The following is a 107,856-nucleotide window of genomic DNA, read 5'->3' on the forward strand; positions in this document are numbered from 1 at the left end:
GCATCCAGTCCCATCACTTCATGGGAAATAGATGGGGAAATAGTGGAAACAGTGTCAGACTTTATTTTTCTGGGCTCCAAAATCACTGCAGATGGTGACTGCAGCCATGAAATTAAAAGACGCTTACTCCTTGGAAGGAAAGTTAAGACCAACCTAGATAGCATATTCAAAAGCAGAGACATTACTTTGCCAACTAAGGTCCGTCTAGTCAAGGTTACAGGTTTTTCCAGTGGTCACATATGGATGTGAGAGCTGGACTGTGAAGAAGGCTGAGAGCCGAAGAATTGATGCTTTTGAACTGTGGTGTTGGAGAAGACTCTTGAGAGTCCCTTAGACTGCAAGGAGATCCAACCAGTCCATTCTGAAGGAGATCAACCCTGGTATTTCTTTGGAGGGGATGATGCTGAAGCTGAAACTCCAGTACTTTGGCCACCTCATGAGAAGAGTTGACTCATTGGAAGACTCTGATGCTGGGAGGAGGAGAAGGGGATGACAGAGGATGAGATGGCTGGATGGCATCACTGACTCGATGGACGTGAGTCTGAGTGAACTCCGGGAGATGGTGATGGACAGGGAGGCCTGGCATGCTGCAATTCATGGGGTCGCAAAGAGTCGGGGACTGAGCGACTGAACTGAACCGAACTGAATGTCAAAGCTGCTGAAGCATGACAGACATGGAAGGAACTAGTCTTTACATGTGAAGAATGACCCCACCACTCACTAAGCAGAGACCCAAGGACACACCAACAATCAGAGAGACAGATGTGGGAACATGAGTGGCATTTGCATATTTCAGATAATATTTCAAATGTTTGCACCTTACAGGTTGGTCATTTGACATCTGAGCTCATGAGAATACAAAGTCACAATATCTTAGGGGTTATAATCTATATTCGTTAACTCGAACAATAATTATGTAAAAGTTCAAACAGGAAATTTATAGACAGAACTTTCTTCTTTTGTGATTGCAGTGAAACTGTTTCTCTTAAGTACAATAAAACCACAAATTATGGATATTGTATGAAAAGAGTCATTTTTTCCTAAATAGAATTGGAAAGTTAAATTGTACGTTGTTTTATTTCCCAGGCATTCATCTGCTATTATTTAATATAAACTCATTGCAATACTAGTATAATAAAACCTGAAGCAGTAAATTAACAAATCAGTTCTGACACCTTGTAGTAACTGGTCTGACAGAGGTGAGATGTATGAGCTCAGAAAACAAGGGTGTAACACTGACTAACGGTGAGAGGGAATAAGAAATATGTAGCAGAGATGATAATCTCTAGAGTCAACCTTGATGAAGTAAGATTTGGTCAGAAAAGGGGAAGTCCTGGTGAGGAAAGAGAGTTGACTTGTGTCTCTGTTCCTGAGTACAGTGGGTATAGCTGGACTTTCTATAAGGAAGAAGGGGAATAAACAGAGGCTCCTCTAACTTACTTCCATTTTGGGATCTCATGATGTGGTTATAATCATGTTTCTCAAACCACCACAATATTGTAAAGTAATTAGCCTCCAATTAAAATTAAAAAAAATCATGCTTCTCTGACATCTTTTAATATCATGAATACCAATCAAGTAAGAAAAATTTTAAAGTTAAATTTAGATGTCACTGTTGTTAATGTTAGATGCTTCCACATGTCACTTCTAGAAATTCTTCCCAGGTGTTCCTCTTGCCCTGATCTCTCAGCTGAGCTGGTTCTGGGTGGCAGAGCCAGCTCAAAGAGAAGCATGAGCAGGTTAGGGGCGTAAGTGCAGCAGTTCCCTGTGTCTGGACCATTGAATACCACAGAGGAGAGTCTGCCAGCTGTCACATCATCAGGCCTCTGAGCACAGACAGGCAGAGGCTGTGAGAATTTGTTGATACAGTCATGCAGAAATACTACTAAGTGATACACTGATAAAAATTAAGATAGCAGGACTCAAAGACCCCTTGGCCTTTGTTCCTACTGGTGTTAGAAGGGATTTTCTACCTCTTGAAAAATCAGGGATCCTGACTGTCTCAGCAAGGCGTGATTGAAACTTACAGAATGGGAAGTCATTGTGGGTAGATTCAGCCTTGAGAAATAAATGGTCCCTCCAAGGAACAAACCAAGCCTTTCTCTTCTTTCAACCCCCCTTCTCCTAAGACTTCCCCTCCTCAAGACTGATCTTCAGTCAGCACTCTCAGCAGGAAGCCTGCAGGCTGGCCCATTTCTGCCTTTAGAACAGCTTCTAGATATCTAATTAAACTCACCCAAGCAGATTCCATTATTCTTTTTGTTTGTCTCAAACTCTGCCCTCCACAAACCACTGAGCTATCCTCAGATAAGAATGGAGAAGTTGTGATTCCCTGGAGAAGGGTGAAGACAGGCCCTGGGCAGATGTGTTCACGATTCACTCACCATACCAGGGGCCTGACCTCCACTATGATGATCCGAAGTAGAAGATGAGGGGAAATGAAAGTTAAATTCTCTGGGGTGGAGTTTGGACAGGAAAGGAGGAGAGAAACTATAGACCACATAGGGCCCCTCGGAAAAGACAAGGCTTTTATGCCTTAGCCTCCTTGGGTCAGTGAGTGTATTTAATTCCTCTCAGCTCTTCTCTTAGAAGCTGTTCTCAAATAGCTTCAATTTTGTGTGTCATATTGACTAGTCGCTGTTTGCCTAGATTAGACATTCTTTCTGGGTATGTCTGTGTGGGTGCTGTTTCTAGATAAGATTAGAATTTGATGTATGGACTCAGAAGTTAACTTTCCCTAAATTAAGTAGGCATCAAAAAATTTGTTGAGGGCCTATAAAGAAGAAAAATATGGAAGAAGGAAGAATTCACTGTTTTTGCATCTTCCTGTCTACTTTGAACTAGGAGATAGATAGATTTTCTTTTCTTCCTGGAAGAGGACTTAGACCAGTGGCCTTTAGAGTTGAACTAAATTGCACCAGCCACCAACTTTCCTATGTCTCCAGTTTGCCTTTGGCAGATAATGGAACATCTAAGGCTCCTTGATTAAGTGAGTTAATTCATCTTGATAAATATTATACACACACATATATATATGCATTTATATATATACATATACATAATTATGAAGAATCCCATGGACAGAGGAGACTGGTGACAGTCCATAGGGTTGCAAAATCAGACACAACTGAAGTAACAGCATGCATGCATGCACATTAACTAATATATATATATATATCATATTAATTCTACTACTCTGTTCTTTGGAGAACACTAATACAGTACTGAAAAGTGAAAGTGAAAGTCACTCAGTCATATCCAACTCTTTACAACCTCATGGATTTAGTCCATGCAATTCTCCAGGCCAGAATAGTGAAGTGGGTAGCCTTTCCCTTCTCCAAGGGATCTTCCCAACCCAGGGGTTGAACCCAGGTCTCCCACATTGCAGGCAGATTCTTTACCAGCTGAGCCACAAGGGAAGCCCATGAAACAATGCTCCAATTCTGCATTAGGTGGCACAGGAACTCCGTTAAGGATAATGACATGACTGAATTGTTCAAAACTGTGTGCCATACAGTCAGTTGGTACAGTTAAAGGTACAAGGAAGATGTTGCAGGGATAGTAATGTTCAATGTATCAATCTTAATCTAGCAAGATCTGTTCAGATATGAGGAAGTCAGAGTAAACTAAGAAAATGAAATGAAGAAAACGAGCTTTGATTGGATTTACCATTGAGTGAGTCAGTCTGGGTTGCATCAAAGCCTCCCAAGAAGAGAGGTGATAAGATAGTCACTTCTATTTTAACCTCGTTTTCTCATAGGTCTCAGGATCTTGTTATCATGCTACTTCTGATATTTTTTCACATGATTAAAGCCAATCAAGCATCTCTTTGTTTTATTAAAAGTGTAAAGATGTCCCTGATGGAAATTCTTCCTACAGGTTCTTCTTGCTTCTAATCTCTCAGCTGAGCTCTGTATCTGGGTTGCAGATGGGGCTCAAGAAGGATGAGCAGGGCTAGTGATTTGGGGGGAACTGTAGTAGATGCCTGATTTTAAACTTGGATATCATGCAGGACTTGTGAACACAGAAGAAACTGCAGAGCAGGGCACCTGTCACACCTTTAGGGCTTCCAAATCAAGAAGCAACTGGGCACCGGAAATTTATGTGGAGAGTCATGCAGAAATATGAAGCTGGCCAAAAAGTTCATTGGGGTCTCTCCATAAGATAGTACAGACAATCCAAATGAACTTTTTGGCCAACTTAATACTACATTATTACACTAACAGGTGTTAAATTATTAAGCTCTGACTTTCCCCTATATTCCCATCAAAGCACTTCTTATATCCTTGAAAATAAGGCTCAGAACAGATACTGTTTGGACAAGTAGTCCTTTTTTTTTTTTTTTTTTTCTCTCAGCTCTCAAGTAGGTTGGGAAAGAACTGGAAATGAAAAAGCCAAAAGACGCATGGCTGCCACCATGTGCTCTGCATGTGCTCACTGTAGCAACATTTGTCCTTCTGTCTCACTGGAGGATGAGACCAGGCTTGACTTCATTCTGAGGATGACTGCAGCTTTCCACCTCACTAGAAAGAGTGAGGCTGGCCAGGAAACACTGACCTATACCTTGGCTGAGGGAGCCCAGAACAGAACTCCTGACCCTTCTTCTTTCATGGTAAATCATAGTGTGAACCAGGACCCTGAAAAATGGAGATGTATCTGGGCAAACAGAAAAACAGTTTTCCAATGAAAGAGAACTACTGCAAAAATAGAAAAGAAATGTTAAATCAACTTTTAGCTAGTATATTCTTACATTAAAGAAGCAGTTCCCATAATTAAAATAAAAGCTTGTGTAGTTATGAAGAGATAAAACTTCCTTTTACAATGAAGATATTTTTATTACATGCACAATATAGTACTGTTACCTACAGGCAGAATGCTGTACAGTAGATCCTAGAACTTATCCATCTTGTGTAACTGACACTTTACATTAATTGATCAGCAACTCCTTAACAATTTTCTAAGAGGTTAGATCTCATGTTAAATATTCTTACCACCATAAAAGAGCCCATGTGATTGATAGCAGAGGATTAAATAGTAGAATCAAATAGAATGTTTAGAGAAAATAAATTCAGAAAACTATCTGTAAAGTAAAAGTATTTAAAGATTTAAGAAAAAAATATACAAAATGATTTGTAATTCCTTAATAGGGTTATTCTTTTTAATATTAATTTATTTATCTGACTGCATAAGGTCTTAGCTGTGGCATGTGGGATCTTCCCCGAGGCATGGGGGCTCTTTTGTTGCAGCACATGGCTTCTCTCTAGTATGGTGCATGGGCTGCAGAGCACACAGGCTCAGTAGTTGTTGTGCTGGACTTAGTTGCCTCACGGCACATGGGAACTTTGTTCCCTGACCAGGCATTGAACCTTTGTACCCTGCATTGGAAGGTGGATTCTTAACCACTGGACTACCAGGAAAGTCCCTAATCAAGTTTTTCCTTATCAAAGCAAAGCAAAGTTACTAATGTTTAAAGTAGATTACCCTTTCTTCTTCCACTTTTGGTGCTGCTTGTGTGCTCATTGGGTCCTCTTTTGTTAAGCAGAAGCTGAGGAGACTCTAGTCCTCAACATGGTGGACAAAAAGCCCAAGGAAGATGTCAAGACTGAGAACAGCAATCAAATTAATTTGATGGTGGTGGAGCAGGATGGTTCTGTAGTGTAGTTTAAGATTAAGAGGCATACACCATGTAGGAAGCTAATAAATGCCTATTGTGAATGACAAGATTTATTAATGGGGCAGATCAGATTCCAATTTGAAACAGACACACCTGCACAGTCAAAGATGGAAGATAAAGATACAATGACATATTCCAGCAGCAGGAAGTTGGAGAAGGAAATGGCAACCCACTCCAGTGTTCTTGCCCAGAGAATCCCAGGGACAGAGGAGCCTGGTGGGCTGCTGTCTATGGGGTCGCACAGAGTCAGACACGACTGAAGCGACTTAGCATGCATGCATGCATTGGAGAAGGAAATGGCGACCCACTCAGTGTTCTTGCCCAGAGAATCCCAGGGACAGAGGAGCCTGGTGGGCTGCCGTCTATGGGGTCACACAGAGTCGACACGACTGAAGTGACATAGTAGAAGCGGCAGCAGGAAGGAAGTGTCTACTAAAAGCAGAACCTGCTATTTTACACCAGAATTCTATTCCTCCAGACCAAGAAGACATTCTGTTAGAAAACCACAATTTTGTTCCACCACATCCTGACTACCACAGTATAGATTCTCTATTCTTTCATTTCCCCTGTACCCGTTCCTTTCTTGTATTTGAAGTAACTGATGTATGTGCACAAGCATGTTGCATTTTTTTTAACTAAATGGCCAGTGGTATGTTTTGCTCAACATCAAACGGAGATGGCTTGGGGAAAAATACTGCTTCTGTGAAAATACCCACTTTTCTCTGTTAGTGGCCTGCTCATCAGCTCTTATCTTTACACTCCAGTAAGTTATTTTGCTCTCACTGTCTAACAAACAAACAAGCAAAAAGAACAACATAAAAATTCTTGCATACCTTGTTTGATTGGAGAATTTTAATGTTGTTCATTTATCACTGTAAAACCAAGGACAATTTTATAATTTTTTGTACATAGGTGTTACATGTAGAACAATCTGTCATTGAGTAGGGATAAATTACTCTAAAAGAAATGAATCCTAGACAGTTTTCCCTTCAAGTCAAGCATCTTGTTGTTTAAATAAACTTGTTTAAAATGAAAAAAAAAAAAGTAGATTCCTATTCATTCTTAACATGCATTTCTAGTCAAAAAGAAAATTAACTGATAGCAATCTGGATCAGTGCTTACTTGCTAGGAGATAAAGTTATTACAAATATTCTATTATTTAATTCCCACAATAGGCCTATAAGGTAAGTCTTACTACTTTTATTTCTTATGAAAAACTGAATTGTTAATTTTAATAAGGACTAGTAAGTATGATAACAAAATTCTATGTTATTTCAAAGCCCAAGCTCTTAACTGTCCACAGTTTTCCCCCACTATAACATGTGACCTGTAGAAGCACCCTGCTATGAAATAGCTCAACTTAATTTTAGCCATTACTGTGACCTGCTCTTGGTTCATTAATGGCTCTCCCTTCTATGCCACATCCTAGGGAATCTGGCTCCTACCTTTTGTTGGGGAGTATTCTATTGATAGAGCACTTGTGCTGGAGAAACACAATCCTAGGCCTAATCATCCTATCTTCTTCACTGTCAGCCATGAAATGTTGGGTGTATCTCATAAGGTTATATATTCCTTTAATGACCTGATAGGAATTTGTTCTTTATGTGGTATTTTTGAAGATTTACTGGTATAAAGATGCTCTATGTACATATGTATATTTATACATGTAATTATATGTATGCATACATGTGTGCATGTGTGTATATATAGACCATTTCCAGATTACATGCTGTATCATTCCACTGGGACAAGTTACTACTTTTCTATAATTTGGGGTAGACTCTGTATAGTAGTCTACTCTAACTTATAATGTATACTTCTCAAAGCAAAGCTTGCTTCTTTGCTATCCTAGGTCAATTTCTCATCATAAATTTGAAACTAGTTACAAAGAAAAAGAACAGAACAGAAAAGTGCATGGTATGGCATATACTGGAGAATGTGTGTGTGTGTGTGTGTTCAGTCTTGTCAAACTCTTTTTGACCCCATGGACTCTAGCCCACCAGGCTCCTCTGTTCATGTAAATTTTCAAGCAAGAATACTGGATTGAATTGCCATTTCCTCCTCCAGGGAATCTTCCCCACCCAGGAACTGAACAGGCGTTCTATTTTAGGTGGATCAAAAAGGTGGATTCTTTATCACTGTGCCCATTAAGAAGCCCTATTCTGTGATATACTCAAGTGTTTTACCATAAGCGAAAGGCCTGAAAACCAAAAGTCTATCCTTAATAAGAACAGCTGTCCCTAGACATGGCTTCCTCTGCTAGACAGATTTCAGAAACTCATACTTTTATACCTTTTCTGATCCATTTCCAGTAAAGCACCTTAAAAATGGTCCCAAATAGAACAGCCTCAGTATAAAAAAGTTCTGTAAACCAAGATAGGAACTGGAGTGGTCTTGCCAGCCAAGTCTGGCAACTTGAAAAATGAGCCTGGATAGGTCCATTATTGTTCATCTGAAGGGCACAAATATGGACACAGGACATTGACACAGCTTATATTTTTCAGTAATCACAGAGAAAATCTTTATTAAATTGTGCAGGACACTTAAATAGTTGTTTTACACTGACATTCAGTTTTACACAATGATCTTAGGAGTTAGGCACAGCTTTAAACCCTAGTTTGTATTTAAGAAAAAAGAAGGTCAGAATTTTTTCATCATTACACACTTCGTACAAGTCAAGACAGGATTAGAACTCCAACACTCTGAACATAAAATTGTTATTCTGTGTACAGATATTGCTTGTGTTTTCCTTTCCATGACCCTTTGATAAACTGAGTGTGTCCTGGGCAACAGACATTCGCTCAAATACTTAGTTGATGGTAGTAGGTGGGGAGTGATTGTAGATTGTCCTGGATATCATAGAGGGTGGCAGACAGGCTTTGCTATGTTTCTTTAGGTTGGTGATCAAAAAAGAAATATATGAAGGATTATGAGGGCAAAGACGTTATACCATTACTGTGTCGTCTCAGAAGGGATTAGAGGTCTCTCTTTGAGAATACAAAAGAGAGTCAAACAGGTGAATTAGCATGTCTGCTAACTCAAAGCAGATGCACTCTGCATCCCAAAGATGAGCACGAGTTCTAAAGTAGAGATGGGAGACCGGAAGGAAGAGATGGTGTGAATGGCACAGATGGGCTCAGGTATAGAAGGTGAAATCCATGGCAAGGGTCACTATAAGAAGTGGGAGAGGGAACGGAAGTTTCAGGAACTTGGAGGGCACAGTGTCATGGGAGCTGGACAGTCCCAAGGATTGAAATATGGATAGGCATTCCGAGAAAAGTTGCACTTAGAGAACCTATAGATGAGTGACCCATGGTTTGTAACATTGAAGAATGAGACAGTGCCTGCTTCATAGTCTAGAAAAACACCAACATGACGGGGAGGAACAGTCATTGAAAGAGTCAAGACTCTTGAGTCAGGATGAGTGGTGGAAGAGTCCTCAAAGGCTTCATACCTAAATTTATCCTTTAACCCTATAACCCAGTAGCCAAATTGGGGTCTGTATATGGAGTAAGCATTTTCAGAACTCGTGCTTCGTTGAACAGCAAACTTTGTATTACAGGAACGTATTCTACAGTATACCCCTAGGATCCAGGCAGTCTTCTTGGATACGTCTATTTCCCAGTAGTGTTTCCCTGAGGAGAAATATTGGGAGCCCAAGATACCATAATTATAATACTTAACAGGCCATATTGGCACAGATAGCACTTGTCTCTGATCTTCTGAAAGGACAAGATTCAAATTTAGGTTGAATGGATTCAATCTGATGTCCACTGCAGAGGAAAAAAATAAAAATAAAAACATATAACAAATACAGGGTAAGCTTATCCAGTGACATTGTGAAGAGGAAACTTGGGAATTGACTGTGAAGAACTTGTGCTGATGGACTGGGGAAAAGGAGTTAAACATTAGAGTGACATATTATATGTACGTATCAGGAGGTGAACACGTGGGGCTATGATCAAATCTAATTGAAACTGTAGACTTCTGAAATGGGGTCAGAACACAGTAATTTGAAGAACCAATAAATCTTCTTACCCCAGTGGCACTGGACGCGTGTTAGCTCTGAAATGATAAAAGATTCAATGATGTTGATTGATGCAAGTGACTAAGCACTGATACCTACTTCTTTTCTAGGGTGAGGGTAGGGTGTAGGACCACTGTGAAGCTATGAAGTGGTGAATGAAAGGATGAACCAGAAACCTAGCCATTCTCCCTTTTATATAACCACATCCTCTTCAGCAATACCCCTTCTCTGAATACCCTCCTTCTTTCTACCCCAACTTGTGCCCAAATTTAGTCCCTGGCACCACAAGAATCCCATATCCACACTCCTGCCCTGGCTTCCACACCTTTAAACATACGCAGCATTCCACGCAGATCTGGAACACGGAATACATTCTTCATTTTCTTGGAAATCGTTTTTGGCTTCTTCAGTGTCCAGATCTCACTCCTAGAGATGATAAAAATGTTGACCCTACATCTCGTACACTCCATCCTTTTAATACCACTGCCTTCCTCTCCTTCCATGCACTGACGCACTTAAACCTTCTTCCCTGAGAAACCCGAGGAGGGGAGAAGCGATGGCTCTGACACCGCAGACAAAAGAAATGGGCTCGTGTCTACCTGCCCACTTAGGAAGAAGACCTTCACTTAAAAAAATTAAACAAAAAGCTGTCTCCTTCTAGAAATGGAATATATTAACCCTTCTTTCGATACTTCATGGAATGAATATGAAACTAGGTGAAATACTGTATAGGAAAGGCTTTTGCTACCTCTGTGTTCTGCTGTGCTGTGCTGTGCTTAGCTGCTCAGTCATGTCCGAATCTTTGTGACCCCATGGACTGTAGCCCATCAGGCTCTTCTGTCCATGGGGATTCTCTAAGCAAGAATACTGGAGTGAATATGCCTCCATGCTTTCCTCCAGAGTCTTCCCAACCCAGGTCTCATGCATTGCAGATGGATTCTTTTACTGTCTGAATCACCAGGGAAACCCTTTGCTACCTCTAAAATGGTACTAATATGGAAAAGTCATCACACACAATGGGTCTCCCAGATGGACGTTCCCAGGCAGATCAATAGGGAGGCTACAGATTCTGACTGTGGTATGGGTCTATTTTTGGAGAGCCAATAAGCCTGTGCCCTGGTTCAAAGCTTTACTTCCAGGGGTGTGGCCCACAAACAATATTGGAGATATTCAGGAGTTCTGGGAAAAAGTTAAAGACTTCTGGCAAAGGAGAAGTTATGACTACTGAACTGAAAATGGTTAGAACTTCATGTGTTTGTAAAGAATTTGGTGCTGCTAGATGTATCAGCAAACTTTAGACACAAAGACTACACTTTCCCATATAAGTTTCTAAAATGCATGACTTGGAAAAGATTAATTATTGCCACCAGAGTCAAAACCAATAACCTCAAAGCTTAGGTCTGCTTTTAGAAATCTTAAAGAGAACCTTGTGGAATGACATAGTCCCACTCTACTTCTACGTAGGCAAAATTTAAAACAAAACAAAACTTTTATTTTTTTCTTCCTCTTTAAAGCTGACCCGCATAACTATTTTAGGGCTTGACAAGACCCATGTGCTAACATAGGCACCAGTGAAATAAAGAAACCAAAGAAGGACGGAGAGTGAATTAAATGAGTGAAGTCACAAGAGTCTAACAGTAAAATCCTCTATCCGCTTTACCCTTATAGACCCTAACTGTGAATTCCAACTACTGAATTCATTAACATAGAATCCGGCTCATTCTCAAAAGATATAGAACACTAAAATCCTCATCTGTGACCACAATTTAAAATAATACTACATCAAAACTTCATTGTTTGGGGAGATTTTTCATTCTGATTGACCAGATAACTCTCATGGCTACAAACCTTTCTTCATACCACATGACCATGACTCCTGATCACCCATACGCACCATTTCATGATTCCACTCATGTCCTAGGAGGAAGAGAGAAAACACAAGTCAAGGAAAATAAATAAAATAGCAGGGTTAAGGAAACAAAGAATAGGGAAACTATAGAGAAAAACTGGGCAGTCAAAGTTATTTAAAATTATTTGAAAAAAATCAATAAAATAGATAACCCTTTAGCTAAATATCTCAAGAAAAAAATACATAGGAGGCAAATTACTAAAATAAGAATTAAAGAAGAGACGGTACTACTGAATTAACAGAAATTAAAAGAATATAAAGGCTATGAAAAATTGTATACCAACAAACTAGATAATGTAAATTAAATGGACAAATTCCTTCGAACACAGAAACTATCCACACTGATTCACAGAGAAATAGAAAAACTGAATAGACCTAAACATGTAGAGATTGGACTGAAAAGCAAAAACCTCCTCCAAAGGAAAGTCCAGTTCTAGACGGCTTCACTGGTGAATTCTGATAGTTTTAAAGGCAAAATAATACAAATATTTCACAAATTCTTCCAAAAAACAGAAGAGGAGGAAACACTTCCCAACTCATTCCATGAGGCCAATACTATTCTGATACTAAAATGAGACAAAGACATTACAAGAAAAGTAAACTACAGGCTAATATCCCTTATGAATATAGACATGAAACTTTTTCAATGAAACACTAGAAAATTTAATCCAGCAAAATATAAAAGATTATACATCATGCGTCCATGCATGCTGAGTCGATTCAGTCATGTCTGACTCTTTCCGACTCTATGGACTGTAGCCTCCCAGGCTCCTCTGTCCATGGGATTCTCCAGGCAAGAATATTGGAGTAGGTTGCCATTCCCGAGATCAGACCCAGACCTATTATGTCTCCTGCATTGCCAGGCAGGTTCTTTACCACTAGCGCCACCTGGGAAGCCCCATTGTACATCACAGTCAACTTGAATTTATCCCAGAAATGCCAGGTTGCTTCAACATTAGAAAAGCCATCAGTATGAGTGAAAATAAGCTTGATATATATTTCAAAGGAGCCTCTTAGTGACAACAACAGGATTAGAACCCAAGGACACAGATGAGAAGGTAACTGACACGGGTTCAGAACCGCAGGTGGGATGGCCCCCCTCACCTGCAGCAGCTCCTCAGTTGACCATTCACTGCGGCGTTCCAGGTCTGAGATGAGCTCCTTCAGCAGCTCGCCCTGCTGCACCAGCTCAGCCTCCGCCACAGCCAAGCTATCCAGGGTCTTCTTCTCCTCTTTCTCCAATCTCTGCAGTTCTCTTCGCTCCTCACTGTCTAGGATGCTTCTAAGCTGATTAAACTCTGTTTGTATCCTTTGTCTCTCAGTCTGAATCTGATACTGTAAGGTTAGACAAGGGGGAGAGGGAATGAATCTGTCAGCTGGGGAGCCTACTTGTGTAAGGGATTAAGAGCCAGGAAAATATTTTTCAGGGGCTTCTTACCAGGAAGGAAGTTAAAGTAGGCAAGCAATTTTGGGGAAAGCTCAGATTTTTTTTTCGATTATTTTCCCTCAGTACAAATCAAAAAGGTTTCAGACAATCTTATCTGCCAACCCTGGGCCAAAATGTAAAATCTGAGTGAGGTCTGAGTTCTGGATAGCTGTCCTAGACACTCATGCCTCCCTGCATTACTGCAGTCCCTAAGTTTGAACCTTGAGAAAAAGCTCAGTCTTTTGCCATTGTCTTCCACTGAAGGTGTCAGAGACTTGCAGGAGGAGTGGAAGACAGAATTCTCCAGCCTTCTTCACAATAGAAGGCTTCCCTGGTGGCTTAAGAATATGTGTGTAATGCAGGAGACTCAGGAGACTTGGGTTCAGTCCCTGAGATAAGAAAATCCCCTGTGAAGAATATGGCAACCCATTCCAGTATTCTTGCCTGGAGAGTCTTATGGACTGAGGAGCCTGGCAGGCCATAGTCCGTAGAGTCACAAAGAGTCAGACACAACTGAGGCAACTGAGCACAACACAGACTCACCATAAAGTCATTCTTCATGCTGAATTCCGAAACTCTGTGTATGTTTGAAACATATCCACTCTCAAGCCCCTACTTCTCACAGGGAAAGGACCAAGGAGAGAACAAATAAAATAGCACCTGGACTCATTTAATGCCACGCAACAAGAGGAAGGGGCTTCCTCATGATTAGGACAGAATGACAGACTGTTGTGCTGACCCCTAACTCAGAAATCCATTAAGAAGAGTCTCCGCCCACCTTCCAGGAAGTTCTCTCTTCTCTGATGTCAGCTTCCAACTTCTCAGCCTTCTGCTGCTCCTTCCTCAGCCTTGTCAGAGCTGCCTGGAGCATCTCCTATAAGGGAGGAACCACACCAGCATCAAACTTTGGGCTTTTTCAGCACCTGGACAGAGAATAAACAGGGAAGAAATCATGCTGATCTCAGAAGAGACCAGTTTATGGAAATCAGTTTGAATCTGATCATTAAAATCGATGACACAGGATAGAAAAAATTCTGAGAAGGTAAATGCATTGTTTATTCCTAAGCGGTGAAAGTCACTATCCTTGCCAATTCTTTTTTTTAGAGTAATTATCGATTCTGCTTTGGCAAGGAATGTCCTTTTTTCTTACTGACATTTTTTATATGTTCAATCCACAGTCTTCAACAGCACCCATTCTGCTGAGAGCTAATCTCAGCAACCAGAGCTAATCTGGTGAAGGAATTGCCAATCAACACAACAAAAGAGACAAAAGAAGAAAACCTCTCACTTTCAGCCAAGAGTCTATACTTTTGGCTCCTCCTTTATGTAACTAAAGAAAAACACAGGAATGCCCTTCAGACATTGGAAGTTGAGCATACCGTTAAGAGACATACATCGGAGATTACAGAGCTCACTACTACAGTGCCAAACAGAGCAAATGAGAAGGTGAGAGTTTCCACCAAGTACTAATTTCCGTCCTGGGCCCTACCTGACTTTCCTGGACGGCCTCTTCCATGAGGAGTGTGTGGTGACCATGGTGCTCCTGAGATCGTTCACAAAGACGACAAATGACTTTTCTGTCTTCCTTACAGAAGAGCAGGAGTTTCTCTTCATGGTGCACACAGAGACCTGTCTTCTGCCCCTCCTCTGCGCTCAGCTTGACTGTTCTGAGTCTCTCCACTATGTTGGCCAGATGCAGATTAGGCCACAGGTTTCCAAGTGAGTACCGCGTACCACACACAGGACAGCTGCTGTCTCCTCCTAGGCTGATGTCTGTCTCCTTGCTGTCAGTGATGCAAGTCTGGCAGAAGCTGTGACCACAGCCTAGACTTAGGGGTTCTGTTAAAAGCTCCCGGCAGATGGGACAGGATACCTCTTTCTGTAGGTTCACCGCAGTATTTAAAGCCATAGCAGCTGCTCCCTGGCTTCCTCCTGTCTGGAGCTCTTCTTGCTTAAGGATTCTGGGATGGATGGGCAGATTGAAAAGAGATATGTAAGACTGGCATAGATAAAAAAGATTTCAATCATGCAGACATTAAAAACTGATTAAGACTGAAATACTGAAGAACAAGAAAGAACAAACGGAATTTAATGGCCTGGGAAAGCCACTAATGCCTCAGGGCTTTTGCAGTTTGCTTTTCTTTCACCCTACAATGATCTTTCCCTTGATATTTGCATGACTTCCTGTTATGCTTCATATGACTCCCTCCTTACATGGTCTCTCCTTTGAAGGGCCTTATGTGATTAACTTATCTACAGCACAAGCATCAATACATCACTTTGTGTGCACTTACCATCTTTCCTTATTATCACTGTATAATATATTGATACCTTTCTTGAAGTATCTTACTCTGAAAATGCAATCTGTGTAGACTGCTGCTAAGTCGCTTCAGTCGTGTCCAACTCTGTGTGACCTCATAGATGGCAGCCCACCAGGCTCCCCAGTCCCTGGGATTCTCCAGACAAGAATACTGGAGTGAGTTGCCATTGCCTTCTCCAATGCATGAAAGTGAAAACTGAAAGTGAAGTCACTCAGTTGCGTCTCACTCTTCATGAGCCCACGGATTGCAGCCCACCAGGCTCCTGTGTAAATTAGGCACTGTTTTTATTCACTGCTGTATCCCTAATGCCTAGCACAGGAAGCATAATGTTTGATGAATACATAAAGGATCTTCTCACTTCCCCAGAGGAAATTAGACCTTTTTATTAAAAAAAAAAAATCAGCATTTCCTCTTTTCTTTCCATTAATTAGCTGTTCTCCTATAGGCGAGCTTTAGGAGCACAGATAGGTTTCCAGTGAATATTTATCTATGGGTCAATCAATCAATTTTTCCATCTGTCTCTCCCAATATACCTTTCCATAAGGAGTTATTCTACGTACTTATACTCACTCCCCAGAGACACCCACAGACAGAGTAAACATTATAAGAGGAAAGTAATTTTATGACTAACAATTATCTCAGTTCAGTTCAGTTGCTCAGTTGAATCTGACTGTTTGTGACTCCAGGGACTGCAGCAAACCAGGCCTCCCTGTCTATCACCAACTGCAGGAGTCTACTCAAACTCATGCCCATTGAGTTGGTGATGCCATCCAACCATCTCATCCTCTGTCGTCCCCTTCTCCTTCCACCTTCAATCTTTCCCAGCATCAGAGTCTTTTCCAAGGAGTGAGTTCTTTGCATCAGGTGGCCAAAGTATTGGAGTTTCAGCTTCAGCATCAGTCCTTCCAGTGAATTTTCAGGACAGATTTCCTTTAGGATGGACAAGTTAGATCTCTTTGCAGTCCAAAGGATTCTGAAGAATCTTCTCCAACATTACAGTTCAAAAGCATCAATTCTTCGGCACTCAGCTTTTGTTATAGTCCAACTCTCACATCCATACATGACTACTGGAAAAACCATAGCTTTGACTAGATGGATCTTTGTTGGCAAAGCAATGCCTCTGCTTTTTAATATGCTGTCTAGGTTGGTCATAACTTATCTTCCAAGGAGTAAGAGTCTTTTAATTTCATGGCTGCAGCCACCATCTGCAGTGATTTTGGAGCCCCCCAAAATAAAGTCAGACACTGTTTCCCCTGTTTCCCCATCTATTTGCCATGAGGTGATGGGACCAGATGCCATGATCTTAATTCAGTTTTTTGAATGTTGAGCTTTAAGCCAACTTTTGCACTCTCCTCTGTCACTTTCATCAAGAGGCTTTTTAGTTCTTCACTTTCTGTCATAAGGGTGGTGTCATCTGCATATCTGAGGTTATTGATATTTCTCCCAGCAATCTTGATTCCAGCTTGTGCTTCATCCAGCCCAATGTTTCTCATGATGTACTTTGCATAGAAGTTAAATAAGCAGGGTGACAATATACAGCCTTGATGTACTCCTTTCCCTATTTGGAACCATTCTGTTTTTCCATGTCCAGTTCTAACTGTTGCTTCCTGACCTGCCTACAGATTTCTTAAGAGGCAGGTCAGGTGATCTTGTATTCCCATATCTTTAAGAATTTTCCACAGTTTGTTGTGATCCACACAGTCAAAGGCTTTGGCATAGTCAATAAAGCAGAAGTTCTTCTGGAACTCTCTTGCTTTTTTGATGATCCAATGGATGTTGGCAATTTGATCTCTGGTTCCTCTGCTTTTTCTAAATCCAACTGGAACATCTGGAAGTTCACAGTTTACATACTGTTGAAGCCTAGCTTGGAGAATTTTGAGCATTATTTTGCTAGTATGTGAGATGAGTGCAGTTGTTTGAGCATTCTTGGATGGCCCCACAGGGCATGGCTTAGTTTCACTGAGTTAGACAAGGCTGTGGTCCTAGAGTGATTAGATTGACTAGTTTCCTGAGATTATGGTTTCAGTGTGTCTGCCCTCTGATGCCTTCTTGCAACACCTACCATCTTACTTGGGTTTCTCTTACCTTGGCATCTGGTCTCATCACTTCATGGGAAATAGATGGGGAAACAGTGGAAACAGTGTTAGACTTTATTTTGGGGGGCTCCAAAATCACTGCAGATGGTGATTGCAGCCATGAAATTAAAAGACGCTTACTCCTTGGAAGAAAAGTTATGACCAACCTAGATAGCATATTCAAAAGCAGAGACGTTACTTTGCCAACAAAGGTCCGTCTAATCAAGGCTATGGTTTTTCCAGTGGTCATGTATGGATGTGAGAGTTGGACTTTGAAGAAAGCTAAGTGCCGAAGAATTGATGCTTTTGAACTGTGGTGTTGGAGAAGACTCTTGAGAGTCCCTTGGACTGCAAGGAGATCCAACCAGTCCATTCTAAAGGAGATCAGTATTGGGTGTTCTTTGGAAGGACTGATGCTAAAGCTGAAACTCCAGTCCTTTGGCCACCTCATGCAAAGAGTTGACTCATTGGAAAAGACTCTGATGCTGGGAGGGATTGGGGGCAGGAGGAGAAGGGAATGACAGAAGATGAGATGGCTGCATGGCATCACTGACTCAATGGATGTGAATTTAAGTGAACCCCGGAAGATGGTGATGGACAGGGAGGCCTGGCGTGCTGCAATTCATGGGATCACAAAGACTCGGACACGACTGAGCAGCTGAACTGAACTGAACTTGAGCATTCTTTGGCATTGCCTTTCTTTGGTATTGGAATGAAAATTGACCTTTTCCAGTCCTGTGGCCACTGCTGAGTTTTCCAAATTTGCTGGCATATTGAGTGCAGCATTTTCACAGCATCATCTTTTAGGACTTGAAATAGAGCAATTGGAATTCCATCACCTCCACTAGCTTTGTTCATAGTGATGCTTTCTAAGGCCCATTTGACTTCACATTCCAGGATGCTGGGCTCCAGGTGAGTGATCATACAATCGTGATTATCTGGGTCATGAAGCTCTTTTTTGTACAGTTCTTCTGTGTATTCTTGCCACCTCTTCTTAATATCTTCTGCTTCTGTTAGGTCCATACCATTTCTTTCCTTTATTGAGCCCATCTTTGCATGAAATGTTCCCTTGGTATCTCTAATTTTCTTGAAGAGATCTCTAGTCTTTCCCATTCTATTGTTTTCCTCTATTTCTTTGCACTGATCTCTGAGGAAGGCTTTCTTATCTCTCCTTGCTATTCTTTGGAACTCTGCATTTAAATGGGTATATCTTTCCTTTTCTCCTTTGCCTTTTGCCTCTGTTCTTTTCACAGTTATTTGTAACAATTGTCTAGCCAGTTAGAATTTATAAGTCACTTCAACCTATTTATTCTGCATATAAAAATCTTTGTGAAATGAGTACTCCCTTTATTCAGATGCATAAATAGAATCAAGTGACTTACAAAGATCATTCAAATCAATAAGTTGAATTGGGGTGACTTCCCTGGTGGCTCAGATGGTAAGGCGTCTGCCTACAATACAGGAGACTCAGGTTCAATCCCTGGGTCAGAAAGATCTCCTGGAGAAGGAAATGGTGACCCACCCCAGTATTCTTGCCTGGAAAATTCCATGGGCAGAAGAGACTGGTAGGCTATATAGTCCATGGGGTGGCAAAGAGTCAAACACGACTGAGCGACTTCACTCACTTCACTTATAGTGTCTTCAGGGTCCTCTTTCAGAGGCCTGGTGGGTGTGATAAATACTATCACCTAGAGGTACATATTTCTGAGAAATCAAGTAATTTTCCAAATAGGAGAATATCGAAGATATTGCTGCTGAATAAGTGAGATTTGAATGGAAAGCTGAATGATGAGCAGGGAACATGAAATGAGAGGAAAAAAATATTTTAGCGAGAAGGAGTCACATATGTTAATGTCCTGTTAGTGAAAGGCACAGCATCTTCAACCTGCTTTAAAAGGTCAGCCTGACTGGTATGCAGAGAGCTGCTAGGCTTTCAGAATTGCAAGAACCCAGAAGGGACCAGAAATTTTACACTTCCTACATGATGTGAAGTGTCCTTCCAAAGAGCAGAGGTTCAATGATGGAAGTTTGTAGGAAAAGTTGATGGAAACAATGGAGAGAAGCAGAAGAGAGTGAGAGATGAGACAAAATGACAGGCTTGGGAGTTAGAGATTGTGTATATGGGAATGAAGGATTATCATCAGGCTTAAGTTTTTTCTTCCTGTAAAAAGGAAGACATTGGTATGTCTAGGAAGACTTCTCCTAGTTCTTTATTTTTGTTATTTTTGGTAAACAGAGACCTCAGCTTCCTCAAAGAAGTTGTGACTCTTATAGGGTCACCTATAGGGTCCTGGAAGCTATGCTTCTCGTTCTTACAAGGTAATGCTTCTGGTTCTTACAAGGAAATCAGTCTGTTGGCACAAAACTTACTTAAACTGTGTTAGTTTCATACATATCCACCTGATCTCGTTCTCTTGCAAATGACCTGAAGAGAGAGATGACGTATCTACTATACCACAATATGGCCCCTCACCGAGAGCCCACCAGAGGTGGCCATACTGACTTCTGGGTCTCCTCTCCCCTATGCCCCTGCTAGGCTAAGTGAACCTGGTTGGTTTCTGCCCTGCCAAGATACATGAGTGGGAATGGCAAACCAAAGCTGAAACTAGTGCTAGTGGTCACTCAGAGGCCCTGTCACAGAGTGGTAGCATGGCGATGCTGACTCTCCAAACCTGGACTCCTTGGTACAAGGAACTATGAAGCAAAAGATTACGAAAATAAAAATAAAGGAATATCTTGGTAGATATTAATATCTTGGAACTTGCTATGATGGATTTTTTTGTCTCCTATGCAGATGCATTCACTGCTTGAATGTGAGCTTATTTGAAAACAAGGTCTTTGCAGATGTAATCAAGTTTAGATGAGATTATACTGATATAAAGTGGGCTATAAACACAATGACCAATATCCTTTAAGAAGATGAGAGTGCACACACACACTGGAAAGAAGGCCATGTGGCGATGGTGGCAGAGATTGGAGCAGTGTAGCCACGAGGCAAGAAATGACTAAGATTGCTGAAAGCCTCCAGAAACTAGGAGATGAGCATGGAATAGGTTCCTCCTTGGAGCCTACAGAAAAGAAACAACTCTACAACCACTTTGATGTTGGACTTCTAGCCTCCTGAACTGTGAGAAAATAAATTTCTGTTCCTTGAACAACCCAGTTTGTGATACATTTTTCTTTGTGACAGTCCTAGGAAACGAATACAGTTGCAAAGGTTTGATATTGAAACAAAGATCTGAGAGATTCATAAACTATACACTTACCCTTGCTCTAAAGAGTCGGGGAGAGGGGCATGATGAAAGTTGCATGGAGATAAATTTAGGTCTAGAAATCTGTCCACTTCACCAATCATCCATGAAGCGAACCTGGTGAGAAGTAGAGCTGGTGGGTATAATCTAGCCAATGGGAGAGATACTGAAAATTGTCTAAAGGCCATATGTTGTTAACCTCTGGCTACAGTGACTATGTGTCAGATAAGGCTCTGATAACTGGCAAGACCAGGGGTTTACATAATATGACATTGTCCATCCTAGCTTACAACTGAAGGTATGAGCCAACATTGGCATGATATGTTTTCATTCTATTGAAAATCCACTCAATACTGAGAAACACGAAGAGTCTATAGAGGAGGGAAGAGTAGAACATGCATTCTACTGTGGGGCTTGGACCTCCTGTTTAGAGTTTGGCTGCAAGGAACCGATGTCAAAGTGGATGTCACCATAAATGGCTGCAAAAGGAGAAAGGTGCAGAGGAACCAGAGCCCCCAAACATGGGCAGTGACCCAACCAAGACCCAAGAATGACCCCAAGAGCCGAGCAGCCATCTTTCAGGGACATGGAGAAGGGAATACAAGGAGTATCTACCTGATAGAACTCCCAAGTCAGACAGTTGCCGTGGTGTCAAATGAATGCATCCTACACTTGCGTTTTCTCCTAATATCTGGATTCACGATATTGTAAACTCTATGCTCCTCTGCAGATTAGACAGTAAAATGAAAGTGTCTCTAGAAAGTGGAGTGCAGGGAAGATTGGCCCTAGGAGCTTCTAGACAACATCCCAGACACTTTTCTGTGTTTCTTGAGTCAGGAACGGCCAATGAGAAAAGAAGGCCTTTAAGTCTCTCACATTCATAAGATTGTGCTCAATTTTCTTTTCACAATGAAGCCTTTGGGACTTCCCTATTGGTCCAGTGGCTGACTCCACCTTCCAATGCAAGAGATGCAAGTTCGACCCCTGGTTGGGGAATCTAGGTCCTACATGCCACAGGGTGTGATCAAAATTTGTAAAAAATTAAATCAATGGGGCTTCAAGAGCACTACTTAAAATTTCAAGACCTTTACTGGGTCTTTGCAGATCACTCAGCCTGAGTCAACATTTAAAAAACGTTCCTCCATAATATTAATCATCTTCTTATATACTACATTAGTTTTGTTTGTTTACAAACTCTTCCCAGCTATAATGTAAGCTACTATATGTATTTAACATTTATTGTATGTTGAATGGATATTCATTGTACTTTTAAAAGCCAGCAGCCTGCGTTAGTTCCTATGAACTACATCTTAAAAATAAATGAATAAATCTATTTTCCTCCTATTTATTGCAGCTTGTTTTTGACCCTGAGAAGACACTTGTTATCTGGGAGAGAAGTGGATCCTATTCAAGAGTAAGGCATAGACTCACAGAAAGGCAGTAACAATGACTTCTGAAAAGTGGGCACACAGAACAGAGAGGCCATGTATCAGAATGTCAGTAAGATATCAATCCTTGTGTAATGTAGCACAGCTTCTTTATCCATTCTTCTATCAATGGACATTAAGGTCCCATTCTATGGCACAGGGAACTATACTCAATATCCTATGATAAACCTAATGGAAAAGCATATAAAAAATAATATATATGTATAACTGGATCACTTTTCTGCCTAGCAGAAATTAACACAACATTGTAAATCAACGACACTTCAATAAAATAAATTTTAAAATACAAAAAATAAGAGGATAATAACAACAAAAAAAGATATCAGTCACTGTGAAATGCGAGCTTAAGATGGGACATGCTTAGTGTCAATTGATAAGAGCAAACTTCTTTGCAAGACCACTGAGTCTTTGGGCTCCTTCTGAGCAATAATCAACTCATTATTAATTAGTGGCCTATTGTAAATAATAAGTAATTGAGGGAGCAATCACTGCAAAGGTGTGCCTAAGTGGAAGAAGAAGGAGGAAGAGCTCCAAGGCAGGAGGGACTAATGAAGAGAGAGTAGCAGGTCTATCCAGGGAAGTGCAAGCAGATTCCTGAGACTGGACCTCAGCGGGACACATGACAAGTGGAAGCCACAGAAGTGGGCAGTTGTCATAACATCCAACCTGCCATCCTCAGGCAGGACGGAAGCTGAGGGGATGTCAGGAGGGCCACAGACAGCCCCTCAGTGGTGCCAGGAGGAGGGCCAAAGGATCAACTTCCACATTGCCCCTGGCCATGTTCCCAAGGCTCCATTCTGTCTGATGCTCCATACAAGAAGCTGGGGCATCACACAGTTGGAAAACAGGGACCTCCTTCACCAGGTTTTCTTCTGATGAGGTGGAGGTGAGCAGATTTTCTGTTCTTCTCGTTATGAGAGAGAGAGAGAGAGAGAGATAAACACACAGAGAGACACACAGAGAGAGGATTCTATTTCCTCTTAGGAAGGTAGACAATCAAAGCTATGGTATAGGAAAGAGATGTGGATGGACTCAGCCTGGAGAAATAAGTGCTCTTCCAGGAAGCAAGCAAGGCCCTCTGCCTCTTCCACACTCACTTCTTTCCAGGTTCCTGCTGTAGTCTCAGAGCTGCCATCTGTCTGCACTTAGCAGGTAGCCTGCAAGTTGGCTTTTTTGACCTTCGGAGCAAGCCTGAGCCACAATCTAAACTCATCCAACTAAGCCTAGTACTTTCCTTCCAGAGTCTTCTGCCCTCTGTCCCTCCACAAACCTCCCCACACACTTTCAGCTTCCAGAGAAGACTCTTGGTTTCAGTGGTGAAGAAAAGCAGGGGCAATCATGGTCAGAATTCACTCACCAAACAAGGCTCAGTCTGCATGAAGCAGCTTCTTATGAGGAGCTGGCAGAGAAACGAAAGTGAAATCTTGGCCTGGCAGGAAGAGGAAGAGGGCAGGAACTCTGGGCCAAGTTGGCAGCGGTCCCTTAGGGCACTGGGGAGAGAATAATGCTTTAACCCAGGGGTTTTCAGGGCGGGGCGGGGGTGGGGGTGGGGGGTAGGGTGGGGGTGGGCTTTGGCCTCTGTGACAAATTTGGTTGTGGGGGATGCTACTGCCATCTAGTGGACAGAGACCAGGGATACAGCCAACCGTTCTATAATGCACAGGATGACTCCCACAAGTGTCCTGTCCAAAATGCTGAGGTTGAGAAGCTCTGTTTAGCCATCTATTTCCTAGACCAGCTGGAAGTGGAGGGTCTCCACCACTTTCATAATTGTGCACAGGCCCTCAATCAGTCCACCATTAAAAAAAATACTTATTTATTTGACTGTGATATATCTTAGTTGTAGCATGTGGGATCTTCAGTCTTCATTGCGGTATGTACGATCTAGTCCCCTGACCAGGGATTGAACCTGGGCCACAGCTTTGGGAATACACAGACTTAACCACTGGACTACCAGGAAAGTCTCCCAGTCAACCAATTTTTTTTTAAATTGTTTTCTTTAAAAAAAATTTTTTTTTTTTAGTTTTTTATTTTTTTAATTTTAAAATCTTTAATTCTTACAGGCGTTCCCAAACATGAACCCCCCTCCCACCTCCCTCCCCATAACATCTCTGTGGGTCATCCCCATGCACCAGCCCCAAGCATGCTGTATCCTGTGTCAGACATAGACTGGCGATTCAATTCTTACGTGATAGTATACATGTTAGAATGCCATTCTCCCAAATCATCCCACCCTCTCCCTCTCCCTCTGAGTCCAAAAGTCCGTTATACACATCTGTGTCTTTTTTCCTGTCTTGCATACAGGGTCGTCATTGCCATCTTTCTAAATTCCATATATATGTGTTAGTATACTGTATTGGTGTTTTTCTTTCTGGCTTACTTCACTCTGTATAATCGGCTCCAGTTTCATCAATCTCATCAGAACTGATTCAAATGAATTTTTTTTAACGGCTGAGTAATACTCCATTGTGTATATGTACCACAGCTTTCTTATCCATTCATCTGCTGATGGACATCTAGGTTGTTTCCATGTCCTGGCTATTATAAACAGTGCTGTGATGAACATTGGGGTACATGTGTCTCTTTCAATTCTGGTTTCCTCGGTGTGTATGCCCAGCTGTGGGATTGCTGGGTCATAAGGTAGTTCTATTTGCAATTTTTTAAGGAATCTCCACACTGTTCTCCATAGTGGCTGTACTAGTTTGCATTCCCACCAACAGTGTAGGAGGGTTCCCTTTTCTCCACACCCTCTCCAGCATTTATTGCTTGCAGATTTTTGGATCGCAGCCATTCTGACTGGTGTGAAGTGGTACCTCATTGTGGTTTTGATTTGCATTTCTCTAATAATGAGTGATGTTGAGCATCTTTTCATGTGTTTGTTAGCCATCCGTATGTCTTCTTTGGAGAAATGTCTATTTAGTTCTTTGGCCCATTTTTTGATTGGGTCGTTTATTTTTCTGGAATTGAGCTGCATAAGTTGCTTGTATATTTTTGAGATTAGTTGTTTGTCAGTTGCTTCATTTGCTATTATTTTCTCCCATTCAGAAGGCTGTCTTTTCACCTTGCTTATATTTTCCTTTGTTGTGCAGAAGCTTTTAATTTTAATTAGATCCCATTTGCTTATTTTTGCTTTTATTTCCAGAATTCTGGGAGGTGGATCATAGAGGATCCTGCTGTGATTTATGTCTGAGAGTGTTTTGCCTATGTTCTCCTCTAGGAGTTTTATAGTTTCTGATCTTACATTTAGATCTTTAATCCATTTTGAGTTTATTTTTGTGTGCGGTGTTAGAAAGTGATCTAGTTTCATTCTTTTACAAGTGGTTGACCAATTTTCCCAGCACCACTTGTTAAAGAGATTGTCTTTACTCCATTGCAGTCAACCAATTTGAATCAGCCCTTCCTGTCCAGTGTTCTACTTGCTCCACAAAAGCATTACACCGTCTCCTAGGAGATGGGAGTTGAAACCACACCTGATGGGAATAACCTTGAGCAGAGAAGCGCCTATCAAACGTCTCCCACCTTCTTGGGCACAGGATAATCCTAGCACATTATGTCTCCATGAAAAGTTTTATTTGTTTATTTATTTATTTTGCTTTATTGAGGAAGTACAATTAAAGGACTAATTTTTTAAAAAATCCCTTAAAAAAATTTCTGTATTTACTTATGCTTGGTTACACTGGATCTTTGTTGGGTGGGGGCTTTTTCCAGTTGCAGTGAGTGGGGGCTACCCTTCATTTTAGTGCCCAGGCTTTTGTGGCAGCTCTGTTGCAGAGCACGGGCTCCAGGTGCGTGGGCTTCAGTAGTTACAGCATGCGGACTCAGCAGCTGTGACTCGTGGGCTCCAGAGCACGGACTAGATAATTGTGGCATATGGGTTTAGTTGCTCCGCAGCACGTGGGACCTTACTGGACCGGGAATCGAAACTGTGTCCCCTGTATCGGCAGGCGGATTCTTATCCACTGCACCACAAGAGAAGTCCCTAGGCTAATTTTTTGTGCTGTATTCATTGAGGAAATCCTGGGTTCTCCTGTACTAGTAGAAAACACATTACATAAGAAAAAAATGCCACCTTTGGAAACTGCTTTCCAAGGTGTAATTATCCCTTCTGCCCTTTCCCATCTTCTGACTCATACTTAGAGAGGAAGGACAAATCCAACTCAGAAAGAGAGTCCCCCAAATTGTTGCAATTTTAACAACTTTCTTGCAAAAATTTCTGTATCCATTATAAGTGGACCTATCCTTTGACCACTTTTAAGAAATTGATTATTCCTTTTTCATTTAGATAACGAAAACTAGAATAAAATCAACAGACAAGTTATAGAGTTAGATAAATAGATTAGTAGTTATGACCTATGTTTCACGCTGACACATGCTGTTTTTTACATCCAAATAACACTTGGAGCAAAAGAAAAAAGGTCATAGGTATAAAGCTAGAAAACTATGAATAGGATATGTATGCTGAAAATTAGGAAGTGCTGATAAAAAATAAAAGGAAGCATATAAACGGAGAGGCATAACAGACATGAATTGAAGACTCAAAATAAGGGAGATCAGGTATCAATTTTTACAGAATATATATATATATGGGAAATAAAGTTCTATCAAAATCTCAGCAAGAATTTTTGTAGATATAGATACACTCATTCCAAAATTTTATAAGGAAAGAAAAAAAAAGACAAAATACTTAAAACAATTGAAAAAAAAACTAACATGTGATGAGTCACTGTACTTCATGTTAAAGGTTAATATTTGGCTACATTAACCAAGAAGCAATGAACATCCAAAGGAAAAAAATAAATAAATATGAATCTTGACCCAAATTTAACCCCTTATACAAAAATTAATGCAAAGTTGGTCACTGACTTAAATATAAAATAAATATTTATAAAACATTTAGAAAAATTTTGTAAGAAAGAAAATCCCTAGAAACTAGAACTAAGTAAAGAGTTTTCAAGTGACAACAAAAGCCGAACTCATAAAAGCAAAATTTAATAAGTTAGACTTATCAACTTAAAAAACTTTAAGAAGTTTTAAAAATTAAAAACATTTACTCTGAAAAAGTCTCTGTTAAGATGATAAGACAAGCTACAGGCTGGGAAAACCTATCTGCAAACCGTACATGTGACAAATAACTTTTATTTAGATTATATTAAAAAAAAAAAACTCCCTAAACTTAACAGTTAAAAACAAAAAAAAGAATCCAGTTAAAAAACAGGCAATGGGACTTCCCTGGTGGTCCAGTGGCTAAGACTCCATGCTCCCAAGGCAGGGGGCCCAGGTTTAATCCATCACCAGGGAACTAGATCCCACGTGCTGCAACTAAGAACTTTCATGCTGCAACCAAAGATACTACATGCTGCAATGGAGATCGAATATCCCATGTGCTATAGCTAAGATCTGGTAGAGCCCTAAATAAATAAATAAAAATTAAAAAGAAGAAAACAACAGGCAAAACACATGAACTGACATTTCACTAAAGAGGAGTATTCAGATGGCAAATAAGAGCATGAAAAATGTACATCATTAACATTTAGAAATATGCCAATTAAAACTACAATGAAAAGCAAACTAACTGAAACAAAAAATAGTGCTGACACCAAATGTTGATGAGGAAACGGAAGACGTGAATCACTCATACACTGCTGGTGGGAATATATTAAAATGGAGACACTCAGGAAAACAGTCTGGTCTTCTTATAAAAATAAACACAAACTTATCCTACAACACAGAATTTTGTGCTTGAGTATTTACTCTAGAGAAATAAAAACTTACATTTAATTATTTATTAATGATAATTAATCTAAAATTATTTCAGAATAAAAAGCTTTCTTAAAAAATTGCTGAATGTGAAATAAAGATATCTTAAGACAAACAAAAATATAATAATTATTATTATACATCAAATACATATAACACTATATGCCTGACACCATTCTAGACACTTTACATATATTAGCCTATTTAATCTTCATATGAACTTCATAATGTTGATTAAATAATCCTAAATTTAAGAATGAGGAGGTGAAAGTAGACAGATGTGAATAATACTCAAAGCCTCAAAGCTTTCAAGCTTAAGGAAAATTTTCTGTGAGTAACCAATAAAAAAGAAACAAGAGAAAAGACTTATACATAGCTATTAATATTTAAAAGTTTATAAAAATATTAACAATGAACTAAAAGCAGGCAAGTACTCAAAATGTGACAGTGAAAACACAGAGTATTATGTTATTTGTAAAAAATAATACAGAGCAATAAGGACAACTGGAGTATTCGAGACGTCAATGGGCAAAAGCAGAAACAATCAGAACCATTTCAGAGATTTAGTAGCCAAGAAAACAAACTTGACACAAGAAAAAGATTTGTTCCTGCCTTTGCCATTTCCCTAGTAGACTTCCATTTCCTCATCTGTAATATGGTTTTAAGGGGTCCAAATGAAGGCGATGTGAGGTAATGTCCAAAAAATGCTTAGCATGGAGCTGTAACACAAGTCATCAACAAATGGTAGCTATCATTACTTCATAAGATGAAATATGACTCTTCAATAGAGGTTTAATCTCAATAGCAATTAAAAATAAGTTAAAATTATAGTACAATATCATTTTTGTTCTTTTGTTCTTAAAAATGAAAATACTCAGCCTCATTATTAGTGAAGAAAGATACATTATGAATCTTTTCTGAGAGTAATTTTATGGGATTCATTAAAAATCCAATCCACAATAGCATTTCTGAGACTTTATTCTTAAAATAAAAATTGAAAGATCAGAGCAAGCTTAGATATGTTCAGAGAAATCTTGTATATACAGTTAAAAATGGAAAGCTCTAAATAGCCAATAATATTGAAAATGTATGAACTTACATATCCATGGAACAAAGAATGTAAGATGGGATAACATAAAGAAAAGCTATCATCAGTTTTCTCCTGACTAGGAATTTTTAAAAATATTTTTGCTGTTTCCCAACTGTCTTTACATTGAGCATTTGCATTTTATATTAAAAGACAATACTTAAAATAATTTATTTAGAACACACCTGGACTGTGTACTTAAATAACAAATTGAATGAGACTTAAATTTGTGAATATATAGTCATAATATGAGGTAAAAGGATTTAAAAAGGGAATGCTTGGTTAAATAAGTTACTGTAAAACCCTGCAATGAAATATTATATAAAGATAGTAATGAGTTTATAAATTCATAAACCTTGGAAATTAATAGGACATCAAAGACCACAGTTAACATGAGGATTGAAAACCCATACCAGATGTTCACTCAAATGTCATTACAAGCATACTTGGCCAAGCCAATATGTTCACAAGAGGAGTGTAGAATGACATTAGTTTGGCAAAAAGTCAAGCCTTCTGTTGACTTTTGTTCCCAGTATCAGCAATGTTCTGCCAGAGAAAAAGATGTTATAATCCATGTTTATAGTATCATCCATAATCTATAATCTATACATGTATCATAATATTTCCTTATAGCACAAGCATAGATAAACTTAAAAATAGATTCAGAAGGAATTAAAGTGTGGACACAGATTAAGATATAGATTTAGATATAGATGGAGACAGACATAGATATATAAGTATATAGATACAGATGTACAACTATAGAAAAAAATTTAATGATAAAATTGCTTAAGGGCTGTTTAGTTTATGAGTCCATGAGTTTCATTTCATGTTTTGCTTTTTTCTAACATTTTCTACAAAAATTATAGATTTTAGTCAAAGATGTATTAAAATAGAACTATGTACGGTATGCCATTTTTCTCAGATCATTCTCAATCTCCTCAGTCTCCTCAAGAGTTGTTCTACAAAATATGAAACACATATATTTGTATTTACATCCTCTTATTGTAGACGTGCATGTCAGTAGGATATAAATTATGATATAATAGGAATAACTGTAAAATCCAGGAATCACTGATTCTAAGAATGTTATGTAGCTAGAATGAGAGACACTGAGGCACAGCAGTTTGTATGTAAAAGGTTTGTTTCAGAGCGGGAGAAACTCAGGTAGGTGTAGCTGAGCAAAATCCCAAGCTAGAATACTGTTCTTCCTTCATCTAATTCTGAAGATTATACTATAGTGTTATTAATTATAGATGACTTCTGAAAATCAATCCATCCTGTTCCAGGGTCTTTCAAGGAGGTTGCTTAGTTAGTTAAACATGGCTTCACTCTGCCAGGTTGTTTTGACAACAGAAAACTAAATTCTGCAATCTTGGGGTGAACTTGTTCTCAGACAGGACTCACTGAGCTGTTTCCTAGTGTTTCAGCTGATCCCTCCCACCACTTCCCTAGACTTCTTCACAGATACCTAGAGATTCTGAAAACTCACATCTTATGCTAAAGTTATTTCTTCTTTATAAACAACACATGAGCTACCTGCTCCCAGATTTGCTTGGTCTTGATCCCATAAATGATGGGATTCAGCATAGGTGGAGCAAGCATGCAGACATTAGCCAACAAGATGTGGATATGAGGTGGAATGTGGCGGCCAAACCTCTGAGTAAGGATTGTGAAGATTCCAGGCCCATAAAAGAGAATGATGACACAGACATGGGAGCCACACGTGTTGAGAGCCTTGTGACGAGCATCTTGGGAAGGGATGTGGAAGACAGCATGGAGAATCAGAATGTAAGAAACAAAAATTAATAGGACATCTAAGACCACTGTTAACATGAGGACAGAAAACCCATACCAGATGTTCACTTGAATGTCATTACAAGCATATTTGGCCAAGCCAATGTGTTCACAATACGTGTGTGGAATGACATTATTTTGGCAAAAAGTCAACCTTTTCAAAAGAAATATTATGGGGAAAATTGTACAATAACTTCTCAGAAAGGCAATCACACCTATTTTCCCAATTAGTGTGTGTGTAAGAATAGTGGTGTATCTCAGTGGGTAGCATATGGCAAGGTAGTGGTCAAATGCCATCACCAGCAAGATCCCCGACTCAGAGATGAAGGTGGAATGGATGAAGAAGAGTTGAGTGATGCAGTGATCCAAGGAGATCTCCCTCATATTGAACCAGAAAATGGCCAAGGCCTGAGGGACTGTGCACGTGGAGAGGACAAGGTCTGCTCCAGCCAGCATGTAGAGGAAGAGATACATGGGTTCATGGAGGCTCCGTTCCATGAAGATAATGCAGACGAGCAGGCTGTTCCCAAGCAGGGCAATGACATAGGAAATGAAGAAGGGGATGGAGATCCACACATGCTGGTCCTCAAGGCCAGGGATGCCCAGCAAATGGAAGACTGTGTGGCTAACACTGCTGTGGTTAGAAGCAGTCATATCTGGAGCAGATGACTCCAGATATTCACAAAGATCGAGGAAAACATATATTCTTTAATATATTTATTAACAGGAATCATACAAACACCCTCCAGTATTGTTGCCTGGAGAATTCCATGGGCAGAGGAGTCCTGCAGGCTACAGTCCAAGGGGTCGCGAGAGTAAGACACGACTTGGCAACTAAACCAGCGCCACCATACAAACACACTTTGTGAAAAATATACCAAGAGCTTTTGGCCTATCTCACACTTTCCATCTTTGTTGAACATGCAAATCATAGGAAATAGGCAAGGGTGAAAGAATATGGTCTGCACGCCATTGAGTGATAGCCAACTACACTTACCTCCAACTAAAGAGAGAGGTGCGATTATATGTATTTCTCTTTCAAAGAGAAAATTTAAGTACAAGGAAGAAATCAGTATTCATGTCTGATAAACCTGTTAACATATTGATACTTGAACTTGACCTTGAAATGATGAGCTTATCATAAATTATGAATTAGAAGTGAAACATATACTAGCACAACACAAGGTAAATACATAGATCACTGCAATAAAGGGAGCTCCCGGAACACTTCTAGAGAATAGTAACAGGTACTTAAGATTTTCATAGGGGGTTGTACAGGCAGATATCCATGATTGTTAAAGGCCTTGATCACAACTTACACTTAGACTCCATCTTTTACGTGGGGAGTAGCCATTAGATGTCTTGAAGCAAGTAGTGTATAACAATTATACTAATTTAGGATGATTACCTGTGAAAGTTTATTAGCACTTGACTGAAGAGTTTGGTGCTAAAAGATTATTCATATTCCAGAAGTAGAATGGATCTAAATATAGTAAAGCCACAAAAAATCACGGATATTTATTAAGCATTGTTTTATACCAGGGATTGTAATATGCAGGTTACATGTTATGTATTCTTTATGTAGGGAGTAGAAATCCACTCTAGGAAGTAGATGTTATCTCTGTTTCACACCTAAGGAAAGTGAGACCCAGAGACTGTGAATCACCTGTCAAATTTCACAATAAACAATTGATAGAAATGAATTTAAATCCTCTAACTTCACTACCTACAGTTTGCTTACTTGTGAAGTGAGTCATGAAAATTTTAAGGGGTAACATAGACAGGATTTCCATGGCAGAGATGAGGCACCCCTGATGTTCTCACCTTAAAGGGCTAAACTTAGAAATAAATGAAATTGGAAAAAGAAAGAATTTATTGCTGGAGGGCAGGGGGTTGCAGTAGTTGGTACGGGGAAGATTCTTCAGTTGATAGAAATGAATATATGATTTCAACAATTACTTCCTACTAAACACTTTTCTTCATCCATGAGCTTAATCATTCAACAAGTATATTTTGAGCAGTGACTATATTTCAGGCATCATATCAGGTGCCTGAGTCCTATTTAGACAGATGGTTTGAGAGAATGGTGGATATGTAAGCAGATGAATTTTGTAAAATGTTCCAGGTGTCATGGACCCAGATGATACTTCTGAGAAGACAGCCATGGCGATCTATCTTTCACAGAATGAAGAGAAATGGAGCCAAACAATGAATAACCTCTTCTTGGGGTTTCTGAGAATATTTAAGGGATATCTTAAAATATCTACCTCAGTAGCTAAGGTATATTTTATGCTCATTATTTCTTCCACTCCAGCTCCTCCTCTTGGTGCCCCTGATTCATCATTCTGGGGAGGAAAATTGGCTCCTAGTTCTCATATCTTTTGAGATTCCCTGACTGTTTCCTCAAAGCTCCTTAAAATGTCTGGTACAGGGTAGGTGGCCGCAGTCTCCTGCCATTCTCAGGGCTCCTTTCATAGTTTTCCAAGAGGAGACTATAGTCTAAGTAAATATGTTTTCTGTTTTCTCATCTCTCATCTAATTATTAGGATATTTGTCCTTTATTGAATTGTTTCTCATTATTTACCACACTTCAGGATCCTTCATCTAGCCCCTACATGCTCTCAACATCCCTTTCCAGATTCCATTCATCTGCTATAACCAATCAGATCTGCGCCTCTGGTCTTTATCATTCCTTGTCCACATATATCAATACTCTCCCAGAGTCCTGTCCCTGCCGGCCTGTCTGGGACATGACACCAGCCCAGTCCTTATCTGGGTCTTCCCTGGTGGCTCAAATGGTAAAGAATCTGCTGCAACGCAGGAGACCTGTGTTTAATCCCTGAGTCGGGAAGATCTCCCAGGGAAGGGAATGGCAACCCACTCCAGTATTCTTGCCTGAAGAATTCCATGGACAGAGGAGCCTGGTGAGCTAGTCCATGGGGCCTCAGAGTTGGTCATGATAGAGCAAGTAACACACACACACAGTCCTTCCTTGCTTCTGGAAAACAACCCACTCAACAGATGTTGAATTAACTCACCACCTTTCAGCTGAGACTATAGAATCAGACAGACAGGAGATCTGTTATGTGATGGTCAGGAGTAGGGTTGTTTATCTTCCTTTGTGGAGCCCTTGAGGGAAGCACATCAGGACTCCAGGGACCGAGCTGTCTCTAGCAGCCTCACCCTCTTCCCAAGTGGGCGAAACCTCTATGACCATTGCCTATCTGCCACTCTTTCTTCTACTTCTCTGCAGTTTTGCTTTTCTCAGGTTTTTCTGATATAAAAGCCTTTTCCACCTAATCTAGCCTTGCTGCAGCATTTTAATTAGTATGAAATCTATTTTCAACAGGAATATAGTGTAATTTGAAGGCACCAATGATTTTTAACGTTTTTCTGGTCATGAAAAGAATTCCATTGAAGTTATACAGTATTCATCTCCTGAGTTTTCATAAGTTTCAAATTTGAGTCATGAATTATGTTTAACTATAACCTGAGGCAATATAAAAGTGCATGCTTAACAATTCATAGAAGAGTCGTGAGTCTTTATTAACTTGGACATTTGTATTTCTCTTCCCTGCCTCCTTTAACTGCATTGCGTATTTTCAATTTATGTTAATTTTGATTGTGATGTATCTAGATGTAGCATTCCTTGTTTTTTATACTCTGAAGTTTTGCAAGAGTTTTGAACATGTAAATTTATGATTTTTACCCAATCTGCCAGATTTCAGTCTCATTTTACTTTAGGATCCCAACTACATGTGATCTTGTGATATGGTTGCATTATTACCAAAGAATCTTTTCATTTTTTATTTCTTCTTTAGTTGAGTAATTCTATTAATAAATCTTAAGGTTAATTACTAGAAACACAATTACCTTGGTTAAACAATAATTGCATTTGTATACTAGTTTTACTAGATATTGAAAATTCCCTCATAGTGATTGTACAGTTTTTTTATTGTTACTAGCAATGTATATGGCACCCCACTCCATTACTCTTACCTGGAAAATCCCATGGATGGAGGAGCCTGGTGGGCTGCAGTCCATGGGGTCGCTGGGAGTTCGACATGACTGAGTGACTTCACTTTCATGCATTGGAGAAGGAAATGGCAACCCACTCCAGTGTTCTTGCCTGGAGAATCCCAGGGATGGGGGAGCCTGGTGGGCTGCCGTCTCTGGGGTCGCACAGAGTCGGACACGACTGAAGTGACTTAGCAGCAGCAGCAGCAGCAGCAGCAGCAGCAGCAATGTATAGAGGCTTCCTTAATGGCTCAGGGATAAAAGAATCTGCTTGCAATGAGGAAGATGTGGGTTCAATCCAAATCAAGAAGAGCCCTTGCAGAAGACAATGGCAACCTACTGCAGTAAGAGTGTCTTATTTCTCATAATTTTTCCAGCAGAGTGTATTGTCAAGCTTTTGAACATTATCAACCTGCTACTTAACCAAATGTGGTTGACCATGTACAAAAATGGCTGTCACTCATTGTTCCATCTGCTATACACACATGCCACTCCCCTATACATGAGCAGTAGCCTACTCTCTGACCCTCTGAATTAGAGATGGCCTTGTGAGTTGCTTTGATCAACAGAATAAGTTTGAAGTGATGTGTGAATTCCAGGGCATATGGACCTTGCAGCTTTCATTTGCCTTCTTGGAACCCAGTGGCCATTCAGAAAGCTTAGGATAGATGAATAAAAGACCATGTGGACAGAGGTCATAATGAGGTCAATTAAGGCACAACAGCACATGTGACTGCAAAAGATATAGGAGAGTAAAAGCAAATTTGGAAAAGAGTAAAAGACAGAAAACTTAATACCAACTTATTTCCAGATATATTATGAAACCGCAATAGCCAATACATACAGTACTGATATCCAGATAGATAAGTAGATAAATGGGAAAGGACAGAATCCAGAAAAAGATTTGCCGGGGTCCAGCCTCAGCAGAGTCCAGGGATGTCCTCAGGATGGACGATGTTGGCGAATGAAGAAAGATAGATAAAGAGATAAAGAAAGACATGGGGTGACCAAGCTTCTTCAAGCGAGGCCCATTTACTTTATTCTTCTTGGGGCTTTTATACCCTGAGTTGTACATACAGCAAGGTGAAAAGTGCAGACTCAACTCAACATTCCATCAGTAATAACTTTCATCGATATCAGGTTCCTTTCTGCAAAAGTCTTATTTTCTGTACATCATCTTCTATTCCGGAGGCCTGTTGATATTCCATGACCTCCTTTTGATAAAGGTTGGTCAGCCAGAACACCAGAACAATGATTTTTCCTTAAAGTGTTTCTTCTTAAATTCTTAGCCTGCGTCACCCTTAAAGTACAGAGTTACATTCTTATGGAGCAAAGATTCAGCAGGTTACAGCAAAGAAAGAACTTATTAACTCAAAGTCTAATGTTGCTAATGCTAAGGCTATTACTTGCTTCTTCTACATCCTGACTATATGCACTCCCAGGAACACAATGGATAAGGGATGTGAGAACTTGGCAGCAAGCATTGCATAGGCTCAACAATGTTGCAAGAGTCTGGATAAAGCTGCCATGTAAGCTAGAATGCTAACAGAGGGTTTGAAACACTCCGTTCATGCCCAGATTTATCAACTAGAGGCCTAAGTTAACTCTTTTGGTCAGAGACAGCCCCTTGCTAATGTCAGAAGAGCTGGTGAAAGACATAAAATAGTAGGACAGACAGATTCTGTTTCGGGGGTAGATGCTTGAGCAGGTCCAGGGGGTCCGTTGAGTCCTGAGGCCTTGCTCATCAGGACTCTTCCGCATGACCTTGTCATGGGTCGGATGGCCCAGGGATTCCCTCGAGTCCTGCATGATCTTGTCATGGGTGGGATCTCCCGTGCTGGCTCCCGAGAAAGATTCACATATATATATGATCAATTGAGACATGATGAAGCTACAAAGCCAATTCAATGGAAAAGAATGTCTTTTCCACAAATAGTGCTTGGAATCATTGGATCCATATCAAAGACATGGATTTGACACACACCTTGCACTATTTTCTTTTTTAAATCTCAAAGCAGTTCATAGACTTAGTATAAAATCTAAACTTCTAGAAAACTAAATAAAAATTCTTTGTGACCTTTTGTTAGTAAAGTTCTTAGACAAAACATCAAAATCAAGATCCATAAAAGAAAAACTTGCTAATTTGGACATTATTAAAATTAAGAACTCATCCTCTTTGAAAGACACTTAATAAATAGAGTAAATAAATAGGAAAGACAAATATTAGGAGAAAGTATATGCAAAGCATGTATATAATGAGAAACATATCAAGAATGTATAAAAAACAACTCTCAAAACTCAGTAATGAGAAAATAAGCAACAATTAAAAAAATGATCAAAGACTTGAAAAGACACTTCAGCAAAAAAACAAAAATACACAGTTGACAAAACGAAAGAAAAATAAGATATTTAGCATCCCTAGGCATTAGAGAAATTCAGATTAAAGTCACAATGAGATACTTCACTCGTGCATTATTAAAACACTTGAAGGCAAACAAAATCAAGTTATAGCAAGGATGTAGAATAACTTCTACAATGATAAAACAGATGTTAAATGGTATAATTACTTTGGAAAATAGTTTGGCAGTTAAAAAAATTAACCATTTACTACCTACCATACAACTGAACTATTTCACTACTGTGAATGAGTGTGTGGGTGTTGACATGACATGTCACGTTTTAAGCGACTGTATAGCCAGCCAGGCTCCTCTGTCCATGGGATTCTCCAGATAAGAATATTAAGAGGAGGTAGCCATTCCCTTCTCCAGGGAATCTTCCTGACCGAGAGATCAAAGCCAGGTCATCTGCATGGCAGGCAGATTATTCACCTCTTGAGCCACTTGGGAAGCCCATTATCATTGCTATCCATAATGTGAAAGACATTAAGATATTTATTTTTTTGAACTGTCTTCAAAATCTTAGTGTTCAATTTATATGTATGACACAGCTCAATTCAGACAAGTGTTCAAGAGCCACCAGAACCTCTTGGCTACCATAATGGACAGCCAAGCTCTCGATATTCAACTCCTTGATATTTGTTTCCATCCTCACAACCACCTCATCATAATTTTATAGTTGGTTCAAAAAGCATACAGCACCTGTCTACCAAAGGCACTTGTTCACAAGCTATTCATGAACATAAAGAAAAGGAGGTATGAAGAAACTAGAAGAAATCATTCTCTTCCGAAAAGTGCTTTATATTGATTATTTTCTCTTTACGTTTTCCCCACATTGTGGCAGAAAAATCTGTATGGATTGGTCATTTTCTTCCTCTCCCCTGTTTTTATTTCAATCCATTTAGAATAATTTTTGTTTTCCAATTAGTACCTTAGATTTTTAAAATCCACGAAGTTTGTAGTGAAAATTGAAGTTAGAACCTTTCTTTAGATTGAATTTAAAACTACCAAAATTAACGTTTTAGCACTCAATCTTATATACTTACACACACACAAAAACACTCAGTGGATTTTAGCACTCAATTTTATATATACTTACAGAAGAAACCCAGCGATTTCTATGCTCATATATTGCATTTTATAAAAGCTGACAACAATGTTACAGGAATATAAAGTTACAGGTCAATTTATTTTATAAACAGAGATGAAAGCAAAACCTAAACAACATACGAGCAAAGACAAATCCAGTATTGCTTATGAATAATAGTGGTTTATTCCAGAAATGTGTGTTGGTTTTAAAAACGAAAACATATCAATATACTCAGTGACAGAATAAAAGTGACATGTAATTATCTCAATAATTATAGACACAATATATGTTGAAAATTTTCCATTCAGTACATAAACTGACATCAGATAGAAGAGTATTTTCTAATACTGCATCAACAAAGAAAAATCTTCACCAAATGGTCAACAGGAACGAAAGGATAAACTGAGATGCAGGAGAGACTTGGAGTACAAGGTATCAACTCAGAATGTTTAAGAGCTTGGGCGACGCAGAGTCATGGGGAACACACAGTTGCAAGGATTAAAATACGGACAAAGGGTTGTAGGAAAGTAATACTTAGAGAAGGTGTAGATGGGGAAGCCATGGTTGGTGACATTGTAAAAGGAGACTGTGCCTGCGTCATAGTCTAAGAACACCCCAACTCGGCGAGGGGGCACTGTCATGGATAACAGCAGGGAAGTGGACGATTCCTCGTAGGCTCTGTATTCATGCTTGTGATGTAATCCAATCACCCAGTACCCACTTTGAGGCTGGTATCGGGAGTAAACATTCCGATTGTTTGCAAACTGGTTGAAAGAGAAAGCAGGTCCCACTGAATCACTGCACACCCCCAGGATCCAGTCAGTCTTCTTGGCCACATCTACCTCCCAGTAATGCTTCCCTGAGGAGAAGTGCTGAGAGCCCAGGACACCACAGCCGTAATGCTCTTCCAGATGAGACCCGGACAGCTGAGCGCCCACAAATCGCACCTGCCTCCGGTTCTTAGACAGGACAAGATTTAAATTAGCCGTGTGTGGATTCAGGGTCACGTCCACTGTGGGAGAAAAGTATAGCATCAGCAGAGGATGGGTACACGGTCTTATGATTCTGAGAAGAAGAAACACAGGTTATGAGTGGGAGGAAATGGAGCTGGGTGGTGGGGGGAATGGTGACACCGCATATCTGAGAGTGTGTGTGGCTATGAGCGGGGAGGATAAGCACACGTCAGCTTAAAGAGGCCGCAGTTTCTACTTACCCCAGTAGCTCTGGACATCTGTCAGCTCTGTAACGACAAAGAGTCAATCACACCAGCAGTCTCAAGTCTGCCGTCCCCTGGGTGAGGGGAGTGTCAGGGAATTCTCTACGGTTGTGAACTGGCCACTTCATTCCCCTTCTAAGTGAACCGCGTCTTCCTCAGCATACTGTGTCGCTCCCTCTGCCACTGTTCCCACATACCAAGCACGCCCTCCATTCTCTTCATTTCCTCCTACCACCATGATCCCCCATCCAAACTCTGTTCCCTGAAACTCCTCACCTCTAAACACTCGAAGCATCTTTTTCAGATCTGGAGCTCGAAACATACTCTTCAGCTTGGTGGGGAGAGCCTCTGGCTTCCTCAGGGTCCAGAACTCACTCCTAGAGAGAAAAGATATTATGAAACTCCAACACTACTAAACTTGGGTGCCTCTAATTCCTGTGTCCCAGGCCCACTGGTGAACTTCAACATTCTTTCCTGAAGAAAATTAGCATCATTCTGCAAAGAGCTCCGGCATAGGAGCCAGAAGACCTGGACTAAAAACTAGCTTCTCACCATATGTGTACATGTTGATAAGATTTTCATGCTTTTTTTAATGACTGTGTAGTACCTATATCTGGGTTTCCCAGGTGGCACTAGTAGTAAAGAATCTGCCTGCCAATGCAGGAGATGCAACAAACACAGGTTTGATTCCTGGGTTGGGAAGATCCCCTGGAGGAGATCATGGCAACCTGCTCCAGTATCCCATGGACAGAGGAGCCTGGCGGACTACAGTCCATGGGGTTGCACAGAGTTGGACACGACTGAGCACAGAGTCACAAAAGTAGTATTTCTATCTGTCTCTGTATCTATCTCTATCTATTAATATCTACATCACATCTTTATTCAGTCAACTGTTGATGAACACTTAGAATGCTTCCACATCTTGGCTATTGTAAACAGTGCTGCAATGAATACTGGGGTGCATGTATCTTTTGTACAGAATGGGGAATATGGCCAATATTTTATATTAACTTTAAATGGAATATAATGTATAAAAATATTGTCTCACTATGTCTTAAACTAATATACTCTTTTGATTCAACTATACAACAATTTTTTTAAAAGTTGATAGGATTTATCCCGCAAAGCCTCATTTCGGTTTCTTTGTCCGGTTTGTTGTTTTGTGAAACACAGCAATTTTTCCTTCTTTGCATCCTAGAGACTGAATGCATGCTAAGTCACTAAGTCGTGTCCGACTCTGCAACCCCATGGACTGCAGCCCGCCACGCTCCTCTGTCCATGGGATTCTGCAGGCAAGAGCACTGGAGTGGGTTGCCATTTCCTCCTTCGAGAACCTTCCTGACCCAGGGATTGACTCCACATCTTCTGCACTGGCAGACAGATTCTTTACCTCTTGAGCCACCTGGGAAGCCCAGAGACTGTATAATATTAAATAAAATAATGGCTGGGAAATTTTTTGCTACCTCTAAAAGAGACACAAAATATTTAAAACATCAGTGACTTCTTAGAGAGTCTACAGGTATCTGTGTGGACAAGCAGGACATCAGGACCTGCTATTGGGGCTTTCACAGTTATCAGACAAGGGGTTCCCTCTGAAGAGTCTGTGGTTTACGTCTTAATGTCTTACAGATGCCTAGGGAGAAAGACCTTCAGAACAGTCCCTTAGTCTCTGGGAATGTTACCTCAGTTGGAGAAAGGAAATGTCCTCATCCCGGACTGAGAGTGAAAACTTCCAAAGGGACGACAGGCTCCACAGGTCACATGTCCACAGGAGCCTCAAGGTACCAGGTATGTGGGCAACTTTAGGGGTCGCCTTGAAGAACGAAATTCTACAGTATGTGATACAAAGTATGTTCTTGTTCCGGGGCCAAAGCCACCTTTTTCAAGACCTCAGTCTATGTTTTTATTGTAACTGAGAAATGCTAGTCTGAGGAAAACTTGGTAGCAAGGTATGGATTGTTCTAAAGCCAAGAGAGAAAGGGAAACTTGAGCAGAGGTCCCTAGAGTTGATTCCTGAACCCTGAAAAAAAAATGCAAATGGGACATTTCCCTCTAATAAAAGTATATGGGCAAAGAAAATCGCTGTGTATTTTTAGGTAGCTATAAAGTACTGGAATCAGGGCTGGAAGCAAGCATACAGAAGTTTGTTCTATCACAAGGTACAAGGTGAGTCAGTGATACTGGAACCCTTGATTAAGGACACCACCGTCCTCAATTTGTGACCTACTGCAACCCAATTTCTCCTAACATAGAAACCAAGCCATTCCCTTTATTCTGGAGGACCCCAAATTCTCATGCTAAGCAATTCAAGACACCACAGTCCTAAATCTTCCCTGCCTGGTGACTTTTTTTTCCTTTCTCATTGACTGTAAGATAACTACTATAGGAGCCTCCTAACCCTCCTAACAGGGTATAGGGATCTTTTGTCAACCCAAGGGAACCACCTCATGTTCTATACATACCTTTTTGCAACATCACTCACATCCTAGAAGAGAAAGAGAGAGGTTAAGACAAGGAGCTATAGACCTTGTCCTCTACTACAGCCACATCCATGTCTATCATCCCACCCTCACCACCCCACGGTATGTTGGGGATAGAGATGATCCAATAGGAGGCCACAAAGCAGATGCAAGAACTCAAAGCAGACTCTCCCTGAGGCCCAATCCAGGCGTATCAGGAAATGATTCGACCCATGCCATTGTGCATTTATTTTTATAAATGTGTGTGTATGTGTGTGATGTTATATATGTACATCATCTATTATTTGCCAGGCACTGTGCCTGGTCCTAGATGCTCTTACATGACTAAGTCCTAATTTCTGTGATCCAGATGCTTACATTCAGGTTGCTGAGGATACAAGACCTTAAATGCGGCTGGTTCTCAAATCCCACCTCCCCTAACCCTCTATGTTGCTTTGCTGACTTTGTATTTTTCTTGATTTCAACACACACGCCTGTTGGTGATGCTCACATTTCTTTTATATACCCCAGTACATGAGATACAGGCTTCCCTAGTGACTCAGTGGTAAAGAATCTACCTGCCAATGCAGGAGATGCGGGTTCAATCCCCTGGGTCAAGAAGACCCCTTGAGAAAGGAAATGGCAAACCATTCCAGTATTCCTGCCTGGGAAATCCCATGGACAGAGAAGCCTGGCAGGCTACAGTCCATGGGGTCACAAAGAGTCAGATATGACTTAGTGACTAGAACAACAACATAAGCCACAGGAATCACAATTTCAAGTTGTCTGAAAGAAAACTTACTTTTTCTGCAACCATAAAGCCTCTTCTGTTACTTTCCATCTTTTTCAATGACAGCAGCATTCAGTCACCAAAGGTAGACAAAGTACTGTCCTAAAAACTGATATTCACCCCAACATCCCATCTTAGACCAAAGTAGTCCATTTAATACCCTCAACTTCTTTTAGCCACTGCTCTTATCATCACTACCACTGCCTGATTCATTTGAGTAGAATTATCTCAGTTCAGTTCAGTTCAGTCGCTCAATCGTGTGTGACTCTTTGAGACCCCATGAATTGCAGCATGCCAGGCCTCCCCGTCCATCACCAACTCCCAGAGTTCACTCAGACTCACGTCCATCGAGTCCGTGATGCCATCCAGCCATCTCATCCTCTGTTGTCCCCTTCTCCTCCTGCCCCCAATCCCTCCCAGCATCACAGTCTTTTCCAATGAGTCAACTCTTCGCATGAGGTGGTCAAAGTACTGGAGTTTCAGCTTCAGCATCATTCCTTCCAAAGAAATCCCAGGGTTGATCTCCTTCAGAACGGACTGGTTGGATCTCCTTGCAGTCCAAGGGACTCTCAAGAGTCTTCTCCAACACCACAGTTCAAAAGAATCAATTCTTCGGCGCTCAGCCTTCTTCACAGTCCAACTCTCATCTCAGGGCCTCTTAAATAACCTTCCTAACTTCTGCTCTATACATTTCAATTCAGTAGAAGAAAAGGCCAATGGTTTGATCTGTGCAATACAAGAATAACTATTTTCATAGTAGTGAAGCTATTTTTGGTTGTATCTTGTAAAAACACAACTAAAACTGGCTTGGATATATAAAGTGGCAGATGTAGATTCAGGTTTGTAAAAAAAATTTTTTTTTTGGCCATATCACACTGCATGTGGGATCTTAAGTTCCTTGACCAGGGATTGAACCTGCACCCCCTGCAGTGGAAGCAAGGAGTCTTTACCACTGGACTACCAGGGGAGTCCCAAGGCTGTACTAATCTTAAGGCATACTTATAATAAGACACTCAAATGATCACGTCAGGGTGCCACTCCGTGCCTTTTCCTCTTAGCTTAGCTTTATTCTCAGGGTTCACATTTTGAAACTTGAAAGCTGCAGGTATGTGTCCAGCTGTCAAATCTTCACGGGCAACAGTGTTAAACAGATACGGAAAAGAGGAGGAGGAAGTGTTTGTGATGGGCAAGTTCTGCGAAAACTGACTAAGGTAACACTCTCGTCAAAATGACCATTGGGTGTTCTGGGTAGAAGAGTCGAGCAGGGGCCTCAACTAACAATTAAACAAACTGATTATCCATTTGTACTTATGAAGCAATGTTTCCAGTTTGAGGACACTTGTAAAGGGGTTAGAATAAGCGGGGTTAGAGGTAAGCATTAGGGCAACCAAACATAAAAGATGAAGAAAAAAGCAAGAAGAATAAGCTAAAGACATGAAACCAGAAGCAGTGAATGAGGAAAAGCTCCAAGTGGTGGAAAATAACCACCCCATGACCCCAATATGAACTAACCCATGATCCCAATATGAACACAGATAGTGGAGGTGATGGAATTCTAGTTATTTCAAATCCTAAAAGATGATGCTGTGAAAGTACTACATTCAATATGCCAGAAAATTTTACAGATAGTGGAGGTGATGGAATTCTAGCTATTTCAAATCCTAAAAGATGATGCTGTGAGAGTGCTACATTCAATATGCCAGAAAATTTGGAAAACTCAGCAGTGGCCACAGGACTGGAAAAGGTCAGTTTTCATTCCAATCCCAAAGAAAGGCAATGCCAAAGAATGCTCAAACTACCACATAATCATACTCATCTCACATGCTAGTAAAGTAATACTCAAAATTATCCAAGCCAGGCTTTAGCAGTACATGAACCATGAATTTCCAGATGTTCAAGCTGGATTTAGAATAGGCAGAGGAACCAGAGATCAAATTGCCAACATCCGTTGGATCATTGAAAAAGCAAGACAGTTCCAGTAGAACATCTACTTCTGTTTTATTGACGATGACAAAGCCTTTGACTGTGTAGACCACAACAAACTGTGGAAAAAATCTGAAAGAGATGGGAATACTAGACCTCTTGATCTGCCCCTTGAGAAGCCTGCATGCAGGTCAGGAAGCAACAGTTAGAACTGGACAAGAAACAACAGACTGGTTCCAAATAGGAAAAGGAGTATGTCAAGGCTGTATATTATCACCCTGCTTATTTAACTTCTATGCAGAGTACATCATGAGAAACGCTGGGCTGGAAGAAGCACAAGCTGGAATCAAGATTGCCAGGAGAAATATCAAGAACCTCAGATATGCAGATGACACCACCCTTATGGCAGAAAATGAAGAAGAACTAAGGAGCCTGTTGATGAAAGTGAAAGAGAAGAGTGAAAAAGTTGGCTTAAAGCTCAACATTCAGAAATCTAAGATCATGGCATCTGGTCCCATCACTTCATGGCAAATAGATAGGGAAACAGTGGTTGACTTTATTTTCTTGGGCTCCAAAATCACTGCAGATGGTGACTGCAGCCATGAAATTAAAAGACACTTGCTCCTTGGAAGAAGTTATGATCAACCTAGACAGTATATTAAAAAGCAGAGACATTACTTTGACAACAAAGGTCTGCCTAGTCAAAGCTATGGTTTTTCCAGTAGTCATGTATGGATGTGAGAGTTGGACTATAAAGAAAGGTGAGCACCAAAGAACTGATACTTTTGAACTATGGACTGCAAGGAGATCCAACCAGTCCATCCTAAAGGAGATCAGTCCTGGGTGTTCATTGGAAGGACTGATTCTGAAGCTAAAACTCCAATACTTTGGCCACCTGATGTGAAGAACTGATTTATTTGAAAAGACCCTGATCCCTGATGCTGGGAAAGATTGAAGGCAGAAAGAGAAGGGGACGACAGAGGATGACATGGTTGGATGGCATCACTGACTCAATGGACGTGAGTTTCAGTAAACTCTGGAAGTTGGCGATGGACAAGGAGGCTTGGTGTATTTGGGTTGCAAAGAGTCGGACACGGCTGAGTGACTGAACTGAACTGACCTCAATACTAGGGCCCAAGAATAAGTAAAGAAATAATTATTCCACTAGGAAAGACAGCAAGAGGAAAGCAAGAAACCAAACAGAAAATAAGGAATAGGCTGAAGGTTTCAGAATGTCTCAAGGTACATCCTGCTTCAACTTAACAGTCACACTATTCACTCTATGAAGAAATAGCCACTCAGATTTCCATCTCAGTTCAAATTTCTCTATCGGATTTCTGGATTTGACAGCTTGCACTCTCCCAGTCTATATACACACAGAAACCAGAGTTCTTTCTTTGTTCCTCAAAAGCTCTGTTTGAACTCCTATTATAACATGTTCAATGATTCTGTCCTATAGAACAGAGTCACAGCAAAGAAGAGTTGGTGATTATATAAAAAAATCTCTAAAGTACTTGAGTTTGGTTGTGTATGCCTGTGACTAATCTGGGTGAAAGGAACCTGACCAATCCCAACACAGCATCAGAGGTCAATAGTACCAAGACTGAGAAATGATGCTATAAAATATCACTCACTATACAAGATCTTTGACATAGTATTAACTTAACTTTTGGAGTATTCTTTATACATAGGAAATATGAGACAAACCTTAGCATTTGTACTTTTAATTATCCTGTGCTTTATCCATGGATAAACCTTGAACTGTCTAAATAGCGAAGACACGATATATGATCAAAGGAAATTTTTTCTTTCCTTTACCAGGATAGGAGTCCCAGAAGGGAAGGAGAGTTATTTTCTCTTGGTCTTGGCCCCTTTCCCATTCTTACCTGCAGGAGCTCTGTTGCTGACCCCTGACAACGGCGCTCCAGGTCTGAGATGAGCTCTCTCAGGGACTGGCTCTGCTGGACCAGCTCTACCTCAGCTTCTGCTATGATGTTCAGCCCCCTCCTCTCCTCTTCCTCCAGCTTCTTCAGCTGTCGCTGCTCCTCTTTGTCCAGGATGCTCCTCAACTGATCAAATTGTTTCTGGATCCTGTGTCTCTCAGGTTCCACCTGATTCTTAAGGAACATGGAAAAGAAAGAGGCAGCTAGTCTGCTGAGCTGAGGGTCTCCTGTATAAGGGATGGAGGGGTGAAGGGAGGCAGGCTCTGCACTGCTTTCCTGGAAGGTCTCATTGGGTTGGAGGAACAAATGAGGGAGTAGGCCCTGCAGAACCTGCTCGTTCTTTCTGTTCTCCTTTCAGCTCTTCTCAGGCCACTGGCCCCAGGCTGCCTTATCTAGGCTTCTAAGACAGAGACTTTGATTCCTGGGGGTGGTTCAGATTCTAAACACCTTTCCTGGCCTGTCAGGACTAGGCATCAGCCTCCTCTTCCAGTTTTCAATATTGATATAAGAATGACTGGCCTGTGCCTGACCTATTTTTCCAACTTTTGAAACTATAGAACAAGGTCCAGAATTCTTAATTAAGGGCTGCCAATGACTATGGTTATTTTCCCATATGATTATCTTCAGAAACCTAAATTCCCTTTGATATGTTCATTTCTATTCCCCTTTCTCTCCCCCTTACTCTGCACCAAGAACAATACGCTTGTTTGGAAGGCTTGCAGTGAAGAAATGGGCAAAAGGAAGCTTATCTAGCCAAACTGGGGAACAGATAAAACCGGGTCTCCTTTGCCTTCAGCTCCCATGCCCTGGCTTGATTTCTGTTCCAGGACACCTTCAGAAGAATCTCTTACCTTCCAGGATGTCCTCTTCTCTCTGATAACAGCTGTTAATTTCTCAGCTTCCTGCTGCTCTTGCCTCAGCTTCTTCAGAGACTCCTGGAACTTCTCCTGGAAGAAACACATCAAGTCAAGTAGGGTCAAGTGCCAAACTGTCTCAGTGCCGAGACATGGAATGAATAGGGGAGAGATTACGCTGACCTCAGGAGATGCCAGCCCTGGAATGAAAAACCAAGAAGGTCAAAGTTACCTTTTACAAATAAGGGATGGAAACCAGTGAGAATAGGCACATTGTCTTTTCTGCGGGGGAACCACCTGACCAGGAATCACTTTAAGTTCTTTACTCTCACTGCCAATATATCCCCTGAACTCACCCAGTCTAGCCCCCTGCTGGCCTTCTTCAGCAGTCTCTACTCATGCAGAGCCGATTGTGGTAAGCAAGACAGAGACGGTCTCTGCTCTTGGTCAGAAGGGCTTTTTCTAGGTTCACCCTCTAGGTAAATGGTAAAGTTAAAATCTACCAAGCAGCCTGTTCCTGCCTGGGCACCCACCTGGTACTCCTGGGCTATCTCCTCCATGAGGAATGTGTGGTGACCACGGTGCTCCTGAGACCGTTCGCAAAGCCAGCAAATGAGCTTCCCATCCTCTTCACAGAAAAGCTGGAGTTTCTCTCCATGATGCGCACAAAGAATCACCTTCAGCTGCTTCCCTGAGCCCAACACCACCTCCCTGAGCCTCTCGGCTATGTTGGCCAGGTGCCGATTGGGCCGCAGGTTCCCAAGCCAGTATCTGGTCTGGCACACGGGACACCTGCTCTGGCCCTCTTGGCCAGGCACGGACTCCTTGTTGTTTGCGGTGATGCAGGCTTGGCAGAAGCTGTGTCCACAGTCTATGCTCAGGGGTTCGGTCAGGAGCTCCAGGCAGATGGGGCAGGTCACTTCATCTTGGATGTCCACCAGGACTGCTGAAGTCATTGTAGCCACTTTCCTGGTCTCTGCCTGCTCAGCCCTGACTTCTAAGGTACTTCTTGCGTTTGGAATCCTGGGTAGATGGGAAAACAAAAAAGGGTTCAGGGTAAGAAATGAGGGAGACAAAGGGAGGCTGACTGTTCTGGATAAAGAGGTCAAGCACTGGGGTAATGGGAACTTCTCATTCTAACTTCAAACATGTTCTTTGCCCCTGCCTCACATTAGACATCAATTTGCACCCTCATTATAGCAACAAAACAATTTCCTTTTACTCACTGGATAAAGGGACAATGAGATCCTGGAAAGAAGTGGACTTGGGTGAGTCACAATCTGGTTAACCTTTTCTCAGCCCACTGACACACATCCTCAGTGTTCAAAGCACCAGAACATGCTGCTCCCTCGGGATGTTTGCACTTGCTGTTCCTACTGCAAGGAAGCCCCTTCACCCTGATAGCCACATGACTCTCTGACTTCTTTCAACTTTCTCCCTACATGTTTCCTTACCAGAAGGGTTTCCTCTATCAAGCCTAGTGAAGGCACAGCCACCCACACCATCACTTTTCATATACTCAATGACTTTATTTTTCTTTTTATCACCACCTAATACATTTCCTTAGGGAGCTTCCCTGGTGGCTCAGTGATAAAGAACCTGCCTGCCAATGAAGGAGATGCAAGTTCCTGGGTCAGGAAGATCCCCTGGAGAAGGAAATGGCAACCCCCTTCAGTGTTCTTGCCTGAAAATCCCATGGACAGAGGAGTCTGGTGGGTTACAGTTCATGGAGTCACAAAGAATCAGACATGACCAAGCAACTAAACAACAATACGCATCTTTGTCTGAATCCTCCCACTGGAATATAAGCTCCATGAGATCAGAGACTGTTTTGCTTATTACTGAATGAGTTCAGTGCCTGACACACAGGTCCTCAACTTTCGATGAAGAAAACCAGAATCTCCTCATCTCTCCATAGATGATTAGATCTTTCTCAGCAGCTTTTTCACCTCTCTTTGCCATCATGTTGGCACGGCTCTCCAGGACCTAATCTCCAATTCAAAGGTTATCATTTATTGGGAAGACACAACCACCTTCTAACAGAGCTTTACACAGAGCCCTTTCATCTCTCATGGTCACTTTCCCAGAAAAACCCAAAGAAATCACAATGACCACAATAAGATGATGTCACATCTTTACAACCAACACTTTTATAACCAGCAGTGATTTCAAAACCATATTCCCCTGCTTTATCCCTCATAGGAAAACTATGAATAAATTATTTTTTGGCCTTTTGATAAGCAGAGAAACTAAGTGACTTTATAAAAATCACACAGCTTATAAATCACAGAGCCAGCAACACTTCTCATGTCGAGTCCTAGTTCAAAGTTCCATCCTCAATCTTGTAACTTTAACCCCAAAGATGGTGTGTGTGTGTTAGCGCTTAGTTATGTCTGACTCTTTGCGACCCCATGGACTGTAGCCTGCCAGGCTCTTTTGTCCATGGAATTCTCCAGGCAAGAATACTGAGTGGATTGCAATTTCCTTCTCCAGGAAAGATGGTGTTCAGTTCAGTTTAGTCGCTCAGTCGTGTCCAACTCTTTGTGACCCCATGGACTGCAAAGATAGTCTTAAGGGTGCTCAAAGTCCAGCACTGACCTGGAGCTTTGGGGACAAGACTTTACCAGGGCTGTCCAAAACTCTAGCAGGAGGCTTACGGGGCCCATGTGAATGGGAGAGGAAGAGACAGGTGGGCAGTTGACGTCACATATGGTCTAGGGATAGGATAATTAACTCATTAAGAGCAGACCTAGGCAGAAGTATGCAGGTGGGATGTTTGGGACAGCGGTCTTATAGCATTTGGGGGAAAGTATTTCAGAATCACTGATAGGAGAAAAAGATAAAAATGGAGGAAAAAGAGGAATGAAGAATTGATACCTTTAATAACATGGATGAGCTGTGAAAACATGCTAGGTGAGTAAAACCAAATACACAAGATCACATATTATAGAACCCTTTTTATAAGCAATGTCTAGGACTTCCTTGGTGGCACAGTAGATGAGAATCCACCTGACAATGCAGGAGACATAGGTTCGGTCCCTGGTCCAGGAAGATTATACATGCAGTGGAGCAAAGTCCATGTGCCACAACTACTGGGCCTGTGCCCTAGAGATCACACGCCACAGCTGAGCTCGTATGCTGCAACTTCCAAAGCCCACGCACCTAAGAGCCTGCGCTCCGCAACAAGAGGCGTCACCACAGTGAGAAGCACACCAAAACGAAGAGTAACCCTCACTTGCTGCAACTAGAGAAAGCCCACGCAAAAGCAATGAAGACCCAGTGCAGCATAAATAAGTAAAATTTAAAAACAATATGGAGTAGATTAGTGGTTGCCAAGAGGTGGTGGGACGGGGAATAGAGGATGCCTACTAATGCATTTGGAATCACTTTGGGGAGGTAATGAAAATATTCTGGAATTAGACAGTGGTGCTAGTGAACACCTTGGTGATTTAAAGAAAAATACTTATTTGTATACCTTGAAAGGGTGAATTTTATGGTATATGAACTGTATCTCAATTTAAAAAAATTATATGACAGGAAAAAAAAAAAGAGGGAGAGGCTATCTTGTGACTTTTGGTTCAGAGCTCTCCCAACTCCACAGCTTTTACACAAGGCAGCTATGGGAAAAGACCTGAGTCAAGCAGGGTGCTGTAGTTGATATGGGGAGATAGGGATGATTGAAATAAATCCCGTACAAGGAAGTGTACCACTCAGACTGTGAGCAGGAAACACATCCTCTTTTGAACACATAGCAAAGACAATTATTAATGCAAGCAAGTATGTATTCATGAAGTTATTTGTTGCAAGGGATAGTGGAAAACAAAAAATAATCATAGAGACCATTTTTTGATTGCTTTTTATGTGAGAGGCAATGGCTGAATCTAATCCCATAATAACTCAATCAGATAAATGTAGTAACACTTTTTTTTTTTTAACAAATGTGAAAAGTGAACTTCTTAAAAAGATATTCAATTACCAAAGGTCTCGGAATGAATAACTGATGAAGCAAAGGTTATAATCTAGTTTTATGCAAATCCAAAACTCAGTTGTCTGGTCCTTAAAAGAAGAGAATGTTTCCTTTATGCACCCCTACCCCCACACACTACCTGCAAAGACACTCAGATCACAAAGTGGCTCAGGTTGTTTCTACCCACTCCTGACTGCTGCTTGTCTCATTTTTCAGCTGTACTGATTCAGCAACTGATAGCTCCCTTCTTCTGATGTTTGAAAGCATCCTACAGCACTTCCTAAGCTATCTGCAGGCTCCTTCTCCAGCCCTGCTCTGCTTCATTCCTCACGGCACATCCCTGGGACTCCATGCTTCCTTTTCCCTGACAGCGTGAGATGAGAAGAGAGGGCACTGCCCACTGGGGTAACACAGATGCAGCTCTGAATCCTGAATTTGTCTGTCTCTGGGTCTGGAACACTGGGGTAATTCCTGATCTGAGATGTGATTTTGTGAATTGCTGATGACAAGTCCTCCCTTACAGCACACTTGTCATAAATTACCTGAGCCTGTGTAGAAGAGTCTCAGTAAAAACTGGCTGTCACTACATTTATACCACCATTGCTTGCCGATCTTTAGTGCTCTGCCCTACTACCACGAGGAAAAGAGCCTCTTTGATATTTTTACCAGGAACAGGGATACAGCAAAATCTGATGAATGGGTAGCTCTATATAAGTATTTGTTATAAGGATGAATGCATCACTTTCTCACCCTTTTCATATCTTCCTCCTACTTTTGGACCTAGGGGGTAAAAAATCCACTATCTCAAGTCATTTACAAGATTTAATAAGATGGCATTTCCAGGAGTTGGTGATGACAGCGAGGCCTGGCGTACTGCGATTCATGGGCTCATAAAGAGTCGGACACGACTGAGTGACTGAACTGAACTGAAGGACAAGGTGAGAAAGCTGGACCTAGCCCAGTCATTTTCCCATGCTTCACATAAGGGTTAATTAGGGAAGCTAGTAGCTTCTCTGATGAGACAACTCAAGATATTGGAACTGACCCTAACTTTATTTTTTTGTCTGTGCTTAATTAATATAGATGTCCTCATTGAAAAATATCTTCTCATTCTTGAAAGTTTTCAGTCATTAAATTATATTACTGTTGTCTTAAATCACATAAATTTAAAGAAATCTAAAAGTATTTATTTATAGTATTCCAACATTGAATCACTCATTGGAAACCACACGTTCCCGTTGCCTATACAGGAATGGGCCTAGGAGTCTAGTTTGGGTCACCAAAGAAGAGCCAGCTGACAGAGGCACTGCCTACTTGAAGGTACACTACCTCTGATTCCAGCTGTGACCCTCATGTACAAGGTAGGCCATAGCCTGACTGAGAGCAAATATAATTCTCTCTTGACTGGCCCCCAGCAAAGGTGGATGTACACTGTGTACAACATGCTCAGTGTGGGCAAAATTTAAGAAAACAAAATCTGTTAGCTAGGCAGCAGCAGGGAACTGATGGAGTTAAACCAAGGTATGCTTTGTTTTGCAGAAACTAACCATTGCAAAAAGATGCAAAAAGTTCCAAATACCAGATGGTTCACAAAGGTTACAGTGCATTCCAATCAACAAGATAACCACAGTGTGAGCAAACCACCAAGCACCTGTTTGCTTTCCATTTTTGTTGCCATTTCATGAATAGCCATGTACCTCAGACACAAAACTTCCCTGATCCTGCTGTTCAGAAAGACAGTTTTTGAGAGCTTCTCCCTGTCTCCTTACTTGTCACAAGTAAGAAACTTCTACTTTAATCAGTAGTTGGTGGTCCATTGGCTATGTACCCTAAGTGGTGGACCCACTGAATCTGGTGACAGGTCCTGTAATTGACATCAATTTTCCCCTCTTGAGGGCCTAATAGGATTAAAAAAATATCAAGTTGCCTGACAGTAACAAGCCTTTACAGAAGAGCCTGAGAAAGTGCCCCAGACCAAGAAAGCAATCTGTGAGATAAGTAAGGTGAGTACAAGGCATTGCTAGGGATCTAGTGAGCTGAAACCATGACCTGAGTGGATATTACCAAACAATAAAATGGGCGCACTGATATATACAACAAAATAAATCTCAAAAGAATTATGCAAAATGAAAGAAACTAGACAGCAAGGATAAGGTGCTGTATGATTTCATTTATATGAAATCCTAAAAATGACAAAAAAGTCTACTATTTGAGAACAGACTAGTGGATACCAGGGCCCCGGGCTGCCAGAAGGGGATGAATTACAAAGGGATACAAAAAAGTATGGAGGATGATGGAAATCCCCTATATATATTATGACTGTGTTGTTTGGACAACTATATATGGTCAAACCTGATGGAATTGTAGGCTTCAAATTGCCAACTTATTAAATGTAAATGACAACTCAGTAGATCTAACAAAAAATAGAAGAAATGCAATGAGAAAAACTGAGGCTTAATTTTCTGATCTTCTGAACACAAATTAGAAATGTGTCATCAAGCATGGTAGTCACATGTGGCTACTGAGCACTTGAGATGTGGCTAGTTGAAAATCAGATGTTTTAAGTATAAAATACACATTGAAGATTTGGTAAGAAGCAAATAATCTGGTAGGAAAGATTTGGTAAGAAAAAATAATTTAAAACATTTCATTAATGGATTTTAAAATATTGATTACATTGTCTAAATATATTTGAGGAGCATGACGTTAAATATATTAAAGTCAATTTCTTCTAATGTTTTAATGAAGCCAACAGAAAAATTTAAATTATGTATGTGGCCCTATAATTCTATATAACTTTTCCATCTAATGCTCTACTTGAGATATTCAAGGCAGAGTAAGATTCTTGAACAGAAAAGATTATGTAAGAGTTGACGTCTCTTGTCATGAAGTTGAACCTGGGGAAAGGAAGAAAACAGACTCAGCTAACATTCAGTTATAAGGGTTTGAGTGAGCCCTGCCCACATGCCATTAGGCCCTTCACCAATGGCTACTGCTCAATGCAGCCCAGATGACACAAGAAAAGCCAACAGAGTCCCATGTCTCAAGAGCAGTGTGGGTGGCAGAAAAATGAGTCCCACTGTGTGAGAGCAGATACCAGAGCCTAAGGGGAAGAGCTCAGAAGATCAAATTAGCACATGAAAGTGAAAGTCCTACAGTCTGGTCCAACTCTTTAGGACCCCATGAACTGTAGCTTGCCAGGCTCCTCTGTCCGTGAGAATTCTCCAGGCAAGAATAATGGAGTGGATTGCCGTGCCCTCCACCAGGGGATCTTCCCCACCCAGGGATTGAATCCACATCTCTTATGTCTCTCCTGCATTGACAGGCAGTTCTTCACCACTAGGAACACCCGGGAAGCCCAAATTAGCAAATGAAAGAAGCCAAATCCAGGACTGGGTGGGACCAATTACATTAGAAGCAGCCTCCAGAAAATGGTCAAGTGGTCTGCTAACTTGCCTCACTGGAATCCAGAATTTCTGGGCCTCAGAGAGATCAATTCGGTATCTGCGTTTTTATAAGATCTCAGGCGATTCGTATGCACATTAAGTCCTCAGAAGCTTTGCTTTCTTCCCAGGTAATTGCAGTTTAGGGTGCAAAATAGAAAGGGGTGAAGGTGGGTAGGGAAGAGCAGAGAATGAACTGATACTTAGATCTGAAACATCTCTTAGAATGAAAGCTCACAACTCGATATTAAAACGGCTTTCAGAGTAAAAGTCAGGAAATCCGTATTCTGTCCAAAATTTTGATTTCGTACTTTTCTAAGGTAGGCATTGAGTTTGATTAATATTTTGAGTATTTACGACTTTTTCAGGCGCTCTCCTGTATTTAAACTTCTGCCTCACTTAAACCTCACCAAAACTCTAGAATGTAAATACCATGCTGTCCATTATACAGAGAGAAGCTGAAGCTCAAGCAACAGGTAGGGGGCACACAGGTTGGGTCTAAGTGGCCAAGGCTGACTCTGCTAACATTCAGTTATAAGGGTTTGAGTGAGCCCTGCCCACACCCCATTAGGCCCTTCACCAACGGCTACTGCTCAATGCAGCCCAAATGACACCAGAAAAGCCCAGGCACTCTGGCCACAGCTCCTATGCTCCTAACCATACATTTCTCTCTTCATTGACAGATTAAACGCTGTCTCTAATCTCGCTGAGCTCATTCGCAGTGAGGATGAGAAAGAAATAAAGATAAATTATCTGTATCATGAGCCCCACAAGGTAAGGGACCCCATTTCTTCTACAGCCCTGTCACTTCAAGTGACAGTAAGTGGTCCAGCCACAGCGGGCAAACATCTCCGGGTGAAGGGCACCTAGAGGCTTCAGATAGTCAAGGCAAACGAAAGGCTTTTAAAATAGTCTCTGAAGAACAGACAATGCTCACGAAAAGGTCTTTTCGCCTGAGCTCAGCGGGGCGCCGCCTTGCCCGCTACGGGGAAATTGCACGCAGCCCGCAGGTCGGACTGAGTGCGTCCGGAAGGCTCATCCCCCAGCTCGCTCAGGGTGGAGTCAGGGCCTCAGGGGCGGAGGGGTGGGGGCGGGGGCAGGATAAACGGTGCTCACTTCCCGGAGCAGGAAAGCTGGAGATGGGGGGAGGGGCTGCTGACCTTTGGATCCAAGCCAGTCCCCAGGTCGGCAGTTACTCCCCAACGTCATTCCCTAACAGGACTTTCAGAGGTGACTCCCCGACATCCTTTAGCTTCCAGAATCAGGGTTTCATTATCACCACCTTTACACAGGCTACTCCCAGCTCCAAAGGTGTCTCTTCCTTAACTCCCTTCCTGAACTTGAGTCATCTCAAAACTGCAGAGGTCTCCCTCAGTCGGCCTCAACCCGCGAACACCCCCAAACAACCTGTAGGACGGGTCAAACTCTGAACACTAGTGGGGACAGCGGCGGCTGGCCGGAAAATGGATTCGCTCACCAACCTGCAATCTGTGACTTGGATCAGAGCCGAGGATTTACAGCTGCTGCCGCCGCCACCGAGGCAGAAAGGCTCGGGGGGAAAGGGGCGGGGGCGGGGCCGGGGGGAGGAGATGCTGCTGATTTGTCCAGCGCCGCGTTGGGTCCTGCGCTCCAAGGCCGCATCCAGCTTCAAGAAGGCGGTTCCGCTTACCCGTTGAACCGCAAACGGTGAGGCCTCGGCCAACTCCTGAAGGCCAGGGATGGTACTCGTAGATTGTCTTCAGTTTGGCTTCCTGACCTCATGTCAGTGTTAGTATACTCATACCTGTACTCCGTATTAAAATATCAATTAAAATATCTGAGTAAAAGTATTTATAACGTTATACGAATAAGGAAAGATAACAATTTGGCGTTATAATGGCATGCTTTGCAAAAAGATCATTAAAGTTTATCAATTTAAAATTACGAATATAGTTGGAACTTGTATTACAGATATAACTTTGTATCTAATTTTAATTGATATAACTGAAAGACTGTAAATGTTTCCTCTTAAGTCCTTAGGAATACAAGCAAGCTTCATGAAGCTTCAGGAACTTCAACTGTAGGGGTTTAAGAGCACAGCAATTTGAGAAGAAAAGAAAGGCTAAACTTTCTGCCCCAAGGAAACTGACTTGGGAAGGCAGTTAGGGAAGGAGGGCCTGGACCTATGAGGGTATCCAGATAAAAGTCAGAGCAGAGGGCTCTGTGATTCAACATAATATTTTCTAGGTTCATCCATGTTGTATCTTGTGTGAGTATTTTATTCCTTTGACGCCTGAGTAATACTCTATTGGATGGGTTTTTCACATTTTGTTCATCCATCAGTTTTTAGACATTTGGATTGTTTTTACTTTTTGGCTATTGTGAATAACGTGTTTATGAATTTTCTTGTACAATTTTTTTTAAATAAACATAGGCTTTTTATTTCTCTAGGGTATATACCTAAGAATAGAATTGCTGGACCATGTATTTACTTTTGTGAAGAAATTCCGGGCTGTTTCCCAAAGTGATTCTAATATTTTGCATTCCCACCAGCTTTGTAAGAAGGGTTCCAGTTTCTCCACATCTTTGCCTGTACTTGTTATTATATGTTTTGTTTTCTCTTATAATAACTTACTTTGTGTGAAGTGCTATCTCATCTTATTTTAATTTGCATTCCCTGGTGGCTCAGAGGTTAAAGCATCTACTTCCAATGTGGGAGACCCGGGTTCGATCCCTGGTCGGGAAGATCCCCTGGAGAAGGAAATGGCAACCAACTCCAGTGAAGATACCCTGGAGAAGGAAATGGCAATACACTCCAGTATTCTTGCCTGGAGAACCCCATGGGTGGAGGAGCCTGGTAGGCTACAGTCCACAGGGTCGCAAACAGTCGGACACGACTGAGCGACTTCACTTTCTTTCTTTCACTTTCGAGGACTAATAGTGTTTATCATCGTTTCATACACTTTACTATCTGTGTACCTTTTTTGAGAAATGTCTATTCATGTCCTTGATCTTTTTTTAAATTGGGTTATTTGTCTTTTTCTGAGATTTTCATATATTCTAAATACAAGTCCTTTATGAGTTCTGTGATTTGTAAATATCTTCTACCATTCTAAGGGTAGTCTTTTCATTTTCTTGATTGCATCCTTTGAAGATTAGATTTTTAATTTTGATGAAATCCGTTTTTTTTGTCACTTGTACGTTTGATGTCATGTCTGTGAAGTTTTTGCCTAACCCAAAGTCATGAAGACTTTCTCCTATATTTTTTTCTAAAGATTTTATAATTTACCTCTTACACTTAGAGCTATGAGCTATTTTAAGTTCATTTTTACTGTGTGAGATAGAGGTTCTGTTTTATTCTTTTGAGTGTGGATAGCCTGTTGTCTCAAGGACATATTCTTTCCTCATTGAATTGTCTTGACATTGTTGGGAAATCATTAAGGAGTTTTGTGTGTGTATGTGTGTGTGTGAAAGAGAGAGAGATGGTAGGGTGTAGTTGGGAATGAAATATTTTCAGTGTCTAAATGTTATGTAAGAAAAGATCACCTGGCTGCACTGATCAGGTTGAAGAGGTCTGGAGGTGACAGACAATGCCTAAATCCAGGGAAATTAAATGTCTAATTATTGCTTTAATTTGGAGGAAAATTGCTTAACTAGATTCTATTGAGTATAGATAGAAGACAGTGAATTTGTTAATAATTGGTTTTCTCAACCTGAAATTGAAGACAAAGTGTAGGTGGAAATTAAGGATAAGTAAATCATGACATATAGCCAGATCTTTTACTCTCACTCTTAATGACATCTATTTGGAAGACAAGGTAAAATTAAGAGATGAAAAATACGAGTAAGAAGAGAAATGTGAGCTGATATGCAAAGGACCCCACTGAAGAAACATATTTCCAGGGAAAGTACCTTGAAGGAACAGAGCAAAAAGCCAAAAAGATAGTTCAAGAGAGCCTTGATATTAAAGAAGACTAGTATCTAGCAAGGAATAGATTCAAAAGAATGATGATATCTAGCTCAAGAATTAGCTCAAAATTCATTTCATTGAAAGCTTTTTTTAAAACGTGAGGATTAATAAACCAAAGAGTTTATAACATTCCATTAAATACAACTTGCGTTTTCTTTTTCTGAATTGTTTTTCTTTTGAGAATAGCTATTCCAGAATTTCAAGGTAGAAGTTACACTGCTGCTTTTAGAATGTCTATCTTTCAAGTTCTCCTAACAAGTTTTCCTTGATCTTTCTTATTTCCTTCACCCTATTCTACATTTTTGAATCTCTACTTTATTTAAGCCCAATCCGCTCACCCCAACCCTTAAAAAGATATCTTCATATGACTTTATAGATTTGATTTTTGCACTTGAAATTCAATTTATCACAGAGAAGTTAGTGAAAGGTGAAATATCTGCTTTACAAAGAAACTCTGAGAACCCCAATTTACATTTGTTTGCCTAAAATTAACTGGCAGATCAGGTAATGAATAGCTGTTGTCCTATAATATATCTGTTCATCTATTTCCTGGAGAAGACAATGGCACCCCACTCCAGAACTCTTGCCTGGAAAATCCCATGGGCGGAGGAGCCTGGTGGGCTGCAGTCCATGGGGTCATGAAGAGTCGGACATGACCGAGTGGCTTCACTTTCACTTTCACTTTCATGCATTGGAGAAGGAAATGGCAACCCACCCCAGTGTTCTTGCCTGGAGAATCCCAGGGACGGGGGAGCCTGGTGGGCTGCCGTCTATGGGGTCACACAGAGTCAGACACGACTGAAGCAACTTAGCAGCAGCAGCAGCATCTATTTCCTATTGTGTGTGTGTGCTAAGTCCCTTCAGTTGTGTCCGAATTTTTGCAACCCTATGTAGGCACTGTAGTCCATGAGGGTTCTCTGTCCATGGGATTTTCCAGGCAAGAATACTGGAGTGGGTTGCCATACCCTCCTCCAGGGGATCTTCCCGACCCAGGGATCAAACCCTCATCTCTTATGTCTCCTGCATTGGCAGACAGATTCTTTACCACTAGCGCCACCTGGGAAGCCCGATTAATCTGTTCCATGGGGTTTGATTTTATTCTCTCAAAGGCAATGGGAAATGCAGTTATTTGTATTTTGGATAGATGCGAGCGTGGCTGGATAGTTGGGGACGTGGAAATGCCCAATGCTGAAATCAAGATCAACGACTATTGAAACAGTCCAGATGAAACTAAACTAAAGCAGTAGAGTGAAAATATGAAGGAACTGATAAAACAAGTTGCTAAGATGGAATGATTAGGCCCACTGACTGCAGCATGTTGGAGGAAGGAAGAAGGAGGAATCTGAAATTGATTTTTCTATTTAAAATTTTTGTTGGAATATAGTTAATTTACAATGCTGTGTTTCATATATACAGCAAAGTGATTCAGCTATATATATGTATATATATGTGTGTGTGTGTGTGTGTGTGTTTGCTGTGCTGTGCTGTTCTGTGCTTAGTCTCTCAATCATGTCCAACTCTTGGCAACCCCATAGACTGTAGCCCACTAGGCTCCTATGTACATGAGGATTCTCCAGGAAAGAATACTGGAGAGGGTTGCCATGCCCTTCTCCAGGGGATCTTCCCAACCCAGGGATAAAACCCAGCTCTCCTGCATTGCAGGCAGATTCTTTACCATGTGAGCCACCAGGGAAGCCCATATATATAAATATACACACACATACGTATGTTTTATGTATATATTCTTTTTTTACATTCCCCTCCATTATAGGTTATTACAAGATATTTAGTGTGGCTCCCTGTCGGTCCTTGTTGGTTACCTATTATATATACAGCAGTGTGTATATTTTAATCCCAAATTTCTAAGATTGATTTTTGCATTAAGCTATTGGATAGACGGTGAAGCTGTTCACAAGGTGAGGAATTATGGAGACAAAGCAATTTTCTGGGGAAAAAAATGCACATTTGTTGTTGCTGTTTTTTAAACCAAACTAGCATATCTTGACTATCATTCAGATAAGATTAAAACACTGAGTTCCAAGTAAAGTGTGAAGTGAAGTGAAGTCGCTCAGTCGTGTCCAACTCTTTGTGACCCCGTGGACGGTAGCCTACCAGGCTCCTCCCTCCATGGGATTCTCCAGGCAAGAGTACTAGAGTGGGTTGCCATTTCCTTCTCCAGGGGGTCTTCCCAACCCAGGGATCGAACCTAGGTCTCCCTCATACCAGGCAAATGCTTTAACCTCTGAGCCACCAGGGAAGCCCTTCCAAGTAAAGTGTAGCCACTAGATTTTACTATAGATTTGTGGGTCAACACACTGTACAAGGGTTCAAGCCAGAAAATGTAATTATATCCCTAAGGAGTTATGTATGGAATGATAAGAAACAAGAGGCTGAAGAATAACACATTGAACTCTTCAAGGCCAGGGATCATTTCTATATTCATATGTGTATAACTGTAGAATAATGTACTAATTATTCAGAATTAGCTTGTGGAAGGAAGTACATGACTTCCTTTTCAGGGATCAGATCACAGAAAGAAAATAATATAGGCTCCTCTTTGTCTCCTACAAGTCTGTCAGACTCTGCAACTTGGAGTTATTATTTTTTTATCTTCTCATGACCCCTGTTGGTTCACTAGAATAATCTGCCTGGACCCTACTCTTGCTTTTATGACTGTAATACTAAACCTTTCTGAAAGGGGGCAATGTTCTGTGATTTCTGAATTGAACCTGTTTTTCTTTTCTCCCACAGGACGGAAAAGTGCCCCAGAAAGGAATATATGGATGGGGTTAGGGTGGGAAGTGTCAGCTACTTTGTCTGGTGAACTATATCACAGTTCACAGTGAGCCCTTGTGGGAATCAGGGTAGTGAAAATGCATTACTGAGCAGTTAGCAGATACAGGTCACTGAGCTGAGTATTAAGGATTCATGATCAGCAGGAGTGAGCAAGTATCTAAAGTGAGTTTGGCATGTTCTCAAAGTCAGTGGGGAAGGTGGAGTAAAATAAAGTCTCAGGATCGATGATTTTTTTTCTGTGTCCTCACATTTTATTACTGAAAACTTGGTTATTGGGCTATAGGAATTGGCAGTCTGAGCTGTTAAATTCTGCCTGTTGATTTCATCGTTGGGGTGCTTTGACTCACATGCCTTTTCAAATTCTGAACCAGTCTGTGGTGATAGTTTAGTAGCTAAGTCATGTCAGACTCTTGTGATCCCATAGCCTGTAGCCTGCTAGACTCATCTGTCCATGTGATTCTCCAGGCAAGAATACTGAAGTGAGTTGCCATTTCCTTCTCCAGGGGATCTTCATGACCCAGGAATTAAACCCAGGTGTCCTGCATTGCAGGCAGATTCTTTACCAACTGAGCTATACTGCTGCTGCTGCTGCTAAGCGGGAAGCCCTATTCTGAGGGAACCATTCTGAGAGTTGTAGTATTATGACCCAAGCTTTCCATCACTGTCAAAAGAACTCAAGTCTTGCCCTCAGGCCATAAAAGATCCATACCCTAGATCATGGAATTTCTAGAGTTTTTCCGTACTTAGTCACTCACTATAAAAACCTCTCCTGTGGAGAGGAGTGAGATTGTCCTTCTCTGACTTCTTTTACGGAGAAGGCAATGGCACCCCTGCTCCACTACTCTTGCCTGGGAAATCCCATGGATGGAGGAGCCTGGTGGGCTGCCATCTATGGGGTAGCAAAGAGTTGGACAAGATTGAGCGACTTCACTTTCACTTTTCACTTTCGTGCATTGGAGAAGGAAATGGCAACCCACCCCAGTGTTCTTGCCTGGAGAATCCCAGGGATGGGGGAGCCTGGTGGGCTGCCGTCTATGGGGTCACACAGAGTCGGACACGACTGAAGTGACTTAGCAGCTTAGCAGCTACTCACCAGAATGGCAGGGTGATTTGTCCTCTGTGAAGCTTTGGCTTTAGTTGAGGAGACAAAGACTCTATGTCCCTTTGAACTGTAGGAAAGACTTGAGACAAATTGAACTCTAGAATACTGAGAATTGTACTGCTCTCCAACAAGATGTTCTGCACTTATTATATCCAGAGACTTCAAGAAGTAAAACCAGGACAGACTGATATCTGAGACAATGGTGTGCTACTGTGGTATATCAGTTATCTCCTGAGTCAGACCTAGGAGACTGTAGGAAAAAAGGTATCTCTTTTTAGGTAGTATATGGTATATAAATTATATTTCAATAAAGTGCTAATTTAAATTAAAGAAAAGAAAAGAAACTGGACTCCTGCAGCAGAAAGAGAAATGAATGCAAGCTGCTGGCCTCTCAGTCTCCTCTTATCTCATGACTAAATACCTTCATTCTAGGAATTAATGCCTTAATCCAAGAAGCTGCCTCTCCCATCCCATTTAGCTTCCTGAGCCAGGGTCTGGTGGACAATGGCCTTTACACAACCACTTCATGGCCAGAGATCAGCTTTTCTATGCTTTCTCCGCAAACGGGTTACATTTTAAACCTGCAAAATTCTCTACACGTCTCTATCCAACATCAGCCAACTACTGAAGTCTGGTGGAGAGGCAAAAGCTTTTGAAGGGAGGATGAAGGCCTCCTGGCTTCACTCACCTATACCTGCATGTGCAGAAGAAAACAAAAAGTAAGAAAAGCTTCTGGGGCTGGGGAAGTGGCAGGAAGAGCCAGAAAAACCATCTATAATGTGAATTCAAATACGTTCAGTCATTCCAAGTCTAGAATGCTGCACCATGAATCAGAAAGTGGGAAGGGGAAGAAATGTGTGTTCTAAGCAAGAAAGAACTGTATCAGGATTTTAAAGAACAGTGCATGTGTGTGTGCTAAGTTGCTTCAGTCGTGTCTGGTTCTTTGCCATCCTGTGGACCGTAGCCTGCCAGGCTACTCTGTCCATGGGATTCTCTAGGAAAGAATACTGGTGTGGGTTGCCATGCCAACCTCCAGGGGATCTTCCCCACCCAGGGATCAAACCCACATTTCTTATGTCTCCTGTATTGACAGGCAAGTTCTTTACCACTAGCACTACCTGGTAAGCCCCATTAAGCTATACACTCATCATTTATTATTTGTATGATATTGATCATGTTATTTAACTTTTTTAAGTTGAGATTCACAAAACATAAGATTCACCACTTTACAGAGGGCAATTCAGTGGTTTTTAGTATATGTGGGAAGCCCTTAAAGATTAGTAGGCTTCAGTAATTCAACAGGCCAATAGATAGTGATATTGAGGTCTCAGCCTCAGTGATCTTTACTTTTCCATCACAATTTAAAGCAAAAACATGCTTACTCACCAATTAAAAATAATTGGAAGAATTGAACTGAAGCATAATTGAGGTGTATTTAATAATAAGTTAAGCTTCCCTGGTGGTTCAGTGGTAAGAATCCACCTGCCAATGCAGGAGCCACAGAAGACATGGGCTCAGTCCCTGGAAGGGAAAGATCCCCTGGAGCAGGAAATGGCAACCCATTTCAGTGTTCTTGCTGCGATAATCCCATGGACAGAGGAGCCTGACGGGCTACAGTTCATGGAGTCACAGAGAGTCCAACACAACTGAACACACATGCTTTTAGTCTGGAGCATGGGTTCTGGAGCAGGTGGGCGTCAGTAGTTGGGGCACATGGGCTTAGTTGTCTACAGCATGTCTGGGTCTTCCCAGACCAGGGATTGAACCAGAGCCTGCAGCATTGAACCAGAGCCTGCAGCATTGCAAAGCAGATTGCTAACCACTGAAGCACCAGGGAAGCCCTCAGAGATTTTTTAGTGTACTTAATTTTGATATTTCAAAATTATATTTGTTTGAAATCAATTATTGTAAACATTAGGTTAAAACATTAAAATTTTTTGATTCTTGTTTTCTTTTTTCTCATTAAAAAAATGAAGTTGGACTTTATGCATGAAACATATAAAATATATGTACAATCAGTTCAGGTCAGTTCAGTCACTCAGTCATGTCTGATTCTTTGCGACCCCATGGACTGCAGCACCCCAGGCTTCCCTGTCCATCAACCAGTTCCCGGAGCTTACTCAAACTTGTGTGCATCAAGTCGGTGATGATATCCAACCATCTTATCCTCTGTCATCCCTTTCTCCTCCTGCCTTCAATCCTTCCCAGCATCAGGGTCTTTTCAAATGAGTCAGTTCTTTGCGTCAGGCGGCCAAAGTATTGGAGTTTCAGCTTCAACATCAGTCTTTCCAGTCAGGACTGATTTCCTTTAGGATGGACTGGTTGGATCTCCTTGCGGTCTAAGGGACTCTCAAGAGTCTGCTCCAACACCACAGTTCAAAAGCATCAATTCTAATCAAGACAACCTTATATTAATTATGAGGTGATGAGCTATTGAGTTGGATGAGCTATTAATTAAAGCAACAATACAAGTAAAGCTGTTTTGTAAAGCATTTATTATATGCCAAGTGCTATTAAATGATATATATGTGAATATATACATATATGTATATCTCATATGCATTCTGTATAATATATATCTTTTATCAAATCATTAGGAGAAAAGTACTATTAGTATTTTCTTTTAAATATGAGAAAGTTGAGATATAGAGAGGTGAAGTAACTTGCCCAAAGTCAAAAAAATAATATACAGAAGATTCTGAATTCTAATGAAGATCCAGAACCCAAAACTTCTCCTGGTTTCTCCTCCACATGATAAATGCTAATAATTTCTTTCTATAACTTTCATTATATTGTCTTCAGGATGCAGAGAGCATTGTGGAAAGAAAAATGAACTGAACATTCATTGAATGCTTACTCTAATAAATATATTTTCTAGTGGTTATGTATGGATGTGAGAGTTGGACCATAAAGAAAGCTGAGTGCTGAAGAATTGATGCTTTGGCCTGTGGTGCTGGAGAAGACTCTTGAGAGTCCCTTGGACTGTAAGGTGATCCAACCAGTCAATCCTAAAGGAAACCAGTCCTGAACATTCGTTGGAAGGACTGATGCTGAAGCTGAAACTTCAATACTTTGACCACCTGATGCAAAGAACTCACCCCTTGGAAAAGACCCTGCTGCTGGGAAAGATTGAAGGAAGGAGGAGAAGGGGATGATAGAGGATAAAATGGTTGGATGGCATCACCAGCTTGATGGACATGAGTTTGAGCAAGCCTTGGGATTTGGTGATGGACAGCAAAGCCTGGCATGCTGCTGTCCATGGGGTTGCAAAGAGTCAGACATGACTGAACACTTACAGTGAATTGTTTATGTCATCTTCATCTTCTTTACAGATGAAGAGAAAATGAAGTTCACTGGGACTATGCAACATCTAGAATTCATTGAATAAGCAGTAGATCCTGGCTTTAACTCACTATCCTGGCACCTAGCACAGTTCTTTCTTGTACTTGACACTGAATTCCAGGGCTGAGAAGAGCTCACTCAAAGAAGAATAAATGTTGAGCATAAATGTGATGTTAAAAAAATCTTTAAAATACAAATTTTATGCACATACACAGTACATAATTGCTTTGTATAGGTGCTTATGTTTGGAGCAATAGTTATAGAACCTTTCAAAATAACCTCTTTTCTCAAGGAATGCATTCTAGACCAGGTATAAAGTCACCAACATTAAAAAGAAAAACTCTAATAAACAGGAAGAAATAGTCTCAGGACCCAACAAAATAGATGAAAAGGGTAAAGAATCTGCCTGCCAAAGCAGGAAACACAAAAGATGCAAGTTTGATGCTTGGGTCAGGAAGATCCCCTGGAGGAGGAATGGTAACCCACTCCAGTGTTCTGGCCAGGAAAATCCCATGGACAGAGGAGCCTGGTGGGCTACAGTACATGGGGCTGCAAAGAGTAGGACGCTGCTGAGCACAAGACAAGTAATTAGTTATTAAAGAATATGTAAGTCTCTGTCTATTATATGAGTAGGTATTTGACTTATTTTAATTGTGAGTATAATTTTCAAATACAAAACATTCGGATGGAAAAGACTACTGTGTTCCTATACAATTATCTACATTTTGAGGAAAGCTTTGTCTGGAACAGGTAAAAGTGGCCCAGGCTTATTTGATAAAAGTTTTGAAATGGTATTTTCGTATTTGAAGTGAAGTGAAGTGAAGTTAAAGTCGCTCAGTCATGTTCATCTCTTTGCAACCCCATGGACTATATAGTCCATGGAATTCTCTAGGCCAGAATACTGGTGTGGGAACCTTTCCCTTCTCCAGGGCATCTTTTCAATCCAGAAATCGAACCCAGGTCTCTCGCATTGCAGGCAGATTCTTTACCAGCTGAGCCACAGTTCAGTTCAGTTCAGTTCAGTTCAGTCGCTCAGTCGTGTCCGACTCTTTGCGACCCCATGAACTGCACTGTCCATTACCAACTCCTGGAGTTCACTCAGACTCATGTCCATCGAGTCGGTGATGTCATCCAGCCTTCTCATCCACTCTCGTCCCCTTTTCCTCCTGCCCCCAATCCGTCCCAGCATCAGAGTCTTTTCCAATGAGTCAACTCTTCGCATGAGGTGGCCAAAGTATTGGAATTTCAGCTTCAGCATCAGTCCTTCCAAAGAACACCCAGGACTGATCTCCTTTAGGATGGACTGGTTGGATCTCCTTGCAGTCCAAGGGATCCTCAAGAATCTTCTGCAACACCACAGTTCAAAAGCATCAATTCTTTAGCACTCAGCTTTCTTCACAGTCCAACTCTCACATCCATACATGGCCACTGGGAAACCATAGCTGTGACTAGATGGACCTTTGTTGGCAAAGTAATATCTCTGTTTTTGAATATGCTATCTAGGTTGGTCATAACTTTCCTTCCAAGGAGCAAGCGTCTTTTAATTTCATGGCTGTAATCACCATCTGCAGTAATTTTGGAGCCCCCCAAAATAAAGTCTGACCCTGTTTCCACTGTTTCCCTGTCTAATTCCCATGAAGTGATGGGGCCAGATGCCATGATCTTCATTTTCTGAATGTTGAGCTTTAAGCCAACTTTTTCACTCTCCTCTTTCACTTTCATCAAGAGTTTTTTTAGTTCTTCTTCACTTTCTGCCATAAGGGTGGTGTCATCTGCATATCTGAGGTTCTTGATATTTCTTCTGGCAATCTTGATTCCAGCTTGTGCTTCTTCCAGCCCAGCGTTTCTCATGATGTACTCTGCCTATAAGTTAAATAGGCAGGGTGACAATACAGCCTTGGTGTACTCCTTTTCCTATTTGGAACCAGTCTGTTGTTCCATGTCCAGTTCTAACTGTTGCTTCCTGATCTGCCTACAGGTTTCTCAAGAGGCAGGTCAGGTGGTCTGGTATTCCCATCTCTCTCAGAATTTTCCACAGTTTATTGGGATCCACAGTCAAAAGCTTTGGCATAGTCAATAAAGCAGAAATAGATATTTTTCTGGAACTCTCTTCCTTTTTCTATGATCCAGCAGAGCCACGTTTAGTTGGTGGTAAATGGATGTGTTTACTTCACCTATTATGATGCTGTGTTAGCATCTCTGAACTTGGATATTTAAACGTGTAATTATGGACATGTATAGCTGATAATAAATATCTGAAGGGACTGTGAGTTTATAAGCATGACAGTTCTCAAGGGTTCCCATTGTGAGAAAGATGTTGAACTGGAAAATCTAAATGAAAAAATGATATGTGTGATTGATTACCACATCAAGGAGAAAATGAAAGTAGATATAAAGAAAAGTCCTGTTTATATGGTAAATTTCAGTTAAGTTAGAGCATTTCTCCTAATTAGATTTTCCTTGAATTAGAGGGGAACCAGGAGGTATTTGAATAATAGATGGAAGAAAGGGGGTTGGCTATTACTATAGATTTCCAAGTCAAATGTGGATTTGAGTAGAACATGTATTTACATAATTGGAATATGGATGATAATAACACAGGGATAAATGGAAGATGTAGAGATGAGAAGACATACAGAAAGGAATTAAGTTGAAGTCAAGTCCGGAGCATTTATTTAGATTCTTTGACAAAAATTGAAAACAGCTGTTTAGCCCCTTCCAAAATCTGCTTGGTCCTCACTCCGTAAATAATGGGATTGAGCATAGGTGGGATGACCACATAGAGATTGGCCAGGAGGATATGGACATAGCGTGGGATGTGTCTCCCCCCAAACCTATAGGCAAAGACAGAAAAGAGGGCAGGGATGTAGAAGAGTAGGATGACGCAGATGTGGGAGCCACAGGTGCTCAGGGCTTTGGACCGGGCATCTTGAGATGAGAGGTGGAAGACAGCTCGGAGGATGTGAATGTAGGAAACAGCAATAAGGATGACGTCCAGGCCAGTGGAGAGCAGAGCAGCTGCCAACCCATACCAGACATTGATGGAGATATCAGAACAGGACAGACGGGCAATGCCCATGTGCTCACAAAATGTGTGCGCGATGATATTGACCCAGCAGTAGTGCAGGCGCTTGAGGAGAAAGATGGATGGAAACATGATGATGAAGCTGCGGGCTAGCGTGGCAGCCACGATCTTCCCAATGGTTGTGCTGGTGAGGATTGTGGCATATCTCAAAGGGGAGCAGATGGCCACATAGCGGTCAAAGGCCATGGCCAGGAGGACTGCAGACTCAGCCACAAAAAGGAAGTGGATGAAGAACATCTGGGTTAGGCAACCATCAAAGGAAATGTGGGTAGAACTTAGCCAGAAGTTGGCCAGGGCTTTGGGCATGGTGGATGTGGAGAGTAAGACGTCAGTACTGGCCAACATGGACAGGAATATGTACATGGGCTCATGCAGGCTTGGCTGGGAGAGGATGACACAAATTAAAATGCCGTTGCCTGCCAGGGCAGCTACATACATGGTGCAGAAGGGGATGGAGAGCCAGATGTGTAGGTCCTCCAGCCCAGGGATACCAAGAAGGAAGCAGCCCGCCAGGCGAGTATCAGAGTTGTTCACAGCAGCTGTGTTGTTAGCGGACAAAAAGGCCATAATTTTCTGCAGAGATCTCACCTGTGCCATAGGGGAAAAATAGCTTCAGACTTTGTATTTATTAGCAGAGTGCACATAATGGTTTGCAATCAGCCACAAGGCCTGCACACACTCACAGATTCTACAACCATGATGGATTTTGCACACATGCATATTCTCTATAGAAAAATCACACCCAATGTCTGTGCAAAGTACACAGTTCTAGACCCTGTCCACAGACAGTCTCAGTGTCATCATTCAGACCCTCTACCCCATTTGGCTATAAGACCTTCAGGCATCTTCAGAGTTTGAAAACACTGTGGCTCTGCAGTGTGGTGCTATCGCCTAGAATATGAAGGAAGGTGTGGAGCTGTGGAGCAATGCTTCTTAAAGTGCCATCCCCAGGCCAGCATCGTCAGCATCACCAGGGATCTTGCAGGTTCTTGGACTCTGCCACACACCTAATGAGTCAGAAACTGGAGCAGCAGTCTCTATTTTAGCAAGATCACAAGGTGATTCTGATTACAGCTAATGTTTATGAACCAATGTTGTAAGAATGTCTTTACTTTCTTCCCTCTCTAGTCTAGATGTCTGTCTCACAGGACTGATAACTTCTCCATCCCAATTAATTTCTGCCGCATTCTCTGTGAAAATACTCAAACTTCATCTAAATCTAACTGGTGCTTCCCTCAACTCACATAGTCAATTCAGTCGCTCAGTCGTACATGACTCTTTGTGACCCCATAGACTGCACTACGCCAGGCCTCCCTGTCCAACATCAGCTCCCAGAGCTTACTCAAACTCATATCCATTGAGTCGGTGATGCCATCCAACCACCTCATCTTCTGTCATCCCCTTTTCCTCCCACCTTCAATCATTCCCAGCATCAAAGTCTTTTCAAATGAGTCAGCTCTTCGCATCAGGTGGCCAAAGTATTGGAGTTTCAGCTTTAGCATCAGTCCTTCCAATGAACATTCAGGACTGATTTCCTTCAGGATGGACTGTTTGGATCTCCTTGCTGTCCAAGGGTCTCTCAAGAGTCTTCTCCAGCAACACAGTTCAAGAGCATCAATTCTTCGGCACTCAGCTTTCTTTATCGTCTAACTCTCACATCCATACATGACTACTGGAAAAACCAAAGCTTTAACTAGTCAGGATGTGAAGAAAATGACACAATCATATCAGTGGTCTTTAACATGTTAGCCCACCTGCCCCCCTCAGTCCTATTAAATTATTCTCACAACTATAAAGCTTTTAACTGCTGCCCAAATTCCTTCTTCTCAGCTGAATGTCCCTCCTACCTAACTGAAACTTTAAAGACTGTCAGGAGCCAACTCCTCATCTTATTATTCCAGTCCTGTAAATTTGTCTTATCTCTGTAAGCGTCCGTGTCTCCTTTCCTCCACTCTCAGAGGAAGCAGTGATGATATCTTTTTTGCACTTCAATATCTCCTCTCTTAGAGCTATATTTTACTTTACTTAGGCATGAGAAAGCTCCCTTATCTATGTATTTGTTTATTTATTTATTTAGAGAGTACAAAGACAATATAAATCAATTATATATATATATTTAAAATCAATTATATTTTTATACTAGCAGCAAACAACTATAAGACTAAATTGAAAATTTTCTTTTTATATTTAACTCAAATTTTCAAAGCCTCTGTACTAAGAATTGTCAAATATTGTTAGAAGAATTTTTTTAATGCAAATAAATGGAGAAGTATAGGGTTTCCCTGGTAGCTCAGCTGGTAAAGAATCTACCTGTAATGCAGGAGACCCTGGTTTGATTCCTGGGTCAGGAAGATCCCCTGGCAAAGGGATAGGCTATCCACTCCAATATTCTTGGGCTTTCCTGGTGTCTCAGACAGTAAAGAATCTGCCTGCAATGTGGGAGACCTGCATTCAGTCCCTGGGTTGGGAAGATCCCCTGGAGGAGGGCATGGCAACCCACTCCAGTATTCTTGCCTGGAGAATCCCCGTGGACAGAGGAGCCTGGCAGGCTGCAGCCCATGGGGTCGCAAAGAGTCGGACATGACTGAGAAGTGTACTATGTACACAGAATGGCAAACGCAATTGATTATTAAAACATCAATTTTCTCAAAATAAATATATAGCTTTAAAATTTAATTTTCCAGCTTTATTGAGGTGCAATCAACAAATAAAAATGGTGTATATTTAAGGTATACAACATGATAACATATGTATACAATATGAAATGGTTGCTACAACCAAGTTATAGTTAACATACCCATTACCTCACACAGTTGCCATTTTAATTTTGTGCCTTATCTCAAGTAATTTTTGAAACAAGCTGGATACATATACACACACACCAAAAAACCCACAAAACCCCCATAAATATTTGCGCATGTGAGGCTTCCCTGGTGGCTCAGGTGGTAAAGAATCTGCCTTCAAGGCAAGAGAGCCAGGTTTGAGTCCTGGGTAGGGAAAATCCCCTGGAGGAGGAAATGGCTGCCCAGTCCAGCATTCTTGCTTGGAGAGTTCTATGGACAGAGCAACCTAGCGGGCTACAGTCCACGCAGTCACAAAGAGTCAGACATGACTCAGTGACAGTGTGTGCATATGCCTACACACACTCTCATGCATGCTGAGTCACTTCAATCATGTCCGACTCTTTGCGACCCCATGGACTGTAGCCTGCCAGGCTCCTCCATCCATGGGATTCTCCAGGCAAGAGTACTGGAGTGTATTGCCATTTCCTCCTCCAGGGAATCTTCCCAACCTGGGGATCGAACCCGGGTCTCCCGCATTGCAGTCAGACGCTTTACCGTCTGAGCCACCAGAGAAGCTATATATATATATATATATATATATATATATATATATATATAAAGTATGTATGTGTATTTTCAAGAATAATTTCCCCAACTAATCTCTGAATCAACCTTCTTTCCTACCTTCTCAGGGACTTTGTTCCATCAGTTATCCCTTCTCTTATTTATCAGTAATTACTCCTAATTTCCTGAATCAGGATTATTTATGAACATTCATATATTTTTTGTCTTAAAAGCAAACAAGAAACTTAACACCTACAGTAAAATTTCTTATTCACCTACCCTGTCTCACTACTTTCTGTTCTGTCTCTCTCCTTTCCTTCGAAGTCATGCTTTTCATTAGATGCTTCTTTTGGCTTTGATGTCTTTACCCTCCACTGGTTCTTCTCTTGCCCCTGACCTTTCTTTCTATCCTCATGAAGGGCTCCTCTGCCCCTGAAGGAGGGTTTGGTGTTGGTACTTTCTATGGTTGTCTCTATGCTTCCCTTACTTTTCAGTCTACCTGGCCAATTTTGTCACCTGCCTTAGATTCATTTACTAAGACATCCCAAATCTATAGCTGCCATTTATATTGCTTTCCAGGATCCACATCTAATTATTCGAAGACCTCCCAACTGGTATCCTAGCCTTTAGTCCTTCTAGTCTCTAAACCAGTCTCCATAAATAAATACTAGTTCCTAAAGATAATTTTGAGTACTCTGCTTACTTGATCACTGATAATAATTTCCCATTGCCTAACAGAATCATGGTCTATGCTTTCTCCACTGATACTGGTCAAGATGCATGTCTCTGAAGTGCCTCTTCTTTCTTGGTAGTCTTTTATACATTCCGCTCCCTCTATCTCCATCCTCTCCTTTAATCTAGCCAATTTAAATATCTCATTCAAGAAGACTTTTCTCATTTCCTAAGTGTTATGTACTTCCTCTGTACTCCCATATTCCCCTATAGTTATGTATTTCTTTCTCTCTAGGATTTATCACACTGAAACATTTTCAGCCTCAATATATTATCAGCTCCCTAAGGGTCAGGGCTGTATCTTATTCACTGATGTCTGGGACAGGGGTGACATGTAACAAATGTTAAAGGAAAATAAGAGAATATGTAAGTTTCCACCCACTCAGCCATGCAAGTTCACACTGTGAAGGACACAAGCAAATATTGCAATAATCACGGATTTACAATCATAGATCTGTGCTCACATTCTTTCCTTGTCTGTAGTGCGCATTACTCATCGTGCTCGTTCTTTCTACAGCATCATTCCACATGCTCATCCTCTCCTACATGCACCCACCTTTGCCAGTCACATCAGCGCCTGCACACAATTTTCTTCTCTCGTTTCAGTTCCCCTTCTAACAGGCAGACTCTGTTCACATTATCTCTCTATCACTCATTTCTGTGATTTCTGCTTCCTTCCAATTCAGGCATATTGGTCAATATATACCTATTGCTGTTGCCACATCCCCAAACCAAGCAACCAAGCAAACCAGAGCAACTCCAAGCACTCTGCTTAAAGTTGTCTCTCTAGCAACCTCTGTTTTCAGAACTTTCACTTTTAAAATAGCTGATTTCCATTTCCTTGCCCACTGATTCCTGCTTCTGTCATCTCTGGCAAAATTACAAGAAAAAGTATCCCTTATATATCAGTGAATTTTTCCCCACCTGTTTTTGAATCCTTTATCTGACTGCTCTGTCCAGGAAATTTGTCCTTTTTAAGTGATCCCCCAAATGCAGCAAAATAAATTTTTGTTTTTCCCTAATGTCTGAGGTTAGAACCTCTATATCATTTATGATTCTTGCATCATCCTCAGGAACCAAGGATCACTTAGTCATCTACCTCTCTATCCTTACCTAGAAAGTGACCTTCCAAACTGCCCTTCTCTCTTCTGACTTCCCAGGAAAACACAATTCACTCCAGCTACTCTAGACATTTTTTTTTTCCATCAGCCCTCTACTCCTCCTTGAACACTGACACAGAACTTTCCACTTACCTGGTTCCTATTCTGCATCCATTCCTTCATATTAATAGCCTTCTCTCCATCCTGAAATATCTAACCCAAACTTACCTTCCCAATGCAACCTTCTCAGACTCACAGTTGCTTCAGTATTTCATATACAACTTAGGCTTCTTTAATATATAGAATTGAAGCTCACACTTTGCCTCATATGGTGTTTATTCCCTTGTCTCCTTTGGGAGCACAGATTCTCCTCCCTTTGTGTCATTCCTTTCCTCAGCTCCAACTTCATCCTGCATACCATTTGGACCAATGTGCCTCTGTTTAACATGAGGCTCTAAGGCACATAGGAATGTGGGATAGAGCCAGATGGAAGAGAGCCATTGACAGATAATCTGGGCATCGAAGAGGAGGTGGTCAGCACCAGCTCTGAGGCTTTTAGCCTGAATGTTTCTTTGAATTTGCTTTTGTATTACCCATTCCCATACTAGAACACTTTCTTACTTTTAATCCTACCTCTTCTCTCCCTCTCTCCATTGTCCTTCCTAAAGCAGTTCCTCTTAGGCTGCTGTTATTCATCACCTGTTTGTTGTCAAATCCATGTTTGTACTTCACCTTAGCGCTTTCTCATCACTCCTTCACTGTCTCTAAAAATCTCGTATATTCATATGTCATCCTAAGAAAAAGGATATGTAGTGATTTCTCGTTTGAAAATCTGACAAAGGGGAATTACCTGGCAATCCAGTGGTTCCTCTTCAGGGGACCAGGTGTGTTTGATCCCTGGTCAGGGAACTAGAATGTGGCCAAAATTAAAAAAAAGTTTTAAATGTATATTGCGTGATTTTTAAAAAATCTGACAAGGCTTGACCCTTTCTTTGAGTTAGCAAAGTCAAAAGAGGAAGGAATCGTGCCCTCTTACCATGAGTAGCTATCAGTAATTACAATAAAACAGTGGATACACCATGCTGTGGGAGTCAGAGGCTAAAAGAATAATTCTGCCTTGTATTTCTAAGAGAGGCTTCACAGAGTGTCAAATTGCAGTTTGAACTGTAAAGCATGAGTGTGTGTGTACACTTGTGTGTGGGTGGCATGTCTATGAGGTTATTGTAAGTGCTGCTTGAGACATTGAAGGTGAAAAGACTTTCCTAATGAAATATTACTTTGGTGAATTTGGACAGAACGGTAAGAGTGGAATTAAAATACTGGAAATAAAACAGATAGAAGAGACTAGCATTCAGGAGATAGGAAATAGTATTAATCTGTCTTAGGATCTTCCACATTTAGAATGATGCCTCTTTTGGAGCGAAGATTTACTTAATTTTATTTGTCAATTGAGATAAAATTCAACTTTTTAAAAATATACAATTCAGTGGCTTTTAGTATATTTACAGGTTTGTTGAATCATGGCCTCTATTCCCAGAACATTTCCTATACCCTGCAAATAATTGACACGCCTGAGAGTAGTCACAGCTCAGACCTTATTCCTGTCAGTTCCTGGAAATGCTAATTTGTTTCTGATAGGTTTACCTATTTCAGACATTTTATAGAGCAAAGAGTCCTGTAATTTATGATAAAGAAATTATTAACATCTTACATTAGTATGACACATTTGTTATAATCAATGAGCCAATATTAATGCATTAGTATTAATTAAGGTAAATATATGGCAAGAGTGAAAGTTGCTCAGCCGTGTCCAGCTCTTTGCGGCCCCATGGACTATACAGTCCATGGAATTCTCCAGACCAGAATACTGGAGTCGGTAGCCTTTCCCTTCTCCAGGGGATCTTCCCAACCCAGGGGTTGAATCTAGGTTTTCCGCATTACAGACAGATCCTTTACTAATTAGGCTACCAGGGAAGCCCTTAAAAATATGTTAACCAAAGTCAACCTCTGATATAATTTGTATCAGAAATATATATTCTGTTTATAGTGTATTTACAGTAGAAATATTGGTATGTAATTCTTTAAGTTTATTTATATAGATAAGTTTATAGAATTTCGATAATAGACTATATAATTTATGCATTCATATATATATATATTTATATACAACAGCTAACAGTAATTAACATCTTTTGAGCATTTAGTATATGTTTTGTAAGTTTAGGAAATAACTCATGTTTTTTCGGAAGAGCTGCATCTTAATATTACTTATTTTGATATAGCATTCTAGAATGGCATATATCTGCTGCATTTACAACAATCACTTTATAATTAAGAATATTTGTCCCAAAGAATTATAATCTTGTTGGTTTCATAGAGAGGACAGTCAATAGTAAAGATAGCTTCTATCTCTGTGACTCACTGTTTCTTAGGGACATCTTGTCAAATAGTCTCTGTCAAGAACTGTAAGTGTCTGAAATTGTACTCTACTTGCAAGACAGCATGTTAGTCTGTCACAGTTTCATGAGGCTGGTAAAAAACACAAAACTTCTGGGTCAGAGACAGTATCCTTTAGCCCATACAAAAATGACAGATTTCTTTAGTTTTTACCTAATGTTCTCTTGTTGTTGTTCCAGAATTTCACCCAGGAAACCTCATTACATTTAATTTCATGTCTCCTCAGTCTCTTCTGGATGCAACAGTTTAGTTCATAAATGTTTTCAGTCTTTTACTATTTTAATTTTATTTTAAAAATAGCTCTTTTGTGTATATGTTATATGCTTTTATTTTTAAATGTTATATTTTTTACATTGTTACTGTGTGCTCAGTTTGATTTTTTGCCATGAAATATCAACTGTGACACGTTGAAATGAGAGAAAGACAGTTTCATGTAAGGAACTGAGAGATTTTCATGAACTCACTCACACAGCCAGAGTCAAAAGAATAGGTATTTTTTTAGGGAAGCAGAATTTTATTTTAGCCTTTTAAAAAAAATCTATCTTAATTGATACACCAAGCTAACAAGCATATAGCCACTCTGTTCTGTTTCTCCTTGTAATATTCTAGACTTGATATTTATACCTTTGCATTTATAGTAAAATGCAAAGAATAGTTAGCAATGCAAAACTACAATGTATTTCAGCCCTTTCTGCAATATGTAAAATGTGGTCTGCATTATATATCCATTACACTGTTATAAAATACAATTCAAGTATAAAATGTCTCTGTATGACACTGGGATCTATGATAGTTTTTTTTTTTTTTGTAAAACATTAACATAATCAATAAAATGAAAGTATGGTAAATGAGAAAAAAGGATGTCAAAAGTGTTTAGGTTTCTACCATAAGTAGCTGGATGTTAATAATACGTTTCCAGCCATGTGGTAGGCATATAATAAACAGACAATGATCTAAGGGAGTGGTTTGTGTAATAAAAGTTTAAAAGTTTACCTCATCTTGCTCAGAAGTCACTGAGTTTTTTCAAAAAAATTTTTTTGAGTTATTTCCAAAAAATATCTCATTACAGTAACATGTAGAGACCAGAAAGTCTCATTCAGTGAAACAGAAGATGATGCAATGATCCAGAAAGACCCTCACTTGATGGAGGATTGGGGCTGAGAAACCAAATGAATCAGAATTTGGAGGACTTTGAAAGACTGATAGTCACATCTGTCCTGCAACCATATCTTCTGGAACTAACTAGCATCCCTAACCAATCAACTGTCTTTTCTCCAACAGTTCCTAAAAACATCTTCTGGGACCTAGAATTTGCAATGTCATCATCACACTGTTCTTCTGATTCAGATCCAGGTGCCTACATACTTTAATTCGTTATTCTTTCAAAGAGTGTTTTTTGATTGTCTATACATGGCTAGTCTACACAAGCCATACCCTGAAGAATCCTAGCACTTTTTGGTTTCTTGCCTCTGTCTAAAACTCAGAGGGTGGGACAAATTGAGAGAGTAGTACTGAAACATATGCATTACTATATGTAGTATAGACAGCTAGTGGGAAGTTGCTGTATAACATAGGGAGCTCGATCCAGCACCCTGTGACAACCTATTGGGTAGGCTGAGGGGTAGGTGGGAGAGGGATTCAAGAGGGAGGGGATATGTGTATACTAATGGCTGATTTGGCTTCCCTTGTAGCTCAGTCGGTAAAGAATCTGCCTGCAGTGCAGGAGACGCGGGTTTGATCTCTGGGTTGGGAAGATCCTCTGCAGAAGGAAATGGCAACCCACTCCAGTATCCTTGCCTGAAAAATCTCATGGACACAGGAGCCTGGTGGGCTGCAGTTCATGGGGTCGCAAAGAGTCAGGCACGACTGAGCGACTAACACTTCACACTTATGGCTGATTCACATTGTTGTATGGCAGAAACCAACATAACATTATAAAGCAAATATCTTCCAATTAAAAATAAACTTAAAAGAAAACCTAGAATCATATCCTATGAGTGTATGCTATCATTTATAGACTACGAAAATGATAGACAACTAGATACTAATAGTACTGACTTGGAACCGAAATCCCAGGGATCCCCCAAGTTTTAGAGCCCTCATTTTTCAGAGTCCCCACTATCCCCTGAGAAAACCAACATGAGGTAAAAGTTATGCCAACCATATGTGTTTGTCTTTCCTGGCTGGAATTAAATTTGTTTCTCCCCATGTTTCATCTGCGGGAGACCTGGGTTCGATCCCTGGGTTGGGAAGATCCCCTGGAGAAGGAAATGGCAACCCACTCCAGTATTCTTGCCTGGAGAATCCCACGGACGGAGGAGCCTGCTAGGCTACAGTCCACGGGGTCGCAAAGAGTCGGACACAACTGAGTGACTTCACCTTCACCTCCCCATGCTTTATCTCATGACCTGGGTACCCTTGCTTTCTTTCTTTTTATATGTCCTTCTCAATTGTTCTATGTTCTTTCTTGCATCTTGATGTTCTTATCCTTGGAGTTCTCCACGACAACCTTTCTCCTGACTTTCTAACCCAGCACTAACCTCAAAATCAGGGGTCTGTGAGTGTTATCTGAGTGTGGGAATGGTGGTACAAGTCTTGTGGAGATAGACTGGGAAAGATCCACATGGTATAAAAGGTCCTGTGGTAGACAGAGTAGTGGCTGGCCCCTCAAAGATAAGCACATTCTTATTCCATTTTCTCCTGGAAACTGTGCATACATTATTTACAAGTCAAAGAAGATTTATGCTTGATAATCAGCTGACTTAAAAGTGGGGGATAATTCTGGATTATCTGGATGATTCCAATGCAGTTGCAATGGCTTTTATAAATGGAGAGGGAGATAGAAAAGTTTATAGTCAGAGAGAAATATGTGACTACAAAGGCCAGAAGTCAGACTAGTGACTTCTGTGTAGAAGACTAAATCCTCTCTGTGTGTATACACACACACCCCTTTTGGTCTAAGGGAAAGGTTTGATACCAAAAAAAAAAAAAAAAAAAAATCAGAAAAAAATACGTAAACAATGGCAGACTTAAAATATCAATTTTACTACTGAGACTGTATGAATGGTTATTGTATATGAAACCTTACCTCCTCCCAGTCTGAACAGACACATGAGGACAGAAAATGTGTCCTTAAGAAGAGTTTTCAATCATTAATGAAGGATGGCTACATATCTAAGAAAGATGATCTAGGAAAATAAATAAGAAAATAATGCATAGATTTAACTACCTGATTGTTTGGTAAAATGATTAATAACTGTGATTATACAAGCAGGGAAGTAGACTGTATGGTTCAGCTATACTAGAGAAGGTTTCTTGGAATCATTGGCACTTGTAAGGATCAGGAGCAACAAGTTGACAAGACTGCATTTTTGGAAAACATAGAAATATATATGATTAAATGTAGGAATAACGGAAAAATATGGAGGGGCCTATATGAATATCTTTTAAGGAATAGTGTCTTAAAAATTTCATATTTTCAAAAGAGAAATCTGACAGCATAAGGTGATGAAGGGACTTGCAAGACATTGGAAGAATTATTCTGTGGTTCTAATTAGTGATGAAGATGACTTGAGAGGAAGGAAAAGAAATGGAATAGTCAGACCAAATAGGAATTTAAAAAAAGGATCATATGAGCCAGCAAATGAGACATAGAGACTGAAGGAGAATGAAGAGCCAGAGCCAGTCCTCAGATTACTGTGTTCCAGCAGCTGGGGAATGATATGATTTTAAAGCGCAGACATTTCATTGACAGTTGGTCCCAGGAATCAAATGTGATATTTTGTTCTCAGGGAATGACAATCCACATGACGGCCACTTTGAATTTGATCAGTTTTAATCCAGACCCCTTCATTTTGATGAGGATCCCAGGACTGGAGCAGTTCCACGTCTTGATTGGGATTCCTATCTTCTCCATCTACCTCATGGCCCTTGTAGGCAATGGCATTCTTCTCTACCTCATCACTATGGACCATAGCCTCCATGAACCCATGTTCTTCTTCCTCTCACTGCTGGCCTCTGGAGACCTCATATTATTTACTACAAGTGTCCTCAAAACACTTGGCATATTCTGGTTAAAAGCTCAGGAAATCACATTTTCTGGCTTCCTCACTCAGTTGTCCTTTCTTCACTTTAGCTTTTTTCCGAACTCAGCCATCTTGTTAGGCATGGCTTTTGATTGTTATTTGGCCATTTGATACCCTTTGAGATGGTGGGAATTGTGAGTTGAAGCTTTACTGTTATTTTGCCTGTTGGTTTTCTGGTGATGTGTTTGCCATTCAACAGGACACGTATCAACCCTCACACATACTGTGAACATATAGGGGTGGCCCAATTTACCTGTGCTGACATCTCCATCAATATCTGGTATGGCTTTGCTGTGCCTATAATGACTGTTATCTCAGACATGATCCTTATTGGCATTTCCTACACTCACATTCTTCATGCTGCTTTCTGCCTTCCATCCAGAGATGCCCTTCAGAAAGCCCTCTGTACTTGTGGTTCTCATGTCAGTGCCATCCTCATGTTCTACACACCAGCCATGTTCTCTGGCCTCACTCATCCTTTCGGTCACAGCATCTCTCACATATTTCACACCATGTTTGCCAGTCTCTATGTAGCATTTCCACATGCACTCAAACCCATATTCAAAACAAAGCAGATCACGGACAAGGTCATCCTTCTATTCTACCCTAAAGGGATGCAGTGACCTGAGGATAAGAACATGGAGAGAAAAGTTGTGAGAAATCAAGTAATCATATTGATTTAAGAGAACTTTCTTTTGTAAATAAATAACTGGAAGCCTTCAATAATGGATCCAATTCCTATGAATTTCAGGGCCTCAATTCTGCTGGAAAAAAATTATTGGTAGAGTTAGAGGGGAGAGGGGATTTTTCAAACCCCAAGAAAATGAGAGGCATCAGATGAAACTATCCCAATTTTTTACAGTGAAAAACATCAAAACACAAAATCTTGCTCTTGCTTAGGTCCTTTGATCCTGTTTCAATTTCCTCTTACTAAAATAACAGAAAAAATATTGCTTAAGTTGTAGGCTTTTTGTAAGGTTAAATTTGTTTAGCATGAAATAAGCTTATGAATTCAATAACCACCTATATGCTGATAATTCTCAAGTTCAAAGCTTTACTTCAAATTCTTTCTGTCCCATGTAGCCAACTCTCGATCTGATAACTCCTCTTGGCTATTCCACTGAACCTTCAAAATCAAAATGAACCAGAATAATGTCCATCTTCTCTTCCTTTCCTTATGATTACCACAATCTCCTGAATTCTCTGTCTTATTAAGTGGTATAGAATTCAACCAGTTTCTGATGTTAAAGGCTTTTCTCTTTTCATCATTCACTTAAAAAATTGTTTGAAGTGAAGTGAAAGTTGCTCAGTCTTGTTCAACTCTTTGTGACCCCATGGACTGTATAGTCCATGGAATTCTCTAGGCCAGAACACTGGAGTGGGTAACTGTTCCCTTCTTCAGGGGATCGTCCCAACAGAGGGATTGAATTCAGGTCTCCTGAATTGCAGGTGGATTCTTTACCAGCTGGGCCACTAGGGAAGTCTAAGAATACTGGAGTAGGGTAGGGGAATTCTTCAAGTTCAAGAATACTGGATAGGGGTTCAGTTCAGTTCAGTCGCTCAGTCGTGTCCGACTCTTTGTGACCCCATGAATCGCATAACACTAGGCCTCCCTGTCCGTCACCAACTCCCGGAATACACTCAGACTCATGTCCATCGAGTCAGTGATGCCATCCAGCCATCTCATCCTCTGTCGCCCCCTTCTCCTCCTGCCCCCAATCCCTCCCAGCAAGAGAGTCTTTTCCAATGAGTCAACTCTTCTCATGAGGTGGCCAAAGTACTGGAGTTTCAGCTTTAGCATCATTCCTTCCAAAGAAATCCCAGGGCTGATCTCCTTCAGAATGGACTGGTTGGATCTCCTTGCAGTCCAAGGGACTCTCAAGAGTCTTCTCCAACACCACACAGTTCAAAAGCATCAATTCTTTGGCACTCAGCCTTCTTCACAGTCCAACTCTCACATCCATACGTGACCACAGAAAAAACCATAACCTTGACTAGACGGACCTTAGTCGGCAAAGTAATGTCTCTGCTTTTGAATATACTATCTAGGTTGGTCATAACTTTCCTTCCAAGGAGTAAGCGTCTTTTGATTTCATGGCTGCAGTCACCATCTGCAGTGATTTTGGAGCCCAAAAAGATAAATTCTGATACTGTTTCCACTGTTTCCCCATCTATTTCCCATGAAGTGATGGGACCAGATGCCATGACTTTCGTTTTCTGAATGTTGAGCTTTAAGCCAACTTTTTCACTCTCCTCTCTCACTTTCATCAAGAGGCTTTTTAGCTCCTCTTCACTTTCTGCCATAAGGGTGGTGTCATCTGCATATCTGAGGTTATTGATATTTCTCCCGGCAATCTGGTAGCCTATCTATCCCTTTTCCAGCAGATCTTCCTGAGCCAGGAATCAAATCAGAGTCTCTTCCACTGCAGGAGGATTCTTTACCAGTTGAGCTACCAGGGAAAAAATTATTTTAAAAAATATTTACTATTTATTATGTCTTCTGAATATCCTCAATTTATTCATGTTTCACATTAAAAATAGTCATAATCTTCCCTTTGCCCTGGATTTTTCAGCAGCCTCTTTTAGAAATTTGCTACCTTTATTTACTTATTTTTCTCTCCCATTTATGTTTTATTCAGAAACAATATTGGTCTTACTAAACTTCAACTAGAACATGTCAATCCTGTAGTTAATAATCATTTAACAGTTATCTTGATTGGAAGAAAACCCAGTACCCTAGCATAACTTCAAAGCATTTTGCGGCATCACTGGTACTAACCAGTTATCGCTTGGTGTCCAGTCCTCCCCTTTCCTGTCGCTCCTTCTCTCACATGCCCTTTTTGCTGCAACCACCCTGTGCTTCTATTGGTTTTTCAGACTATGTTCTCTTGTCCTTCTGGAACTTCACACATGCTATTCCCTCTGGAATCCAAATCTTAGCTTGAACTTGAGAATGAGAACGAAGGAAAATGATTTTTCAATTCCTTTTTGTTGTTCTACTTCATGCCCACTAGGATAGCCATACGGAGAAGGCAATAGTAACCCACTCCAGTACTCTCGCTTGGAAAATCCCATGGACGGAGAAGCCTGGTAGGTTGCAGTCCATGGGGTCACGAAGAGTTGGCCACTACAGAGCTACTTCACTTTCACTTTTCACTTTCATGCATTGGAGAAGGAAATGGCAACCCACTCCAGTGTTCTTGCCTGGAGAATCCCAGGGACGGGGGGAGCATGGTGGGCTGCTATCTATGGGGTCGCACAGAGTCAGACTCAACTGAAGTGACTTAGCAGCAGGAATGTGATCATCACAACTGTAAAATACCACTGGGGGAAGCTCAGAGAACAAGGCACTGTGTTGGTCACTGTTTTAGGGAAAGGGCACAAATTCCTCCCTAGAGACAGGGAGAGATTTCGGTAGGGAGAACAGGGGGGAAATGTAGAGTCAGACAATGAAAATATAGGAAAAAGCTGTCGAAAAAGTTCACTCTAAAAATTCACTTTACCTGCTGTCCATGTGGGCAGGCCACAGACACAGAAATGACTTCTTACAATCTAGGTGGTTACAGTCACTGCTCTGTGTCTCTGGCCAAGATCCCTGGAAATGTCCCACCTAGTTCACTCAACCCCATCCATTCCCTTGGCCTCGTAAGGGAGATTCCCACTCCACAGAAGGCAGAGTGAGACTGGGATTATTTATTGCTCCTGCAAAGTCCCAAGGGAATGACCTCTGGGCCATGATGTCTGCTCTGGCCTTCAGCTAAACAGCAGACAGATAAATGAATAAAGAAAATGCTTAACTCTTTTCTACTGAACAGGCAATAATGTTTTGATTGACACTGTACTGAGCAGGCAAGCCCTGGAGAGGTGTGCTCGGCAAAAAATCTCAAACCAACACTTAAGACCTTGAGAATGAGCAGCTCCTTAAATTTTGCATTCTAGAGACCTCCAAGCCCTGGAGGGAGCATTATTTAATTCCTTCCTGCATCCTCTTAGCAAATATAACTCCTCATCATCTCTGCCTAGACTGCACTGAAAGTTCTCAAGCTAATTTTGTTGCCTCTATAGCTTCAATCTAAGTGCATCTTACTTGATTCTAGTAGCAAGTCCACACAACAGCAAGAATGAACTTTCTAATATGTTAGTTTCATTTTGTCATACTCCCAAGTTAAACCTCCCATCAGCTTCTTTATCCCTTAGCCTTTATAATAAGATCCAAATTCCAAAGCGCAAGGGATAGGTTTTTGCTCACCTCCCTAAACTCTCATTCTGACCTCTGCCTTCCTGCTTCTCAGCCTCCGCCACATTCAGGATGTGCTCATATCAAGATTCAGACAGTTCCCCAGATCTCATCATGTTCTCATTTGTTTCTTTGCCTTTGAAATAATGCTTTCTCCCTAGCATGTTTCTATTCCCATGATTTCCCTTGAAAACTCCTATTTTTCCTTTAAATCACAGCTGTGATAAAAAAATTCTTGACTATCCTGACCTCTCCCCAGATTGTATTGGCATTCTGTGTTTTCACAGCTCCCTGTTTTTTAAGGTCATATCTCTTGTCACTTTGTGTTGGAATTGCCTGCTTCCATGTGTGTTTTCCCTACTAACCTATGACATCTTTGAGGATAGTAAAACATGTCTTAGTCATATCTGCATCCACAGCACCTGTTACACAGTAAAGTAAAATCAAATTTAAAAATAATTGTCAAACAATGTGCAAAGTGCCTTTCAAATAATATCACCATCAATTCTCAAAACTTGTGAGATAGGTAAGAGCTCCATGTACTCATAAGGAAACTGACGCTTGGATAATTAAAAAACTTTCCAGTTTCATCCAAAGGGAACTGGTGGAACTGATAAATTGCAGTCAACCGTCAGGATTCACCCATACATCTTTTCACCTTAGTCCTGCTTCTAATCATCCTGTAGATGCCTCAATAAATCATGGTTGGATGAATGTATGAGTGAGTGAACTGTAAACTGGGGCAGGGAATATATTATTAAGTTGAATGTTGTCTTTCAAGATAGTTTCTTGGGAAGATCAGTTCCTTACCAAAAAAGTCTTCTGAGGCTCATAACTTTTTAAGTATATAAAGAGTTTACATCAACGTCTTCCTCCTTCTCACCTAAAGGACTTTGCACATACTTTTCTTTGTATCTAGAATATTCTCCAACTTTTCTTTAGCCTGCTGGAGAGAACATGGTATAATGTGAAGTAGAAGCAGGGTTCAAGAGTCAGACTACCTAAGTTAGAAAATTCTCCACTAAACAGCTGAACAATCTGGATCGACTTTCTACATATCATTTGTCTCATCTGTAACGTGGAAACAACAAGGATACCTACCTCATTGGAAGAGAGTAAGAACTAAATCTGATAATGTTTTAAGTATTTGACTCTGTGACACATTGCAAGACCCCAATAAACACTATTTTATTAGCATTTAGTTAGAATTCTTTCAAATATCTTCCTCAGAAAATCTTTTTCTGTCTTTCCCAAGCCTGATCAGATGTCTTTATTATACTCTATATTCATATCAATTATCAAAAGAAGTGATTATTTTTATACATAGAATTTGTTGGTGATTTGAATAATGTATGCCTTCTTCACTAGAGTGACCAGTCCATGAGGAGAGGCACTGTGTCTGTTTCCCTTTTCACTGTGTTCTTGATGTCTAGCTTGGTGTCTTGCTGGTACTCCATGTTCAATGTATCTGTATGAAACGATCGATGACCTGCATGCATGAATGGAGAAGACCTTTGAGAGTCCTTAGACTGCCAGGAAATCAAACCAGTCAATCCTAAAGGAAATCAACCCTGAATATCCACTGGAAGGGCTGATGCTAAAACTGAAGCTCCAATACTTTGGCCACCTGAGGTGAAGAGTTGGCATACTGGAAAAGACCCTGATGCTAGGAAAGATAGAAGGCAAAAGAAGAAGGAGGTGGCAGAGAATGAGATAGTTAGATAGCATCACTGACTCAAGGAACATGAATTTGAGCACACTCTGGGAGACAGCGGAGGACGGAGGAGTCTGGCATGCTGTAGTCCATGGACCCACAAAAATTCGGACACAGCTTAGTGACTGAGCAACAACAAAATGCATGAATGAATGACTGGTTGCCTGCCTACCTCAGCAGTTTCATTTCTCAGCACTTCACTAAATATACCTGGGTCTCCTAAATGACAAACATTTCCAGAACACATCATAACCGCTGACACTGCTGAACCTTTGCACACGCTAATCTCTCAGCACCAAATATCTTTTCTGTGTCTTATTCTAATCCTTATTCATCCTCAGGATTTATATTAAGTTACCTTATTTCTCAAGATCCTTCTGATCCCTAGCCTGTGGTATTACCCTTGTACTCAGTTTCCAAGGACTTCTTTGTATTTCCTATAATACTCTCTGTATATTAAAATTTTATTTTACAATATTGACCTTAGTAGTTTGTGTCTGCAAGTAAATGGACTGATATTTATCTCTGAATAGCAGGTGTGATGTGTGGTGATGTGATGAAACTGATGTGATGCCTGAGTTTCCAGGACCTGACAGATTATTCCTAGTTTTAGTCAATGGTTCTGGTGTGAAAGAAGTGATTTCAAAATTATTTTACAGATATTCATGATGATTACTGCATTTCACACATATAGAATAGGTGACCTCTTCTGTTGAAGTCTGATAAAAGTATAGTGGAATATCTTTAAGCAGCCCGAGCGGCCAAGAACTATATACTCTGCCTTGACCTTCACTTCCTCATCCTTCTGCTGCTGCTGCTAAGTCGCTTCAGTCCTGTCCAATGCTGTGTGACCCCATAGACGGCAGCCCACCAGGGTGCCCTGTCCCTGGGATTCTCCAGGCAAGACCACTGGAGTGGGTTTCCATTTCCTTCTCCAATGCATGAAAGTGAAAAGTGAAAATGAAGTCGCTCAATCTTGTCCGACTCTTTGCGACCCCATAGACGGCAGCCCACCAGGCTCCTCCCTCCATGGGATTTTCCAGGCAAGAGTACTGGAGTGGGGTGCCATTGCCTTCTCCTCATCCTTAGGTGGAGCTATATAATGATAACCTGCATTCCTTTTCATAGTAGTCATCTATGCTGTATAACAAATTACATCAAAAATTAACAATTTCTGGACATATAAAATGTCATACAGAATGAAGTCAGTCAGAAAGAGAAAACCAAATATCATATATTAACATATATATGTAGAATCTGGAAAAATGGTATAGATGATCTTGTTTGCAAAGCAGAAACATAAGTAGAGAACAAACAAATGGATACCAATGAGGAAAGGGAGGGGTGGGAAGAATCGGGAGATTGGAGGAATTGACATATAAACACTACTACGTATAAAACAGATAACTAATGAGAACCTATTGAACAGCACAAGGAACTCTACTCTGTCCTCTCTGGTGACCTGTATGGGAAAGATATCAAAAAAAAAGATATATGTATATGTATGACTGATTCATTTTGCTGCACAGCAGAATCTGACACAGCAGCTATACTCCAATTTAAAAAAAGTTAGCAATTTCAAACAAACAACATTTATGATCACAAACTGTCTGACTGACAAGAAAGAATTCAGGAGTGGTCTACCTAGGCATTTTTGTCTTGGGTCTCTTATTAGGTTGAAGTTAAGATGTTATTGGGGTTGTAAGCATCAAAAGGGTTGGCTGGAGCTGGAGGATCTGCTTTCAAGGTGGCCACTTTTGTAGTGCTATTTGTTAGTAAGAGGCTTCAGTTTCTCTCTACACAAGATGCTTGTCCTCATGGCCTGTAGGTTGGTTACTCTCAAATTGGACAATTCAAGAGCGACAGTGAGAAAGAACCTTCAGTGTCTTTTGTGGCCTAGTTTCAGAAGAAACACACAGTTTACATGCACGTGTACTATTTGTTAGAGTTGAGTCACTAAATCCAGATCATAGTCAAGGGAAGGGAATTAACTCCACCTGTTGAGATAGGACTATCACTTTTTAAAGCCACCTTACCTAGTTGCTTTTATATATATATATATATATATATATAATCTTAATTCTCATCTTTCTGATGTTTTGTCATTGGACCTTAACAATATGCATACTGCTCCAGTATTTTTCTCTGGAAAATTCCATGGACAGAGGAGCCTGATGGGCTACAGTCCAAGGGTTGCAAAGAGTGGGACGTGACTAAGTGACTGAGCACACAGCAGGCATACAAACGTGCTAGGCTGTCAGCATCACAATGCACTGAAATCTATATATGAACCACAGAGCTCATATTATCTTTGTCACCATTGATTCTTAACAGAATAACAATAGTTTCTCCCAACATTCTATCTGAATAAATAAAGAATTTACAGAAAACATGGATAAACCCCTCCCTAAAGAAAAAGGTAAATTGAGGACAGGTGTTAGGGTCCTCAATTCTTTGTTTTCTTCTTTACTAATCATGCTTGTCATGGAATATGAATTTTTTCTAAAAATTAGGGGTAGAATAGAGTTTGAACTGAGAGAAGACTACAAAAATGTTACAATAAAAATGAGGTTTTAATCTAAGATACACTTTTGTCAAATTATCTTAGTTGGATCTGAATTTTTGATATCATAAGCTAATAAAGTATTAAGACTTAGGCTTAAGAATCCCCATGAACAGAGGAGGCTGGCAGGCTACAGAGAGTAGCCTGTACCCAAAGAGTTGTACACAGCTGGGCAACTAAGCACAGCACAGCACAGCACATTATGCTCTAACTTCAGAAAGTTTTAGGTATTTTTATATCAAGTAGTATAAAATTATTTTCTAATTGGACTTTTACTAGTAATTTCAATGTACGAAATATTATATAAACAAATATGATAAAAACAGGTGATGCTCTTTCTACTACTAGTAATAGTTGAGAACACAAATTGAATGCATAGTTTGTGAGCAACAATGGAAAGGCAGTGATGAGCATAAAGAGTGAAGCTTTCCATTAGGGAATTTGTGTTTTGAAAGTGAAGACAGAGAACTACACAGATAATTGCAACATGGTGTGATTAGTGCTACGGCGGGAGTAAACACAGGGGTGAGTGAGGGATGACTGTCCAAATGAAGTGATGCTAGAGTTTAAGCTGAGTCAGAAAAGAGTAGGAAAGATAGTCTCAAAAGAGAAACAACATTTGTGGAAGGAAGATCCTAGCAAAATTTTGTGTAGGTGAAAATACAAAGAGAGCAGTTGGAATTTAGGGTGTTTTGGAGATAAGTAGAAGAAGATGCAACTAAAGAGGATTAAGTTCCTCTTCAGCCTGAAATTGCTGGACTTTCTAAGCTACTTACTTTATCCTAAATATTTTCTGCAGAAATGACAATAACATTTCTATTTTAGAAAGATTACTATGGCTTCTTGGTCTTCCTAGGTGGTGCTAGTGGTAAAGAACCCACTTGCCAAGGCAGGAGAATTAAGAAATGTGAGTTCTATCCCTGAGTCAGGAAGATTCCCTGGAGGAGAGCATGGCAACCCACTCCAGTATTTTTGCCTGGAGAATCCCATGGACAGAGGAGCCTGATGGGCTACAATCCACAGGGTCGCACAGAGTCGGACACGACTGACTTGACTTAGCACAGCATGTTATGGCTTCAGAGGAGAGGATGGATTGGTGGGGTGGAATTGAATTTTAGATCAATAACAGAAGCAGCAAGATACAGAAGAGTGGTTATTGAAGGAGGAACGTGATTCTAAAGATATTTTGAAGTAGATTTCAAAATCAGCAGGACTGGCAAGTGTATGTGTAAGGAGTTTTATATGAAAGCTCAAGTGTTTGATCAAGATGAATGACTTGTGATAACTTGGCCATTTCCTTTTTAAGTATCAGAAAGAAAAATCCATGTATATTCTTTAAATTTATTTACATTTTATGAAAATAACCTTTGAAAATTTATAGCATAAACAAAATATCACTCAAAGACATGCAAGTTCTCTGAAACACACAGAGAACACACACACTCATATGCAAGAAATACAGAGAGTATCTCGATAGCTTTCCCAGCCATTTTGAAAGCCCAAAGAGATTCTGCTTCCTGAGACATTGCTTGTCCAGGAAGATCTGAGCCTGCAAGGACTCAGTCCACCCCAGCCTTTGGGACCTCAGAACGTCATGAATTAGACCATCTGGGAAGAGCTTCACTGTGCCTCCCACAAGTCAACAATTGAATTAATGCCTGCTGTACCTCAGGGGCTCACCAGCCTGAATGTCTCCTCTGAAATCCCAGCAAGATTGGCCCCTTAAGGGTGCTGTTTCTGTCCATTCTTATGAAGGAGCTGGGGATTGGTGAGTGTTGGTTTGGGGACAGGTCAGGTATGATTAGAAAGCCACAGTCATGACTCAGGCCAGATCCTGGGGCGGGCTGACTGAAGGACACACAGAGGGCCTGAGAGGAGGAACAAGAAAAGATAAGGTGGGCTCAGTCCAGCTTTCACCATGAGATAGTCCACAGGCTAGGGAGCCAGATTATAAAGTCTAAGGACTGAAATAAGGATGGAGAAATAAAGGAAGCAAGCAGGACTGGAGCTGTCATGAGGACAATTCAATAGCTGAAACAAAATTGTCTAAGAACTTGGATCAGAACACTGGACCAGCACTCTGTATTTTTTTGTGATTTGACACTTTCTGCTTTATCTGTGCATTTTCCTCCATTTGTTGTCATACTAGTTGGTATTACATACTAGTTGCTATTTATTGAGCGCCTACTATTTTCCAGTCATTGAGGTAAGGACGTTTCTCCTGTAAAAAATCTCTTCAGAAAATGCTATGAGGAAGCAGGCATTTTAAAGAAATCAAATAACGTGTTAAGTATAGTGAAAAAAGAGGCACAGGTTAAGTGCAAATTCAGAACACTTGACACTAAAATCAGAGTTCTTAAGCAGTGTCTGTACTGTGACTTTGTGTGGACTTTCCCTATGTTCCATGTGCTTCTAGGTAGATGTAAAAAATATGTTGTGTGTTTGTTAATTAATTAATTAACCCATTATTTTAGCCATTGATTCATTAACTTGCACTTTAATGAATACAGGGTGACTAGAATAAAGGTAGGATGGAGAATGATGTGGCTGCACATGCACAAAAGACCCATGTCATACAAGAGCTTGTGTGTGTGCAGTAACGTAAACATTACTCATTTATTCAGTAAAACTTTAAGCTAGAATAAGGAGATAAAGCTATGAATATGACAGTCTTTACCCTCAAGAAAGATGGATGATAGACAAGTAAATGCAATAAATTGTGATGCATCCTTCCAAAAGGCTTACATACATGATCCTCTGTGTGTGAATAAAAGGACTGTCTTTTATTTTCTCTTAATTTTTAAAATTTATTTATTTAGGGCTGTGCTGTGTCTTCCTTGCTGCATGGACTTTCCACTATACATGATTTTCAGTTATCAGTTCAGTTCAGTAGCTCAGTCATGTCTGACTCTCTGCAACCCCATGGACTGCAGAACACCAGGCTTCCCTGTCCATCACCAACTCCCGGAGCTTACTCAAACTCATGTCCATAGAGTCAGTGATGCCATCCAACCATCTCATCCTCTGTTTTCCCTTTCTTCTGCCTTCAGTCTTTCCCAGCATCAGGGTCTTTTCCAGTGAGTCAGTTCTTTGATCAGGTGGCCAAAGTATTGGAGTTTCAGCTCAGTATTAGTCCTTCCAATGAATATTCAGAACTGATTTCTTTTAGGATGGACTGGTTGGATCTCCTTGCAGTCCAAAGGACTCTCAAGAGTCTTCTCCAACACCACAATTCAAAAGTGTCAATTCTTCAGAGCTCAGCTTTCTTTATGGTCCAACTCTCACATCCATACATGACCACTGGAAAAACCATAGCCTTGATGAGATGGACCTTTGTTGGCAAAGTAATGTCTCTGCTTTTGAATATGCTATCTAGTGTGTCTATACATGATTTACATGTGAAAGTGTTAGTCACTCAGTGGTGTCTGACCCTTTGCAATCCCATGGACTATAGACTGCCAGGCTCCCTTGTCCGTGGAGTTCTCTAGGCAAGAATATTGGAGTAGATTGCTATTCCCTTCTCCAGGGGATCTTTTTGACCCAGAGATTGAACCTGCATCTCCTCAATTGTGCACAGATTCTTTGCCATCTGAGCCACAAGGGAATATCTGATGGTTCTAATTTCTCTGTGAAGTAAAATAAAACATTATCTGTTGAGAAAGAGGAATTTGGGGATGGTGAATGTGCTTAAAAGAGAGTAGGGAAAAAAGCCAGAGAATTCCCTGATAGTCCAGTAGTTAAGACTCTGTGTTTTCACTACTAATGGCCTGGGTTCAATCCTTAGTCAGGGAGCTAAGATTCCACATGGTGCAGCCAAAAAAAAAAGTCATACAGGGAGATTGAGTTGTACAAGATCATGTTGTTGGACCATTGGACAGTGTTGGGGATTAAGTTTAAGGCTGATGATTATGAAATTTGGGGAACACAAATATACTTAACTAAGAAGTACTTTTCCATCATGACCTAGAGTACTTACTAGGTTTTTTAATCTAGGAACTATATTTTGCCATTTATATATCATGGAAGCTCAGTGGAGGGAGGGCAGCAAAATATTTTAAGAGAGTAGTTGACATGATGACTCACAGATGTTAAAATACATAAAGAGGGATGCAAAGACACATGAATACTGAAGGAATAGTGACAAAGTCAATGCTGTAGAGGCATTGAGGTTCTTGAGGAGCAGATTGGTAATAGATGACTCACATCATAGGACAGATATAAAACCATATTTGTGATTTATGAGGTTAGTCAATCTGGGGTTATAATACTTCAAAGATATGGCCCTGGAATTGGGTGGGCTGATCATCAGTAACAAAATAAAGTCATCCATCATGATGCTGTGCTACTTTGAGGGGAAAATTTTGGGTAGGTAAAGGGCAAGGATGTTAAACTTGTTGCAGATAATAGCCAGATATATATCTTCAAATAATACAGGGAATTACAAGGAAGTCTGTGACAGATAATAATAAGAAAATAAAAAGTTGGGTAAATGAATAGATTATTTCTAACAAACATTATTTATGCTAAATGAGTACTAAGAATGGATATCTACAGGCAGTATGGCTTACACCTTCACTTAGGAGTGTTCCTCTTAATAGTGCAAAGTATTTGTTGTTTCATTTAATACATTGAAAGATAAACTTTACTTTTTCTTATTTTCATTTTATAAGGTTTGTGTTGTTTGTCTATAAAGTTGTCTGATGTTCCCTGGTTTATCCTTTTGTTTTACCCTTTATGGGTACTTTGCTTTAGATCTTTTTCATGTGAGCAACATATAATCAGATTTTATTTTAAAAGACTTCATTGATACCTATGCTTTTAAGTATAGGAATTCAGAAAGCTACATTTACAAAAGTTTTACATTTCTTTATATTATTTTTGGCCGTGCTGGTCTTCGTTGCCGTGTCAGCTTTTCTCTAGTTGTGGTAAGCGGAGTCTACTCTTGTGTTGTGGAGTACCAGGCTCTAGGGCATGCAGGCGTCCGTAGTTGCAGCACATGAGCTCAGTACTCTAGAGCACAGGTTTAACAGGTGTGGTGCAGAAGCTTAGTTACTCCAGGGCATGTGAGATCGTCATGGACCAGGGATTGAACACATGTCTTCTGCATTGGTAGGCAGATTCTTTACCACTGAACCACAAGGGAAGCCCCAGACATCTACATTTTAAATCATAAGTAATGTGCTCAATATTACACTAGTTGGCTATATGCTTCCAGTTTTCTGTTTTCTTTATGTGCCAAAATTTAAATCTTTTGTTGTACAGATTTCATGTATATACAATTCTCCATAGACTGTATAAAGAATTTTGGTCATATACACAGGAGTCTAGGAAAAGACTCCTAGAGTTTGAGTCCCAGCTCTGCCATTTCCTCACTGTGTGGCAGTGGCAAGTTACTTAACTTCTCTCTGCTTCAGTTGCTATATCTTTAAAATGTGGATAATGCTTTTATCTATGTCATTGTTAAGAGGAGCATAGAAATGATTTCAAGTAAAGAGCTTTAGTTTTGTGTAGTATAATGAAAGTTCTCAAAAAATTGTTAACTCTTACTATGGTAGTAGTAGTGTTGGTTGCTCAGTTGCATCTGACTCTTTGTGACTCCGTGGACTGTAGTCTCCCAGGCTCCTCTGCCCATGGAATTCTCCAGATAAGAATATCGGAGTGGGTTGTCATTTCCTTCTCCAAATGAAAAGAACTCTTACTATAGAGGTTGCTTATTTGCTTTTATCTTGGTTCAGAATTTAGAATATATTAATTCTATATTTCTTTCAGTAGAAATCATCTCTGTCTTTATCCAAAGCACATTTGAAATAACTGCCGTATTAAATCCTATGTTGGAGGCTGGCTACATATCTTTCTCAGATTATCCTCCATGGTGAGACATTAAACACAGCCTCAGAGCACATTATGGTCTGCAAATCCCAAGACTTTCTCGAGTCAGGGAAATCATTGCAACTACAACAGGGTTGGTGTGTCAAATTACAGTTACAGGTTTATGTATTTCCTTAAACTCTACGCCCACTACCTCTTCTCAATTCTTCTCATCTAACGGAGTATTGAAGAAATCACCTGAGGTAGAGGGTTGTTGTTTGTGGACTTTAATGTTCTTGGCTCTGCCAGTTACTAAAGATGAGATCTTGGGTAAGATAGCTCTCAGAGTTTTAGTTTCTGTTAAAAGAAAATCAAGAGAATAAAAATAATCTCAGAAGATTGTTCTAAATGAGATAATACTTTATGAGACTGGTCTATGGGAGGAGCCTGTAATTATAAATTGCCTCCTTATTTTTCCAATTGAAATGCCTTACTTTTTTGGACTTTCCTGGTGGCACAATAGATAAGCATACTCCTGCCAATGCAGAGGACACATGTTCGATCCCTGGTCTGGGAAGATTCCACATGCCCTGGAGCAACTAAGCCCATGCGCCACAACTCTAGAGCCCAGAAACCACAACTACTGAGCCCACATGCTGCAGCTGCCAAAGCCCATGCACCTTAGAGGCCATGCTCCGCAAGAAGAGAAGCCACCGCAATGAGAAGCCCATGCGCCACAGCTAGGAGTAGCCCCCATTTGCCACAACTAAGAAAGCCCATGCACGACAAAGGCCCAGCACAGCCGCAAATAAAAAATAAGTAAATAATTTTTAATAATGCTTTACTTTTCTAATTTTCTTTTTTCTCAGATTATAGTTAGATTATTTTTCTCTATATTCATATCTATACAGCAACATGTTACATTAACCTAGGCAAAACTCAGTCATTAAAATGGAAATAACATTTTATGCAGTTTGAAGACTTTGGAGAGACCTGGTGTTTAGTATCAGAAGTACTAGTATTTTAGAATCTTTTTAAAGATAAGCATTCCTCTTAATAGCAAAGGGAGGTTGTTTCTTGGCATATGTTAATTATATATAATTTGTTTTAGGACACAGAACCTGTTAATCAGATTTCAATGGCCATATACAACCTAACTGGCTACAACATGGGTGCCTTCACCCTTTTGGGTATCCCTGGACTCGAGCAGTACCACGTCTGGATCAGCGTCCCCTTCTGCCTCCTCTATCTTGTGGCCGTTGTGGGGAATAGTGTCCTTCTCTACCTCATTGCAGTGGAGCACAGTCTTCATGCGCCCATGTTCTTTTTCCTTTCCATGCTGGCTATCACTGATCTTACGCTGTCTACCACCTGTGTTCCAAAATCTCTGAGCATCTTCTGGTTTGGTCCGCAGGAAATCAGCTTTCCTGGCTGTCTCACACAATTATTCTTTCTGCACTACAGCTCTGTTCTGGACTCAGCTATACTGCTGGCCATGGCATTTGACCGTTACGTGGCCATCTGTTCACCCTTGAGATACACCACTATTCTCACCCCCAGGGCCATTGTCAAAATTGCTGTGGGAATCACCTTCAGAAGCTTCTGTGTTTTTGTCCCATGTGTTTTCCTTGTAAATCGTCTACCCTTCTGCAGGACACATAACATCCCTCACACGTACTGTGAGCACATAGGTGTTGCCCGACTAGCTTGTGCTGACATCTCCATTAATATCTGGTACGGGTTTTGTGTTCCCATCATGATAGTGATTATAGATGCGATTCTAATTGCGGTTTCCTACATCCTTATCCTCTGTGCTGTATTTCGCCTCCCTTTTCAGGATGCTCGCCAGAAGGCCCTAGGCACCTGTGGTTCCCATGTCTGTGTCATCCTCATGTTCTATATACCAGCATTCTTCTCCATCCTTGCACATGGCTTTGGACACAATGTCCCTCAGACCTTTCACATTGTGTTTGCCAACCTCTATGTTGTCATCCCACCTGCCCTCAACCCTATTGTCTATGGAGTAAAGACTAAGCAGATACGAGAGAATGTCATTCTTCTGCTCTTACCTAAGAGGTCCTATTGATACATGCCTGAGGTCTAGGGGCAGGGGCAACTCCCTGGTCCACCTTAAAGACTAAATCTGTCACTTTGACCCCAGAGAAGGGACTGATAAAAAATTTCTTATTAATCAAAGGTGTGATTTTTATTGTTTCTTTAGTATTTTAAGCAGAAATCTTCTCTGCCATTCCAGCTACAAAAAAACAAATTTTTAGTCTAGGAAACTTTTTGATTTTAGGAATCAAAAATTTTCTATTTCTTCAAGCTGATCATAAAACTTTAAATGAAAACAATAAAATAATCAGCATCTTTTTTTCTCTATAATGATGTTTCTAAAGAATCTGATTTTTTTTTCAGATTTATACATCATAGTAGTTTCTACAACTTGCAGAGCAAAGGACTTCTACCATGATGACTCTGTGAGGTTCTGGATTTTTAGTTTGGATACTTCAGTCCATTTCTGGATGGCATCAAGTATGGGTTCTGGCATGTTCTTGGTGCATAAGCAATGTTTATCTAGAATAAAAATGGCAAATAATCATGAATGACTAAATTGAGAGTGCAGATGTTTATTTTAGATCAAGGGAGAAGGTGATGATGAAACCAAAAGCTCATTTTTCACTCAGTCTCATTAAAAAACCAAGTGAGTTGGGATGGGTACAGTCCTCTAAGTAGGAATATACAGAGGAAGCTAAATTCCCATGGCCAATAAGATGAAAAAGTAGGTACAGATTAAGATGTGGTTTGAAACTTGACCAATCATAAATACTGCTGGCTCCGAATCTCTTCTTCATTCTTATATCCCAAAAGAAATGTAGTCTGATGCCAAAAATGTATCTCTGTTTACATTATTCATTGTCTTTTCAAATCCAGTATGCTTAAGCTGGTTATAGTGAGTCATTCAGTCACTGAATCCGTCAAGGAATAACTATTTTTGATGTTTGATGGGTGCCAATGGTAGCTGATGTCTGATATCCTCCCATATTTACTGTGACCTTAAATCCTACTGCTTTTTCTAGACAACCTCTAGATTCATCAGTCCAGAGTGAGCATTCCCTCCCCTTACCACAGAGGGTCAAACACTCATCACTCTTCATCTGAATCAAAATATCAGAGCTCTACATGGTTTCTCAGATTCTAGAGAATCTGTTCTCTAGAACAGAGGTGTTCTCACCTCGATGTTACCCCTTCACTCACATGTCACTAGATTTACATTTTTATATAATTCTCAACATAGAATTTTAGTATGAGAGATACATTCTTTGGACTCAGAGACTCAAGTTTGCATGCTCTTTTTACTGTGGGACACAGGCCCATATGTTGTTTCCAAAATTATTTGCAGAATAAAAATACTACGAAGTATAAGTAGCAGAGAAAGTAAAGGTAAAATTTAAAAAAAGAAAGATTTTTTTTTTAGAAAATAAAAAAGATAGCTAATACAGTTTCCAGATACCATGAATCCCCATTCTCTTATTGCACATGGGTCAAGAATTCAGTTTTAGGTTATGTGAGAGTTAAGCATGATTTAGTTGCATAATTCACAATGTCTATAAATTAGAAGCCAGTCAAGTGTTCAGAGAAGTAAAACTGCTTATTTCTGAAAGGAAGAGCAGAAAGCAGTGTCTTCAGAAACCTCTTAGAGAAAAGACACCAAGTTATGTAATTAATCACATTCTTTTGGAACAAGTAATTTCATGGAACTCGTCAGTCCCTTATTCCAGTACAGATCATTAGAACACCTTAACTTACCATTTAATAATAGCTAACACTTTAGTGAGGAGGTAATATAATGCTAGTCTCTTTAAGCCTGGTTTAGTCCATATATTCTGGGACATTCGGAGTACTGAGTGGACACTAGCAATCATTATTCATTCATTCAACAATGTTTAGCAAAATGCTTGACACACAATTTAATATCTGAGACATTGGGCTAGGTATTCTTTTCATCATATTGAACAAAATTGATATGTCCCCCATTTAGTGGAAATTGTAATCCAGTGATGGAAACAAGCCTCGATCATATAAACACCCAAATGAACATGTAATTTCAGATTGCATTAGATTTTAAAAAGGACAGAAACTAACCCAAATGTTAAAAGCAGTGCCTTTGGAGAGAGACTATCAAAGGAAAGCAGCTTCAAATTAGGCTTTTTGGAAGGCCCTGAAAGAAATAAAATTTTCTCTAAGAACAATGAGAATCATGAGAAGTCAGGCAAGCAGGGGAAGGTGGAAGGCGTGATTTAAGCAGAGGAGGTGAAATATCTGTACGCTGAAAACTATAAAACATTGATAAAAGTAATGAAGATGCAAACACCAGTTTCCCCATTATCCAAAAGTACAGCATTACTATAAAACTTTGCATAAGCCAAAATGGCTTAAAGCAAAAATTACCTTAAGACACATCTTACCAACAGGTGCATAAAATAAGTTGAGATACAGCATAGATGCTCACTGACACAGTTCAAAGTTATGATGACTTGATGCTGAGATACTGAGAGAAATTCCTGGGAAATGAAATTGGTAGTACCACTCTTGCTGCTCTGGGCAGGCACTGTTCTAAATATCTGGTTGCAAAACAAAAATGTTGAATGTGATTTTTGCTTTTCACTTTTTTTTCCCCACAATATAATAGTTCTCTTCAGATTTCTTTTAGTTAATGAAAATAGTTGCTAAAGTAAGTCTTTTGTAAAAGTAAAGGGGTGTGAAGCAAACTTTCAAAAAGTGAGGAATACGAAAGATACCTCATATTCTTGCATGGGGAGAATGAATATTGTTAAAGTCTTCATACAACCCAAAGCCATCTGTAGATTCAATATAATCTCTATCAAGATTCTAATGGCGTTTTTCAGAAATATAGGAAAACTCATCCTAAAATTTGTATGAAACCACAAAAGACCTGAAGAGCCAAAGCAATCTAAAGAAGGAAGAACAAAGTTAGAGACAACACAATTCCTGATTTCAAACTATAAAGCAATAGTAATTAAAACTGTACAGTGATTATAGAATGGCACAAAAGCAGATACATGGATCAACTGAACAGATAAGAAAGCCAAGATATAAGTCCTTGCATATATGGTCCACAAAGGCACCAACAGAGAAAGGATGTTGCCATTATTGTTTAATGGCTAAGTCATGTCCAACTCTTGAGACCCCATGTACTATATAGCCTGTTGGGCTCCTCTGTCCATGGGATTTTCCAGGCAACAGTACTGGAGTGGGTTGCCATTTCCTCCTCCAGAGCATCTTCTTGACCCAGGAATTGAACCTGCCTCTCCTGTGTCTCCTGCATTGGCTGGCAGGTTCTTTACAGCTGTGCCGCCAGGGAAAGGATAGTCTATGTAATAAATGGTATTGGAAAAACAATATCCACAAGCAAAATGATAAAACTGGATTCTGATCTTGCATCATTTGCAAAATTGAATTCAAAATAGATTGTTTTAAAAGTATGAGCATAAATTATAAAATTCCTAGCACCTGTACATTGATCCTGACCCTGATATTTTGGATGATAGCCAAAGCACAGGTGAAATCAGCAAAAATCAATAAGTGAGATTACACACACACAATGAAATACTGTTCAGCCACAAGAAGGAACAACATTTTACTATTTGTGATCTACGCAGATGAAAGGTATCGTGCTAAGTGAAATTAGCCATACAGAAAACAAGAAAAATACTGTGTGATTTCACTTATAGGTGAAATTTAAAAATTTTTTCTTTAAGTTGAACACATAGAAACAGAGAGTACAATGGGGATTGGGGGGCATGGAGAGATGTTGATCAAAAGGTACAAAGTTTCAGCTATAATCTTGTATATAAATAAGCTCTGGAGATCTAATGTGCAGTGTTATGACTGTAGTTAATAATACTGTATTGTATGCTTGAATTCTGCTAAGGGAGTAGGCTGTAAATATTTTTACCACACACACACACACACACACAAATATGTAATATTATAGATGTGTTAATTAACTTGATTGTGGTAAATATTTTATAATGTATATTATATCAAGCTACCATATTGTACACTTCAAATATATACAGTATTTTTTTTTGCCACATGTCACAGTTTGCTGGGTTTTAGTTCCCCAATCAGATTGAACCTGGGCCATGGACCACTAAGGACTTCCCTAAATATGTACAATTTTATTTGTCAGCTATACCTACATAAAACTGGGAAAAAAGGAAAGCAGATATTTATGGATGAATAAACTTGCTTGTTACTTTTATGTCATACATAAACTGTATGCTTCTTTTTTGAAAACAAACAAAGGGATTAGTATGTACAAAGACACAGTTGGAAAAAGGCTCAGCGTTTTAAAGGAACTGGAAACTGATGGGGATGGGGTGGGTATAGGTAGAGGGAATAACAAAAAGTGAGACTGCGGAAGGTAGAAGAATCCAGAACATTTCAGAAGTTTGTTTAATATTCTAATAAAAACTTAAAGCTATAGGAATTTTAAGTAAGGTGGCAACAAAGCCACCTTTAATTATAGCCACTATTATAAATTGTATTATAAAACATTATATATAAATCTTTTGTTTTAATGATGGGGTTTGTGACAGTTTTGAGGGAGGAATGGAGGGGGAGGTCACTGGATAAAACAACCACCCATTCTCACACGCTATAACCCTGTATGAGGGCATCATTTGTGACCAAAGGAAAACCTACCCCCTTCAGTAGCCTGATGAAAAGGCACAGCCAATGTCAATTAGAAACGACCCAATAGAATGCCTGTCTTTGGGGCTGAGTCCTTGTGAAACAACTCAGATTCACAGAGTTATTTTGTTGTACAAAATAGCTAAGTGGGAGTCCAAGTAATTGATAGGGGCCAAAATTAACATGTAAAAAATAATAAAACAGGATAAGGAAATTTCCACTTTCATTTAATTGCTTAATCCCTTAATCATTAAAAAAAAAAGTAACACAATTTCAAGTTAAGGAAATTGTTAATGTATGATAGTAATTGAATTTTGGAGACTTTCATTTTAAAATAGTTGGTTTGTACTCCTGCATGTAGCAGGACCAGCTCTCTATTCAGGCAACTCTCCTAGATCACACTAACAGAACCATAAGATTTGTATGTAAAATAATAGTTGGTGTGTTGCTGTTGTTTAAGTTGGGATGAACGATGGGATGTAATTCAAATTTTTAGGGTGTGAATTAAAAATAAGGAGGGCAGGAACACCAGAGTGCTTTTAATAATATAAAATATAATATTTTAATTTTAATATTATTAAAGGTATTAAAGGTATTTAATACCTTTAATAATATTAAAATATATTCCTATTTTAATTCAGTAGATATCAATAACTGATTCACTATAAAACTCTTTTTATTACATCAGGTTATGGAAACATGAAGTTGAAAGTTCTACATAACCTTTTGTAAGGACTAAGTGTTCATATAAAACTCACTTAATCTACCCATAACCAGTTCTTTTGCACCTAATGAATAGCCAGAAATGACAGATGTCTTGATAAAGGGACAGATGACACCAAAAGTAAGATTTGGAATTTTCTGTGACTTAAATGTACATGCTTTTCTTATATGAATTCTGGTTCAAGAAAATTCAACTTACAGTACCTCAGAGAAAACTCTGGTAGGCATTTGACTGATGTTTTCAATAGTCTTTTCAATGTTATATATAAAAATATAGCCATTGAAAATGGAATTATTTGTACTCAGTGTCCAACCAGAAGGAAACCTGCCTAGGGATAAGATAAAAACAAAAATATGAGCAATTTTAAAGCTCACTTTGAGAGTTATTGTTGAATGTCTTTGTAAACTTAAGACAGAAAGACTAGATTTACCAAACTCAGGAAAATTGACCTGGCCTTTAGAGTTATAAGAGAAATGCTTCTTAGTTCTAAATTGAGATCTGAGCCCCCAGAATGCCTGACAGTATCAACAGGCAGATCGAAGGAAGACAGAGTAAGAATGGATTCAGAAGATGTTTAAGAGGAAACAGTATTATACAGTAATTTGGTTAAAAAATTCATGTAAGTAGAGAGCTATGACATTCGCAGAGCTTAGGGACATTGAAAGGAACAGGTTTGGGGTGTTATGAACGCAGTCTGGGACACAATAGTTTTGAATCTAAAGTGGGATATTTAGCCAAAGATGTTCCAAATAGGATGCCCTCTTTGATACTCAAAAACCATCCTCATGTTGTCCTCATGTTGGAGTTCCAACCAACTTTTCTGTTTTCCAGTTTTTATGCTCTCATCTACACATATATGGGTCCTCTGAGGGAAAATAAAAGGCTAAAAAATTCATTGTTGAGTTTAGGGATGCAGATCCTGGGGCCTCACTATGGAAAGCAGTGATAGTTTACCTGAAGTGAGCCATCTCATCCTTCCAGCAGGTCCACTGTGTGTCCACCACTGTGCTAAGCATTTTCACAGGCACTGTCCCACATTTTTGTCCTAACTTGTGAATCCTTACATAATCTTGAGATCTTTGGATCTTGGATCTCCTCGCCAAGATCTTAGAGGCCATGCATGCTCAGCTGGGGACTCTTTGTGACCCCATGGACTGTATGTAGCCTGCCGAGCCCCTCTGTTCATGGGATTTCCTAGGCAACAGTACTGGAGTGGGTTGCCATTTCCTTCTCCAGGGGATCTTTCCAAACCAGGGATCGAACCTGCGTCTCCTGCATTGGCATCGGCAAGCAGATTCTTTATCACTGAGCCACCAAGGAAGCCATAATCTTGAGAAGTGGGGACTATATTATAGATGTTAATTTCCTGTTCAAAGTCGTTTGTATGGTAAGGGCATGACCTTGAAACCTAGGTGGTTTGATAGGTGGGCACACATGGCCACATACCCATAAGCACAGAGCTCACATGAAAATGTAAAAACAAAAATGTACCCTGAGGCAGTGTTAGCTCACAGACCCAGGCAGGGTTAATATAGTCTTCTTTATACTCTTCCCTTGAGAGTGAGAAGAGAAGGTGTTAGAGTCCCTCAGGCCCTGACTTTTTACCTCTTCGCCTCATTGAACAATGACCAGGAAAAAAAAAATAAATAAGGAGATCAACCTGTCTATCAGTCCTTTCCTTCCTCCTTCACTTATTACTTTGGCTGATGTGTCTGGTCCTCTTGCAGATTTTCTGTTTGTCTATCACCATAATATTTCTTCTCTCCATTTGACCCAATAACCAAACTTGGTGAGTGCTGGTTATTTAAAGAGGGTTGGTTGGAATTAGGAGAGAAAGAGAGAGTGAATGAAAAGCTCAGGATTCCATTTTCTAGGAGTCACAGACCAAGCGCCACCAACTTTCTTTCCCGAGAAACTCAGATTTTAAGCTGAGTTTATGGTCTCCTGTACTTGGATATATGCTTCAAATGATTAGAAAGATAAACAGCTGGGTTAAGGATGGCCAAGGTAAGTGTTGTTCAGGCACTTTTTTAGATTTGTGGCAAGGACCCGCAGCCCTAACTTGAGTAGTTTTAAGTGTTTGGATACTCTTGTTAGCTTTTATGCCTCTGTCTATTTTTTTCTTCTTCACTGTGTGATTTGACTGTTGAGGATCATCCAGATGATATAAAATATAATCCAATAAAAAAATAAATCTTATTGTGTGTTTACTATGTATCAGACACTGGACTAAAGCGTAGTTTGAGGGGCATGTCTTGTTTTGTCCTAAAAGTAACAAAGAATTAGATATTAGGCCCTTTTCAAAAATGAAGAATCCAACGATTGTATAGTTCAACTAAGTTTGCCCAAGTTCACACAGCTAGAAAATTATGGAATTGAGATTAAAACCATCTGGTTCTACTGCCACTCTGTGCCAATATGCTATTGAAATAATATGGGAACATGTATGTGTGTGTATCTATCATAATTACATTTAACCAAATCAATACTGTTTATATCTTCTAATACCTAGTTTAAGTTAAATTTCACCAATTATATGTTATCTTCTATTTCTGGTTTATTTAAATAGAATTCAATCAAGAATTGCATTTGCTTGTGCATTCTCTAAAATTTATTTTACTTTAGAAAAGTATTTTCCTCCTCCAAGTACCCTACCCTTTAAATGGCATTGACATTTTGAGAAGACCAGGCTGTTTGGTAGATTGCCCCACATTGTAGATTTGTCTGAGCTGTGAAACGACAAGCCTCAGAACTAACTTTGTGTGCCCATGTGTGTCTGTAAATGTTTCTGAATGACTGTAGAAACATCTGTTGTGTTTGAGTGCATGAAAATACAAAAACTAGAGAAGACCTATCCTCAGACATGTCTGAAGCAAAGATGATTTCAGACCAGCTGGAAGAGCTGTGATTCAGAGTATATGGTTTCCAGGTGCTGGTGCCATGTATTGTTGGAGTATGTGAGCAGCACAGAAGAGGGATTTTCAACACAAAGGCTGCATAACCTAATTAAATCTCTACCATGGCCATGGGTGAGTTCTAGGCCTCCGGTGGATAAGAGAGCTGAGTGAAGGTGTTGACAGAGGATGCACACACTTAGCGTATAAGGGGTTGGTCTGTGGGCCGCTGTCTGAACTCTGCACTGTGTTCCCAGAACCCAGAACATATGCATTCTGGAGACACTAGAGGAGAGTGAGTTTCTGTAAGAAATGAGATTTTGCTTATAGGTAAAGGAAGGTCAGAAAGAACAGAGCACCTGATTTTTCTTTGGCAAAAGCAGAAGAGTGACAACAGTAAGTGCTGGCTTGGGAGATGGAAGGCATGGTGAACTGGGCCTAAGAATGTGGTAAAAAGTTTCTGTAGGGATAAAGCTGAGCATTAGTTTAGACCTTGTCAGGTTAGGAGTCTGAGGCATGTAGCTATCACAAGCTTTCTCTTAGTGCTGATCCTGGAAGTCCCTGGCCTTGTTGTGGTTAGTTATCCCTAGAATAGAAATCATTTTCTACGTAGATGCATTACTGGATCAGGAAGGTTTAAGAACCTAGCATTATTTTTGTGCATAATGTCCATTTTTTCATTAATGATAATTTGAGCAGTTGAGTCACAAACATCTTTGTCCTGCAGTTACTACCTTCACTGCTCTCCTCTCCTGGCCTCAAGGGAACAGCTCATCTTTATTCCCACCTGGGTAGTGAATCAATTTTTATACTATCTTTAAAGATTACAATTCACTTTCAGTTATTACAAAATATTGGCTATATGGGGACTTCCCTGTTGGTCCAGTGGCTAAGACTTCTCCTTCCAATGCAGTGAGTGTGGGTTTGATCCCTGGTCCAAAATTAAGATCCCACATGCCTCTCAGCCAAAAAACCAAAACATAGAACAGAAGCAATATTGTAACAAACTAAAAACTTTAAAAATGGTCCATGTAAGAAAAAATATTGGCTATTTTCCCACGTTGTACAATATATCCTTGTAACCGCTTATACCCAATAGCTTGTACCTCCTACTCCCCAACCATCATATTGCCCCTTCCCCTACTTCTCCACATTGGTAACCATTGGCTTATTCTCTATATGTGTGAGCCTGCTTTACTTTTATTATATTCACAGCTTGGTTGCATTTTTCAAACTCCACATATAAGTGATATCATACAGTATTTGTCTTTCTCTGTCTGACTTATTTCACTTAGCTTAACACCTTCCAAGTCCATCCATGTTGCATCAAATAGGAAAATTTCAAGGACCTAGTCTTTAAAAGATTTATTCCCAGAGTAAAGATTTTGGTAATTTACAAAGAAAATGGCAATGATCCAATCCCATCATGCAGTATTTTTTATATTATCATTGGTGTTTGTTATAGGTGTGTACGATGTGTGCATATGAGTGTATATGTGTAGTAATGTGTAGATATGTGTATGTTCATGTGAGAGAAAGGAGGGAAGAGGGATTTCAGGTCTGTGTAAAATTGTGTGTGGGTAAATATATGACGGTAAAACATTTGAAAGAATGTGAGTATAGATCAAAGCATTCTTGAAATTTCAAGTACTACGTATGTGTGCATCTAAGAGAGTATATATCCTGCAGTGGACATGTCTATCAAATAGAATATGCATTTACAAAGAAATAGTTCTTTTGGATAGAAACCTTGTTTCTATTTTTATTCAAAATTGTTATTAAGTCCAAAGCATTAGGATAGTATAAAGCTGTAGAGTTTACTGAGTTCTGGAAAACAGTATTTTTGGAGGAACAAGAATCCATGAGCTCAAGTGTGTGGGATTTTAAAATTTAAATTTAAGTTGCACCTGTTTTTCAGCATAGTCTAGGAACTCAGACAGTGTTGGCTAAACTGAATCAGGATTTTGAATCTAAAAAAGTGATGTGGACTTCACAAATTGAAGAAGCACAGTCACCATGAAGCTTGAAGAGTGAATAATTGCTTGGGACAATGACAGAAGGAATTGATATTAATTAATGATGACTATGCATGCTTGCTAAGTCGCTTCAGTTGTGTCTGACTCTGTGTGACCCTATGGACTGTAGGTCACCAGGCTCCTCTGTCCATGGGATTCACCAGGCCAGAATACTGGAGTGGATTGCCATGCACTCCTCTAGGGGATCTTCCCGGCTTAGGGATCAAACCCGCATCTCTTAAGTCTCTTGCATTGACAGTCAAATTCTTTACAACTAGTGCCCTCTGGGAATCCCTTAATGATGTCCATAAAGTCA

General features: G+C 40.3%; 5 protein-coding genes and 2 pseudogenes across 7 annotated transcripts; 3 read left to right on the forward strand and 4 right to left on the reverse strand.

Annotated features, from left to right (window-relative positions):
• Positions 1-5,568: 5,568 nt before the first annotated feature.
• On the forward strand, positions 5,569-8,795 carry LOC138421001 (small ubiquitin-related modifier 2 pseudogene; annotated as a pseudogene).
• On the reverse strand, positions 8,166-23,631 carry TRIM34 (tripartite motif containing 34). 3 transcript variants are annotated; one of them, XM_069555439.1, is made up of 9 exons: positions 23,489-23,623; positions 20,699-20,800; positions 14,526-14,997; positions 13,815-13,910; positions 12,715-12,945; positions 11,596-11,618; positions 10,027-10,127; positions 9,713-9,739; positions 8,166-9,447 (listed from the first exon to the last, which is right to left on the reverse strand). In XM_069555439.1, exons 2-9 carry the CDS (start codon positions 20,785-20,787, stop codon positions 8,876-8,878), a joined length of 1,611 nt encoding a protein of 536 aa, XP_069411540.1. In that variant the 5' UTR covers positions 20,788-20,800; positions 23,489-23,623; the 3' UTR covers positions 8,166-8,875. The 3 variants fall into 3 exon arrangements, with proteins under 3 accessions (XP_069411540.1, XP_069411541.1, XP_069411543.1); XM_069555440.1 differs by lacking the exon at positions 20,699-20,800 and having other exon boundaries at positions 23,489-23,631; XM_069555442.1 differs by lacking the exon at positions 12,715-12,945 and having other exon boundaries at positions 23,489-23,556.
• A 6,850-nt stretch (positions 23,632-30,481) lies between these two features.
• Positions 30,482-31,426, reverse strand: LOC138421311 (olfactory receptor 52B4-like). Its single transcript, XM_069555444.1, has one exon. It carries the CDS (start codon positions 31,424-31,426, stop codon positions 30,482-30,484), a length of 945 nt encoding a protein of 314 aa, XP_069411545.1.
• A 6,829-nt stretch (positions 31,427-38,255) lies between these two features.
• LOC138421310 (tripartite motif-containing protein 6-like) lies at positions 38,256-56,531 on the reverse strand. The gene is made up of 8 exons (XM_069555443.1): positions 56,352-56,531; positions 47,994-48,483; positions 47,458-47,553; positions 46,550-46,780; positions 41,954-41,976; positions 39,768-39,868; positions 39,489-39,515; positions 38,256-39,287 (listed from the first exon to the last, which is right to left on the reverse strand). The coding sequence occupies exons 2-8, from the start codon at positions 48,414-48,416 to the stop codon at positions 38,725-38,727; spliced, it is 1,464 nt and encodes a 487-aa protein (XP_069411544.1). The 5' UTR covers positions 48,417-48,483; positions 56,352-56,531; the 3' UTR covers positions 38,256-38,724.
• A 12,199-nt stretch (positions 56,532-68,730) lies between these two features.
• Positions 68,731-69,744, reverse strand: OR52B6 (olfactory receptor family 52 subfamily B member 6). Its single transcript, XM_069553584.1, has one exon. The coding sequence runs from the start codon at positions 69,739-69,741 to the stop codon at positions 68,731-68,733; it is 1,011 nt and encodes a 336-aa protein (XP_069409685.1). The 5' UTR covers positions 69,742-69,744.
• A 10,842-nt stretch (positions 69,745-80,586) lies between these two features.
• On the forward strand, positions 80,587-81,488 carry LOC138421002 (olfactory receptor 52H1-like; annotated as a pseudogene).
• A 14,837-nt stretch (positions 81,489-96,325) lies between these two features.
• Positions 96,326-97,273, forward strand: LOC138420443 (olfactory receptor 52H1-like). The gene has a single exon (XM_069553659.1). It carries the CDS (start codon positions 96,326-96,328, stop codon positions 97,271-97,273), a length of 948 nt encoding a protein of 315 aa, XP_069409760.1.
• The last annotated feature ends 10,583 nt before the right edge of the window (positions 97,274-107,856 follow it).

This window comes from Ovis canadensis, chromosome 15 (assembly GCF_042477335.2).
Source record: "Ovis canadensis isolate MfBH-ARS-UI-01 breed Bighorn chromosome 15, ARS-UI_OviCan_v2, whole genome shotgun sequence".
Taxonomy (NCBI): Eukaryota; Metazoa; Chordata; class Mammalia; order Artiodactyla; family Bovidae; genus Ovis; species Ovis canadensis.

What these genes read in the sequence shown, in the direction of transcription:
- TRIM34 (XM_069555439.1), bottom strand. Translation starts at nt 20,787, where the DNA reads ATGATTGGTGAAGTGGACAGATTTCTAGACCTAAATTTATCTCCATGC. An exon ending in CCCGACTCTTTAGAGCAAGG is followed by an intron (nt 14,998 to 20,698) that starts GTAAGTGTATAG and finishes CATCCATCCCAG; the next exon opens with AATCCTTAAGCAAGAAGAGC. An exon ending in AATGCTGCGTATGTTTAAAG is followed by an intron (nt 9,740 to 10,026) that starts GTGTGGAAGCCA and finishes TTATCATTTCAG; the next exon opens with AGCTAACACGCGTCCAGTGC.
- LOC138421311 (XM_069555444.1), bottom strand. Translation starts at nt 31,426, where the DNA reads ATGACTGCTTCTAACCACAGCAGTGTTAGCCACACAGTCTTCCATTTG.
- LOC138421310 (XM_069555443.1), bottom strand. Translation starts at nt 48,416, where the DNA reads ATGACTTCAGCAGTCCTGGTGGACATCCAAGATGAAGTGACCTGCCCC. An exon ending in GTGAGTGATGTTGCAAAAAG is followed by an intron (nt 39,869 to 41,953) that starts GTATGTATAGAA and finishes TTTTCTCTCTAG; the next exon opens with GAGTGAGTTCTGGACCCTGA. An exon ending in AGATGTCCAGAGCTACTGGG is followed by an intron (nt 39,288 to 39,488) that starts GTAAGTAGAAAC and finishes TTTCTCCCACAG; the next exon opens with TGGACGTGACCCTGAATCCA.
- OR52B6 (XM_069553584.1), bottom strand. Translation starts at nt 69,741, where the DNA reads ATGGCACAGGTGAGATCTCTGCAGAAAATTATGGCCTTTTTGTCCGCT.
- LOC138420443 (XM_069553659.1), top strand. Translation starts at nt 96,326, where the DNA reads ATGGCCATATACAACCTAACTGGCTACAACATGGGTGCCTTCACCCTT.